Raw genomic sequence first — 140,650 nt, 5'->3', positions numbered from 1 at the left:
AACAGAGGTTGGGCTAGGGAGTGCTTTAAGATTTTTTTTTTAAAAATGCTTATTTATTTATTTTTGAGAGATAGAGAGAACATGAATGGGGGAAGGGCAGAGAGAGGGGAAGAGAGAGAGTCCCAAGTAGGCTCCACCCTGTCAGCTCAGAGCCCCAAGTGGGGCTCGAACCCACGAACCATGAGCCCATTGACCCGAGCTGAAATCAAGAGTCCACTGCTCAACCGACTGAGACGCGCAGGCGCCCCGGGAGGGCGTTATTCATCCAACAAATATGTATGAACACCTATAGGTCCTGGGGACACAGCTGTGACCAGGATGACAAGATTCCTGCCCTTGCCGATCTCACATTCCAGTGGGAGAGACAGGCAATAAACAGTGAGCTAATGACTAAATAAAATACCTTCAGAGACTCCCCTGGGCTATGAAAACGATGCAGTGATGTGGTAGGGAATGGCTGGGTGGGGGTAATGTTAGGTAGTGTGCGGCAATGGGCTGGCCGAGGTGTCCTGGTTGGGTAAAAGAGACGTCCTCAAATCTCTTCTTCGGAGTCTACGAAGGAACTGACTCCCATCTCACCACACCCAGAGAGGTTGAGAATCTTGCCTAGCCTCACACAGCCAGTCAATGACAGCCCCATGCCTCAAACTGCCACAAACCCTAGGGTCCGCTTTGCCTTTGGAGACAGGTTCTCAGCTACAAACTACAGTCCCCAAGATCCCTCAAGAGCCGTGGGGCCAGAGGCCCTGTTGTAGGAGCCCGGATGTAGAGGAGGCTGCAGTACGAAGTGAAGGCAGCTGGAGTAAAACTTCTTCCCCACCAGGGAGGGGTGGAAGGACGAGAGCCTGGGAATCAGATAGCCCTTAGACTCCAACCTCTGCTCAACCTTGACCGTCTGGGTGACCTCAGGTACCACCATCTGAAGTGAGAGTCCAAGGTTCAAGGGCCTACCCACCTTTCACATCCCAGGTACTGGAGGGTATGCCTCCGCCTTCAGGTGGTTCCGCAGAGCCAGGAAATGGCCAGCAGAGGGCGCCTCATTGGCCATAGTGAAGCCAATGTTGCCCAGAACAGAAAAGGCTCTAGGAACCAAGAGCCCTAACTGGGGGAAGCTGTCCTGTTTTACCCCCGAGGCCAGCTCCCAGGTGCACAGACCACAGACTCAGCAGCCAGGCAGAACGTAGGTCTTGCTGTCCCTGCACGTGCACAAGTCACTGACCTTTCTGAGCCTTGGTTTCTTCATCTGTAAATGGGCCTAACAATCATGCCTGCCTCACAGGTTTCTGTGAGGAGTCAGTGAAGATCAACCCCATAAGGTCTGATCTATAGGGGCTGCTATTTTTATTAGCAGCAGTGGTAGTTGTATCTTTAAGTTCCTGACTCAAAGGGTATCCAATCAGTGGTAACTATGACAATGACAATGATGAGGATAATGATGGAGGACTCAGTCACTGTTTATTTTCAATTTCCTAAGCAGGGAGCACCAGCATCTACCCACCTGGGATGCCTCCAGTGACAGGGAGCTCACTATCTCCTCAGCAGCCCATTTTCACTGTTAGAGCTCCTCCTGCTGAAAGGTCCCTCCTGGATGATGCCCCCGCCCAACTCATTACTCAGAGTGACCTGGCTGGCCTGGCCTCTGAATTTAGGCCCCCTCATCTCTGAAGGGTCTGCCTGAGAGGCCCATGAGGTCGAGGAGCCAGGACCTCAGCAGCTGGATTCCTGCCTTTACTGGAAAGGTAGGGAGCTCACAAGTGAACCCAGGTAGCTTCACCAGCAAGAGATTCCTGGTGGTTCTTGTTGCTGTTCAGAGTTCCTTTTCTGCTGACTGGGAGAAGTGGAAAGAAAGCCCCTGCTGTCCCTTGGACCTTCCTTCAGTCCCCAGTCTCAAGAATGGCTGGATGCTGGAGAGGGCATCCAATGACCCAGAGCCACAAGTCCAGGAACCCTGGCATTCTAGTTGGGAGGCCTCAGTTCCTGCCCCACCTCCTGCCAGGCCTCCTCAACTGTGTTTGTGAGTCCCAGGGAAGTGCTCATGGGTCTGGCACCAACAGGTCTGGTGGGGAGGGCAGGAGTCAAACAATGCTGGACTCAAATCTTGGCTCGGCCCATGCCTTCTCTGGCAAGTCCCCCACCTCTCTGAGCCTGTTCCCTCACTGGGCACCCATCTCAGCGTGGCGTTGTGGGGAGTATGTTCTATGTGAAAAGGTTCTATGTGCAGTACCGGGCACATAGTAAGTATCCACAAATGTAGCAGGGGGTACAGAAGTGCCTCATGTCTCCAAGACCCTCCTTGTGCCTGAGTGGGCCAAGGTGGCTCTGGGAAGGGGTTATGCCAGGCACGATCATATCCTGATCCATTTCTCGGTTAGCGGGCACCTTGTGCGTGTGCCTGCGTGTGCAAGGGCGCACTTGTGTGTTCGCAAGGGGGGATGGGTGTGCACACATGTGCATTGGGTGTGTATGCATGTGCAAGCATGTGCGTGAGTATGCATGTGTATGTGTGCTTGTACCTAAGGCTGTCCATCCCGGGGATTCCCAGGGCACATGCCTACTTGCAGGTGCCGGTGCAGAATCCCTGCACTGATTCAGGAGACCCCTCTGTTCACTGTTACTATGGAAACAAAGAGGCAATCCTCAGTCTTGGGGAGAGCCTAAGGTGCCAGCAATGAGAGCTGACCCAGTGTTCTCAGCAAGGGAGACGGATCGGGAGCATGAGGCCCTGGCATACGGCGACCTCAGCCTCTGGGGGTTGGGTTCTGGAACTCTGGGAGCCTCGGAACCCTGTGGGAAGCCCACACTTCTCCAAGGCATCCTGGCTTACTGGAAAGAGCTCAGGAAATAGAGCTGGGTCCCATCTTGGATCTGGCCCTAATCTCATGCGCAGTCTCAGGCAGGGAACTCGATCTCTTTGTGCCTCTGTTTCTTCATCCATAAAATGGGGCCAATAGTGGGTGCCAGCAGAAGCCTTGGGTTGGGATGTCACCTTTCCTCTCCCCGGAAGGACCTACCCTCTAGGCTGTATGAATGTGTACCCCTGAGCCCCGCAGTGTCACACAGTAGCCTCCTTCATGTGAACCATGTCTTGTGGGCTCCAGTGTCTTGTGGGCTCCTCACAGCAGCTCTAAGAAGGAGGAGGTTCACAGAACTGAAGCTCCAGGAGAACACAGCTGGCCGTGGTGGGATCAGGTCTGCTGCCCCCACTCCTGTGGGCTCAGCCTTGTACCACGTGCAATCTCTCAGGCTACCAAGCCCCGCTGCAGGGGTGACTGGGGATTCCATCAGCTTCTCTGGATTGTAAGAGGCAGGCGGGGGTGGGGGAGAGTCATCCTGTGGCCATGGGCCCTGGGCAACCCCCCAGAGCAGAGCTGGGCTGCTGGAAGGCTTCTGGAGAGCAGATCCCAATTTAGGAAGGACTTTAAAGATTTGGAGGGGCAGCACCTGGCTGGCTCAGTCAGAAGAGCTTGCAACCCTTGATCTCAGGGTCATGAGATTGAGCGTGGGTATAGAGATTACTCAAATAAATTTAAAAAACTTAACAAAAATTTTTTGAGGGGTGCCTGGGTGGCTGTCAGTTAAGCGTTGGACTCTTGATTTCAGCTCAGGTCATGATCTCATGGTTTGTGAGTTCAAGCCCTGCGCTGAGCTCTGTGCTGACAGTGTAGAGCCTGCTTGAGATTCTCTCTCTCCCCCTCTCTCTTTCTTCCTCTCTCTCTACCCCACCCCCGTCTCTCAAAATAAATAAATTTTAAGAAATAAAGATATGTAAGAACTTAAAACAAGCTTTTGTTTGGACTCTTTAGATTTTGACTCAAGTCTCAAATGAGGTCGAGTGCCTGCATGCAGGTTGTAGACACGCATATAGAATTTCATATACAGTTACAAGTGAACACTCAGCTTCCTGCCCTTTATCCTACTTCCAAGAGTGACTATTCCATTTGCTGTGACCCCAGGAACAATTTTCAAACAGAGATATACCAGGAGAAGCTGCAGGAGCAGACTGAATGTGTAATGCGATGAAAATGTGTAAGAAAGACCCAAACGCTTATTTGCCAGAAGAGCTGTCACAGAAGGGCCACTTCTGATTTGAGGAGGGGGCAAAAGAGTGGGCCTGGATGGGGGACCTAAGGCAAGCCATCGAACCTGAGGCCCTTTCAGCTGACAGTTGCTTTCACCAGCAGAGGGAAGAGGAAATATTGTGCAGACAAGGGGTGGCTGGGATGTTACCTCACCTGCCTGCATCACTTTACCCCACCCCCGCCTAGGTTAAAACCCATATGCAGGGAGATGGGGGTCAGGGAAAAGCCCAGCTTTGACTCCAGATCCCTTCTTCAGCGAAGGGGAGATCCTGGCCATCTGTAGAGGAGATGGGCCTTGGGGGAGTTTTCGGAGGAAGGTGGAGGGTAGGAGCTGAAGTGGAAGGCAAGCATTGGGTGTATTATGAAAAGTCTCCAACACCCACTTACTCTGGTAGTGGTGGGGAAGGTTATTAAGCAGGGAGGAAGATTAGATGTGGAGAAACCGAAGGCTGGGGAGCTATAAGAGGACCAGGTGATAATATAGGGCCACCAGAGGAGGGAGTGGGGTGGAGTGGGGGGCGAGTTGGGGGTAGAGGACAGGGCAGGCCTGAGAGGAATGCTTTGGTTGAACTCTGACTTGGGAAGTAAGTGTGGGACGAGGAGAAGAGAGGGGTTCCTGGAGGGGACCGAGGCACAGGGCAGGCTGGGTGGAGGGCCATAAGCTGGATGCTGGCTAGCTTGAGGCTGAGGTGTCTGTGGGCTGGAAATACAGGCTTTACTGAGAAGAGACCAGAGTCAGTGGGGTTGTTTTTGTCAACTTTTCCAAAGCTGGGAAGGGGCCACATCAAGATGTGAACCTGGGTCTGTTTCCCTGCAATGTCTGTAAGTTCACACTGAGGGACCAGCAAAGGTGCAGCCCCTTTCTGCCTCCCTTTGGCTCGTGGATTCTGAGCGTGGCAGAGAGATCAGCTGCTCATGTTTGTTTTTTCTTTTTTTTCTTAAGAGAAAGAATGCTCACATGAATGGGGAGGGGCAGAGGGAGAGAGAGAATCTTAAGCAGGCTCCAAATCTAGTGCAGAGCCCATTTAGCATAGAACCCGCCTCAAGTGGAACCCAACTGAGGGCTTGATCTCACGACTGTGAGATCGTGACCTGAGCTGAGATCAAGAGTTGGATATTTAACTGATTGAGCCACCCAGAAGCCCCTCAGCTGCTCTTACCCAGGAGCAAGTGGGGGATGAATGGAATGAATCTTACCCAGGACTTGGTGCTTTTCTTGGGGGCACTGTGGCCATCCCACCACTAAGGAGCCCAGTAACCTCAGAGACTCTGCAGGCAAAATCTTTAAGCCCAAACTTCTTCTCAGTAGGGGGACCATCTCCAACCAACCCCTGCCTTCCTGATCCCTCAACACCAGCGAGGCCCTGTTAGCTGGCTGGAGATGACATTAACAGAGCACTGACTGTACAGGCCCAGTGTCCCGAAATTTACAAGCTTCCTCTCACTTAATCCTCACAAAGACCCTTCAGGGAGGCATTAAAATTATCATTTCCATTTTATAGATGAAGGAACCGCCTGAACCTTCCAGAGGTGAAGGTTTGCCCCCCTCCACTGTGGGGTTGGGGGGCCGGGTTAGGTTGAGGCTGCTGTGTGACGTGGCCCAGCAGCTCTCTGAGCCCCATCTGTAAAGTGAAGCTTGCTGGAGGGACGCCACCCAACTCTGATTTCAGTTCTGCAGTCCCAGCTCGCAGGACTTTCCCAACACCCCCACCACCCCCGTTGTGTTCCTCATGGCCCAGCTCCCTTGGGAACAGCCAGGCCCACCCCCTCCCCCTCCCGGGCTGTGCTCTTGGCAGCTCTGAGGCCCTGGGCTCTGGTCCGGGGGTGGTCCCGGCAGTGGGAGGGGTGGGCAGAAGCTGGGATCCATTGGGCTAAGACTGGGGCATCCTCAGAGACCCCCAGACCCCCACCTCTGGGTCCATGGTGCTCCAGGCTGGGGTGGGCAGGGCCCTTTGGAAAGGGGTGGCTTGAGGTTTAATCACTTTATCAATGTTTGTTTGTGTAATTCAGCCCTGAGATGCTTTTCCCTCCATCTGTCCCCACCATCTGCTCCCATCAGGATTTTCCAAACCATTTGGGACCTAAGAGGGGAGGGTGGGGGCTGTGCCTCTGAGGGGGCTGGGGAGGGGCTGCTTCCACCTACCTCACTGAGAGACTTCCAGAGGGGAGCCTGGGCTCCTGAGTCACATGGAATTGGGTTCAAATTTTGGCATTGTTACTTTCTTGCTGTATTACCTCCAGCAGGTGGCCTCACTTCTCTGAGCCTCAGTCTCCACATCTGTGAAATGGCAGTAACATTATTGACTCCTCAGGATTAGTTCAGATCAAAGGAGGTGATGCCTGCAAAGTACTCTGCATACAGTAGGTGCTCAAGAGATCTACAGTCCCCTCTCCATTCACCCCCCACTTGCTTCTCTCTGTGGCATCCCTCTTTAGTGCTGGAGGAGGGTGGCCACCTCTGGTTTCTGTACCCCAGCCCCACTCCTCAGACCCTGAGGACACCGCCTCCTGTGGGACTTGCCCTTTCTTCTATCCCCCATGGGTCCTACTCACTGCTCAGTTCTCTCAATGACCCCACTCAACATCTACCCTAAGCTGTGCCTCTCTCTCCCTTCTGGATGCCTCAGTTTGGGGTGGGAGGGGGATGAGTATCATCAGCAAGGACACCCCACCCCACCCTCACCCCCACAACAAGTCTTCATAGAGCCCTTCAAATCTGCAGGGTTCCAGGGCCACTGAGGCCTCCTGTCTACTATGCTCATGCCCAGAATTTCAGGTCTGAGGAGACTGTGGGGCAGCAAATGAGGCCTTTCTGGTCAAAGGTTTCGACAGGGGATGTCAAGGCACCCAGGTCACTTGTTTAGACTCTCTGTTCCCAAAGGGGAAAAGACTTGCTCCAGATTATCCAGAAGTGAGGGACCCAGGTAGGTTTCCTGACAGCTGCCCCTCTGGCCCACTTTTTTGGGCTATATCTCAGGGCACTAAGTCTTGGGCCTTGGTGTACATTATGGGGAGCCCCAAGCCTTCCTCTTTGGCTCTGGGGGACCTCCCATTGCTTCTTAGGCCCCCAGGAGGGGAGAGGTGGCTGATCGGAAGTAGTACAGAGCCTACCAGGGTTCACACTCTGCCCCCAGATCTACCCCACTCATTCCAGGTACAGGGAAAGTCAAAAGAAGGTGAGGCTTCCAGAAAGAGGAGAAGGCATGGTCCTGCCATCAGAAGCCCCATCTACTGGGGAGACAGAATTCAGACTGGGGGCCCTGAGGGCAGGGCATCAGAGTTACCCTCATAGGGAAGAAAAACAGTGGGAATAGAAGAAGGCTCCTGAGGGGCTAAGCCAAGAAGTCAGTCTGTAGGAGGTCAAGCTGGCAGGGGGTAGTGGGAAGAAGCAGAGACAGTGACTGAGCAGCACCCTATGAGGATAAACTGCGACCCCCCACCCCAAGGATGGAGAGGAGGATCCAGACCCAGCTGGGAAGATTCTCTGGCTTCAGGCGGAGAGAGAGGAAGGAGGAGGATGGGGAGGAGAAGCCCAGGCAGTGAATGCTGGGCAGTCCCCTCATCCAGCTCCAAACAGGGCAGGCTCTCCAGGCCTAGTGGGGAAGATGGAGGAAGCTTGTCGCTCCAGGGGCCTGGGGTGGGGCCTGAGCAGCAAGTCTCTCCCTGCCCCCAGGTCCTCACACAGGAGGCAGCTGGGAACCACCCACGCATGTCTGGCATCTCTCACGCCTCCACTGGGGGTCCCAACACCAGAGCCAAGGCACACGGAGGAACTGATGTTCTAGAGGGCCCACATGTCCAACCTCCCCCACCCCCTCCACCGCCGCCTGGCTCCCCAGCTCCTCCAGTTGAGGCCTCCCCATCCTCAAGCAGGAAGGACTGAGACTAGACTTTGACCATCTGAGTGGCCTGGTTGGGGACCTGGAAGTGGAGCTTTGGTCTGAGCCCTGGAGAGCCAGGGGTGTCCCGGCTGCCACCGACTTGGGAGGAGGTGTCCAGTCAGAAAGCAAATGCTGTCGGCTCACCTTCAAAGTAACCAGACTCATCTCTCTCACCCTCAAATGGCCCCTGGCTTCCACCCTGGCCCCCACTCTTCAAGTCTGTTCTTGACAGAATGCCTGAGTAAGCTTGACCTGAAAGTCAGACCCTCACTCTGCTCAAGGCCCCAACCTAGAGCATCCCATGTCACCTGGAATAAAATCTACAATCCTTGGAACGGTCCTCACAATCTTTGGAATGGTCCTCAGCACTGTCACCATCCCAACCTCTAAACGCCGATCTCAACTTTTCCCAAAATATGTATCTAATACACTACAGAGTTGACTTGTATATTTTGTCCACTGTTTACTGCCTGCTGCTGTAACCCCACTGCCTAGAAAAATGCTGGGCACAGAAATAGTGCTTGATGAATATTTGTGCGATGAAAGGATGAAGGCATATGGATTCGGGTCCAGGCCTTCCATTCACCAGCTGTGAGACATGGGGAAAATCATTTACCCCTTTGAACTTCAGGTTGCTCATTTGTGAAGAGGGGACAATAAGGCCCACCTCCTAGAGATAAAGCACAAAATTCGAGCCCAGGATGTGTGTGTGTGTGTGTGGGGGGGGGGTGTTGCAGAAGCTGGCTGAAGGAGGATGCAGCCCCCATCCTGGCAGGAGGAGATGTGTTGGGGGGTCAGCGACTCCGGAGAAGGGCGTTCCTGAGGTAAGGTGCCTACGCACTTCAGAACCCCCCAGACTGGACAGCAGAGGCAAAGCCTGGGGAAGGAAGCGAGTTTGGGAGGAGCAGTTTAGATCAATGTTGGGAGGTGAGATTCATTCTGAGAGGGGTGGGGGTTGGGGGGAAGGGCGGTGAGATCCGGGGCGGTGGGCAGGAGATGGGGGCGGGGCTCTCTAAGGCCGAGGTGGGGGAGGGGGCGTGTCTCCCCCCCCACCAAGACCTCCCGGACTGGAGAAATGGGAGCTGCCCCCTCGCGAAAGAGACCCCAGCTCTGTTAGTTCGCGAGTTGAGGCGTGGTGGCAAGGAGGGCGCCTATCGAACCGCCCAGGCTCCGGATTCCGCTCGCTGAGCGACGTGCGGCTTCGCGCCCAGGTAGGGCTGGGGGTGGAGCGGCCGGGGTTGTCCCCGGCTCGGAAAGACGTCTCTGGGCACTGACCCCCCGGACCCCATTCGGGCTACCTGAGTCGAGATGCTGAGGAGATGGAAATCTCTGTCCTCCTCCCCCGGCGGGCGCTCCCTAGTGAGGGGGCCGGGGAAGTGAGGGCGTCCCCTTCCCTCTCCCGGGCAGGGGCGGGGGCAGAGCCTAGCTCACTGCTTCCCCCCGCCCCGGGGTTGGAGGGGAAGGGGAGGAACAGGGACCCCCCCCCAGGGGAGGGGCTCCGGGCCAACGCCGCGGGGCGTCTCCCTGGCAGTCCCTCCCCCCGCCCCCCGCCCGCCCCTCCGGCCGCCTCTGCCGCCGCGCGCCGCAGCAGCGCCGCCTTCCCTGCGCAGTCGGTGTCTCCGCGTCGCTGGGTGAGTGGGGGCCGCTCCGGCCGGGGCTGGGTGATGCGGGGAGGGGGCAGCTCGGAGGGAGGGGGCCCCGTCCAGCCTCTCCAACCCCGCCGCTCTCGCGCCTCCCGGGGAGCCTCCTTCCGAGGGCGCTGGGGAGAAGGGGGCTCCCCAGGGGAAGAGCGCGGCGCTCTCCAGGGTCCTGACCGCCGAGTGGCCAGCGGGGAGGAGTCGCGTTCCGGCCGCCTCGGAGCGCCCCCTCCAGGAGGGGCCCCGCGCCCGGCGCTCTGAAGCGTGGGCTCAGGGCGAGAGCTGGGGAGAGGTTTGGAGAAGGTCCCCAGGGCGAGTTTCTCAGGTCGAGCTGGGGGGCCTCCCACTCGGGGGACTAGGGGTCTTTGCGGAGACAACAGAACCTTCTACCACCCTCGTTTCCAAGTCTTCCGATTTGGAGGGGCAGTTCTGAGGGTGGCAGGGAGGAGGGGGCCACTGGAAGATCTCTCCTGCCCAGCACATCTCTCTGCCCCCGCCCCGATGACCCAGTTCCTTGGACCTTGAGGAGGGGACTAAGGGACACACTTCTCCGCCCCAGCCCCACGCATTTCCTCAGTCCCCTCCCACACACTTGTTCATTGGGTCCTCAGTCTGGGGCAGAAAAGGCTGCTTTAGAATGGAGGGTCACCAACTTGCAAAAACATGCATGTGACACTGCTGAGGACACACACAAGTCCACTAAATGGCCACTCAGGCATATCCCCCTCATACTGTGATGGGTGCGTACCTAGTCACATGCACATATATTGACTGAAACACACGGGAGTCAAATGCCATGCAGAAACCCGAGACATATGTGCGTACATGAACCCAAGCACTCACACACATGTTCATCCACATGTGCACAGAGCTATGTGCAAATGCACACACAAGGAACATCCTCACCCTGTCTCACTCACAGCCCGAGGCTGGGGGGAGGGATTCACTTGCATACACCCCTACACTCCTGCCTGGAACTGCCTGGCTGTCTCCTCTCCATTGCCTTCCCCTCAGCCCTCCGCGCCTTAACCTCCTTTACTGAGGGGATCTTTCTGGACTATGTGAAAGGTAAGTATTGGAGAAAGGTTGGCTGGCCAGGGCTCTCACTGGAAAAGAGGCCCCTGTTATGTCTGAGAAGGGCTGCAGCTCCCTCTCCTGGGACCTGCAAGCACCCCTGGGAAAAGAAAGATGGCAAGGCTGCCTGAGGGTCCCACGTGCAGCTGGCCATGTGAGAGGTGTCAGCATGGGAGTTGGCTTGTGATGGCATTTGTGAGACATGTGGGGTCGTGGGCTGGTGTCTTGATGCACAGGGTATGGGAGCTGTTCGTGAGTGGTGCCGTGTGTCAGTACATGTGAGTTGTGGAGCAGCGGGAATGTTGTGTGGAGGCATGGTGACCCATGGTGGTATGTGAGTGGCCTGGGAGCCAGTGTATGGATTTGGTGAGCTATGTAGCATTAATATGTGTCAGTGTGTATTCATTTGTATGTTGTTGTGCATGAGTCTTGTGGCATCTGGGTACACATAAATCATTTTTATTTGACACTTATATGTGTAGCACATATATGTGTAGGCATCATTCTAAGTGCTTCACATGTATTAACTAATTTAATCCCCACAATAATGAGGTAGGTACCCTCATTTTACAGATGAGGCAGAGAGAGTATAAGGAACTCATCTAAGGTCACCTAGCTGGCAAGAGGCAGACCTGAGATTCAAACCCAGGTGGTCTGGCTCTGGAGCCTAGGTTAACATCTATCTTACGCTGGCCTTTGTCAGGCACACATGTGTGGGGGAGAGAACAGGTCAGTGTCTGGGCTGCAGGTGTATTTTGTAATGAGCAGGCATATGCGAGGCAAAGAAGGAGCAGGAGGGAAGAGGGAAGAGGACCAGGAGGCCTTTTTGCACCTCCCTGGGCAACTCTGGGAGGCAGCCCTGTCACTCCACGGCTTTGCGACCTGCAACAGGTCACCTCACTTCCTTGAGCCTGCCTTCTCCTCTGTAAAGCGGGGCTAACTCCTGGACTTCACTTTGTGAGTGTGGAATGATATTCACTTGTGAAAGCCCAGTGGCCGGCACTGAGAAGGCTCTCCAGTAAATGTGAGCCCCCTTCCCTTCCTCCGTCTCCTGGTCTGTTCCCTGGGAAACTGTAAGGTCCTGGGAAATGGTGTGGAGCATGTCACGGGCAGGATGCCGGGGTATGGGCTGTTGACTTTGGGCCAGCTGCTCTCTTTCATTGGGTCAAATGAGAGACTGGAGAGCCTGGTGTCCGGGGGGCCTTCCTGGAGTGGCGTCAAGGGGCCAAGAGGGCCTGACCATTTCCTCTCTACCCCTTGACCCCCTCGGGAATCCAGGTGGGACTTGGCTCGGTGGCCATGGGCAAGCAGAACAGCAAGCTGCGGCCAGAGATGCTGCAGGACCTGCGGGAGAACACGGAGTTCTCGGAGTTGGAGCTGCAGGAGTGGTACAAGGGCTTCCTCAAGGACTGCCCCACGGGCATCCTCAACGTGGACGAGTTCAAGAAGATCTACGCCAACTTCTTCCCCTATGGTGACGCCTCCAAATTTGCCGAGCACGTCTTCCGCACCTTTGACACCAACAGCGATGGCACCATTGACTTCCGGGAGTTCATCATCGCGCTGAGCGTGACCTCGCGTGGCCGCCTGGAGCAGAAGCTCATGTGGGCCTTCAGCATGTATGACCTGGATGGCAACGGCTACATCAGCCGCGAGGAGATGCTCGAGATTGTGCAGGTGGGCCCCTGGACCCCTCAGAATGCCAGATGCAGGGCCCAGCAGTTGGCACCCCCCATTCCCTTTCATCCTCTCGAGAGCCCTTGTGGGTAGGTAGTGGCGGGTGCTACTCTTGTGACCCATTTAAAAAACTATTAGGAACTGGTTTCCAATTTAAAGAAAAGTTGAGAAAACTCTCATATATCCTTTACCCAGATTCACCAATTAACTTTTGCCATATTTGCTTTATCATGACGGGCATGCGAGCGTGTGTGCAATGCTTCGCTGTTGTTCTGAACATGACCCTCTACCCCTGAATACATCAGGATATATTTCCTAAGAACAGGAACATACTCTTACATGACCCATAATATAATTATCAAAGTCAGGACATTTAATGTAGAAACTCTTTTCTAATGTAGATAAATGCTATTATCTAACTTACAGACCATATTCCAGTTTTGTCAACTGTCTCGAAATGTTCCGTATGGCACTTTTTACCCAGGTTGAGGATCACACATTGCATTTCATTGTTGTGTCTCTTTAGAGTCCTGTGATCTGTAATAATTCCTCAGTCTTTGTCTTTCAAAACTTGACATTTCTTCAGAGTACAGGCCAGTTATGTTTCATTGATCCTCATTTACTCAGGAGAAAATGAATGCTCAGGTAAAGACATTGGCCCAAAGCCACACAGACTGTAAGTGGACTACCTTGGGTCCACCATCCACTTTCCATGAGGACACCCAGCCACCTTTCAACTGACTGAGGGCCCATTAAAAACCTAGTACTAAGTGATATGTTTATATCCGTGAGCCAGTGCCTCCTTACAATAACCCCGTGAGGCTCAGAGAGGTGAAGTGACTTGCTCAAGGTCACACAGCATGTATGTGGTGGAGTCAAGTTAAGCTGGCCACCACTCAGAGTTGCCCCTAGAAAGGGATCTGGCTTCTAGTTCTGGAGTTGGCTTCAACTCTTAGATTTCCCATTTGTAAAATGGGGATGGTGATACTGACCTCACAGGGAGACTTAAGGACCTGACATAAATGCTCTTTCTTAGTACAAGTTTAAGCGTAGCATATATTAGCTCAATCTTCCAGAGTGCCTATCCCCCTGGCCCAGCATTGAAGTCCATCAGGGCTCTGGTTCTAGTCTATCTATCCAGTTCCTAGTTCATTTTTGCCTGAGCCTGTGTTTCTTCACCCATATAGCGAGGGTGTTAGCTCCCTACAGCACCAGGTTATTGCAGGTATAAAGTGGGACAGGGGCTCTAGCAGGAGAGAAGAGAGTCCTCCATATGATTGTTACTTGGCAAATGTTAGATGCTGTCGGTTGCTATTCTCTCCTCTGCACATTCTCTGCTCTAGCCAGAGTGGCCTTTTCAACATCCTTAGGATATGCCCTGAGTAATCCCACTGCACAGCTTTGCACAAGCTCTTGCTCTTTCCTTTTGCCTCTCTGAATCCTTTCCCTCTGGTTCCTCGGCTCTGCTGCTTCCCCTTCCATTGCATCCAGCCCCTACTGGATTCTTGCTTTGGCTTCTCTCTTGCTAAGCATCAGGGTATGCTCTCTTGAGCTAGACTAGCATGGGCTGCTTGGGGATGCGCTGCCCTCCCTGTGTCTATCGCTAGGGATAAAGCCTTAATGTTTGTGACCCCCATGGACCAGGCATGAACTCTCTAGCTGACGGACAGTGGGAAGTTCTGGGGGTCCTGGTGGAAGGGCTGGGGCAATCAGGGTGATGGAAAACAGCAACAGCTCAGCGATTGAACATACCAACCAATATGAGAGATGTTCACGTTTTACCACTTCGTGTGGTTGCACTGCACTATACTGGTAAATCTCAGCCCTGTTGGGGGCGCCAAACCCAAGACATCAGTCATGCCCAGCTTCATTCCTTCGGCCCCCTCAGGACCCCTGCCTGGCTGACCTCTGCTACGTAGGCCCTGATTTCCTTTACGGCAGCCGGGCAGCCCGAGATGGCCGGTGCAGACAGAGCTCTGCAAATCCCAGTGGCTGATTAATTACAAGTTGGCTCCAATGAAACAGTAAGTGCACAACAATTCCAGACAATTAATTAGGAGACCCAGGAGAGGGCTGTCACGAGGGGAGCAGTCACCTGGCCATCCTTCTCAGGACCCAACCCTGTGGACACACCACAAGGGAAAACGCTGCGTCTTGGCCTCTTGGGGCTCCCACTCTGGTGGGAGAGAAGAAGTCTGCAGCCCACATTGACTAGCTAAATGTGGCATCTGGAGTCTAGGGGACTGAAAGGCAGGGAAGGCCTGAGGATGTGGTGGATGAGTAATGATTATATTATGAGCTGCTGTTTGCTGACCACTTACTCCAGCCAGCTACTATTCTAACTACAACAGTGTCTCATTCAATCGTCTGGACAATCCTAATGAGGGAGAAATGAGGAAACAGGTTCACAGAGGTTAAGGACTTGTCCAAGGCTACACATAAGGATTTGTCTAAGGCTTCCACATTAGTGGAACCAGGATGCCCCTCCAAGTCCATCTTACTTCAAAATCCCTGCTGGTCATCGCTACCCACAAGCATCTATCCCACAACTCTGAAGGAGTGGATTCTAATTCAGTCTCTGCCGTCAATTCCCTTTCTAAGCCTCCATTTCTTATCTGGAAAATGAGGATCATGATACCTGCTTTTCAGGGCCGTTGTGAGGTTAAGAAATAATGCATGTAAAGTACCTGGCACACGGCAGGAGCCTGATAAGTGGTAGCTAGTACTATTATTCCAGGAAGAGGCCGTATATTCTGGGAAACCTGAAAGGCATGGAGGGGTTGGTTGTGGCAGGGTCACTCACCAGGGGAGGCCTGATGATGGAGAGGTCAGCAGGGACCAAACGAGAAGTACCTTGAGTGACCAGGGCTGAATGGTTTGGACTTGGTACAGAGGGCAGTGGGAGGCACCAAAGGCTTTTAAGCCGTGGAGTCCCTGCCAGATGTCAGGCACTGTGCTAAGTTCTGAGGATATGGGTACTAGCTAGATATCCATGATCTTTAGCTGTATGCTGGAAACTAGGTGCAATCCTACAAAATTGCTTTCAGAGAGGTGTCCCCAAAGGAAGAGCCCGGGAGGCTCTGGGCCAGCATATGGACCTTGACCCAGGCAGGATCAGAGAAGGCCTCCCTAAGAAAGCGCTATATAAGTGGAGTCCCAAAGAAGAGTGGGAGGCAGCAGAAGGAGCGTGGGGCAGCATCCAGAAGGAGCTGGGTGCACGGTGGGCCTGGAGGGAAGCCTGTGTGTGATAGGAGCGAGGCGGCGGCCCACTGGGCTGGGGACGTGGCGGTGGAGATCTGTGTTTGGAAAGCTTTCAGAGGCAGCGTGGGGGACAGATGCGAGGGAAAGAGGCCGGAAGAGACCAGTACGGAGGCCGGATCTGGATCTGAGGCAAGGGAAGTTTATGGGATGGGAGAAGGGAGGCTTCTTGGCAGAGGTGTCAGTTGCAAAGAGCTGGAACGTTGGGGGGGATCCGTCTGGTCCTTGAGTTCTGGGGCGCCAGGACCCAGTCTATCCCACAGGCCAAGCCCTACGTGCTCTGCCTACATTTAGCACAAATATCCTCCTTCGTGTTGCCTCCAGAGATCCTGCACGTGGCAGCTGCAGTTCTGGGCACAACTGAGCGCATGCTGTCCCCGCCTCTGGCAGATGCTCATTTGCGTTTATTTGCATAATGCCCCCGCCCTCTCTGGGCCCTGCGGCCTCGAGCCCTACAGCCCTTAGTGCGGCTCTGCGCCCCCTGCCGGCCACACAGGCGCCGCAGCCCAATGTCACCTCCTTCGTCCAGCGCCCCCTGTAGGCGGCCGAGCGCGGGCTGCCCAGGGCCCCGAAGTTTCAGAAAAGCAGCTCTAAGCCGGTACTCATCCTGGAGCCCGCAGCGCCCCGCACCAGCTCCTAAGCCCGATGTTCTAGCCCCTTCGCTATCTGGGTCCCGATATCCTCCAACCTCTCTCCTGGCCCACTGCACTCAGCCACCCCCAAATTCTCGGCGCCCACTCAGCTTCCTGCTGCAGGTCCTTTGTACGTGCAGATTGCTCTGCCAGCAATGCCTTTCCCACCTGGCGCTCCAAGGGAACTTGGTCAGGGCCCGCTCCAATAGCCCCCTCTTCTGGGAAGCCTCTCCAGGCACTCCTTCCTAAACTAACCCCCCTTCCCGTTCCCCCACGCCTCCGTGACCATCTCTCCACCTCACCCAAGCGGGGGCAGCAATCTTCTGCGTGTGTGGAGGCCGTTTTGGATGCTGGGGGTAGGGGGCTCGGGCAGGCTCCTCTCACTCCCTGCCTCCCCCTCCCGCCCCTCAGGCCATTTACAAGATGGTTTCCTCCGTGATGAAGATGCCGGAGGACGAGTCGACCCCAGAAAAGAGGACCGAGAAAATCTTCCGCCAAATGGACACAAACAACGACGGTGAGGGGGCAGGGATGGGGCGGGGCGGGTGCCACTCCCCCTTCCTCTCCCGCGGCTCTGCTCGGCCTCCTCTCGCTGCGCGGCCGCCTTCTCCAGCATCACTGCTCCCCTCGCCCCGCAGGCAAGCTGTCCCTGGAGGAGTTCATCCGCGGGGCCAAAAGCGACCCGTCCATCGTGCGTCTGCTGCAGTGCGACCCCAGCAGCGCCTCCCAGTTCTGAACGACAGGACCCAGGTTCCCCCTCCTCCCTGCCTTCACTGGCCCTCTCCCGGCTTCCTTTCCTTGTGTCTATCCAGGCTGGGGGTCAGGCTGGTCGCACCCCCCGCCCCCTGCCCACACCCCCCGCCCCCAGGGCCTGCACTCTGGGGTCTATGGAGAAGGCAACCCTACAGCAAGCAAGCGGTTAGCACCCTCAGTCCAAAAGGCAATATCTCCCTTAGGCAATGATTGAGACGCAGGCTCTGGCTGGGTCTGCCCTCCCTTACCCAGAGGGAACTTCAGCCATTCTCCCCCGCCCCCACCCGCACCCCGACTCACACGCAGCCTCGAGCTCCTCCCCCAACCACCGGGCAAGCTCCCCCACCCCCCCCCCCTCCCTTGTAGCTCTCAGCCTGGGTGGAGGGCGGAATCATGCCCAGGTGAGGAGGCTGTCTTCATTTGGATAGGAGGAAGGATTCCGGAGGTGTGGAGGTTTGAGGAAAAAGCTTCCTTGAGTCGTCCTTTCCTGCAGGAGGGCCTCGACCCTTCCTGCTTCACAGCTCTTGTTGGCCTGGAGACCACGATGCAAAAGGACCCCCCCCCCCCCGCCCCCGCCCGCAGTTCCAGGCTCCCAGCTGTGGGTCCCATGAACCCCCACCTGCCTTTCAGCACTCGGATGAACACAGACCCACCGATCCCTCTGTACATTTTTTCCTCTCTCAGAAAGACACACACACAGGCCCACGATGGGCAGACACATCCAGAGCCCCAACCACAGCATCCTGTGTGGGAAAGAAGCACAGGGCCCCCGGCCGAGTCCCCTCCCCTGCTGCATGCATCCATGTGGAGCATCTCTGTTCTTTTTAATAACTTCAGAATAAAGTCTCATTTCAGTGCAGTGGGCTGGGTAGCTGAGGGAAGGGGTTGAAAGCCCCACCCGGGCCCCTGAGTGACCAGTGAAACCTCTCGGGTCTGTTCCAGGAATCCAGACCTGGTCACAATGCAGACTTGGTTGCAGGGGGCCCCAGTGGTCACGGGGCCTGGACGGGCCACCAGCTCTCAGAGGGTCAGCGGCTCAGAGCTGGTGCAGCTCAGCAGGTCATGGCCCTCCACGGGCTCTGGGCTCTCCTGCATCTGCAGAGACACAAGAGGCTGCCAGGGACTGGGTCTGCTCCTATAGGACACCCAGGGGAGGGGATGAGGGGAGGGCTGGGAGGATCTCTGGGGCAAAAGAACCTCACTACCCCCTCCCATGCAAGAGCCAGACCATACCCTTGGAGTGCCCCCAGATTGAACCCAGATACTCCTCCCTCTCCCTCAAGACTCATCCTGGGCCTTGGGGGAGCCAGGTTTCAGCTGTGTGACTTAGCTGGGAGATCTGACCTCTCTAAGCCTCTGAGCTTCTCCCTTTCATCCTGGAGGAAAAACTACTGCCCCAGTTCTCAAGGCAGGGGCCCCATGCAGAGGGTAGGGGCAGACTAGCCTGGGCTTCCCAGCAAGGGCTCCCAGGAAATATGGGGAGTCGGGGCTGACGGAGGGGGTGGCGGGCCTTACCATGTGGTGGCTGCTTTTCCCCCACCAGGGCCTCAGTTCCAGCAGCTGGTGGGCGAGCTGGGCACAGCGCACAGCAAACACGCTCTCTGCCACGCAGAACACTAGCGAGATACCCCAGAGGCACAGGCTGGAGCTCTGCGGGGGGGCACAAGGGGCAGGATGCAGGGTGGGTCTCCAAGAACCCTTCCCACCTCTGATGAGCCCCTGGGTGTCACCACCCATCCCCCCACTCCTCCAGCCCTGCCCTGCCCCCTCCTGCAATCCCAGGCCTGAGCACTCACGTAAATGCGCGTGGGGTCGAAGGGACAGTCAGGCACCAGTACCAGCAGTCCGGGGCTTCCAAAAGTGCAGGCAGCCAGCAGCGCCCGGCCTTGGGTGGCAAAGGTCACGGCGATGGAGGCCAAGAGGCCCAGGGCACAGGTCAGAGAAAGAAGGGCACAGGCCATGCTCGAACTAAACACTGTCCAGCGCTGGATGGGGGAGGCCACCGGTCAACGGATGTCAGGCTTGGTCCCATGGGGTCAGCGTCACTCCCTCCGGGCAAGCTAGGCCCTTTGGGGTGGCTGCTGCCCCCACCCGACCCCTACAGCCCCTCCCAGGAGGAGCCACATACCAGGGGGATGCTGGGGAGGTAGCGTGACAACACGATGGCTGCAACGCCTGAGGTGATGACCTGTGGGGAAGGAGAGCAGGCAGGTGTCAGGGGCAGCTCCGGGTAAAGATTCCACCGAGGCCAACTCTAGCCCTCCAAGCCCCCGGCCCCTCATCTCCGCTCAGCTTTGGCCTCACTACCTCCATCTGCACAGAGGCACTGCCTCCTCACGGTCCAGCCCCGAAGAGATGTTTCTAATATCCGGTAACTCCCTGCCTACAACCTTCCGTGACTCCCCACTGCCTATAGATGTTTAACTCAAACAGGGACCTGTGTAGCCCAGGGCCACAGGGCCATGTCACAGGCTATACATGACATATCTCTCTGGAGTGGAAAAGATTTGGGGATAAACTAAGTAAACTCAACTGGCAAGGAACTAAGCACAAAATTGTTATTTTAACAAGTCAGAACACTTCATGGAGGAGAATTCAATGGGCTGAGCCCATGGGAGGCAGGTGGTCTGATGGCCACCCAGCAATGGCTTTACTTCACTGAACAGCCCCAAGTAAGTGCCCCAAGCTCTCTGGGCTAAGCCCCAGTCTGCAGGATGAGCTCACAGAAAGGACACTAGCTTTGGCGTCAGACACAAACGGTTTCAGATCCAGCCTGGCTTCTTTGTATCGACAGGAGGTTGGGTGAATCCTCAGTGTTGGTTTCCCCTCTGGAAAGCGGGGGTAACAGATGCCCCCTGTTGCCAGATGCAGTTGAGGATTAACGGAGGAAATGAGGGCAAAGCTGAAGGGATCCAGCCCAGAGCCCATCCCCGGTGGATCTCCTAACCCTGAGCTCACTGCTCTCCCGGAGTTCCTTACAAGGCTGGTGAGAGGAACACTGGGGTCACTGGGGAACCCCAGGGGTCACTCCAGGGGACACTACACACATCTGCACAGCCCGGCCCGTCCCACTGACTGAGGCTTCTCCCGCTTGCTGGGGCATGCGATCTCCATTCACCTAAGTCTTGACGCCAGCGGGCTGTTCGAGCTTCACTTTGTAGAGGAGAGACTAGGCTTAGAGAGAGGAAGAAGTCCCTCAGCCGGGAGGTGGCAGAGATGGAACTCAAGGCTTTGATGGATGGATGTTGCCCAAAAGGTGCAGTCACCTCTGCTAACAGATGGGAAAGAGCTCTGTGGCCTTCAGAATGCCAGGCCCCTTCATTCGTGGATTCCTCAAACAGGTACTGACACCTAGTCATAGCCACGGCCACCATTAATTGAGCACCTACCATAGATCGTGCCTAATGCTAAGTTCCTGCCAAATTTGTTTTTTCGGTGTCCCCAGAATAGATCTTAGCCATTCCCACCTCCACACCTTTGCATCTGCCATTCTCTCTGTCTCTGGAATGTCATCCCAGCTTCCTCTCCTACTTGCTGGCCCCAGCGTGCCTCCTATGTGGGCTATGGTAATTGCAGCCTATCTTTGAACTCCTACTCATCCGTCAATATCCAGCTCAGGGGCCTCCAGCTCTGTGAACACTCCTGGACCCTCCCAAGCTCAGCTGATGCTCCTTCCTTTTGTCCAGCACTGCCTTGGTTACTTCCTTATCATCATAATAATCCCAGTTCGCAAGCGTGAGCACTAACCATGCGCCAGATACCATGACACGCACTTTACGTGGATCTCATTACGTGGATCACTTTACGTGATCTCATTCATACTCACGGGGACCCTCTCAGGTGGACAATGCTACCATCCCCATGTAATAGACAAGGCAGCTGAGGCAGGGAGAGGTTGAGAGACCAGAGGCTTGGCGCTCTCTCCTTGCCCACCCCAAGCCCCCTCCAGCTCCCTCTCGCCAGTCACCCTCCCCGCCTGGCCATACCACGATGGCGGACGTGACAGAGAGGATGTTGACCACGCAGTACTGCAGAGCCACGGCATCGCGTGGGGCAACCACGTAGCGCAGCACGGTGCCGTGCAGAAGAGCAGCTGCAATGAAGCTCACATGGCCCAGCACTACCAGCACCAGCCCTGTCTTCATCAGCACCTTCCGGAAGTCCCCCACACTCAGGCCACCTGTGGGGGACAGCCAGGTCAGGGCCATGGTGCGGCTCAGCCTCTGGCAGAGGAGAAGACTGAGGCCCTGGCAGGATTAGTGGACACTGGGTGCTAAGTCTGTTTCCGGAAGGCTTGGGGTCAGTGACTTGTCTTCTCTGAGCCTCAGTTTCCTCATTTGGAAAAGGGGTTCACAACACCTTCGTGAGAGTCTTTGGGGCTCTAAGGCTGGAAAAGCACACAGGTGGTACTTAATAAAGGGCAGGAGTTCTTGTCAGTGCTCAAGGTTACGCGTGACAGGGCCACAACTTGAACCCAGGTCTCTAGCTCTAGGTCCATGATCTTTCCACGAAGCTCCCCATTCGCTGATTTATTCATTCAGGAGTTTGTTACTCAAATGCTCAGAGTGCCTGCTCTGTGCCAGGCCCTAAGGTACCACGGTGAGTTTGACAGTCACTGTCTAGGCCCCAAAGAGCCCCTAGTGCACTGGGCAGGGATCAGATCCTGCTCGGGATTCAGTTTGGTGTGTAGAGCCTGGCACATAGTAGTCAACTCACAATTGCTGAACTGACTTGGGGCAAGAAACTCAAGCCTCTGAGGACCCATCTCCTCATCTTTAGAATGGGAAGAGGGGTGCCTGGCTGGCTCAGTCCAAAGAGCATATGACTCTTAACCTTGGGGTCTTGAGTTTGAGCCCCACGTTGGGTGTAGAGATTACCTAAATAAATAATTAATTTTTAAAAATAATGAAATGGGAAGAATAACCCTTGTCTCCCAGTGGAGGAGGGTCCCAGGAGGAGACAGATGGGAAGGTAGGTGGGGCATACCCTGGGGGTGCTGGGAGAAGCAAGCTCTTGGTGCAGGGAGACTGGACAGGGACAGGGCAAGTGGGGGAGACTGGGACCAAAAGAACATCAGAGACTCCTCTGCAGATTCTGAGTGGCCAAGTGGCTACGCAGCCCCTGTCTGCACACCTCACAGGGAGGGATCTCTCCTCCTTGGGCAGCTCAGGCTGTTCCATATCTGCTCTTTGGAATGTCCCCTATGGGTCCTGGCTTGGCCACAGAGGACACACACTATGCCTCCTGGCCCTGTCAGCCCCCTCATTCCAGCCAGCTCTGGGAAACTGGCCAGGCCTCTAAACTAAGTTCTAGGAAGTCCCTTCCTACACCTCAGTCTCCTCATCTGTGACAGAAAGGGTTGGATCCTATTTCATATATGGGAGCCCTGTAGCTAAAAGAAATGAAAGAAAGAAGGAGAGAGAGAGAGAGAGAGAGAGAGAGAGAGAGAGAGAGAGAAAGGGACAGGGAGGGAGGGAGGAAGGATGGGAGGCAGGACGAGAGAGAAAGGAAGGACGAGAGAAAGGGAGGGAGGAAGGAAGGAAGGAAAAGAAAGGAAAGAAAGAAAGAGGAAGGTAAGAAGGAGGAAAAAGAAAGACGGAAGAAAGAAAAGAAAGAAGAAAGAAAGAAAGAAAGAAAGAAAGAAAGAAAGAAAGAAAGAAAAAGAAAGGAAGGAAGGAAGGAAGGAAGGAAGGAAGGAAGGAAGGAAGAGGGAGGGAGGGAGGGAGGAAGGAATCAGTAGGGTGGATATTCTTGGGCGCCCTGTGCCAAGAAGCAGTCCCTGGGAGCAGCAGGGTAGGGCCGCTGTCATAGCCCTTCTGTGTGACCTTGTGGTATATAAACTCGGGAGGGGCCAGCGCAGCTGGTCGCTGAGACACTTGGGGCCCTGCAGGACCCTCTGGAGCAGGACTGGGTCTCAGAGCAGAGGGCAGGTGATGGCTGGATGGGACCTTGGAACTGGGATGGCCTCATGAAGATTAACTGCTAGTCAAACAGGAAGCTTTGTCCCAAGGGCCTGACCCACCTCGCCCCATCCACCCACCTGCCTGGCAGCCCAGACACCACCTGGCTCAGGGTTGGGCTTACGAACAACAACCTCCTAGGACCAAGACTTGGTCAAACTGGAGGGACAGGGCCAGTGTGGGGCTGTGCCTGGAGCCCTGGACAGAGTGTCAGGGCAGTCCTGACCTCTCCTAAGTGATCATTCTTAGAGCACTTAGCAATGGGTTGGCACTTCACTCTCAGGAGCCAACTTCGTTCCCACAGCAGTCCTGGGAGGTGGTGCTACCACCCCCATTTTACAGATGAGGAAACTGAGGTTCATGAGGTCTCTTGGCCAGAAAGTGGGGAGTCCCCGGGTCTGTCTGATGCCCAAGAGCAGCATCACTGTGCCCAAGGAGCGAGGGGAGGAGACACACCAGTCCCGCTCTGTCTGGATCCTGTTGGAGGAGTGGAAGGTTGGAGGTGGGAGGCTTTTGCGAGGCTGAGGAGGCGAAAAGGCAGGGAGCCTCTGGCTCAGGGCTCGCCGGGCCCTGGGTCTCCCTCCCTCTGCTCTCCTTCTGGGCCAAGCGCGCGCTGCTCTCTCCAGCGACTCTCCTCCCGCCTGGGGGTTCCCTCCTCCGCCGGAAAGGAAAGTGGGGACGGAGGGCGGAGGCGCTACCCCACCTCGAGAGGATACCAGCGGCCCTCCTCCCTCCACCGCATTGCTGGGGAAACTGAGGCCGAGAGCGGAAAGTGACCCTCAGAGAAGGCGGCGGGGGCCTCGCGGGCCGTCCCGCCGCGGCTCACCCAGGCGCAGACACATCTCGGCTCCCGCGCGGGCTCTCCGCGGCCGCTTCAGCGGGGCTCCGGGTGCCGCGGCCGGCCGCGGGGCCCCGCTCCCATCCCGGTCCGCAGCCTGGGCGCCCGCCCGCGCCGCGTCTGGGTCCCGGGCTCGCCGGCGCCCGGCCGGCCTCCCTTCCCGTCACCCCCCGGGCGGCCCAGCCCCGGGCGGGCCCTGGCGGCTCGTTTGCATCCCGGGCCGGTCCGACCGGCTGGGCAGCCCTTCCCCGCCCGCCCGCCCCGCTGAGTCACGGCGCTGGCCCCACCCACCCGCCTGCCCGCCTGCCTCGGCGATCCCAGCCCTCCCCAGTGGTCCCATTGCACAGATGGCCACTGAGGCTCCGAGGCGCAGCCGTCGTCCAGATGGGGGCCGTACGCGTGTTGGCTGTGGCTGCCGTGACCTGGTGGGCGCCTGGTCGGGCAGCCCCAGGGTGAAGGTTGGGAATCTACTTCTTTCTAGAAGATGGGTGGTGCAGGAGCACTACGTGGGAGACCAGAGTCTGTTTCCTGACTTACTGTAGGACCTCAGGCAAATCACTTTCCCTCTGGGCCTTAGTTTTACTGGGCAAAGAATGGGCTCTGTCCTGGGAGTCTTTGGTCCTCCAGGCTGAGCAAGGCACTTTATTCCCCTGTCTTGGAGGTCTCTGTTCTCTCATTGGAAAATCAGGGATAATAAATCCTCTACGCGGGTGATGAGACAGAATGAGATACAAAAATGAGATAAGAAAACACTTTGAAAATTCTCTAGAGTACCTTCAAAGACAGAGTGTAGACACAGCGGGATCACGCAGTAGGAGCTTCACATATCCTGGCTACTGGTTACTGAGCCTCCTTAAAGTGCCAGGATGGACCCCTGCCCTCCTGTGTTTTGTCCTCAGCATCTGGAAATGGACTTGCCCAAGAGCACCCAGCTGGACGTGGTAGAGTTAGTGGGAACCCAGATTCCCACTTGGGTCTCCATGCCCACGTTTCTCATCGTGGCCGAGCTGGGGCTGCCTCCCAGGGCTTTCTCAGCCCTCAGAGCAGGCCTCTGGGAAGCACTTACGTGGCATCTGGGCAGTGGCACTTCATCGTCCGCACCCCCCACTGCACTGGTCAGTGGCCTTAAGCGCAGGAGCTGGCTTGGTACTTCCGACACCAGATGTCCACTGAATGTGTGCCTTTCTGCACGCCTGTTACTGGTGGCAGCTGTGTGCCCTGTGTGTCTGACACCTGGGTCAACACGCAGAGCCTCTGGAGTCTGGAGGACGTTAACACCAAAGGAGGGAGTGGAGCCGTCTGAAACTGGGTCCGGGAAGCCCCTGGGGGTCTCGGCAGGCTGCCCTGATAATCCCTCAGCAGACATGCTTCCCAGTTATCTGCTGTCTGACGGGGGAGCGGTGCACGGCAGGGACCGAGTGGGGAGAAAGACTTGCAACGTGGAAGGCAAGTTGGGGGGGGAGGAGGTGGGGGGGACAGTTCATGAAGCCACTGGGCTGATGCTCCCCCAGGCTGGCATTTGAATTTTTATGTCCATGGAGACAACCTTTCAGTAGGGCAGTTGGGCAGGAGTTATCCACATTGTAAATGGTCAGACACTTGTACCTGTGACCCAGCAATTCAATTTCAAGGTCTTTACCTTACGCACCAAAAAGTGCAAAGATATGTGGGCGTCGTTATGGACAAGCTGTTCCTAATAGCAAGCGGTAACACCAAAGTGATAACCAAGAGAGGTGTGGCTCCCACGGAGAGGGAGGGAAGGATTTTTGCTTTTTGTTTTACACATGGCTATATTGTGGAAGTCTCACAACGAGCATTTATTCAGGTCTTGCTTTCGTTACAAAGACAGAAAAAAAAGGACCCCTTGTCACCGCCACCCTATCCCACTCCACCAACAACTTTCTGATGACAAAAGGCCACCTACCTCCCAGGGGCCGCCCTGGAGGGCACATGTGGTCACGTGTGTGAGTGCATGTGGCTTCTCCATCAGTGTCAGATGGTTTCCCCGAGACAGCCCATCTGGGCCTTCTTGGAATTAGGCTGGGGGCCTGGACCTCTTAAATGCCTCTGCTTTCAGACGCATAGATGAGGATTCTCTCTTTTTATTCTTGGAATAATACGGAGTTAAAGATTATTATCCTGTTTTAAAGATGAGAAATTTGAGGCCCAGGCAGGTGAAAGGCTTTTCAAACATCACACAGCATGGGGGCGCCTGGGTGGCTCAGTTGGTTAAGCATCCCACTTCAACTCGGCCCAGGTCACGAACTCACGGTTCTCAGTGATCTCAATGATCTCATCGTTCGTGGGTTCTCAGGTCATGATCTCATCGTTCGTGAGTTCGAGGCCCATGTTGGGCTCTGTGCTGACAGCTCAGAGCCTGGAGCCTGCTTTGGATTCTGTGTCTCCTGCTCTCTCTGCCCCTCCCCCGCTTGTGCTCTGTCTCTCTAAAAATAAATAAGCATTAAAAAAAAAAAAGATCACACAGCATGTATCAGTGGTATGGGGCTGAGACCTGTGTATTTGTAAAGGCTGCTCCTGAGTGAAGGAGGGGACTGTGGGGATGGGGAAAAGGGGAAGGGGAGCCCTAGCCTCCAGGGATGGGCCTGGCACCCTCCCAGGAGGGTAAACTGCCTGTCTGTTTCTTCCCAGATAATTTCCCAGCCATGGCCCAGCCTTAGCTCCCTGGCTATTTCCATTTTTCTTCCTTATTGCCAAGTGGTCAAAGTCCAAGCCACCCAGTGTCCCTTGCCTCTTCTCCACCCTTCTGCACACTGGCCTGGGCTTCCGGGAAGAAATCTAGGCAAAGCTCTAGTCCCTTACCCTCTACCAACACACTGTGACACGCTGGCAGCTTACTGCCATTCACTGGACCTCAGTTTCCCCATCTGTCAAATGGGGATAATGATTACTTTCTCTGCCTCCTAGATCTCTATGGTATAAATAACTTGAGAGACATGAGAGTGGGTAGAAACCTGGCCAGAGAAATGCAAGCAGTAATCCCCCTTTTCCTGGAACATTTAACAACCAGGCATGGCCCAGTGCACTTCACCTGAAGGCTGGGTCTTCCCAGGGCATGGCCTCCGGGCTGGGCTGCTCAGCTGAAGAGAGGGTTCAGTCCTCTTTGATTATTCGAACACTTCCTCCATGTAAATAAAACAATCATGCACAAACCCTACCATATTCTGGGGTGTCTAGGTGGCTCAGTCTGCTGAGCGACCGACCCTTGATTTCGGCTCAGGTCAGGGTTGTGGGGTCGAGCCCTGCATGGAGCCCCTTGTAGGGCTCCATGCTGAGCATGGAGCCTGCTTAGGATGTCTCCCTCCCTCAGCCCCTCTTTTCTGCTTGCGCATGCTGTCTCTCTCTAATATAAGAATAAATAAAAATTAAAAAAAACCCAACAAACCCTGGGGCGCCTGGGTAGTGCAGTTGGTTAAGCGTCCAACTCTTGATCTCAGCTCAGATCATGATCTCACAGTTTGTGAGTTTGAGCCCCGTATTGGGCTCTGTGCTGATGGTGCGGAGCCTGCTTGGGATTCTTTTCTTCTCTCTGCCCCTCCCTGCTTGTTTTCTCTCTCTGTCTCTGTGTGTGTGTGTGTGTGTGTCTCTCTGTCTCTCAAAATAAATAAATAAACTTAAAAAAATTAAGCCCCCCCACCATATTCTATTTTAGGAGTGTATATACATATGCATAAAACAAAAAAACAAAAAACAAAAGATCATGCTTGTCTGAGAGGAGAAGGTACTTAAAGGGGACCTTGGGATGTTTACAATTACAAACTCTAGATGCTGTGAAAGGGGATGTTTGTCATTTGTATTTTTTCCTATCTTTTACTTTTCTAAAAACATTTCAGGGGCGCCCGGGTGGCTCAGTCGGTTAAGTGTTTGACTTCAGCTCAGGTCATGATCTCATAGTTTGTGGGTTCGAGCCCCACATCGGGCTCTGTGCTGACAGCTCGGAGCCTGGAGCCTGCTTCAGATTCTGTCTCCCTCTCTCTCTCTTTCCACCACCCCCCCCCCACTTGCACTCTGTCTCTGTCTCTCTCAAAAATAAATAAACATTAAAAAAATTAAAAATTTTTCATTGTAGGAAACTTGGAGGAAATAACAGGAAAGTATAAAGAAGAAATCAGAGCTACCCATAATCCTCCCTGCCCTCACGGACAACCCCACTCACACTTTGGAGGGTCTTTTCCCGTGTACATTATCATTTTCTCCCTTTCTGAATCTCCTGCCCTCTGGCTCTACTTTGCCACCCTTCTCATCACCCTGATCTGTTGCCCTCCCTGTCACCCCCCTCCATCCATCAAGGACTTCAGAATTTCTGTCAGGCAGTCTGTCCTAATGTCCTGTCGATCCATGCAGATAACCCTCCAATACCCTTCCTTGATCTCCTTGGTGACCTTCGTCATGACCCTGCCATCCTCTCTGGGGCCACACCTTGGATGTTCCCCTCTGGAACCCCAGCCTCAAGGGTTCCCACAAGGCCCCCTCCTGCAGAATGCCTGTCTTCCGACTCCTAGTGCCTCATCCCCTGACTTCACAGAGGCCACTGGCCCATTCTGTTTCCTTCTGTTCAGTCAGCCTCTCCTGGCCGCTGGCCCAGCAAGCCTACACCACAAGGCTGAGCGTCTGAAGGCCAGCACAGTGATCCAGGTGAGGAATGCAAAGTAGAGGACTTGAGCTTGAGGAGGAGAGGGGGATTTGAGCCGTGTGATTGGTGTGCACCATTCCAAACCCTCTCACCTCCTCTCTCCTCCTCCCAGGCGTTCCTCCAGCTCCACACATGGACCCCACTCCATCCCTCATCCTTCCTGCCCCCCCCCCCCCAATCCTCCCTGTCAGCCTGTAAACACGCCCTTGTCTCTTGGATCCTAAGATGACACCCCCGCCCCTTGACTCCCTTTGCATTTCTAGCTACTTCTTTTTCACTCCTTTTTCCCTTCCCCTCCACACTTCTGGAGTGAATCGTCCTTCTGTGCTGCCCATCTTCTCAACTACTGCTTCCTCCCCATCCGCAGCAATGTGCTTCAGCCCTCTGCCGGAAGAGCCCTGTCTGGGTCACCAGGGACTTCTAACTTGGCTGGATCCAATGGAAGCATTTCCGCAAGGCTGGTTAGTCACCCCCCTGCACTCACAGAGCACACTCCTTGTTCCTGGTTGTTCCTTCTCCGTCTCCTTTGTGGACTTTTTTTTACACTTATTTTATTTAATTCCAGTATAGTTAACATACAGTGTTATGTTCGTTTCGGATGCACAATATCATGATTCAGCAATTCTATACATTACTCAGTGTTCATCAAGGTAAGTGTACTCTTTTTTTTTTTTTTAATTTTTTTTTTTAACATTTATTTATTTTTGAGACAGAGAGAGACAGAGCATGAACAGGGGAGGAGCAGACAGAGAGGGAGACACAGAATCTGAAACAGGCTCCAGGCTCTGAGCTGTCAGCACAGAGCCCGACGCGGGGCTCGAACTCACGGACCGTGAGATCATGACCTGAGCCGAAGTCAGACGCTTAACCGACCAAGCCACCCAGGCGCCCCAAGGTAAGTGTACTCTTAATCCCTTCACCTATTTCACTCAGCCTCCCCCACTCACTCCCCTCTGGCAGCCACCAGTTTGTTCTCGAAGGTTAAGAGTCTGTGTTTTGGCCTGTCTCTTTCTTCCTTTGTTGCTTTGTTTTGTTTCTTCTCCAGTGACATCATCTCTGACTGGCTTATTTCGCTTAGCGTTGTACTCTCTAGCTCCATCCATGCTGTTGCAAATGGTTCTTTGTGGACTTTTTGTGATCCGCTCTACCTTTAGATATTGGTAATCCTTTTTGTATCTTTTCTGCTTCCTTTATTGTTCCCGTTGGTTGGCTCCTATTGTCTCATGGCTCTCCTTTTATATGACAGTTCTCAAATCACCATCCCCAGACTACCTCCCCTGAGCATCGGACTCAAATATCCAGTCTCCTGACTTTCCCACCAGTCATCTCAAGCTGGACAAGTACCAGCTGACCATTTCCTCTTTTCTCCCAAACTGCTCCTTGTATATTTTCTGTTGGTGGCATCACCATGTACCCAAGTCAAAAACCTGGGAGTCATTTTTTTACTCTTTCCTCTCTTCTTTTTATTTTTCTTTCTTTTTTCTTTTTAATATTTACTTATTTTTGAGAGTGAGCAGAGGAGGGGTAGAGAGAGGGGGACAGAGGATCCAAAGCAGGCTCTGTGCTGACAGCAGAGAGCCTGATGTGGGGCTAGAACCCATGAACCATGAGATCATGACCTGAGCCGAAGTCGGAGGCTTAACTGACTGAGCCACCCAGGCGCCTCACTTCCCTCTCTTTCTATACAGAGTCAATCATCAAGTCCTGCCAAGTTACATCCTAAGCAATTCTGGAACAAGTGCTTTCCTCTTTGTCCCTGCTACTATTGCCCTTGTTCATATAACATCTCTCACCCCCAGCTGTTTTTCCACACACCACTGGGTACTCTTCCTAAAGTATAAATCCGATTATGTCATGGGGCGCCTGGGTGGCTCAGTCGGTTGGGCTTCCGACTTCAGCTCAGGTCATGATGTCACGGTCTGTGAGTTCGAGCCCCACATCAGGCTCTGTGATGACAGCTCAGAGCCTGTAGCCTGCTTCGGATTCTGTGTCTCCCTCTCTCTCTGTCCCTCCCCCGCTTACACTCTGTCTCTCTGTCTCTAAGAAATAAATAAACGTTAAAAAAAAATCAGATTATGCCTCTCTTCTGCTTAAAATCAGCAATCTAAAAGAAAATTCAAAAGACATAAATACATGCGGGGTGGGCACCTGAGTGGCTCAGTTGATTGAGCATCCGACTTTGGCTCAGGTCATGATCTCACAGTTGGTGAGTTCAGGCCCCACATCAGGCTCTCTGCTGTCATTGTGGAGCCCACCTTGGATCCTCTGTCCCCCTCTCTCTCTGTACCTCCCCTGCTCATGCTCTTTCTTTCTCAAAGATAAATAAACATTAAAAAAAAAGACATAAATAAATGGAAAGCCATCCTGGGTTCATGGATTGTAAGACTTAATATTGTTAGGATGGAATTCTCCCCAATTGATCTGCAGATTTGTTGCAACCTCTATCAAAATCCAAGCTTCCCCTACTTTTGTTTTGTAGAAATTGACAAGATGATCCTAAAATTCATATGGAAATGCAAAAGATCCAAAATAGCCAAAACAATCTTGAAAAAGAAACAAGTTGGAGGACACACACGTTTCAATTTCAAAATTTACTCCAAAGCTACAGTAATCAAGACAATGTGATACTGGGCATAAGGATAGACATATACGTCAATGGAATAGATTTGAGAATAAGAGCATATAAAGAAACCAGAAATAAACTAGAACTAAAAATACGTATGTGGTCAATTGATCTTTGACAAGGGTACCAAGGTGGTTTAGATAGGGCGCCTGAGTGGCTCGGTTGAGCGTCCGACTTTGGCTCAGGTCATGATCTCACAGTTTGTGCAGCTGAGCCCAGAGTGGGGCTCTGTGCTGATATCAAGGAGCCTGCCTAGAATTCTCTTTCTCCCTCTCTCTCTCTGCCCCTCCCCAGCTCACATGCTCTCTCTCTCTCAAAATAAATAAATAAACTTAAAAAAGGAAGAAGAAAGAGTAGAGGCACTTGGCTGGCTCAGTCACTAGAGCACATGCCTCTTGATATTGGGTTTGGGAGTTCAAGCCCCATGCTGGGTGTGGAGCTTAATTGAAATAAATAAATAAAACAACCATTGACTTGGAGAAAATATTTGTGAAGCATATATATATATATATATATATATATATATATATATTTGTGAAGCATATTGTGAAGCATAAGGGTCTAGTATCCAGAATAGACAAAGAACTATTACGCACATGAAGATGCCCAATCTCATTAGTCAGTAGGGATATGCAAATAAAAACCATAATAAGACGCTACTTCATCCCCACTAGGATAGCTGGCTATAACCAAAAAGACAGACATAACAAGTGTTGAGGATGTGGAGAAATTGGAACCCTCATTCACCACTGGTGGGAATGCAAAATGGCGCAGCCACTTTAGGAAAGTTTGGCAGTTCCTCAAAAAGCGGAACCGAGAGGTACCGTGCAACCGAGCTTTTCATTCCTAGGTACGTACCCAAGAGAACTGAAGATACATATTCACACAAAAATTTGCACATGAATGTTCAGAGCAACTTTATTCGTAATTACCTCACCACATCCAAAACAGGAATCCATGGTCTCTGCCTTCTTCCTTGTTACCATAAATGAAGTCTTCTAGGGTCTTTTTTTTCTTTCTTTCTTTCTTAGAGAGAGAGGGAGAGTGTGAGTGGGGAGAGGGGCAGAGAGAGAGAGAGAATCCCAAGCAGGCTCCGTGCTCATTGCGGAGTCTGATGCGGGGCTCAGTCTCATGACCCCGGGACCATGGCCCGAGCCGAAATCGAGAGTCAGGAACTCAACTGACTGAGTCACCCAGCCGCCCCCTCTTGGGTCTTTCTAAGAGAAGTTCTCTCCTTATCAAGGGCTTTGCTTCTGCAATTATATCCTTTCTTTCCTGCAACATCTAGCACTTCTTCACCAGTTAACACCCAGACATATCTCCACATCTGTGTATCTCCATCTTAAAACAATACAAAACACACACACACACACACACACACACACACACACACACACACACTGCCCCCAGACTCTCTGCTTTCCTTCCTCCTTCCTCAAATCTCATTTGGCAAAAGCTTCTATCTGCAGCCTCAATGATTCTTTACCTTCATGGGATGCCCATCTTGACTGACCCTTCATGATAGCATACCTGAAAATTTGGGCAAAGACCTCTTCTCTCTGTCTGCACCCTCTTTTTCAATGATCTCAGCCAGTCCCTTGGCTTCTATATTATCAAGATGTCAATGGCCCCTGTGTGTATCTCCAGCTCTGAGCCCTCACCATGTGCCAAGCTTTTGTGCCCAGCTGCCTGCTTGTCATATCTACTTGAATGCCTAACGCCCGTCTAAACTTAGTGGACTCAGGAAGAGCTCTTGGTTCCTCTCCCCTTGATTCATTCTTCCCCTAGTCTCTCTCATCTCAGTAAACAGCACCGCCATCTACCTACACGTTCAAGCCCAAAGCACAAAAGCCTTTCCTGATTCCTCCCTTTTACTCATTCTCCATATTCTACCCATCTGCAAGCCCTGTTGTTCTGTCTCCAAACTATGTATTATGTCAAACGGCTTCTCTCCATCTCCGCTGTCCCTCCCTTCATCCAGCAGCCTCCCAACTGGCCTCTCTACTTCCACCCCTACAACCCACTTTCTACACAGCAACCATTTACTTTCAAAAAAGGCCTACGTAGGGCTTCACTGTGGCCTGCAATGCCCAGCACGCCCTGGCTCCCCTCTACCTCTCCAGCATCATATCCTATCACTCTCCCCTTGATTTCTACCCAACAGCCACACTGCTCTTCCTTCCTTTCGAGCCACCAAATTAGTTCAAAAAATTTTTTTTAAACATTTATTTATTTTTGAGAGACAGACAGAGCACAAGTGGGGGAGGGGCAGAGAAAGAGAGAGAGAGAGAGAGAGACGGAGATTACAATGTGAAGCAGGCTCCAGGCTCTGAGCTGTCAGCACAGAGCCCCATGCGGGGCTCAAACTCACCACCCGTAAGATCATGACCTGAGCCAAAGTCGGACGCTAAACCGACTGAGCCACCCAGGGGCCCCTAATCATCCTATTTTCTTTGCTTCTCCTTTTTTCAGTTTTATTGAGAAATAATTGACATACATCACCGTATAGGGTGTAGGGTGTACAGTTTTATTTTCTTCGAAGCATTTCTCTCTAGGTGAAATAATCTTATTGATTTATTTCTTTATTAATTTTCAGTTCTTTCTACAAGAATGTGGGCCCTATGAGAGCAGAGGCCTTAAGTATCTCGTATATAGCTCACCACTCAATGCCCAGCGCCTGGAACAGTCTCAGGGACACAGTAGGTGCTTGGTGCATATTTGTTAATGGATAAATAAAGCATTAAATCAGTGCTCCTCAAAGCGTGGTCTACAAACTCCTGAGCATCCCCCAAATCTTTTCAGAGGCTCTGTGAAGTCAGAGCTATTTTCATAATAAATACTAAGATGTTGTGTTGCCTTTTTGGTGGTGGGAAAGCAATGGCGGATACAGCAGCTGACCCCTTAAGATAAAGCGAGGCGAGGCTCCAGGCTGTATTTGTAATCGCTGTATTCCTCACTTCTGTGTGTGCTCAGCAAAGGAAACAAATACAGCAGTTTCATTCAAGAATGACTTGATGAGGGTCCCCTGGGTGGCTCAGTTGGTTAAGCGGCTGACTCTTGATTTCAGCTCAGGCCATGATCTCGTGGTTTGTGAGCCCCAGTCCCACATCGGGCTCCGTGCTGACAGTGCTGAGCCTGCTTGGGATTCTCTCTCCTTCTCTCTCCTCCCCTTCTCCTTGTTCATGCTCTCTCTCTCTCTCCCTCCCTCAAAATAAGTGAATAAACTTAAAGAAAAATTTCAAAGACTGACTTGATGAAACAGTACAAATTATTAACTTTACTAAATCTCTACCCTTGACTATACTTCTTTAAAAAATTGTTTTTGAATGTTTTTATTTATTTTTGAAGGAGAGACAGACAGAGCATGAGTGGGGGAGGAGCAGAGAGAGGGAGACACAGAATCCGAAGCAAGCTCCAGGCTCCAAGCTGTCAGCAGAGCCCAACGCGGGGCTCGAACTCACGAACTGTGAGATCATGACCTGAGCTGAAGTCGGACGCTTAACCAACTGAGCCACCCAGGCGCCCCATTGACTATCCTTTATTTATTTATTTATTTATTTATTTATTTTTAATTTTTTAATGTTTTATTATTTATTTTTGAGACAGAGAGAGACAGAGCATGAACGGGGGAGGGTCAGAGAGAGAGGGAGACACAGAATCTGAAGCAGGCTCCAGGCTCTGAGCTGTCAGCACAGAGCCGGACGCGGGGCTCGAACCCATGAACCATGAGATCATGACCTGAGCCGAAGTCGGACACTCAACCGACTGAGCCACCCAGGCGCCCCGACTATCCTTTTTTTAAATATTTTGACAGGGTGGGAAGAATTCTGCTATATGCCTAAGTACCATGGTTGTCTCAGGAAGAGCACTTGTGGAATTGTTTTGAGTTGCAAGTTGAACGCCATTTTTACCTGGAAGAAGGATTGAAAGACAGACCATGGTTATGCAGATGGAGGGTTTTTTCTCATTTTTTTATTTTTGCAGACATTTTCTCTAAAATGAAAGAAGTGAGCCTATTGACTCAAGGGGGAAATTGACAATATTTGCTGCTAATAATAAAATTTCAACTTTTGAGTGAAAATTAGCCTTTTGGAATATTTGTATCCACCACTGTGAGTTTAGTAGCTTCCCAATACTTAAGGACTTAAAAAAAAATTTTTTTTTAATGTTTATTTATTTTTGAGAGAGACAGAGACAGAGCAGGGGAGAGGCAGAGAGAGAGGGAGACATGGAATCCAAAGTAGTCTCCAGGCTCCGAGCTGTCAGCACAGAGCTCGATGTGGGGCTCGAACTCACAAGCAGTGAGATCATGACCTGAGCTGAGGTCGGACGCTTAACCGACTGAACCACCCAGGCGCCCCTACTTAAGGACTTCTGATGAGATCAATGGTGACGTTAATGAATATAATTTCTTTTAGATTGTATAATAACATGTGTCGACATTTAGAAGATCTCCATAGCTCAGTGAACCCTATTTTCCAAGTGTTACAAAATCAGTCACGGATAAAAGATGCATTCAAAGTGCATGATAGACCAATGTATTTTAACTTAATGAAAAATTGTTTTCAGATTCCACACTGAAACTAAATTTTGCAAGTCTTCATTTGTTAAGTTTTGGTATAGTATCAAAGAGGAATATCCACATACTTACCAGGCGAGGGAAAACCGTGATCATAAAGGTGTTTTTCTGGGCAAGGCCCATCCATTGCACTTCTCGGGGTGCCGATCTCTTCAATTTCCCCAAATGCGGGAGACTTGGTTGTGTAATTTAAGGCAGTGGGGGACTGCGTTCACTTTCTTCTCTTAAAAAAAGGAAAAGAGGAATATCACAGTTATCTGAAAAAGCTTTTAAAATAATCCTCCTTGGGGTACCTGGTGGGTCAGTTGTTTAAGCATCGGACTTGGGCTCAGGTCGTGATCTCCCAGTTTATGAGCTCGAGCCTGTGTCGGGCTCTGTGCTGACAGCTCAGAGCCTGGAGCCTGGTTCGGATTCTGTGTTTCCCTCTCTCTCTGCCCCTCCTCCACTCCTGCTCTGTCTCTCTCAAAAAAATAAATACATAAACATTTTAAATAAAGAAATAAAATAACCCTCCTTTTTCCATTTTTATACCTGTGTGATGCTGAATTTTGTTCAGATACTGCAACTAAAACAAATCTCAACAGATTGAGTAAAGGAGCAAAGAAGCAGTTATAGGGATCTAGCCGCCTTTTATTAAGCCAGACATTTAAAGAGATATGCAAAACTGTCAAACAATGTCATTCTTCCCACTCATTTTTTTGATTTGGAAAATGTCGTTATTTTTCATTGAAAAGGGTGTTATTTGTGTTAACTTTAGTGGGTTCATCATTTTTACTTAAAAATATGTTTTTAAACTTTTTGTAATGTTTATTTATTTTTGAGAGAGAGAGCATGCACGCACGAGCAGGAGAGGGGCAGAGAAGGGGGGGGGGGGGCAGAGCATCCGAAGAGAGCTCTGTGCTAACAGCTCGAACTCACAAACCGTGAGATCATGACCTGAGCCAAAGTCAGACTCAACAGACTGAGTCCCTCAGGCGCGCTTATTTTTTAAACTCTTAATTTGACTTCGAATATGGCAAATATCGATCATGTGACCCATAGGAACAAAAACCCTTTCAGGCCTTCAGTTTTTCAGAGTGTGAAGGGATCTTGAGAGCAAAAAGTTTAGGAAACGCCACTACAGATAAACACTGAAGTTAATCAGCCCCATACATAATACCTTGGTGCACAGGCGGAGGGAACACAAGATAATTATAAACACCCCTATTTGGAAAAGGAGAGGAGACAAAACAGCACCCAATGGTCTGCGGGGTGTCTGGAATGTGTATTGCATCCTGGAGGTGGAGAACAGCAAGGATGCCCTGCCTTGGGAGAGTGAAGCTGGTCTGTCTGCTCTGCCTTGTTGGCTGGTCTCCCCTATTTGTTGTAACTTTCAGGCCACATCTTAGAAGGATTGTGAAGATGTCCTGTTTGTATTGTTTGGAACTGAAACAATGCCCTAGGGGTTGATCAGTTGCAAGCTTTCTTGTGCCAGGATTTGTTTTGTTTTGGTTTGTTTTTTGCAAAACCACTCCCTTATAAGATGCAGAAGGTTTCTGACTATTCATATTTGGATAACTCTAGGGGTTAATAACCAAGTCAGAAGAATTGTGAATTATGGTCTCTGAATCTAGACCGGTGTGTGGGGGGCGGGGGGATGTCTCTCAGCTGTGGGACCTCCCAGTGCTCAGCCTAGGGTTTCCATCCTCACTGCTTTGGAGCAACTCTGACCACTAGGCTCTATCCCAGTGGAAAGCTCTTTGCATAGGCTAAGTCTCCTGTTAGTGGGGACAGGCAGGAAGGGTTTGGGTGGGGCTGCGTTTCCTGCCTTCCTGCCTTTGTTTCCACTCAAAAAACTTTTTTTTTTCAAAGTTTATTTTTGAGAGAGAGAGACAGAACGTGAACAGGGGAGGGGCAAAGAGAGAGGGAGACACAGAATTCGAAGCTGGCTCCAGGCTCTGAGCTGTCAGCACAGAGCCCGATGCGGGGCTCAAATTCATGACCTGACCTGAAGGCGGCCGCTTAACTGACAGAGCCACCCAGGCGCCCCTGTTTCCGCTCACTTTAACTTTGACATGAAGAGATGAGCTTTTTCAATCCTGCAAAGCACGTGACCTTCAGACTGTGTCAGCTCGGACTGCTGGCTCCAGGAAGTCTCTCTTGGCAAAGCTGTAGGCACACAAGGTCAGGGGCCAGGCTGCCCGGCCTCAAGCGATCGTTGCAGCTCCCTGTCTAGCTTTGTGACGTTGGGTGAATGGTGCTGTGTCTCGATTCTTCAAATGTAAAATCGGGAATAACAACAGTACCTACTTCTTTGTGTTATTGTGAAGGGTCAGTGGATCAATATGGGTAAAGCTCTTAGAGCCCAGCACAGGATGAGTGCTTCAGAAATATTAGCTTTTTGGGGCGCCCGGGTGGCTCAGTCAGTTGAGCGTCCAACGTCGGTTCAGGTCATAGTCTCGTGGTTTGTGAGTTCGAGCCCCACATTGGGCTCTGCACTGGTGATGTGGAACCTGCTTGGGATTCTCTCTCTCTCTCTCTCTCTCTCTCTCTCTCCCCCGCCCCTCTGCCCCTTCCCCACCTGCACATGCTCTCTCTCTCTCAAAGTAAATAAATAAACTTAACATTTTTTAAAAAAAGAAACATTAGTTTTTATTATTCATTATTCTGTCTGCAAAATTTGTGTCTTTGACTCCGAACTAAAGGCTTGGGAAAACAGCCAAAACAGACAACCTTCTGACAGATTTCTACCAAGTCCCCGAGCTCCTACCTGTGTTAGGTATATGGTCTGAGCTCCAAGAGACCCTGGCTGTGCACCTGCACGGCAGGGAGTGCCGACCTCCCAGCCAGGGATGGGGAGATCCTCACTCTCTGTACCCTACCTCCCCTCTGCCAATGCCGTGTGTTAGGAATCACGACCAGTAACACCCCACTTCCTGTATTAGTCAGAAACTCTTCAGTTACAGGTGACAGAATCTTAACAGAAGCGGGCTTTGGATAGGGAGAAAGAATTTGTTGGATTACGGCATGGGAAATTTCAGGGACTTCAGGCATGGTTAGATCCCGGCCCTAAAATGATGTCGTCTGGTGGCTTCAAATGGTGTCCCTGTCTCTTGCCCTCCGCTTCTCAGCTCTGCCTTCTGCTGTGTGGCTTCAGTGTCAGGAAGTCTGTCCACATAGTGGAAGATCCACACTCACTTCTGTCCTTCCAGCTTAGGAACCTCAGGAGAAAGCAGCCTCTAGTTCTCCGAAATTCCAGAAAAGTTTGGGATTGCCTTGAATTTCTCCAGCTCTAGCTGTGTTCCTTAGCCTTGTAACATAACACCCTGAGTGACGTCGTGTGTGACTTCAGAGGACTGGAACCACCCAGCCGGGGAGGGGAGGAAGGATTGGTATTTATCAACCATCTGTTCTGTTGGAGGCATCGTACGCCTTCTCCTAGCAAAGATTAGCCCCTTTGGGAAGGACACTAAATCTCGCGGCTGTCTTCATGTCCCTCCAAGCTGCGAGGGGAGGGCCCCTTCTTGTGTCCGCAGCCAACCCTTCTGCCTGCCCTTGATTTCGTCCTTCTGGCTTCTAGAGCACCGTTAAATCGCTTCGTCTCTCTCCGTATTTTCTCCCGAGGGTCCAGACGTGCATGAGTCTCTCCTACTACAAAAAAAAAAAAAAAAAAAAAAAAAAAATCTCCCTTTCTTAGGAGAGATCCGTCTACCGTCTCCACCTCCTCACCATCCACTCACACCTCAACTAAATGAACTCCATTTTCTACTGCTGCTGTCTTCCGAGATGGCTCTCTCTCAAGTCAGCAATCGCTTCTCATGTGACGAACTCACTTCTCGGCCAGCTTGACCTCATATGTCCGCTAACCGTGCTTTCCTTCCCGAAATTCTTGGGAATTTCGGACACCGCTTGGCTTCCGCTGTCTTGCTCGTTCCTGGGTTCCCCTCGCCCCTTTTCTGGTTGCTCCTTTCTCTGCACGTGTCGGTGAAAGGTTTACGAAAAGAGAAAGCCAACTCTCCCGTCATTCACATCTGTGGTTTCAAATGCCATTTTGTCATTGGTGATTTCCCAGCTCCACGGCCTGTGTCTGTCTGTGTCTGCCCAGGCACAGAGTCCGAGCAGAGCCCTTGTCCACATCTAGCGAGTGACGGATGAATTTCCTCCAAGGCAGGTGCCCGAGGAACGCCAAAGCAGCATCTGCATCTAGAACTATACCCCAAGCCACTCACAAAGGCAGACGCACAGAAGTAAAGTTAAGCAGCATCTCCAGCACAGGCTAAGAGGTGGGACAGTGGTCTTGCCCTTGCTGAATCCCTCTGGTAACACCCAAGCCTCAGAGTTCAACTGCACAGTGCCGGCAGCCTCCTCTGGTCCCTGCACCCATGAAGCCCTTTCTCTCTCATACCGCATGTGACACGGCCATGTCAGAGTGGAAAGAGTGTGAGGTCTGGAATTCCAGATCTGGGTCTGTGGCTTGCTTCTTCCTCCTCTGTATGTTTTTTTGTTTATTTTTGAGAAAGAGAACACAAGTAGGGAGGGGCAGTGAGAGGGAGAGAGACCGAATCCCAAGCAGGCGCCACGCTGACAGCAGCGAGCCCGATGCGGGGCTTGAACTCACAAACCGCGAGATCGTGACCTGAGCAGAAGTCAGACGTTCAACCAGCTGACCACTCAGGCACCCCCCTGCTTTTTTTTTTTTTAATCTGGCTGTGACCCCCCAGAAAACCAGTGGCCATGTTTGGGTATGCTCACGAGCCTCTTCAGGTGTGCGAGGAAGAGCCGTGCTCGGATGACTGACAGGAATGGGGGCAGTGGAAAGGGCAGTGAGGAAGTACGGTGGGCAGGGAAGCCATCCCGGCAGCCCACGCAGGTCCCTGGGGAACAGGAACGATGATGTGGTGACGAGCTCTGGGTGTGCTTCTAATGCTTCTGTCTCCCATGTCAGGCAGTCTCGTCTCACACAGGCAGTTGGCCTCCAGCACATCTAGGCTGTTCACAGCGGCACTTGGCTTGGGCCCAAATCCTGTGTCCAATCAGCTGCAGGAAGGTCGGCAGGGCTGGCTTCATCGGATTTACATGACCTAGATCGCAGTGATTCCATGAGGCAAGACCAGCTCAGGTCCACGGGCCTTGGGAGGAGGCTGAGGGAACCGCGGGCACTCGGCTTCATGGACGGTGTATCGTCCTTATCGTGTCTCAATTCCCTTCTTCATTTGACAAGTGAAGGGGTTGGGTCATTGATCTTCAAAGGTGCTTCCAATTCAGACTTTCCAGGAGTTTATTATTATTATAGCTTGATTGCCCACCAGCTCTAGCAAAATGGCATGTCACGAACAGGCCCATTGGCCTTAGCTTACTTAGCTCACTTGATGAGAGGCGGTGTGCAGAATACTACACAATGAGTAAGGCATTCGGTAAGTTCATGGATGATGATGATAAATGAAAATATTAGCTAACACATAAAGCACTTACTACAGTCTGGGCACTATTCTCAGTATTCATGTAATCCTCACAGTCCCAAATGATGAAGCTGAGACAGAGAGGTTAAATCATTTGCCCAAAGTCATAAGCTACTTAAAAGGTAGAGTTAGAAATTCCCATCCAGCCATTCTGGCTCTGGAGTCTATCCTCTTAACCACCATGCTTGTGAGAGTACAAGCAAATTTAGAATAACGGGGAGGGCGGGCAGCTGGGTGACTCAGTCGGTTAAGTGTCCGACTTCGGCTCAGGTCTGATCTCACTGTTCGTGAGTTCGAGCCCAGCATCAGGCACTGTGCTGATAGCTCGGAGCCTGGAGCCTGCTTCGGATGCTGCGTCTCCCTCTCTCTGACCCTCTCCCGCTCACATTCTGTGTGTGTGTGTCTCTCTCTCTCAATAATAAACAAACATTTAAAAGAACTTTTTTTAGAATAATGGGAAGGGGGGATGTCTTTGGTTTTGTAATAATTTAAATTTTATTTCAGGTTTGTGAATATTTTAGGCTTGACATTCATGGAAACAAGCCAGATCTTGATTTTCCATTGAGGAAAATCCCCGTGTCCTCTGTGATGGGAGGGAGCTGATCTACGAAATGTGCAGCTCATCTCCCCAGATGACGGAGCAGGGCTCAGTAGTAAGCCAATACCAGCTTCTAAAAAGAATAGGCCTTGCCAAAATTCGCACAACTTGACTCCAACATCGTTAGGCCCTGCACTGTGATTCTCTTATTTGCTGGCGTGTATGTATACACTATCCTCATTTGCCAAGGGGCTTTGCCCACCATTGGATCCGCTGAATCATAAAACCCACGCTGCTTACACTGCAGCCTATACCAACTGGGGAGCATTCTTTTTTTCTTGGCCCATTGGAGTTGGTAGCCGTGTGAGATACTTGGCAAACAGATCAGCGCAGCATAACCAAACGTGGCCTATTACCTCCCATATCAAAAGAGGTCAAATTCTCAGGGTTTCTGAGTGGTGGCAGGCGTGCAGTGAGTGCAATAGCTTATCTTTCACTGTAGACATCCTACCATGCTCCACACTATTGCTCTGGTTTCCTAAAAACTTCATGGAGGAGGAAGTGCCCTTAATCCCCACGGGGATTATCTCCCAGCCTCTAGAACACATGTGCTTTACCGAGGCATTTAGACACCTGCTACTTCCTATTCGGCCCAGAAACATGATTTCATCCCATGTAGAGAGGTGTTCTGGGAAACGAGATGACTTAAGTGCCTACAGATTGGATTTCAACAGAGCTGGTGAGGTGATATGACCCAGATGTAGGACAGTAAGATGTACTGTTGGCCCTGATAAGTGAAAAGTGTTCTACTTTTGACGTTTTCTGCTCCCAGGGCTAGAAGAGAAGAAAGCATCTTCCAGGTCAACAGTCGCATGGCTGCAGGTGCTGGGGCAGGTGCTGACTTGCTTCATGAAGAGATTACATCTGAAATAACAGCTGCAAGTCCTGTACAGGGCAAACAAATAATTTTAAATGGGGGTGAGATAGAGATCAATCAGCACTCCTGGATTTCTCAGTCTTTGACGCGGCAGCAGTATCTGTCATGCCCTCAGGGGCGCACTACTGCTCTTGAATTATTCTGGTAGGGAGGGACGGTTCCAGGGGCTTTCTTTTACTCTTCTCACCACAATAGCTTTAACTGTACAGGTCGTTGTGAAAGATTCTGCCAGTTGCCAAGTACGTCTAGAACAACTGTGACCGCTCGAACTGGGAAGTAACCACAGGACGAATATGTGAGATAGACCCAGGCCAACATTCCTTTTAAATGGCTTGATCCCCGGGGCGCCTGGGTGGCTGAGTCAGTTAAGTGTCTGGGTCTTGATTTTGACCCAGGTCATGGTCTCATGGTTTGTGAGGTCAAGCCCCACGTCCGGCTCTGTGCTGTCAAGCACAGAGCCTGCTTGAGATTCTCTTTCTCTCTGCCTCTCTCTCTCTCTCTCTCAAAATAGACATTAAAAAATTCTTTGATCCCCATATATTCGTTTGCTAGATATGCTATAACAAGTACCACAAACTAGGTGGTTTAAACAACACAATTTTATTGGGCTAGAAGTCTGAGATCAAGGTGTGGGCAGGCTTGGCTCCTCTGAGGGCTGAGGGAGAATCTCTTCCAGGCCTCTCCCCTAGTTTCTGGTGGTTTGCTGGCAATCTTTGCAGTTCCTTTGCTTCTCCTGCATCATCCCGATCTCTGGCTTCATCTTCACATGACGTTTTGTTTTTGGGTCTCCGTGTCCAAATTCTTCCTTTTCACGCGACACGCATCATATCGGATTAGGGGCCTACCTCCTCCAGCATGACCTCATTTTATGCAATTATATCTGCAACAGCCCTATTTCCAATAAGATCACATTCTGAGGTATGAGAGGTTAGGGTTCCAACACATACATTTTGGAGGACACCCCTCCAAACCCTTAATACCCCACAAACCTCAATTCCAACTAGTGGAACACAGACCTTTTTGGGGATTACTGTTAGCATAGGGCTAGTTTCTAAGTATTCCCTAAAGGCCCGGGTATTTCCATTCCCCTAAGCACAGGAACATAGATAAGCGGCTTAAGATTCCCTTGGGGAACACTGAAAGATTTGCAATTACAGTGATGGTTATATTGTTGGGTGCTACCTCCAGGGTACTCCGCACCCCTTTATTCAAGGACCTTGGTCCCCGAGAATTTAGTGAGAGTTCGTAACTTTCCATTTTGGTGACTCAAAACAGGTCTCTTTTTGCCAGATCTGGAGTCTTGATTTGGGTTATACCAACCAAATAGGACCTTGGAACGTTCTATTTCATCACTCCGGCTCTGTTGCCTTGGTACTGCCCCTTGGCTCCTCCACTCCGGGACCCCATCATTCCTACTGACGTCAGGGATTCCATTTCAACGGCAGCATCTCTTAGCTTCATCCCCAGCCTATGGAGGATATAAACCACAGCACTCTCCAAGATAAGGTGTTCCTCTTATCTACATACTTTCCAATTCCTTGGTGAAAGGAACCTCCTCTGAGCAATTCTAGAGGGCAAAATTAGATTAAGTCACACATATGACAAATCTGCATCAACATTTCTATCTTCATGTTTTTGGACTTATCTTCTGCTATGCTAAGGAGTTCTAGGAGTTTCAATTTGAATGTACACCGTGTGCAGTCCAGGTTTCATCTAACCAACCAGCTAAGAGCCACTCGTAGCTGCTAAAGCCAATATACTGAATCCAGAATCTCTAGAATTTCCATATCCATAAATTCAACCCAAATGAAATAAAATTTTGTTCTTTTCTTCCTGGTCTAATTTAAACCTTTAAAACCCAGGTTTCTGCTGATTCAAATTAACCAAGTCTTACCATTCTTCTGTAAGCCTTCCCTCCGATCAGACTTTGTGTTTGCCTTCCAGAAGCACATCGGGATCTAACTCTAGTTACAGATCTGGTGGCAACATGGGGTAGTGGGTTGGACATGAGTATTGGCATTCCCTTTCAAGGCAACTACCCAAGGTCTCCAAGTAAGACAGGACCAGCCATATTAGTGAGGGGAAGAAAGGCTGTTTCTGCTGGTAAGAGACACTAAGTGGAATCTGGATTCAGAACACTGGGACTTAGCTAAATCCACTCAAATGTCCCCATTTCTCGTTTCAGGGTCCCATTCTCTCCCAAACAAGGTTCTAATTATCACATAAGAGACATGGTAAGGCTATGAATTTAACTCATGCTGTAATTCTGTAACCCAGAATCTCCTTCTGATTTTCATGTACATCGGCCTTGCAGTTACAAGAGACAAAATTCTTCTGGGGCTCTCCTATACATGCCTGGAGCTGAAAGTGTAAAGTTCTGGGGTCTTTGGGTTTTTCGCTTTTTTTCTCCTTTACTTCTTTAGCATCGCCACCACCATCTAGGCCCTCATTTCTTACATGACGGTCTGTAGTGGCAGCCATTTGATCTGCCGACGTCCTCCAAGAGACTTTTTGTTTCAACCGAAACACAAATGTAAGTAATCTTTGTCTACCATTTTCCAATGGCAATTTATCCTCATTTCCTTCAAATCCGACAGTCATAACTAATCTAAGAGTGCCACCTTTGAGGGCCTACTGCCTATAACCACTTTCGGAAACAAACAGGGTGATTGGAGTTTAGTAGTTGCAAGACACAAAACCCTTCTACCTATTTTAAGTAGCAAAGGATTCAACGCAAGTAAATTAGGTGCTTGTAAGAACCGGAAAGCCTGAGCAGTGGGCTCTAGACTGGATCTCCAGGCCTACCCTGGTAGCATTCCCTCTGCCACCATCAAGATGAGGAATCATCAGGCCACCATAGGCTGACTACAAGAACACACATCACTGTTCTTTATGATCAGGAAGCCCTTCAACACTCACAAAACTACGGGCGGATATCGGGCACCACTGAAGAGAAACCCAAGGTCTTTAGGTCCTTGCAGTAGCAACAAAGTAGCTGAAGATGGCCCCACAATCACTTCTTCCTTCCACATCTTATTTATACATTTAATTGGCAAAATTTAAATTATATTGAGAACCTTGGTTTAAGGAAGTTTAAAACACATCGCTTTTAGCTTTCCAGCCTCTGGGTACAAGAAAGTGTATTAGAAAGGGTCAGAATGAATGAGTACGCGTTTACCATATCCACGAGTTTCTTTACATGAGCCCATTCAAGTGGGACTGGTGACACACCCTCTCCCAGTTTTAGCCCATTTGAAAGCCGACTGCAAGCATCCCATCTGTCTGGCTTTGAAGATTACCTCTCTCCCTGGACTCAGAGAAACTTACAATTTTCCTGGTCTTCAGAGTTGTTTTGCTAACCTATACAATCTCACCCCCAGCCATCTCTTCAACCTCCTTGGTCCACATATTCCAGCCAAATAGGTCTCTAAGCTGTGTGTGTGTTTTAAACAGGCTAAGGATGCTCCACCAAAGGGCCTTTGTATTTTGTTCCCAATGCCTGCTATGTTCTTCCCCTAGATAGAAAGAACCACTTGGTTCTTTCTCACTCCCCTGAGGATTCTGATCAAAGGCTCCTTTATGAAAGACGCCTATGCTACCAACTGAAGTGGCTCCATCGACCACTCTCTTTACTCTTTCTACTTTGTTTTCTCCAGTGCGCTTATCCTCATCCAGATCATCTATCTGATCGTCTTTCCCCCACTAGAGTGTACGTTCCACGGGGACAACAATTTTGTGTTTTCTTCGTTGTTGCATGCTACACTTGAAATGCAGTAGGCATTTCAAAACGAACGAATGCTGTACAAAGAGGAAGTTAAACTTTCCCCATTTTCTAAAGGGAGACCCAACTTTTCCAACACATTACTCATGTTCTCCTCCAGGTGGTGCCGAAGGGCCTTTTCATCAGCTAACGTCTAGGCTATACAAAGCAGTGTTGCAAAGGATTAGAATAAGCTTAGCTTTTCATAGCCTCTGGTCTAGAGTTCTGGGCTTTTCTTAGATGACCCCCATAATCTCCCTTAACTTATTCTTATTCCTGCAGGAGAAAAAAACATGGGTCTTTACCAAAAGCATTTCAGTACACCATGTCAATCTTTGCGACCCCGTAATTAACGATTATTTTCCCCATTCTGGTTGAGTGACAGCAGACTCAGAGGCAACTGTCCAAGTGTCACAGCAGGAAGAAGTGGAGCTTAGATAAGAACACAGGTCTGGCTGCCAATTCTTGCCCCTCCCAAAGACTTCTTCGAGTTTATCAAAGTTAACTGCTGTCCTGGTAAGGCTTCAAGAGAACTGCAATCTTGAGCTGATAATTTGCATTTCACAGATTTGCAGACTGTTTGCCCCCTTTTCCAACAGTTTCCCTTTTTCACACAAAGACACCCTCCAGGGCACTTTCTTACAGAGACTCAAAGTCCGCTAAGAGCATTTCCTGTCTCAGGTGCAGGGAAATGAGCATCATGTGCTCAGTCTGGCTGCGGTGCCCAAGAGTTAAGAGTCTTCCAAGTTGTCTGTTGTCCAGACTCATCATCCTCATTGTGGTAAAGCACAGGCCAGGAAGACAAGGAGCAGGTGCATCTGTGGAAGGAAACAGAAAGCCATCTGGTCCTTAGGGAAAGAAAGGGTGTTTTCAATTCTTCCTCTGGGCCCAGGGCTAAGGTGCTAAAGAAGTTCCTTAAATATTGTGTAAGAGTTGGGGAAATTAAGAGCATGAGAGAAAAACTGACTCACAGGTCACAAAGTAAGTTACTGCCAGGTTTAGAATCTTACATCAGGTTTCATGAATCTTTTGGTTTTGCTGCTACACTATGTATGAGCTCTCATTTCTAAGGCCAAAACCCCAAGTAGTACTAACATAGCTCAATTCTGACAAATTTATAAGAGCAGATAAAATCAAATGTTGAGATCCTGATGGCATGTCTCCTATCTCCTTTCATGACGAGTTTTAGTCACATTCCTTAGTCCCTCTTACTCAAACTACATTGGCAAAACTAAGAAAGCCTTTTGGAACGGGGAATGCGTACCCAGGAATGTAACAAACATTCGGGGTTATTGCTCGGTGATTATGCAAAACCAGTACCTTTCCTCCTCCAGTAAGAATACTCGGTCCCCAGCCTGTAACCCCACATCATTCACTGGGACTCTCTGAAGAGCCACTGGCACAGCCACCCCTTCTCTCCTCTGAAGCACATTCCTACTGGCGGCTACGGTGCGGAAAAGAAGTAAAGCTTGAACAGGAAAACTGCAGGCTGCCTCCAGAGGACAAACGAGGTTCATTTTAATCTACAGCTTCTCCATACAGCTGACTCAGCTAATTCTGCAGTCTGACCCCGGAGTCCCAAACAAGCCAAGCTTCGCTTCCTGTCAGGCTCGGAGTCGTTGGTGTATACGGGACTCCACTGCAGTCTAACTAGAACACAATGCTTCTTCCCTGGGATTAGGAAAACTCCCATCTTGAGACTGGTCTATTCGATCAAACACTTGGCTCTGTAGGACTGTCCCAAGCCAAGGAAAATGAGAGGAGTTGAATGACGACAGAAATCTTTATTAAAATGTGTTTCTTTCAGTAATATGTTAGCATACGTACAATATACACACATACATCTGTACACTCTTTGACACACCTCACGGATTGCCACTTTCAGTTTAACCAATAAATTAAAACTAAAACAAGGAGGGAAGGGGTTGGGGGGTGGGACGAAGGGCAAAAATTTCCATGTTTTATCTGGTAAGAAATAGCAAATTTCTCAGAATTTCCCTGGGGAAAACCTGTGACCAGAGAATATTTGAAATAAAATACATAAATTCCCGCCCACCACCCCCCCCCCCCAACAAAAAAATTCCAAAAGATGCAGTTACAAGTGTGCTTCTCAGAACAGGAGCATTCATTCCACTTCATACTCTGCCTTCTGCACCTTCTGGCTTCAAGACAGTCTTCCCCTCGGCGGGGGCAGAGAGGTTCATATGGGCACTTGGGCTCGGTGCGCCTTGGGCTCTGGGAGTGGAGGGGCAGGCTGCCGTCTGGGAGCGAGGGGAGCCACACTCATCTGAGGTGATGTCCGGCACATCGTCCGACTGCGTGTCAGAGCTCTCCAGGTCACTGCGGATGCTCTCGGGCTGGGCCAGGCTGATGTCCCAAGGCTTGCCGGCCAGGCAGTCTTTCTGTTCACAGCTTTGGTGTCTGCAGGGGGGGTCCTCTTCATTGCCGCCACTGCCGCCACCGCCACCACCTTCTTCTTCATTCTCTGCCATCTGGGCGTGAACGTGGAGTGAGTCCTCTGTGCTGCTTCCACTCACCAGCTGGTAGTGGCTTGGTTTGGCTTCAATGTCCACTTGGATCTCCATATTGTTGCATTCTCTGTGGAGACAAAATCCACTTTGCTGAGTCACGTACGGGTCATGCTATACCTGTTGGTACAAGCAGTTTGTGGGTTCAGAATTAGAAAGTCTGAAACACAGGTAGTCAGGAGACGAGAGCTCACTCTTGGCAAACGTAAAACTTTAACCTAACTCTCAAGTGAGATGGTGAAGAACTAGATCTCTTTCGATGATTAAAAACACATACGCACCTCTGCCAATTTCTTTATACAACTACAAAAGAGCTTTCAAAATTCAGCTAAGGGTCGGACCCTCACACTATCTTACTCAAAACATGAAAGTGAAAGGAGATTCATAGTGTTTTGCTATTGTGTCACAATTGGAAGGAACCAGAACCCCTCCAGCAGGGGGTGCTGCAATCACACCATGTCAGTTACACCAGTTCCTCAAAAATAAAGAGAAATAGGCAACGGGAGTCACATCAAGCAATGAGCAACATGAGAGCAGAAACCACAGACCCACAGACATCAGTGAACAGCAACCTAGCTCCTTAAGTTTCATGTGAATAATTATACAATAGCCAAAAAAGACCCAAAAAAGGGGAGGGGGGGGGGAAGGAAGAAAAGGGAGAAAGAAAGAAATCTCTAAAAATCAAGTGCTAACAAGAAGAATCAATCAAGAGATCTCAGACACTCCTATACCAAGAACCTGCCGGGTGAACTCAAAGGGCACACACGATACATCCCATCCGATAGCACACGCAGCCCTAACAGGAGGCATTGAGCTTCTGAAGGCCTATACCCAACTACAAACTCCAACCTCTCCTGGGCATCTCTGACTGTTCACATACCTGTCCTGTGGGTTGTAGGAACTGATTATGGAACCGGCCATAGCACGAGTGCTTGCGTTGTCACTAATTGCACCAAGACTGGCTGTGTCTTTAGGGAAAATTTCCTTTTGGACATCGGCTTGAACTTCTAACCTGTGTAAAGAGGGGACGTTCACGTTAATATGAGACCTGGGTATTCTGAGACAGTCTGCTTCCTGGCACACATCTCTTCTATTATTCTCTTGCAAACTGAGTTGATCTGATCTTCTCCAATTGTCAAATAGCTCAGATAGATGCCCACATATTTTCTCTCTTGAATACCTATTGAAATCGTCCCCTCCTTTCTATCCCCATTGCTACTACTTAACTTTAGGTGCTCAACATCTCCTCCTTGGAAAACTGCAGTTGGGTTCTCTCTCCAGCAGCCCTAAGTCCAAGTCCAACACCTTCCAGATCAGTGCCAATGTGGACAAAGACCCGATCACTCTAACAGTCCTCTCTTGGTTCTCTACTGCCAACAGGCATTTAAAGTCTTCCCGATCTGCCTCCAAGCTCTCTCTCCAGTTTCGTCTCTCACCACAGTCCTAAATCATAATCACTCTGAATTCTTTCTTTCCTTACACACCTATATACATTGTATACTCCATGACTTTGCACATACCATTCCCTCACTCTGGAAGTTTCCTTTCTTTATGTGACAAACTCATATGCAGTCCTTAACAACAACGGAGGTATCATCTCCCCTCATTCTCCCAGCAAACCAGTCATTTCCTGTAAAGTGCTCCCATAGCACCTACCTACTTATTAAATCAATTCGTGCATCTCTCCTCCAATCATCTGTGAGCTCCGAAAAAAGGAGAGACCACATCTCATTTACATTACGTCTTGCACATGGGAACTCAAACACTTAGCTATCAAATTACCTCCAGGCGATGAGACTGAAGGACACAGAGGATCCGATCTCCCACAAGAGCAGCAAGCTTCCCCGATTGTGTCTCAAAGCTGAGAACCCATAACCATTTCCCTTCTTGGCTGGAACACCAGTTTGCAGTTCACCTTAAGTATTTCCTCTTAATAGGTTTCACAGTCAAACCCACCTGACTCATGCACTTCCTATAAAAGGCTTTCACAGAACTGGAACAGCTAGACTGGTTAAGCAGCAGTTTCAGCAAGTCAGTCTCCAATTATGTCTGTCTGCTTCTTTACAAGGGTGATGGTTTTAAGAAAGCCCAGCAGTGAATTCTCTGGCATGTGGGGGCGGGATCCCCTAACAAGAGACGGCCAGAGTCATGAGATACAGACAGGTCAGCAGCAGCCTTCAGCTGCACATTTGAGCAACCACCATCCTGCTGCCTATGCCTTGCTCTGTAGCTCCGGCCTCAGATACCCTCAAGCATGTGCCACGGCCCAAGAGAACGAGGCGTCAGATCACAGACCTGGGTTCTAGTTTTGGCTCTTCCACAGATTCGGAGAATTGGAAGAGACTTTTCACAACACCATCCATTAGGTGCTTCCCAGATGCCAGCTTGTACAGTGACTGCTAGAATCACCTGGGGAGCCTTTTCCAAACATAGATCCCCAGGTTCTACTCCAGGAGATTCAATTTATTCATTTGGGATAGGGCCCTGAAGTCTATTTTTAAGAGGCTCCCAGGTGACTGACAGGTACTCAGGTGTGGGATCCAATCCATCTGTCATCTGTTGCTTGACTCCTTAGCCAAAAGGCCTAATAGCCAAATGGCCATCTGGTCTTACTTTAAATAGTTCCAGGGATAGGCAGCTCAGTATTTTCAAGGTTATCCAATCCAATCCTTCTTTGGATTTTTATATAGATTTTCCCTATAATCTCTATAATGAAACAAAATTAGTTTCCCTCTAACTTCCGCTAAGTTGCCTTAATCTACCTCTTGGCATGAGTCAGAATCCTTTCTTCCAACTCAAGGTCCTTCAGCTATCTGAAGGCAATAATTTCTCCTACCTCCTCGCCTTGTTTTGCCCTATCCACGGGTCTCCCTTCTCCAGTGCGCTCAACTCACTGCTTCTCATGTGACATCTGTTATGCTTCTCTGAATATGTTCTGGCTTATCTCACTGGTAAAATAACTGAGCAGGTCAAAACGTTTTTAGTCATAAAGTTTTACATAGTCTCAACGCATGTTCATAGAATTGATTTTCCTTATCTATCAAATAGGAATAAGAAGGTAATAAGGATCACAACACCAATAAGCCAACAACATACAGCATGAATGCTGTTCAACTGAAAGTCAGTGACAAGCCTAACAGGGAGTGCACTTTAGTGACTGCCACGAAAACGTGTGCTTTCCCTTCCAGAAGCAGGCAGCTTAATGTAGGAGAGGGAAGATCTGAAGTCAGGATTACTCTTTACGTGGAGTTGCTATGGTGCAGTGGGAAGAACACCAAACTTTCCGTAATTCACTTAACATTTCTGAGCCCATTTTCTCATTGTGAAGTTAAAAACACAAAACCCCCCAGCTCCACTGGTGATTACATCAAATGAGATGATATATGAGATGTGCCCAGCACAGAGAAATGACTCAAAACAGGTATTTTACTTCTTATGATTCCAACTGGTTCTGTCAGAAATTATCTGTTTGCTTACCTGCTATATTTTCCCTTGCCACTGGAAAGAATGCCACCACTCAGCGTGCCCCCTGAGAGGGCTGCAAAGCTGGCTGTTTCGCTGTATGGACCCTGCATAACACTAAGTCCATCGGTAGGGCTTCCACTGGTGCTCAATACACTAGTCAGACCTTCAATGCTGCTCTCCCCAATGCTGGGGTTCTTAAGGGCTCTCCAGGCATCTGCCACTGGGAAAGGAACAAAATATCTCAATTGAAGATAACACGGCATCAAAACAGAGTCTGTTATTTTCCTGTAATGACTCTTCAGAGTGGAGAGCATTCATGTAGAAGAATACTCGTATGTCCACTTAATGAACAGCTACTACATGCAGCCACTACATGTCAAATGCTTGAACATATGTTAACATTTAATCTTCCCAATAACTCGGCAATAACAGGCCCAATTTCAGCTGAGGAAGTGAAATCTTAGAAGTAAATGACTTGTCCCATTCATGGCTGGTCACACAAAACTACACTTCGGATTCTAAGTCCACTATTATACCACAGATGCCATCTAATCAAACATGAAGATTTCAAAATATGTTCAGGTCACGTGCTGAGACTAGTAGGAAGCTTAAAAAACTTGTGGGACTCTCTGTGCCCTAGCTTAGTTAATATGGTAAAGCAAAAACATCAAAGTAGAAGTTGGGGGGGTGGGGAGGCGGGGAAGAAGTCGAAAGACTTGCTCTAGTCCCAGCTCTGCAGAAGCTCTTAAACCCATTTAACAGATGTTGAGACAAAAGCTTAAAGAAGTTCCCATTAAATGCGGATGATAATAGCCCTTGCCTTCCCTATTCAGAGAGCTGCTATAAAAACCAGATGAGATAATAACTGTGTAAAGTCCTCTGAAAATTATAAAGTACTGTGCAGGTATAAGACTTTATTATAATCACTACTATTACCAGCATACTTGGAGTTACTTGGAATCCTACTAGTTTGTACCTGCCACACAGAGCCAAGTACCAGAGGAATTAACCTAATAACTCTGGAACAAAGAAATGAAAAGCTAAAAATACTTTACCCCCTACAAAGCTCATTACCCAAAGTAATCCAATGACAATCTCTCTGTAAAATGTACAGAATTCTACAGATTTTTATCTTCCGTCCCATAAATTTAAAGGGAAATTAAAATTCTCCCTTTACCTGTGATTGGACCATCATCTTCATCAAACTCAATTTTCACCCCCTTTCCATTGGCTGTGCTAACTCCACAGCCGCCTCCACGACAGAGAGAAATGGGCACAACCCCATAGACATAAGCCAGCATAATGGGGACACCAATACCTGGGGGAGGAGAAGGAAACAAGTCAGCAGGCCATCAGGTTTCAACCGTCCTAAATTTTCCTTTCCAGCCTGAGCACAGACAAACCACTTTATAAAGGGCCACAGAAAGAGATGGCTTATCCTAAAAAGGTAGGTGGGACTAAGAGACGATGACCGGACTTGGAATTAGGCCTGGATTAGAATCCTGGCTCCAAATTACTAGCTGTATAACCTCGGACATATCTTCCCAGGGTTGTCACTGACCACAAGAAAAGTATGTACAGTGCCCAGCACAGTGAGTACACGTTGCTTTCATTTTCCCTCTTCTACTCACTGCTGACATGCTAATCCAAGAAACAATCAATAATCAAACATTAAATAAGTGGGGGCTTAGAATCCCCGCCCCTGCAGAGTGTTAATTCCAAAATCTTACTGCTGTGTGAGGCAGAATGGCTTAGTTAAGAGCACAGGCTCTGAAGTCAGACTGCCTTGATTCATGTCCCAGCTAAGTGACCTGGGGCAAATTACTGCACCTTTCTATTACAATTGTGCTGCTGTGAGGATCAAATGAATTAATACATGCAAAACACTCAGAACTGCTCCTGGCATATGGAGAGCTGTAATAAATGTTACTTATAATAGTCTTATTCTAGAACAAACCCTCATGCCTCTTAAAATACTATGAGGCATTAAGCAAATCAAAATAAAAGTAATTTTATTTTGTGGGTTCCCTGGCAAGTGGAGAGGAAAGGTGAAAAACTAGGTCTTAAAGTGATATCCTTTAATTCAAACTTTTCTATGTGCCAGATGGAGTTCTAAGCACTAATTTAAGAATGAAAGATCCCAAAGTGTGACAATTTAGTGCAGCTGATAATCACAATGATAGCGCCTAAAACAGTTAACTCCCAAGGTGGGTTTGGCATAGAATGTAGGAGCCTCCGAGGTGGAGCATCTGGCCAGCTGGCTAAACTGCTATAGTTGGAAAGCGAGGGGGGGCGGGGGGCGGCTAAAGAAAAGAGAGGGAGGGAAGGAGAAGAGTTGTGGTCTCGGCTAGCTTACCCACACTAACTGCAGCAATGACTGGGGATGCAATGACTGACAAAGTCACTCCTCCTGTGATAGCCAAATTCCTCTTGTGTTTGGAGGTTTTCCTTCCCTCATATCTGCTGTGAATCTAAGAAGAAGAAATAAAATTCAGGTCAGCAGGTTAGGATATCAATCTTTTTGCTAGGGTGAAAAAAGACAAGTGAATATTCTATCTGTATTAAAATATATCCCCCACCCACCAAGAGGCCATCTTACTCCAATTTGAACCTAACTCAGACCAGGGTGACATAAAGTAATACAGAAAAAGTTAATCCAAGAAGAGACAAAATAACTCAGAAGAGTGAGGAAAAGTATTTCACCTTTAAGTCACCGAGACAAACCAGGCCCAGGATGCTAATAAGAACTTCCAGATCTCTTGGGGTTTATGAAAATCCATTTAAGAAATTAAGGTTATTTTTATCCAAGAACCAGCTGGTTTTCAGGAAGCTCTGAAATATAAGCTCCTCCCTATTTCCTTCAAACCTTTACCAGCAAACCTGGGGATGGAACATACATAGAACTCAGCATGTCTTACCTTCCTGCCAACATAAACAGGAATGCCGATGACCATGGCAGGAATGGCAATGCCAGCAATGAGGGATATCCCCACTGGAGCACCAATCAGTGTGCCCAGCTGCCAAAGAATTTTCTTCTTACGGCTCCACGGCTTCTTGCCCCAGAATGTGCAGCCAGAGGGGCTGCAGAGGAAACATGCTGAAGTTAATGGTAATATTACAAATGCAGCTATTGTCACCAGAGGGCTTACTAAGAGCAAGAGCCTTCTTTTTCAACAGGAATGATTAGTAGTTACAAGAGGTTACAGGAAATGAATATATCATATGAGGGGGAGCAAAAGACAAGGTCAGATTACTAGAACTCTGGGCCCTTTACTTTTTGTAAAGGTATGCTTCCAGACTTGAAACCTCTTTCCTTTCTTTTCTGTTGAACTCTGTCCTCCTTAACCTATCAACACTGATTCCGCTTCCTTGACTGATATACTACTTGGGATCCTGAACAACCTACACACTCAATATCGCATCCAAAAGCACTGTGCCCGGCAGCTAATAAACACTGATTTGCATAGTTTTCTTGGCATCTGTCCTACCCATATCCAATAGATAGTGTAAACTATGTTTCTGGGAAAAGATATAAAAAGACTTTGTCACACCCTTTATGTCAGTTTCATATTCCGAGTTTGGCTACTTTTATACCCAATCCTTATGTGTTCAACCATTTTTGCTCACTCCCTTTGTCCCATCTTCTTGACCAGACAGGATAAGCAATTTTGAAAGTAGGGATCATGTCTTACACACTCGTGTCACTGATAATCGGTATAGTGTCAGTACTCAATGTCTGCCATATTGGAAATGAAAATGCTTCATGCACACAATGAATGTTAAGTTGGTAAATATTAACTCCTTCAGGACAATATTTTAGTATTCAGCCTGAATCCTTTAGAATCTTTTAGGAAGTCATTACATGTAAGAAACTGTAAAAAGGTAAGTCCGACCTTAATAAACTTATGCAGTTTAGCAAGATTAGACTTGTATATGAAGCAAAAATAGTGATGTTTATTAAGAAACATTTAACGAATGCCAATATAGAAGAATGAGGCAGAAAAAGCTGGGGAAGGCATCACAGACAAAATGGCATTTAAGTGACCTCTGAAAGGTGAATAAAAACTGAACAGGTTGAGATAAAAAGAGGTTGCTGGGAGGGCGATGTGATCAGAAAGCATTCTGAGCAGAGGCAAGAACATAAACAATTATGAAAGAACATGAACAATAAGACAGCACAGAGCAGACACAGGGAACAGCAAGCCCAGGTTACCTGTAATATATAGCATGTATAAAAGCAACATGGAAAAAGCGAGAAAATTAGATGATGACCAAATTGTGGAAAGACTTAAAGCCATGCTAGGGAAACTGAACTCTATCTGGAAGGTAATGAAAACAGTCCCTGGAAATTGCTGAACTCGAAAAAAACATGGTCACAGAAGTACTTCAGAAGAACTTTTTATAGCTTCCTTACTCTGTAATGCGAGGACAGACAACTATGTCTCTTTGACCTCCTTTTTCCCCTCAATCAGTAAAAGAACAAGATTATAAAGCAATGGACACATTTGCCTTCTCACCTGAGGTAATGCAAGTCTGAGATCTCTTTCATACAAAGCCAACAGAATTCACAGCCACACACTGCACAGGTCATATGATTACAGCTTCCATCATTCATCTTGATAATGTAAGCACTGCATCGTGGGCATGGCTTGATGTCATCTGCTAAGAGGGGAAGGAAAATCGGGTAGAAAAATATCCCTAGTTAAACCTAGTTTGATTTATTATTCCTAGGAATATATATAAAAAGTGAGGAGGTAGTCAAAAACTCTCAACTAAGAATTCCAAATTGTGCAACCCACTTCACTGGAAGGCTGGCTATGTCTAGACCTCAGGAATTTTCATAAAATGGATCCTGTCTCATATTGAGCTGCCTATCCCCCAAACTGGCATCTTACACAGCACTTAAGCCACACTCTGAGCAAGAATACTTCCCAAGAGAGAAAGATCATTCCAAGAAAAATGAAATTTCATCAGCCAATAGGCTGGCAGAATTCAAAGCAGAGTCCTGCAGGAGGAACAGTCTGCAAAAAAACTTTAGCTCAAGAAACTCGTTTCTCAGTCTCAGTAAGTATCATTGCGATTTGCTGTTAACACAACCCACAGACCCTTCCCATACTTTCAAATTCAAAACCTAAATATAAGTGGGTATGCTATGTAGCACACACCTAGTAATTTTCACAGCAAGCTAGGAACTATCCTATTAAAATGACAATTTAGGAGATTATGCTGTGCCAGGAAAAAGTAAATGGTAAAATCTTTCCTACCAGCCTCTCCCAAATGACATCAGTGAAATAAAATACATTTATAAAAGGTAATAAACCCAGTGAAATTTTTAAGTAGGTTTACTCTGACTTGCCAAGGTTCCTCCTTTTAAGGTTAATCATTAATCCATACTAATATTATTTCCTTTCCTTAACTCTGTACCCTACTTCCAAAAGCAGTGGTGCATTTAAAGCTGGTAGGAAAATAATAGAGGTTTAATACTAATTAAATGTCTTTCTGCTTACAATGAAGGTTTCGAAAAAGTCCTTAGCAGAAGGACCTAATTACTTTCCAATATGAGACGTATTACTAAGAAGGTAGAAACTACAGGGGCGCCTGGGTGGCTCAAGTCGGTTGAGTGTCTGACTTCTGCTCATGTCACGATCTTGTGGTTCATGAGTTCAAGCCCCGCGTCGGGCTCTGTGCTGACAGCTCAGAGCCTGGAGCCTGTTTCGGATTCTGTGTCTCCTTCTCTCTCTGCCCCTCTCCCACTTGCATTCTGTCTCTCTGTCTCTCAAAAATAAATAAATGTAAAAAAAAAAAAATTTAGAAGGTAGAAACTAGAGAATTCAATTTTGTTGCATTCCAATTTTATCAATTTATAGGTTGGAAAACCTATAGTTATCAGAGAGAGAAGCTACGTATCAAATACAACGTTGAAGGTATTACCAAATATGTTCTGCTCTCTGATCCCAGGAAACACTTGGTTATACATTAAGATAATCTCTGCTAGCTTTAGGCTCATGTTATGAAATATCAAATAAAGAGAAAAATGAGAAAATGCCAACTTATACCTGGTCCAGATTCTTGCCCATAACTGAGACCTGAAGTGTGCTTGGTCCGTACTCGCAAAGTCTGTGCCCTCTGCTGACGGGCCATATCGCATGTCTGATTTGGATGCCATATTTGCTTGCAGTGGTAGCAGAACTCCGTTTGGCAGCCTTCCCTCTCACAGGTCAGCTTTGGGCAGCTGGCACAGCCATAGGCAATAACAGCATAACTGGGTAAGGACACAGGAAGAGGGATCAGTAAGGTAAGAAAGATCGGAACAAGACAGACATTATTCATCAGTGTCAGTGGGGTAACACTGACTCTCCTCGTCACTACACATGATATAGAGAGAAAAGAGTTCACATGTAACACATGACATATACACACAAGCATGCCGAACAAACTGTAAAACATATTCTGTGTGAGAAAGTAAATTTCTTCTTGAGATTCTAAAAAAACACAAATCACTTATTTGTGAAAAAATAGGGGAAAATACCATAGGTAGCCTGAATTCTAGCACATATTCAGTCACAGTTCAAGCTGCTTTAAAAGCAGTTTCCCACAGCAAGTTTCATAAATTACAGGGTACAAAACTATGTCCTTTTGATGGTTTACTATATTTAGAGAGATTAGAATTTGTTTACATTAAAGGACAGAACATTTGTAAAACAAGCTATAGCAAAAACTAAAGTATACTTTTTTATTTTTAAGTTCCACAGTGAAGCTGGTCTGACCACACACAGCCTGAGACAAGAGCCACAGATGGATTCATGACCAGTTTCTCCTATTGAAAGCTCATTTTATCTTTCAAACTTCTTTTTTTTTTTTTTTTTTTTTTTTTACTCAAATCTATACCTTGAAATATCTACTTCCTTGACAGGCTCCAGAGTCCAAGAATATCATTCTTCTACCTTACTAATTAATACAGAATAAGGTTATTATCTCCCTCTCCTTCCTTCTCTCTTCTGATACACATTCTGAGTAAAGATGGGCAATTCAGAATCTATCTGCACCAACATCAACTGTTTCTTATAATTCATGTTTATTTTCCAAGAATTCTGTCTCACAATCCAAAATATTAACAGGTCAATGACTATAGGCTTAGGTGTTGCCATTGGGCTTTGCTGTCCCCTATTCCACTTTCTCCTCCAATTGCCAAAGACCTTAAACAACTTTTATGGAAGGCTAATAAAAGTTTTCTTGGGTTTCTTCTACTGTTTATTTGAATGTACATTAGATGTTCATAACAGCAACTTAAGTTCTCAGGTTTATTATAGATTCTGCAAGTTGATTTGAGAATGGCATTGAAGGTATTGATGACATATCATCTATGTTACATAATATAGTCTGTATTAAATCTCTTCTCAGAAACAGCAAAGGGGTCAACGTATGAATGCAAATGATTCATATCCTGTAGGAGTTCTGAGCAAATTTACCCCACCTCCCTGCAAAATAACTACTACAGATAAACAATGTTTCTCCTGAAGAAAGTGACTTCCTTACTATTCTGGGTTATAGGAAAGGTACTGGATGGCCTCTGAAAAGTAGTCAACTTCTGATGATACAAATTACACAGTCAGGAAGCCTTGATCATTTCCTGATCCATTCCTACCTCACATGGTGGGAGTAAATATTTATTAACAGAATCTTTTATTTTTTCTTTAAAGGACATTTGACAAGATTGATAATGTCAATTTTGGGTGTAGAATTTGGTTCTAAGGAAGTAAAATAACCCCAAATACTCACGAACACACAGCAATCTATTACCATGACACAGAATTACTCAGGGCACGAGACTTGGCATTCCTGTTTTTGGGCGCCTGGTCTGGGCTCCTTGTCCCTGACTCATACTGCATGACACTGAGCTAATTTAAATCTCCAAGCCTTAACCTCTACCCCAAAAATGGAGGTATAGGTGCTTGCCACATTTAAGTGGAACTACACATACTCTTAAACTGCATTTGAGATCTTGCCCTGAAAGGTATGATATAAAAATACAGCACATTTTATCCTACTTCATAGCCTTTGCATAATCTACTCCTTCTGCCTAGAAATGTTCTTTCCTTTCTTCTTCTTGCCCTGGCAAATACTTTATCCATTTAAGAACCGGCTCAAATTTCATCTCCCTATAAAATCCACTTAATCTCTTTAGGCGGCTGGTTGCCTACTTTATGTCTATGTACAATTATTTCATATTACTTATCACATTATGTTCTAATTATTTGTTTATACATATGCTTCCCCAACCAGACTAGACTCAAGGAAAAGTATCATCCTTTTTTTTTTAATCTTCAGGGTATAGTATACTGGTTCATGCTTAAAATGCTTGTGTTCAACGAATGATAGAGACCCTCTCCTGCTTAAGTTCTTTACTTTCCCCAGGCCATTCTTTTTTTTTTTTTTTTTTTTTTTTTTTTATTTATTTTTGGGACAGAGAGAGACAGAGCATGAACGGGGAGGGGCAGAGAGAGAGGGAGACACAGAATCGGAAACAGGCTCCAGGCTCCGAGCCATCAGCCCAGAGCCTGACGCGGGGCTCGAACTCACGGACCGCGAGATCGTGACCTGGCTGAAGTCGGACGCTTAACCGACTGCGCCACCCAGGCGCCCCTCCCCAGGCCATTCTAACTCTTCTCATGGACCATTACTCTGTCCTAAAGCAATCTTTAAACTTTACCCATGTATCTACTGGTTTATTATATGCCAGGTACTATAACTTAGTCCTAAAACTTTGTCTAAGCCCATTTTAGGAGTAAACTCCTAAATTCTGAATAAGGTAATCTTCTTCCACAGGTAGTTGAAAAAAACTTCATCCTTGAGACCAAATCCACCTTGATGATCTTGTTCTTTCTCTTCCATGTCCCACACTGGAGCCTCTCTCCCACCCTGCTCTTAGAGTAACCAAGCACTCAGGCTTGCTAATTAGAAGCTAAATGGGGGGTGGGGAGGGAGAAGCAGCAGCTAAATAGGTGTTGGAAATTACATGCTGCTAAGAAAACAGACGTATCCTTCTCCCTCCCCTTAATTTCATACAAATTTACCAATTTTATTCACTTCCTAAGTCTTCAGAAATATGTGTGACAGGCTAGACCACAGTATTACCTAACTTCAGCCCTGGAGAAAAAAAAATCCCATTATTATTTGATTACGTTCCACATACCCTAGTAGTTAAAGAAATGTGTTCCTATATTATGTCTGCACTTTGTAGCTCCGGGCCATGTAACTTCATTTACAAATGGACCCTGAGCATGTGTAAGGGTAGCAGATATGCACCAAGTTGTCATGAGCTGTACTCTTACTATCTCTCCCCCCTCTATTCCCACCCCCTTGGTTCAAACTCATGTCACCTCTTGGCCAGACAACTCTAAGAGTCTACTATCTAGTCTCCTTATTCTCCACTCCAATCCAAATTCCAATTCCAGAAAGTTATCTATCATGATGTTACTCTTTTACTTAAAATCCTTCAACGAAAAAAAGTCTTTCAAACCTAAACTTTGCACGGCTTAGATAGGGCTATCAACTTGAATCCAGTCTATATTTTCAGACTGATCTCTAGTTACTTTCCAGATCATGCTCTCCATATTGTGCATCCAGAAGCTGACCAAACTAGCCTCCAGACTTAGCACTGCATTTTTATACCTCTATGTATTTGCTCATAACCCTCTGATTTAAGATGCTTTTTTCTCTACTTGCATCTTTATTTGCCTTGTAGGAATTACTACTCCTACTCTTCAAGGCCCAGATCAAATATTACCTGCTCTGCGAAGTCTTTTTTTTAATAAAAAATGTTTAATGTTTATATATATTTTGAGAGAGAGAGAGCACAAGCAGGGGAGGGGCAGAGAGAGAGGAAGACAGAGGATCTGAAGCAGGTTTCACACTATCAACACAGAGCCTGATGTGGGGCTCAAACCCATGAACTGTAAGATCATGACCTGAGCCGAAGTCAGATGCTTAACTGAGTCAGCCACCTAGGCACCCCTTTCTTGACACCCTCATACAAAATCTTTCATCTATCCTCTAAGAGGATTTGTATTTTCTTTAGGATGTATTACACTGCATTTTCTTTCTTTCTTCTTCCTTTCTTCCTTTTCCTTTTTTTCCTCTTTCTTTCTATCTCTCTACCTACCTACCTACTTACCTATCATCCCTTCTAACAGGCCAAACTCCCTATCAAGAGGACCATGTCTAAGTCCTTTTTGTAATACCCAATATTTACCTAAGGTTCAACACTTTATAATTCTCAAAAGTGTCTACTTAATGACCATCTGTCCTCTTTTTACCCTCCCCCTCATTATCTGCTTCTCTTCCAAAAACTGTGCTATTCATTATCTTTATCTATCTTCAACTATCTAAATTCAATATCCCATTCTTCTGAGATCTAACTGAAAAATTTTGTTCGCAGTGTTATGGAAAAAGTTGGAATACAGATATCCTAGTCTAGAGGAGTTCTTAATCTATTCAGAGTACAAGATTCACTGTTAAATAAGGACACTAACAGAAGACAGAGTAGCTGTTAAAGGAGTTTCCTGTTGGTCTAAGTTTGGGGAAATTACACCAGATTGAAGATTTACACTGTTTATTAGCATTAGCAAAATTTACAGTGTATATTAGCATGTTTAAAGGGTCCAGAAAGCTCAGAAATATGTTTTTTTTTTTTTTTTTTTTTGCTCAAGCCAGTATTTCCCAAGCTTATTTGATCACAAAACGTTTTCCTTTCCAGTAATACGTATAATATACATTGGAAAATACTGTTGTAGGTGAAAAACAGAAAATAACATGAAAAGATGGTAGAAGACTATAATGAGGCTTGCATTATAAGGGTAGATCATATAAATAATCACTTCTTAAAGACATAAGAAGTCATCTTATATGTCAGGTATGAACAGGTTTTTTTTTTTTTTAAGTTTATTTATTTTGAGAGAGACAGAGATAGTGTGACTGGGAGAGGGGCAGAGAGAAAGGGAGATAGAGAATCCCAAGCAGGTTCTGTGCTGGCAGCACAGAGCCCAATTTGGGGCTCAAACCCATGAAACCTTGAGATCATGACCTGAGTCGAAACCGAGAGTCAGATACTTAACCGACTGAGCCACCCAGGCGCCCCAGGTATGAACAGTTCTAAGCAGGGGAGTGATATAAGATGTTCCACTTTAGAATGAGTACTTTGGCAAATATGGGAAAGATATATGGAGCTGGAGGATGATGCAGATGGACATGCGAGGGATGGGGGGCTTAAGAGGCTTAAGAGACTTAAGAGTTGTGAAATAGAAGGTACAGACATCAATTAAGAGAAAACATCCAGATCAACTTTATCTCAATTTTTTACATGTCATACCAGAAAGACACACACACACACACACACACACACACACACACACACACAGACCAAAAGAGAGAGATAAAAGATGTCCAGGAAGGTTGCAGAGAGGAAAAGAAAATCCTCCCTCATTGACTGAGAATTTTGTCTTGCTCACAATTGTGCTAGAGATGAACAGAAGGTTCCTATTTACAGGATGGTCCAGTCCAGTTCTCCAGGAAGACCAACAGCTGATACTACCTGTTGGGGTCAGGTAGGAGGGGGGACTGAGAGAGAACCAGCAATGAGAGGTTGGAGTGGTGGACCTGCACAAAGAATTTAGGTCAAGACAGCCTTATCTCCTATTCATTCGTACAGAAGGTCTGCTGTTGTACACCAGGAATTTTCTTTGCCTCCTCTGCTCACCCCTCAGTCTTCCGGAGATTCTGAAAGGGTTTGAAGACTGGCAACACAGTACTTGACAGGAAAACATTATATATTTACATGAGGTGGGGGTTTCTGAAAAGACCTCATGCTTAAGCAGAGACTCTAAGCAGTTATAATCAACTGCACCACTTATTAGCACTGAGACATTGAAGCCCACACTTAAACTTCTCTGGGCTGGTTTCTCCTCTATAAAATAAATTTACCATAAAGAACTATAAAAAGATCAGTTATTTGTATTTTGAGTTAATTTTACCTATTAGAAAGTATGTTTTAAATGTACTTGGTAATGCTGTACTTAATAATATTAAATAATAATGTAAATGTTTCCCCACTGAAACTGGTCCTCTTATTTATGATTAAAATAAAATCATATTCAAGTATGGGAAAAGAAAAATTCATGACTCTTTGCTCTGCTCTACAAATACCTTGTAAACAAATAATTTTTAAGGTTTATTTATTTAAGTAATCTCCACAACCCACAAGGGGCTCGAACTCATGACCCCAAGAGTCACACGCTCTTCAGACTGAAGTCAGCCAGGCGCCCCGTAAACAAATAATCTTTTAATATACAGTGTTCTCATTATAATCACAGTGAACCTAACGATCAGAACTCTGTAAGATCAATTACATGCCTCCTTCAAATACACACACATATACACACACAGAGCAAAGGGAGGACTTGATAAATCTGGCTGCAAGAAGTTGATTTATGAGTAAAGGTGGTCAGGTTCAAGAAGAGAACTGGGGATTATGCTTCTCTAACTGCTCATCAAGAATTTTAACAGACATAGAAGAATAGAACCATTTGATTGAAACAAAACAAAATAAGCTATTTTTCTCCTGGCATTAAAAAGAGGTGGTGGGGCACCTGGGTGGCTCAGTCAGTTAAGTGGCTGCCTGACTCTTGATTTCGGCTCAGGTCATGATCTCACCGTTTGTGAGTTCAAGCCCTGCATTGGGCTCTGTGCTCACTGCACAGAGCCTGCTTTGGATCCTCTGTCTCCCTCCTTCTGCCCTTTTCCCGCTGATGCTCTCTCTCAAAAATAAATAAACGTTAAAAAAAAATTTTTTTAATAAATTAAAATAAAAAGAGGTGGCAAAATCATTGGCCACATCCCCAGGGAACTCAGACACTTGTTTGGGAAGTGACAGAATTTTTTTTTTTTTTAATTTTGTTTTAACATTTATTTATTTTTGAGACAGAGTGAGACAGAGCATGAACGGGGGGAGGGCCAGAGAGAGAGGGAGACACAGAATCTGAAGCAGGCTGCAGGCTCTGAGCTGTCAGCACAGAGCCTGATGCGGGGCTCGAACTCACGGACCGTGAGATCGTGACCCGAGCGAAGTTGGACGCTCAACCGGCTGAGCCACCCAGGCGCCCCGGGAAGTGACAGAATTTTAAAGTTACTCTCTATTTATCTAACACCTCCAACTGCACACCTCAAAACACTTTGTAAACATTAATTAATAAGCCTCTCAAGTCAGGAAAGGATTAGGCCTATTTCAGGTAAGAAAAAGCAGATAAGTGGCTCTTCACAAAAAGAATCAGAAGAGAAACTAGATTTTAGCATCCTTGGCTCTTTCAATGTTGTCCTTAGGCTACAATATTTGACAAAATGATCCAAACAGTAGCATCCCCAATAATGCCAACAATCTCATGCTTTTAAAAAGAAAAAAGCTAAGAGGAAAGAATATTGGCCTTGGTTGGAGTTAAGTGTTTCAAGCTTGGTTCCACCACCCACTAGTTATATGACCCTCAACAAGTCACTCAATTTATTTAAATTTCATTTTTCTCATCTGTAAAACTAGATCAAATCTATCTTACAATGTTGTAAGAATCAAATTCAATTATGTATGCCTGGCACATGTATACTCAGCTGCCAGCTTGCTTGCTTTCTCCAAACTCTACCTTCTTTAAACCCACACATAACACACTTAAAAATATAGTTATATAATTTTTATAATTCTCTTAACTAATTAAAAAAACTCTGGATGATACTAATCCAATACTTGGCTGAAATAAGAAATGGTCTTAATTCCTTAATAGCTTTCAGTAAAGGCTTACAGTTTACCATCAAGATGGTAAGTTAATTCCTGTCCATTTTTATTGATGTGAGCAAAGACAGTGACCGATTTCATAGAATAACAAAAAGGGAGTTTTTCCAGAAAGATAGTCAGTGATGCCACATTTCTCAGTTAAAATTCAAGGAAACACATTTCAAAAAAGTAGTTTAATATACTATTCCAAAATTAACCATGCAATGCTCTCCTAATGTTCTTTTAGTTCAGAAGATAGATCAACAGTATGTATGATATCTGCATATCATATGTATATTAACCTCTAAAGGCCATTAAGATCACCAGACCACCAGAAATAAGAGCCTACAAGGTTCCCTCCGACACTTATTAATTGAAAGCGAAAGTGATCTACCATAGACAAACACCATACCTCTGACTACAACCCTTCAAAGTAATTTAGAAACTCCATCTCAGTGAGGTTAAATAACACACCCATCTCTAAACAAGTCTGGCAAAATAGAAAGAAGTTAACTCTTCTAGACACTCTTAAGACAGCTTCTTTTGGAGGAGACAAATAGCATCGGGGAAATCTTAAAACAGCCTTGATGTACAGGCTACAATTAAAAGCCCTTCTTAACTCCTTTGAAGCAAAGGACCATGCAGCTTTTTACTGGCATTACATTCACACACTGCAAGGAGTCCCTAGCATCTTTTTGCCCCCAAAGCATAATACACAAGAATAAAATGATCTGCCCAAGGTCACAGAATTGGTAAATGGCACAGTCTGACTCCCAACCACTTAGATAAGCTCTTCTTTGCTGCATGCAACCATTCATGGTTTGTACTGACAGTATCACACAGATTTTTTTTTCAAGAGGGGGGGAGGGTGGTCTCCACTGAATACTTTAGATAGCAAAATCTGCTGGAATTCTGTCCCTGTAAAGACTGCATATTTTCTCACTGATCTTAAAAATTCAGGATATACGGTGCATGAAAAAGACTGTCATCAAGAACTCACGATCAGAGGGGCCGGGTACCACACTTTCTCCTACCGTATCAACCTCTGGGCATCCTTCTTCCCAGTGCCCCGTTGCTTCTCTGGACAAAGAAAGGGCCCGTCCACCCCTCACTCTGCCCAAGGCAGCAGTGTAAAACCACAGCGGGCCTCCCAACAGCTTAGCACAGAAGGCACACGATGCCCCGGGTGCCCCAGAGCTGCCAGTGAGCTGTCCTTCCCCCCTTGGTGCCATTTCCATCACCTCCATTCCAACTTTCAGCAGCGGTGGTCAGAACACACCTTCTCCTGCAATGCTGCTAAGTCTGCCCATGGCCAAAGGGACACACCCCTCCGACTGCTGCGAGCCCCTCAGAATGATATTCTCATTCCATCCTTTGCCAGTCATTCCCTCCCAGCCCTCATTAAGACATGCCCCCTACACCTCTGGACGGAGGGGCGTTCACCCGACCTAAAAGCCTCTCCAGGCCTCCTGACTTGATGGACAGCTCCCTTGCCTTCGAGGACCGCTCAGCCCCCACCTCAAGCCCTCGGGTAGGGCGGGGTGGTGGGTGCCGTCCCCCACGGGTCTGGGCTTGCCGATGGTGGCCGGTTACCAACCCGCCGCAGTTGCCGCCTTCTCCTTCCTCCCGCTGTTCATCCCTCTCCGCTCCCTCGGTGCTGGGCCACACACACGCACCCTGGGCGCCGCCGACCGCCTCTCCGGGCCGGCCACACGCGGGGTGGCGTCCGGTCCCCGGGCCCGGGCCCGGGTCCCCCTCCGCCGCAGCCCCTGCCCGGGCGGCCACGCCCCCGCGCTCACCCGCAGTCCGGGGCCGGGCACCAGCGGCAGTCGGGGTCCGAGGCCAGGTAGCGGCGCAGCATGAACTCCTCGTACTTGTGCATGAGCGGCGGGTCGGCGAGCAGCAGGCGGATGTCGTGCGGGTTGAGTCGCTCGCTGCACTCGGGGCAGCTGATGGGCACCCGGCTCTCGCTGATCTCCAGGCGCAGGTAGTGGCGGAGGCAGTCCCGGCACGAGCGGTGCGGGCAGCTGAGGAGACGAGGGGCCCGCTCGGGCGGCAGCCGCACCAGGCAGAGCGGGCACTCCACCTCCTCCGGGCCGGGGCCGCCGCCCTCCGCCGCCTCCTCATCGTCGAACCCGGGCCCGGCCGCCGCCGCGGCCTCCGCCTCCGCCTCGGCGGCCGGCTCGGCGGGCAGCGCCTCGGGCGGCGGGGCCTGGGCCGCGGCCGGGACCGGGGCGGGCGGCGGCGGCGCGGCCGGGGGCGGCGGCTCGGCCTGCGGCTTGGCCCGGGCGCGGCGGCCGCGGGCCGAGGCGGAGAAGACACTGTGGAAGGTGAGGCGCCGGCGCCGGCCGCCGCTGCGGCACTTGGGGTCGGGCGCGGCCGCGTGTAGAGATGTAGAGCGCGGCGACTCGGAGTCCTTCTCGGAGCCCATGGCCCCCAGAGGCCCAGGAGCGAGGGGCGCCCAGCGCCACCACTGCTCCCGCCTCAGCGCCCCCTCAACCGGCGCGGCGACCGCCGCCGCCTTGGCCGCCCTCCCCGAGGTAGAAGCCGAGCGGCCGCGTCGAAGTGATTATAAAGCCTCCGCCCCGCGCGCCGCTGCCCACTGCGCAGGCGCTTCGCTGAGACACCTCACAACCCGCACCGCCCCCCCCCCCGGAGGGGGGTGGCGCTGGGCGGGGCCGAGTGGGGTGGGGCCCGGCGCGCTGGGGCGGAGCTCCGCTTTCTCCCGGTCATGGGGTTCGGGGCAGCCATCTTGAGGAGCCACACATCCAACTGCTTTTCTTGGCCCCGTTCCCCAATTCTATACCCCCTACCGCCTTCATCCTCGAGATGGGAGTTTTCGGTTTGCCTTTCCTCGCGGACAGGCTGATTGCCACTTCCAGCAAAAGATACTTAGGTTACTTCACCTGTAAAACCCGGACAGGGGTGGATCAGGTGGTGATTCCCAACTGGTCCACCTCGCAACAATTCTTCTGTCGTTTAAGTTAACAGCATTAATTAATAAAGAATATAGTCATTCATTAAGCAAATACAAAGTGGAAGCATTACTAGATAAGACAGACAGGGTGTCCTGTCCGCAAGGGATTTGCAGAATAAAGTCCGAATTCCTTAATCTAGCATTCAGTGCTCTCTGTGAGCTAATAAACTGTATTCCTAGGCCCGCCTCCCATCCTATCCTCCTGGTAGCTTGGTTACTTACAATTGCGGAAGGAGGCCCAGCGTTTCTTTCCTCCGGAGGTGTCTGTCCTCTGCTGTACGCAGGCTTCCTGGTGGGATGTGAGCATGCAACTACGACAGCGACAGCGACAGGAACAATCAGTTAGGATGAGGTTCAGTTGCAAATGACAAAAGAAAAAAAATAATAACTTACGATAGAAATTGATTTCTTTCTTCACAAAAAAGAAGTCCAAAGGTAGGCAGTTTTGAGCTGCTCTGCTACGCTCAGCGCTTGGTTTCCAATCTTAAGTTTACCTCATTGCGCTCCACCTTTGGAAGCATGCAGGAGAGAGGGGGAAAAGTGCACCCTTTTCTTTTTAAGAGACTGCGCTGGAAGTCCCACGCATTTTTGCTGGCATCTCATTGGCCAAAATAATGAGCTACGATGAGAAATGTCGCCTTTTAACTAGGCGCAATGTGCCCGGCTAAAAATAGAGGCTCTGTGATTGATAGAGAATGGTAGAATGAATTCTGGAAGGTACCAGCTGTCTTTCTCATGGGTGGCCTTTACAACCATGAGAAAGGTCCCCAGGAATAAGCCCTAAGAAACTTCAAAGTTTTGAGGTAAAACAGTGGAAGAGGAGCCAGCAAAGGAAACTGAGAAGCAGGGACTGTGAGAGGAGAAAAACCAGACAGGCGTGATGTCACAGACACCAAGATGAAATGTTTCGATTGTCAATTGTGACAACTGCTGCTGAGAAGTCAGGAAAGAAGAGAGAAGTGACCAATACCTTAAGGAGGGGGCATGTTTCTCCTCAAGTAAGGAGGTTTGCTCCTGGATGGCTAAAACAACAATTAATTTCTATATATTCGTCAGAATAGGCTAGGCTCTGCTATGGTAACAAAGAACCCGAATGGCTCAATGGCTTAACCCAACAAAGGTTTATTTTTGTCACTCATGCAAAGCCTGATGTGGCTCAAGGTGCTCTCCAGCATACGGATCCTCTACTCCACTGGGTAACTCAGAGACCCAGGCCACTGCTACAACCTCAATACAAGGCTTTCAGGATTGCCTCAATAAGGGAAAGGTTGCTACATAGAAGGTAATGTACTGGCAATGAAAGACTTCAGCCTGGAAATGACACTCATTACTTCCATACAGACTCTTAACCGGACCTTGTCACACAAGCCGAATCTAACGGCAAGGCAGGCTGGGAATTGTAGGGGGGAAAGCCATGGTCTATTTAGTAAGCCATATTATCAAAGCCACAGCTCCCTAGAGTTGTTTTTTACTCTGTCCTCAGTGCCAAATGTCCTGATCAGTGGCAGGGTCCCTTCAAGGAGGTGTGTGCCTGTGGTGGGGATGAAGGGTAGAGAAGAGGCTGCCTTGTTCCTTGGGTCAGATTGTGTCTGAAGGAGACAGTGACTCCTGATTCCAGGCAGACCCAGACGGCTTTTAGTTGTTTCTCCCCACACAGCTGTCAGAATCCAAGCTTGCTGAAAAGCTCAACACTGAATGTTTGCTTGTCTTGGCACTGGCGTCCAAACAAACTCTGCCTCAGCTCAAAGCTGCCACCATCAGTGCTTTGGCAGAAAGCTGACCTCTCATAAATGCCATTGAACTTTGCAATGGCCCCATTCCTTTCCTACTGGGTTTTCTTCCCTCCTGGATCCATCACCCTTGAATCGAGGGACTAAAGCAATTCCTCCTACTTTTTTTTTTTTTTTTTTTTTTCCTGTGTCTCCACTTGGTGGAGACTGAGTAGTGACTCAGGGGGATGGCACAAGAGAAAGAAGGATTCTTACTCATTTTTCACTCATTCAGTAAACATTTATGATTCCTTGTGCTAGGCTGTTTGTCAGGCACTAGGATCATGGAGATGAAAAACAGAGCCTAATGAGGGTTGCAGACAGGAAAGCAGGTCATTGGGATACTAGGTGACAAAGACATGGACAGGCCAGAGGAGGGCAATGGCAAGCCTTGCTCGGGGTAGTCAGGGATGGCTTTCCGAGGAAGAGCCCTTTGAGCTGGGTCTCAAATGACGAGTAGGGAGTTGACACTTGTCAGTAGGGGAAAGGGCAGAGGGAGTCTGGAGGAAAGGCATAGGAGTACAAACACAGGGTCAGTCTGACGAGTGTGGACAGCAGCGTGTGACAAGAGTGGAGAATGTCCGAAAGGATGCGAGAGAGAAGAGAGAATGGAAAGCCTCTGTGTTATGACTCCATTGGATGCAAGGAAGAGAAACCCAACATGAACTAGCTGATCCTAAAAGAGGAGGTTGACTCAAGCAATCCTTTGAGACAAGCACTGCAGCAAAGGGGCCCAAGGACCAACTGCAGCCAGGGAACCACCTGCACTCCTCCATCATTCATCTTTGCTTCTCTGCCTGGAAGCTCCTCCCCCTCCTTCTCTTCCTCTTCCTCCTCCTTTTAACTGTGGTAAAGTATACCTTACATAAAATCTACCATTTTTACCAATTTTTTTAGTGTTCATTTTTGAGAGAGAGAGAGCGAGCATGGTGGAGGGGAAGAGAGAGAGAGGGAGACAGAGGATCTGAAGGGGGCTTCAAGATGACAGCAGAGAGCCCGATGCGGGGCTCGGACTCTCAAACTGTGAGATCATGACCTGAGCCGAAGTCGGACACTTAATGGACTAAGCCACCGAGCTGCCCTGCATTTTTACCAGTTTTCTGTGTGCAGTTAGTGACATGAAGTATATTCACGTTGTTTGTGCAACTTTTGTTACCATGCATCTCCAGAACTTTTTTATCTCTCAAACTGAAACCCTGTACCTAGTAAACAATAACCCTCTCATCTCCCTACTGTGGCTTTTCAGACCACTTTCCTCTCTAGGCTGGAACTGTGCCCAACAGCAATCCCCAGCTCATGCCTTCTAGCTCCCTCACCAGAGAGATGAGAAATTCTCTTCCCTTTGTTCCAAATCCCCAAAATCCTGCAGGAGGATTCTGACTGACCAGGCTTGGTCACATGCTCACTCACACCCTTGATCATAGGGAACAGGATGCCATGACTGATGGTTTCCACCTGGACCATATGTTAGGCCAGGGGAAGAGCAATTCTTGTTTTCAGAAGAAGGGAGGGGCCAAAAGTGACCAGGTGAAATATGAAACGTTCACCAGAGATAGGTTGGGGCCAGGTCACCAGAAGCTTTGAAGACCAGGCTGAGGACCTCAGCTTTTATTCTGTTATGCAGCGGGGCATTGTGGGAACATTTTGATCAAGGAGAGCGATATGTACAATGAGGTTGGTCTGCAAAATCAGCTCTTTCTTTTCTTGAGCCTCTATTTTTGAGCTTTCTCTTGCCTTTCAAGGTTGCTCTGAAAGGTAATTTTTATTCAGATGTCACCTGAATACCAGCTGGGCCCCAGCTCCTTCCCCTGGCCTCAGAAGTGACCCCTAGTTCTTATGACCCCTACTTTAGGCAGTCCAATCTGGGTCACCTCCTGTCTCCTGGGTTTCCTGGCCCTTTCTCCCCACCTGCTTCAATGAGTGGCCTCTCCATTCCCCTAGACGTTCTCCTGCCCCTGACCTGTCCTCCAACCCCCCCAAGTCCAGTTAACTTCTAAAGTGTTTCTAGAACCTCTCTTGGCTTCAGGCCTCATTATTTCTCTTGCCTGGACTTTGGCCCCAGCTCCTCAGTTGGACTCTTTTGTAAAGCCACCAACTCATGCCAATCCCTTCTACAGTTCCCACTGTCAGCCTCATCTCCTTCCATGCCTCTTAGAATTGAGCTATTTGGCCTTTTTTCCCTAAGTAATCTCTACACCCAACATGGGGCTGGAACTCACAACCTGGAGAGCAACAGCCAATGGGCTCTACCGACTGAGCCGGCCAAGCGCCCCTTAAAAATATGGGAGGCTTCACGAATTTGTGTGACATCCTTGTGCAAGGGGCCATCTAATCTTCTCTGTGCCGTTCCAATTTTAGTATATATGCTGCCAAAACGAGCACCATTTGGCCTTCTGGATGCTATCTAGGCATGCCCAGAATTACCAAGTTTTGCTTCCTTTGCAGATACTGGTCCCTCTGCCTCTTACGCCCTTCCCGTCTCTCTTCACTTGGTGTAATGGCATGCATACTTCCAGGCTCATTTCCATGGTCACAGCCCCCCTTTCTACAGTCAGCCCCACCACCCTCCCACCTTTGTGTCCCCAGAGCACAGTGTAGATAACTCTAGTATCACACCTGTTACTAGGATGACCATATAATTTACTGTCCAAGCCCAGGACACTTTTGAGAACGAACGGGGACACTATTATTTTTTCTTATTTAATGTTTATTCATTTTTGAGAGAGAGAGTGCATGCACTCAGGGGCAGGGAGGGTCAGAGAGAGAGGGGAACGGAGGATCCGAATCAGACTCTGTGCTGACAGCAGACAGCCCGATGTGGGTCTTGAACTCACAAACCACGAGATCGTGACCTGAGCCAAAGTCAGATACTTAACCAACTGAGCCTCCCAGGAGCCTCAGGAATGCTATTATTATTACTTTTTTTAATGTTTAATTATTTTTGAGAGAGACAGAGCGTGAGTGGGGGAGGGGCAGAGAGGAAGACAGAATCTGAAGCAGCCTCCGGGCTCTGAGATTTTAGCACAGAGCCTGACGTGGGGCTCCAACTCAAGAACCATGAGATCATGACCTGAGCCAAAGTCAGAAGCTCAACCAACTGAGCCACCCACGTGCCCCCAGGAACGCTGTTATTAATTAACTGCCCTGGTTCAACAGGTGTCAACTGGTCTCTTTCAGGCAAAGTAGGAGGTATAGTCGCCCACCCATACCTGACATTGTTGTAAAACCTGGCACTTAACGTGTTCGTTTGTCTTGTTCATGTCTCTTAAATAGTATTATTATCCCCCATTTTTAAGATGAAAGGATGGAGCCTTTGAGAGAGAGGAGATTTGTGGTCACATAGCCAGAAGGAGACAAAGCTGGCCTGGGAAGCCAGCTCATTAGATTCCAAACCCTGGACTCTTCTGACTCTAGAGGTCATTATATACCAACACACCTGACCCCTCCAATACCAGAGTCTTATTGTTGTTTAGGTTGGTCATGTGTGGTCACCCTAGATGAAAGGTAGAAATGGTGTCTTACTCGTCTTGTGCACTGGCCTAACATAGAGAAGGCCCCAGGGCACGTTTGTTACACAGATGACTTCTTGAGGATAGAACTGTGTGTCTCACCTTCAATTCTGTTGTCCCTTCCACGGCTAGTACCTAGCACGGGACTTGCCGTGCATCTATTCATTTAATAAAAATTTATGAAGCACCTAGTACGTGCCGGTACTGTGTTGGTGATACAGTGATGAGCAAAACGACAAGGTCCTTGTTCTCATGGAGCTTACTGTTCAACAACAATCACACAAATAAACATACAGTATAAACTGGGATAAATCCTAAGGGAAAATACCCGGTTCTGAGGTTTAAGAAATATTTTGGAGGTAAATTTAATAGGTTTCGGTCATAAATTTGATGGGGGATATAGCAAGATGGATGTGGCTATCCGGTTTTTGCTTAAAACAGATGGCGAAACAAAGAAGGAGCAGTTCGGGAGAGACTGCTGTCGGTTTGGATGTGTGGGACTTGAGGTGTCTGTGGGATTTCTAAATTTTTTGTTTAATGTTTACTTATCATTTTTGAGAGAGAGACAAAGCGTGAGCAGGGGAGGAGCAGAGAGAGAGGAAGACACAAAATCCGAAGCAGGCTCCAGGCTCTGGGCTGTCAGCACAGAGCTTGACGCCGGGATGGAACTCACGAACCACCGAGACCATGACCTGAGCCAAAATCGGAGGCTCAACCAACTGAGCAACCCAGGCACCCCCTTTAAAAAAAATTTTTTTTTAATGTTTATTTATTATTTTAGAGAGAGAGAGAGAGAGAGTCAAAGCGTGAGCAGGGGAGGAGCAAAGAGAGAGGAAGAGTGTCTGTGGGATTTCTATTTGAATCTTCCCCACTTCCAGCCAGGTTAACTGATTCGCCCAAAGCTGCAACATTGTGGCAAGTAACACAAACCTGCTTCAGCCAGTCCTCGCAAAGCTGGCCTCCAGGTAGCACGGTAGGAAAAGGGACAGATGGGGGAAGGCAGGAGAGACGCAGAGAAGGGATGTGTTCACTGAGACAAAAATCAGACCTCCCAAGCTGCAGTGAGGATCTCGGCGAGAAGCCAGGGACCTGGCAGCGGTTAACAGGACAGAGAGCCCGGGCCCCGCCCTACCCTGCTCGGCGCTGGGCCAGAGCATCCCCTGCGAGCCCGGACGCACAGGAGGGGCTGCTCCGTGCCTGGAAATCCGAGCAGCCGGGCAGGCAGGGCTGCGGAACCGCCAATCGGGCTGCGCCTGGTGGCGGCGCCACGTGACCGGCCTCCTTCCCCCACCCCCTTCTCCGGCCTTCCAGGGAAGACGGGCATCCCCGCCACCCCGCCGCCCCCGCCCCTCGCGTGCCGCAGCGGCGCGGGAGGGCGCGGAGGCGAGGGGCCGGGATCCCGCCGCAGTCCGCTGCGGCGCAGGGGAGGGGGGGGTGGGGGGGGATAGACGAACGCGTTGCGGCCGCGGCGCCTGCAGTGTTTTCCGTCAAGGTCAGGCGTACCCGTTCCCGCGCAAGGCTGTCTCCAGAGTTCCTCCCTTGCCATCGTCCTAGCCATTCCCACCGCCGCTCCTGGCCGCAGCGTCCCGGGCCCTCCTGGATCACGGCCTCAGCCTCTCGCTGGGCTTTCTGGGGGGACATTCAGAGGGATGGGAGGGTTTCAGTCCATCCCGTTCACGAGCTGCCCAGCCCCTTTTCTCATATGCACACCCCATGCTGTGTCCCTGCTCTAAACCCCACACTGGCTCCCAGTGTCCTGTAAGAGAGCATTAAGGCCCTACAGAACCAAGCCCCAGTTTAACCCTTTACAGCCCCCTAGCCCAGAGACCCAGTTCCTCCGGACCCCTTGCCCTTCCAGGAACAGTCACCGATTGCATACTTAAGTGACTACTGTTGCCGTGTCTTCTGCCTAGGGTACCCTTTGCGAACCTAGCACATTTATAGACCCAATTTGATTGTAATAACGCAGTGGAGGGTGGAAACCGGTGCCGAAATGCCCTTTAGCAAAGGTCACAAAGTTGCAAGCCTACAGGGATCAAGCAGGAGAAATAAGGCCAGTGGGTGACAGCACAAGAAAAACCTGTCTAAAGGGCAGAGACTCTGCTCTCCATTCAGGCCAACATGCTCCTTGGGAGGAATGTGGGTCCTACGATGACAGATATTACGAGTTTACATGAAATGCCACAAATCCAGATTTTCATGTGTAATCTTTGAATTTTTAAGTGTTGATTTGATTTCTTAAGAACATCCCTGCGGGCCAGTTGCAGCTCACAGATCCTCAGCATGTGACTTCCTGTCCTAGAGAAGAGGATGGCTTTGGTTGGGAAAACACTGAAAAACTGTTGAAGGTGAAAGTTAGTTCTTGAAGCTCTGAGACACAGCTGCTGTGGAGGCAACAAGAAAGTGGACTAGGATTTGAATTTTTTCCTAAAATGACACTGGATGTTTTAAGCTATCAAGCACTCAAGAGAATTTACCAGAAACTGGAGGACTGGGTCTTGAAAATGGGGGAGGCAGGTCTGCAGCCAGCAGCTAGCCAGGGTCACCCACCCACCAGCATCAACTACCAGGAATGATTGCAAACATTTTTTCCCTTCCTGTGGGGGCTATGAGAAGGCGGGGAAGGCACCCTGTGGTGCTTTACTCATGGGGGTGTCGTGGCTGGCTGGGTGAGGGAGAGATAGGAGGGAGAGCCAACCCTTCCAACCTCTAAGGCTTCCCACGGTGGGATAATGCCCGGAATGGAAATTGGAGAGCTCCTTAGGAAGAGGGAATTGGAGACAATAGCCAAACTATGGCAGCTGTCCCAAGGCTGAAGGGCTGGGGACAATGGAAAAGGAAGCAGAAGAGAAGGCTGAGGCCATCTAGGGAACCAAGTTATTTTTAGTTCACCCTGAGGTTTTTTGTAACTATGATGTGATGGCCTTCTCCGTCTCCCATCCCTGGAAACCTTCAAAAAAAGCCTCCCATACTCACTGAGGCTGCCTAGATTGGGGTGTTGTGGAAATAGTGGAGGGGGCCAAGTTTTACATCTATTTTGGTATAATGTTGACCAAAGACAGTACAGGCTGAAGCAGGTGCTGGGTCAGGAGAGATCAAGTGTCCCAGGAATTTGCAGTAATCTTGAAGAGGGTTTTGCAGTGGGTGCTTGGGCTCATCTTGTGAGGATCTCAAGGGGTCAGGCGGCCCCTGGCTCACATCTAGGTTGCAATAGTGAAGAACCAGCTACAATTCACCGAGTTCTTGCTTGTGCCCCTGTGCCACACATATGCATTATGTCTGTTATCTCTGCAGTGATTGTAGTGAGAGAGTCATACTCTCCTATATGAGGCATTCCTCATAGTCCCCATTTTACAGATGAAGAAATCAAGGCCCAGAGAAGTGAAGGGACTTGCCCAAAGCCACAGAGATTTAAAAAAAAAAAAAAAAAAAGTGGACTGGATCTGCTCTCCAACTGATTGCCCCCCCCCCCCCCCAAAAAAAAAGAAATTGTCCTCTTGTCTGGGGTTTTCATGGGCAGCACTTGCCGTGCAGAGTTATAAGTACCGTTTTGCCTTGCATGCCTGTCCTCTCGACTCATCTGTGAGGGGACAGGAGCCATGCTGCTAATTGACATGCCTGGCACACAGTGGGTACTGAATACATAGTAAATCAGTTCATTTAAGGAAGGTCAAAAGCAGTGCCCTCAAGCCTCAAATCCCTGTGTCCTTGAGCCAGTCATACACCTTCTCTAGGCCTAGATGCCTTCTGTGGAATAGGAATTATATACAGACCTCACAGGATTATTGGTGGATTTACATGAGACCAAGTCATAGAATTTCTGGAAATTGCCATACAACCGGCAGCTGTTGCTGCTGCTAATGATGATGATGGTGGTGGTGACTGAGGAAGGAGCAGGGAAGGAAACCAAGATCCGGAAGTTCCAGCACTGCATCAGCTCAGACGGGAAATTCTCAGGAGGGCCTGCCAGTGTGCAATTTCCAAGACTGCTGTGTCTTTATACGTTCATCATTGTTGGGAGACCTACTATGTGCCAATGCTTGATCTCATTTCAATAAACACTCTGGTTTTCAGTGTGCTCTCGGCTGGAGCGGCCGCCCTGAGGAGAAGGCCATCCCACCTGCAAACATGGGGCCTGTGTGACTCCAGGGAGCTACTTCCGCTGTGGTTCTCGGTGCTGGCAGTGGGTGGCACTGAGCATGTCTACCGGCCTGGCCACAGGGGCTCCCAAGGGCCCCGAGTCGAGACTTTTGTGTAGCGAATGTACCAACCCTTCCTCACCACCTGTGACAGTTCTGAGCCTGCAGCACTTACTGGACCATCTACAGGACTGCCTACTGCCGCGGCCCTGGGCCAGCCTCCGCCAGGCTTTGCCATGCCTGCTGCCCTGGCTGGAAGAGGACCAGCAGTCTCCCCAGGGCCCGTGGAGCAGCAATATGCCAGCCACTGTGGCAGAACGGGGGAACTGTGTCCAGCCAGGCTGCTGTCACCGCCCTGCAGGATGGCAGGGCGACACCTGCCAGACAGACGTGGATGAATGCAGTGCTGGAGGGGGCACCTGTCCCCCGTGGTGTGTCAACACCGTGGGTAGTTACTGCTGCCAGTGTCGGGAAGGGCACGGCCCATCAGCAGATGGTGTGCTCTGTTTGCCCAAGAGAGGGACCCCCAGGGTAGCCCCGAACCCCACAACAGGAATGGACAGTGCGGTAGAGGAGGAGGTGCGGCGGTAGAGGAGGAGGTGCGGCGGCTTCGGTCAAGGGTGGATGTGCTGGAGCAGAAGCTATAGCTGTTGCTGGCCCCACTGTACAGCCTGGCCTTGAGGGCCCTGGAGCACAGGCGGCCTGACCCCAGCAGCTTCCTGGCTCACCCCTTCCAGCAGCTGGACCGCATCGACCCTCTGAGTGAACAGATCTCTTTCCTAGAGGAGCAGATGGGGTTCTGTTCCCGCAAGAAGGAGCTAGGACAGGCTTGGCCCAGGTCCCCGGCTCTGGCTACTGACAGCCCATGCCCATTGTGCTGGCCGGCACCCCTGCACCCCCACCAGTGGGCCCATGGCTGAGGGAAGGTACGAAGGTCCTGTCGGGGGGCACCTCTGATCTGTGTCAGAATAAAATGACGGCTCAGGGGAAAATAAAGCTCTGTGTTATTAAGAACAGACACTCAGTTATTTTCATTTTACAAGTGAGAAAATGAGGTTACAGAGATGATGTGACTTCCCCAAAGGGAGCACAGCTGGAAAGTGGCAGAGGCAGGATTTGAACTTGGATCTGTGTGGCTCCAACAGTCTTTCCTCTGTTCACCAGAACATTTATCAAGCATCAGCTAGCTGCTATGCCTCCTGCAGGGGCAGGGGATACAGGTCAAGTTGGGGAGGCAGACAACTCAGCAGACACTCACAATTCAGCATGATCATCTCTCTGCTGGGGGGATGGAGGTGATAGAAGAGGGGCTGTTGCCTTAGCCTTGCCTTTCTCTGGCCCATGGACCCCTGAGGCACAAACTTGCCAAACGGCCTCTAAATCCCTCCACCCTAAAGTGAGGAGGAGGCACACCTTCATCCCTCCTCTCTGGGTAGAGGGGATTGTTGCAGTGGGGACCAGACAATAATCAACAGCCTTGTCCAAAAGAAATCCCCCCACAACCAGCCTCTCCTCTGTCTCTGTATCTCTGTGTCTGTGTTTCAGTTTCTCTCTCTCTCTCTCTGTAACACAAATACACTCCATGGTGACAAGAGGTAGGTGATGGGTTAATTCGGGTAGAACCAGTTTCTCCATCCTTCTGGCATGCCCTGTCTGGGTGGTCCTTGGCATTTGTTGCCTCCGCTCTAAATGCAAAGTGACAGGAAACTTGCATTTAAAATCCTGTGATACATGTATTAAAAAGAAATCAGGAAGAAAATTTCGCCCAACCATCGATAGTGATTATCTCTGGGTAAAGTTACATGTAATCTCTATTTTCTTCTTTTTACTTATTTGCTTAAAACTTTTTTTTTTTTTTTTTGCCATGGACTATTTGTGTAATCAGTAAAAATAAAAATAAAATTATCCTCCATTTTAACAATTCTGTGTGGCCTCACAGGTGTGGGAGAGGGTCTATTAGAAGCAATCTGACAAGGGGTTTTGCCCTGAGCACAGCCAGAGCTGAACAAGACAGCATAGAGGGCAGAGGGGAGGAAGTGAGAGGTCATCGAGGATTAAAAACAAGAACCACTGTTCCTGAGAGCTTGCTCTGAGCCTAGGTCCTTCCTGGCTCTTGATGTGCATAGTTCATTTAACCCTGAAAGCCAGATTAGGAGTTAAGCTGTCGTTTCACAGCTGAGGAAACCAAGGATCCATTTTATATGAAAAGAAACCAAGATTCAGAGAGGTTCCATTCCTTGCCCAGGGGCACACGGCTAGAAAGTGATAGAGGCAGGATTTGAACACAGATCTGTGTATTTTTAATTCTGGACTTAGAGGCCACTGCAAGCCCTCCCAATGGCATAGTGCTTTCATATTCCCAGCGCTTCACACGCGCGCACACACACACACACACACACACACTCACATGTGCTCCCACATCCATGCTAGTACTGTGCAGAGAAGCAGGTGAATTGAAGATCATTGTCCCATTTTCCATGTGAGAAAATTAAGGACAGAGAGGGGGCTTGCTCATGGTAGTCAGCTGAGAAGTGGGTGCACTCCTAGAAGCCAGGCCTCCTTTCTCTTTTCTGGCAGTCCTCCTCCTCCTCCTACCTTTTGCCAATTGCGGAGGCTTCCTTCTGGAAACAAATGACTCAAGGTAAATTGCTGACTGGACTTCCCCTTTCTTAAAACACAGGAAGCCTATGTTGTTTGCACTTGTGGGAGAACAATTTCAGGTCAGTTACAAAGTGGGTGGGGCCACATAGAGGATTGGGTCCTGCAGGGGCCTGGCTCCCTGCTACCTGAGCTGGCAAGAGATGTGGGGGGTTTTTCTTTCCTGGGGCTCATGTCAGTGTGTTTGCCAAAATTAGGTCTGAAGTTCCACCCCAAAAAGCTGACTGAACTATTATGGAATTTAGAAAAATGAGCCCAGTGGGTGCCTGAGTGACTCAGTCAGTTAGGTGTCGGACCTGGGCTCAGGTCATGATCTCATGGTTGGAGCCCTGTATGGGGCTCTCTGCTGTCAGCATGGAGCCCACTTCAGATCCTCTGTTCCCCTCTCTCTCTCTGCCCCTCCCCTGCTCTCTCCCTAAAAAATAAATAAACATTAAAAAAAAAAAATAAAAAGGAAAATGACCCAGGAGGAGAGGGGAGCATTAATAATAATAATAATAATAATAATAATAATAATAATGGTGATTATGATGATAGCTCAGGTTCATGGTACATTGACCTTTGTACCAGGCACTCTGCTAAGTGACTGACACATGTGAACTCACTTGAGCCTCATAACAGCCCTAGAAAGAAGATTCTATAGCTTTGGAACAAAAACCAAAACAAACAAAAAAATTCGATTCAAATCACAGCCATGCTGCTTCCCAGCTGCGTGACCTCGGGGGTGTTATTTACATTCATTCAACAAATATTTTTGAGCACCTACACTCACTACACTATGTGCCACACACCATTCAGTGAACGGAAGAAGGATCCCTGCTCTCTTAGTGCTTATATTCTACAAGGGGAAGCAGATAAACTGTAAACACAGTTAAGTTTTGTTAGAAGGTATAAGGGCTAAGTACCGTTAGCATAAGTGCAGATGGGTGTAGGGGTGGAGAGGCGATCCAATGTTAAACAGTGGTGTCAGGGACCTCACCGAGAAGATGGGATTTATGTAAAGCGTTAAGGAGGTGAGGGAGTTAGCCATGTAGATAACCAGGGACAATCTTTTCTAAGCAGAAGCCACGGCCAATGCAAAAGCTCTAAGTGTGCCTGGTGGTTTCAAAGAGCAGCATGAAGGCCAACATGGCTGGAACAGAAGGAGCCAGGGAGAGAGTCCTCATACCCCCAATAATGCCCCAGTCATTCTTCCTCATACCATGCTTTGTGTGTCCTTCGTCTCTTTCTTTAAAGTTTATTTATTTTGAGAGAGAGAGAGAGAGAGCACAAGTGGGGGGCGAGGGAGCGGCAGAGCGAGAGGGAGAGAGAATCTCAAGCAGGTTTTGCACTGTCAGCGTGGAACCCAACCTGGGGCTCGAACTCACAAACTGTGAGATCATGACCTGAGCTGAAACAAAGAGATGCTTAACTGACTGAGCCACCCAGGCACCCCCATCATCTCTCTTATCATAATTTGTGATTGTTTTATTTATTTGGGCGTTTGCCTACTTCTTGTTTCCTCACTAGTGCTAAGCTCCTTATAAGCAGAGGACGTGTTAGTCTTGTTCAGTGCTCATCACAGAGAACATAGAAAGGTGCTTAATTCTAGTTGAGTTAATGAGTTAAATCCATTCATCCATCCATCTAGTCATATTTATGATAGAAGCTCCCCATCACGTATAACACTATTTCTCGGGATACCTCACTCTGAGTTCCAGTTCAGAACAGTAGGGCAGAGGTAATAGTTAGGAGCATAGGCTCTGGAGCTGGGCTGCATGGCCATTCCAGGTTTCACTACTTCCTAGCTGGGTGATCTCAGGCAAGTTAGGGGAAGTCTCTCTGTGCCTCAGTTTCCAAACCTGGAAACTGGCATCATAATAGTATCTCTCCCCAAGACTTGTAAGCGGTACCAGGTGTTTAGTGCTCATATATGTGTTGGATATTGGTGTTCTCCTTCTTTCCTCCTGTACCAGATCCCCAAAGGAGAGTGAGAAGCGCACGGGGTGCCCGCAGCATCCCTCGTGCACGCTGCCACATCTGTGCTGTCTCTACTGAAGCAGCATTCAGTGGAGTAGCATTCAAGCAATGGTCCCTTGCTGTATAGCCTCCCAGAGTGATTCTCTGGCCCTTTTCTGCCTGACAGTCTAGAGTGGACTCTTGTTTATAATCGAGCAAGCTAACTGCTACAGATATCAATATTGAGTACCTACTTCTATGCCTGGTACTTTACCTTTCTTATTTCATTCACTCCTTATACAGACCTGAGAGGTAGTTATGAATAATCCTATTTTGCAGATGAGAGAACCAACTCAGAGAGGTGAAATGACTTGACTAAGGTTGCGTAGCCAACGAGTGGCAGAGCCAGGGCTCACGTGGGACTCCACGCTGCTCTCTCTCCACATTGCTCTGGCACGATTTTCTCCTCCAGCACTTGCTGCTGTCTGTGAAGACAGCCCACGGCTCAGCTCTGCCTAGACAGAAGGAATGATGGGAGTCTGTCCCTAAGCCAGAAAGATAGACAGGTCTGGGCTGCCTGGGAGGAGTCCCAGTACCTGGAGGGGGACTGTTTCTTGCCTGGGTCTGTACTTCAACAGGAGAAGCCCTCCTCCCTGTTGCCCTGAAAGCCAGAAACATTTTGTCTCTGAGGTCTGAGCCCAACTGTCACTGGGTGGCCTGATTCCCATGGAAATGTGGAGAAGGAAAACATCTGGGCCTGCTGCAGTTGCCAGGCAACAACTAGCTACTCCCTCACTCTGACAGTCAAGGAGGCTGCCTTGATGCTGTCAGAGATTCTTGGATCTGATGCCTGGAGACCTTGATTCTGGTTCTGACTTGCAGGGCAAGTCCCTGCCCCTCTCTGGGACTCCATTTCCCATCCCTTGTTTAAAGAGCGGTCAGACTGTGTTAGCCACAATATGAGTAGACGCTAGATAGCTGGAATCAGTGATGGCAGGGCCAGTCGTGGGGGAGAGCAGTGTCTGTCCTGTGCTAGCCTGCTCTGGCTCTGGTTACCAGCCGAGGGCAAGGGATGTTTCCTTTCTCCCCGCCCTCCCCCGCCCCAAGCAAATTCAGGCCAGCCAGACTCCATCCCAGGCCCACTCTTGCAGCTCAGTCTGGGAACCATCTTTGGACTCGCAAGTTAGGCAGAGTCAGTGAAGCTACCGCCTACCCAGAGTAGGGAGTTTCCTCCGTTCCTGCCAAAATGAAGCCACCCAGCTCTGGGTGTTTCCCTGAACACCCATCAGAGGACCTTCTGATGCTGTTTGCAGAGATTGCATGTATGGTAAACCCTGAGGGTGGTGTGTTTTGCAGCCATCAGCAGAGTCAACACGTTCCATTTCACAACCATTACAAAAAATGACAGCAGTTGCCGAGCCCAGCAACACATGCTTTATGTCCGTGATCTCATTTAATCCTCATGCAGTCCAAGGGGGATGGGAACAAAGGCCTGTGTTTTACAGATGAAGAAATGGAGCTTCAGAGAGGTGAAATGACTTGCCCAAGTTCCCAGTAAATGACAGAGTCGGGACTCACGCTCCGAGCCAGTGCCATGGTCTGGGGGTTCGAATCACAGTCCCTCTGGGGGAGGGAGCAGGAAAGGCTCAGCCTGCCCCAAGCCCCACTTTATAGATGGACAAATCAAGGCCCACAGGTCTGGACTGGCGACTGGCCCAAGGTCACATAGCAAGCCGATATGAGAGCAGATTCTAGGAACACTTTCGCCAAAGCTTCACCTCACCATTCCAGAAAACAGAAATTGCCTTAGGCATAAACAACAAATCCCATCTTAAGGAATCCCCAGCATTTCCTAGGAAGTAGAACAGTGCCTGGGGTTTGAAAGACCAGGATATCCTGAGGTTTCAAGGTTAGGGCTGAGCGTCCTAGCGTTCCTCTAGGCAGCAAGGCGTCTGGCCATGTTGTGTCACTCTCTGGGGCCTACCGTGGAGGTGTCATCTCTAATCACTCGCTGTGGTGGTTTGTGTGCCCAGGACATTCTCCCTCTCAGCTGCCTTGGCTGGTTAATGCCCACCTGCCCTTCAGATGTCAGTTTAATGTAACTTCCTCTGGGAAGGGCTCTGTGAACCCCCACGGTCTCCTAACCATAGAGGCTAGTGAGTCCAGCTCTTTTCCATAATTGCACGGACACCAGTTTTGCCCTGTGGGCTCGCATCAGAGGCACAGTTAACTAACACCAACTTCAGAACTCACCTTCCAGCCACTGACCTCCAGGTGCATCTCCAGAATTTGATATTATCCTCACAAAAGCAAACTAATCTTTTTTTTTGAGAGAGAGAGAGAGAATGAGCAGGGAGGGGCAGAGAGAGAGGGAGACACAGAATCCGAAGCAGGTTCCAGGCTCTGAGCTGTCAGTACAGAGCCTGGTTCGGGGCTCAAACCCACAAACCATGAAATGACCTGCGCCGAAGGCGGACGCTTAACCGAGCCACCCAGGTGCCCCACAAACTAATCTTTTAACACGCACTAGGATGACAACGCTTAATAGAAAAACAGATTGGAATCATCCCTGCAGCTGCCAGGAGCACTCCTGAATTCTCTGCTCCACCTCAATTCGTCTCTAAAGGTAGAGTCTTTTTCTTAAGGGGAGAGAAGCATTAATGTCCCAATATCTAAAGATGGCTTTAATTACCTCTTTCAGCCCAGGTCTCAGACCCAAGTATGCAAAAGATTCAGTGTGCATTATAAGCACTTTAAGGGCTTTTAAATATAATTTTGAATGCTATGCCCTTTCCACCTGATGGCTGACTTTATAGAGGTAAACCTCCTTCAGAGACAACCCTCACCATGTGAGAGGGTATTGGATTTCTAACCCCCTCTCCCACTCCTAGACCAGAAACCCCACGAGGATCTGTTTGGGTCCATCTCTCTGTACCCATATCCAGCACCATGCTGGGCACAGTCAAGGGAATGAATCACATTTGCTCACTTGTGGAAATAAGACCAGCAGTGGTCTGTGTGGGTCTAGGTGACTATAGATGCTCCCCAAGGCTGGAAGCCACTTAAACATCAATTTGCACTCGCTCCCCTGCATACATAAGGCCAGCAGCAGTGTGAGTGTTAATGTGTGTGGATTTGTGCAGAAACTTATGCAAAAACCAGGGGCAATTACGTCTGAATCAATTTCCTATTGCTTCAGTAACAAACTACCATAAGTTGAGTGGCTTAAAACAATGACAGTTTCACTGTCTTACAGGTGGAGGTCAGAAGTCCAAAACGGGTCATACAGGGTCTATAATCAAGGTGATGGCAGAGCTTCGCATTTCTTCTGGAGACCCTTAGGAAGAATCTGTTTTCTGGGCTGTTTAGCTTCTAGGGCTGCATTCCTTGGCTCTGGCCCTTCCTCCATCATCAAAGCCAGCAGCACAGCACCTTCAGACATCTCTCTCTGTGCTTGTCGTCACACATTGCCTTCTCTCTCGCAAGGGCCCTGTGATTACAACGGCCCCACCCTGATAATCCAGGGTGGTCTCATTTTCAAGATCCTTAATTTAACCACATCTGCAAAGTCACTTTTGCCATATAAGGTCATGTTCACAGGTTCTGGGGATTAGGATCTGATATCTTTGGTTGGCCGTTATTCAGCCTGACTTGCTCCATTGAGCAAGACACTCAACACATGTTTGGTGAATTGCATCATAAGAAAGGGAAGAATACTGCCCCAGCAGAGAGCCCACACATGAGATCCTAGAGCTGCAAGAACTGAGAAAATCTGGGCAGAGTATAGCCCAAAGCCCCTCCAGTGTGGCATCACCCCCCCGCCCCCGCAAGGCATTGCTGTTGTTCTGCCCCCAGAATACTGCTAACTCCTGCTCCAGCCTCTTCCAGGCATCGCAATTTTTATTCTTATTTTATATCATGAATAAACAGTTTATAAGTTTGTTACCAAACGACAGAATCTTGGTTTCTATTTATCAATGAATTGAACAGAAGAACTGTTTCGGTTAAGCATGAACTTATCTGGAATCTGGAAGGCCTGGATTCAAACCTAGGCTTTGCCACTTATTAGCTGTCAACAATAATTTTAGGGGTGCCCGGGTGGCTCAGTTGGTTGAGTGTCCGACTTGGGCTCAGGTCAGGATCTTGCAGTTCATGGGTTCAAGCCCTACATCGGGCTCTGTGCTGACAACTCAGAGCCTGGAACCTGCTTCGGATTCTGTGTCTCCCTCTCTGCCCTTTCCCTGCTCGTGATCTGTCTCTCACAAAAACAAACAAACAAACAAATAAACAAACATAGAAAAACCACCCCAAAACCCCAGTAATTTTACCTCTGGGAGAAGACTCAGATGATATACATTGTTTTGCTTGTTTTTTGATCTGTAAAATGGGTATAATAACAGAACCTCCATTGTAAGGTAGTTGTGACAAATAAATAAGATAATGTATAATGTAATGTGGTTTTCAAAGTGTGGTTCCAAGACCAGCTCCATTAATATTACCTGTCAGTCTGTCAGTTAGACCCACCCCTGATATATGGAATCAGAGACTCTTCAAATGGGGCCCGGAAATCTATGTTGCAACATTCCTTCCAGAGAATTCTAGTGTAGCTCAAGCTTGAAAGCCATTTATATATATGCCTTTATGCCTTGCCTATATATATGCCTATATATAATTATATTATGTACTGTATAACATACCATATGTTATAGATACACTTAACATAGTTAATATGCTATATATTGTATTACATATAATGTGCTAGGTGTAAGGAGCCTGGCATACAATAAGCACTCAACAAATGGTTCTCGTTATTGGTTTTTGCTTTTTTTAAATGTTTATTTATTTTTGAGAGAGAGAGAGAGAGAGAGAGAGAGAGAGAGAGCATGAGTGGCAGAGGGGCAGAGAGAGAGGAAGACACAAAATCTAAAGCAGGCTCCAGGCTCTGAGCTGTCAGCACAGGGCCCGACGTGGGGCTCAAACCCATGAACCGTGAGATCATGACCTGAGCCAAGGTCAGAAGCTTAACTGACTGAGCCACCCAGTGCTTACTATTGATAGTTCCAGCACGTTCCCTCTGAGATGTTGAGTTGGGCGTGTATCCCTCCCCCTTCATACCCTACAAACACTGTACGTGTTAGGGAGATCTCCTAATGCAACCTATCACCCACACAGCTGCCCTACAATGAGGCAGTCTTCCCGCCTGTCCTTGCTCACTATTTCTCCAGACAGGTTAAGCCGCCTGGTCAAGCCCTTCCCATACCTGCATACCCACTGTGCACGTGCCGTAGAGACCTTCCTCCGGGTGTCTCCTCTCCAAGGTACCCCTCATCGGTGCTTAGGGGATCTCTAGCATGTCTGAGCCTCAGATGAGGGTGCAGGGGAAGTTTCCTACTCCCATATGGGACCTATGTTTCTACTTGTCTGTCTAGCTTTGGCAGTTACTTCACCCTGCTGACTCACTCTGCTCTGAGGTTGACCAAAACCCCCAGGCCTTTTTCTTAGGAACTGCCTGAGGTCTGGTTGGTTGGGTCACCCCAGTCCTTGACACGTGCAGTTTATTTCTTTTTTTTTTATTTTTAAATTTTATTTATTTATTTATTTAATTTTTTTTTTTTTAATGTTTATTTATTTTTGAGAAGAGACAGAGAGCAGGGGAGGAGCAGAGAGAGACGGAGACACAGAATCCAAAGCAGGCTCCAGGCTCTGTGCTGACAGCACAGATGTGGGGCTCGAACTCACGAAGCGTGAGATCGTGACCTGAGCCGAAGTCAGACGCTTAACCGACTGAGCCACCCAGGTGCCCCACGTGCAGTTTATTTCTTAAAAATAACATTTACTTTTGAATGACAGGAATAATACATCCTTGATGCAGTAATTTAGGAAAGAGAAAGGGGAAAAAAATCACTGGCGATGGTCATTTTTATATGGACTGATTTAAAAAAAAAATTTTTTTTTATGTTTATTTATTCTTGAGACAGAGACAGAGCATGAACAGGGGAGGGGCAGGGAAAGAGGGAGACACAGAATCTGAAACAGGCTCCAGGCGCTGAGCTGTCAGCACAGAGCCCGACGCGGGGCTCGAACCCGCGAACTGTGAGATCATGACCTGAGCCGAAGTCAGATGGTTAACTGACTGAGCCACCCAGACGCCCCAAATATGGACTGATTTTTTAAAATGATCCTATATTTTTGCAATCAAGAAAAAAAACCCCACACTTAAGCAACTTTCATTTCTGGGGGAAGAAAAAGAATTGGAGAAAACAAAACTAGTGTACCTGGGGATAATTGTGAATTCTAGCATATATAGATATGTCTATATATGCTAGAAATATATAATTCAAACGTATGTCAGTGTATAACAATGCCAACTCATCTCCCAGAGACTACCATTGCTAGTATTTGGGGCATAGCCTCCAGGACTTTACAGTTAACATCCTGTATGTTTAAACTTAAATTTAGGTCTAAACTTAGCATTGGATTTGGAGATAGACCTGGTTCAAATTTTGGCTCCTGTATTTATTGGTTGTATCACTTTGGACAATTTATTAAACCTCTTAGAGTCTCAGCTTCCTTGTCTGTAAGATGGAGGTATTAATATCTATCCTCCAGGATTGTGGTCAACATGAAAATTAATGGAAATAAAGCATACAGTAAGAGCCTGCAAAGAGCTTATATTGGGGTTGTTACTATTATTAACTGTTCACCTGGCCAACTGCTGTTCCCTTCCAGATCCAGGTCAGTTGCCTCTTTCCTTTCTAGTCTTCCCCCGGCAGCTCCCACACCTCTCACTCCCTTTGTCTTGTGGCTGTCCCGCGACCATCCTTCTGCTATAGCGTCAGACACACAATGCTGTACTCCCTATACTCTTAAACTCCTCCAGGGCAGAGACTATGTTCGCCTTGTTCATTTCTGTGTCCCTAGGGCAGGGCCCAGCAGAAGGCATGCCCCAGAGTCGCTGTCAGGATACATCAAATGAGAGAATTAGAAGGGGCTGGATAAAGGGCACCTGGGTGGCTCAGTCTGTTGAGCATGGGACTCCTGGTTTTGTCTCAGGTCACGATCCCACAGTCCCTGAATCGAGCCCCACCTCGGGCTCTGCGCTGAGCATGGAGTCTGCTTAAGATTCTCTGTCTGTCTCTCTCTCTCTCTTTCTCTCTCTTCTCTCTCTCTCTCTCTCTCTCTCTCTCTCTCTCTCTCTCTCTCGGCGCCTGGGTGGCACAGTTGGTTAAGCGCACCCAGTCAGTTAAGCGCCCGATTCTGGCTCAGGTCATGATCTCACTGCACATGAGTTCATGAGTTCGAGCTGGGGTCAGGCTCCGCACTGTCAGTTCCCCTGCTTCGGGTTCTGTGTTTCCCTGTCTCTCTGCCCCTCCCCTGCTCTCTCTCTCTCTCTCTCTCTCTCTCTCTCAAAAATAAACATTATGATTCTCTTTCTCTCCCTCTACCCTTCTCCCCCGGCTCATGCACTCTCTCTCTCAAATTAAATTAAAAAACAAAGAATTAAAAAAAAAAAAAAAAAAAAGAAGGGGATGGATAAGAATGTTAGAGAATGGATGAATAAACATGGGGAGGCCGAACGCGTGAATGGAAGAAGGTATGAATGAGTCAGGAGCCAGTAGGCGTCGTCCAGCAGCCCAACCCTCTTTTCTCGGAGGGGGGAGCGAAACCCCTTCTCTTGGGTGGGTCTCTTCAGGTGGGGCGCGGGGCTCCTGCCTGGCCCCGGCTGCGGCGACACCCTGCCCCTCACAGCGGGAGCGTCTCTGGGGGCGGGGCCTTTCGAGATGGGGGGGCGGGTGTCGAGGGGGGGCCAGACGGGGCTGGGGGAGGCGGGGCCGGAATCTGTGCACCCACACAGCCAAACCCGTTCCGGCACACGCAGCTCCCACACTCTGCGGCCCCACCCGAGGCGTGCGCTCTGGAGGAGCCCCAGCCTAGAGGGCTGAGAAACTGAGGCTTTAGGGGTGGGTGGGAGGCTGCAGCCGGGCCAAGTCTGCCCCAGCCAGCCAGTTCACGTGCTGTGGAACCTTCGCCGACCCAGGTCTCCGTTCCCGCTCCCGTTTCCCCATCCCGGGAAACCCTTCCCGCTTTGGCGTGATTAAGACTTTTAAGTCTTTCCCAGGCAACCTCCCTCCAAAAAAATCTCCGAATGCGAAAGCAAAATCGAAACCTGATACCTGACACCACTGAGTAGATAGACCCCTAGGAGGAGCGGAGAGCTGAGTCAGACGCGGGGGGGAAAAGAGCCGCCTTGCCCCTGGCTCCTTCCCTGCCTTCAATTTCCTTATTTGTAAGCCGGCGGCTGTCCACCGTAACCGTGCCACGCCCCCAGGACCGCAGTGAGGGCCCAGGGCGCCGTTGCATGTAAACTGCTTGCAAGCGGTGGGAGCCGGTTACTCTCACTCTCGGAGGCCCAGCCCTTCCTGAGGCCAGCACCCCTCCCCTTGCCCCCCAGCCCTTGAATTGTGGCGAGGCGGGGTAAGAGGGCCCCCGGGGACATTCCTGACCTGGTGTGCCAGCCACACCAAGAAGCTAGTGTGCGTCCTCCGTGCTGGCCTCAGGCCTGCCGAGAAGGGAGTTTTTAGAGAAGGAAATGCTTGTGGTGAGACGGGGGGTGGTGGCGCAACTTCGCGGGGATCGGCTGAAAAAGCTCCCTGAGCTGGGTGCGTTCTTGTGGCGGGCGCTGTGACCCCAGCCGGCCCCCACCGCGGTCAGAAAGTACCAGGTGTTCCCCCGGTGCTTCATGGGGCGGCAGCAAAGCCTCAGCTTGAGGAGCCGCAGCCCAGCCCACTTGCCTTCTCTGGGCCTCAGAGCCTCTCTCTTCAGAGCAGTTTCCCAGGGTCTCCTAGAGGCTGGCCCACTAGCCACGCCTCTATTGTGCTCCTCCAAAGGCGGCCCAGGGAAATGGCCTTGGGAGTTAGATCCGGGCTTGTGCGGTGACATGGGAGGTTGTTTCCCCTCTCTGGATCTCAGTGCTGAGCGACAGTGGGTTGTATCTAGTTCTGCAGTGGTGTGATCGTGAACCCAAGATCCTGTGGCCAAGTATTTTTGTCAACTCTGGTGTTGGGGACAGTAGAAAGGCCCAGCCCCGTGGACAGATGAAAAGACACCCAGGATAGTTGGAGGGCTTGATCACTATTCACTGAACAGCTTGGAGAAGACCTGGCCTTCCTGTGTTTCTACTTCCTCATCAGCAGAACGGGGACATTCCCTTTTAGGTCTCTCGTTCCTTCTCTATAAAACAGGAGGGGGATGGGCTCCAAGCATCTTGGGTACTGTGATTCTGCTTGCTAGCTGTGACCCTGGGCAAGCCACTTCACCTCCCCATCTTAGAAACGTCTTCATTTCGGGATGCCTGGGTGTCTCAGTCGGTTAAGTGTCCAGCTTCAGCTCAGGTCATGATCTCACAGCTTATGGGTTCTAGCCCCTTGTCTGGCTCTGTGCTGACAGCTCGGAGCCTTTGAGCCTGCTTAGGGTTCTGTGTCTCCCTTTCTCTCTGCCCCTCCCTCGCTCACAGTCTGTCTCTGGCTCTCAAAAATAAATAAAACATTAATGTTTATTTTATTTTTGAGACAGAGAGAGACAGAGCATGAACGGGGGAGGGGCAGAGAGAGAGGGAGACGCAGAATTGGAAGCAGGCTCCAGGCTCTGAGCCATCAGCCCAGAGCCCGACGCGGGGCTGGAACTCACGGACCGCGAGATGGTGACCTGAGCCTAAGTCGGACGCTTAACCGGCTGAGCCACCCAGGCGCCCCATAAATAAAACATTAAAGAAAAAAAAAAAAAAGAAGAAACATTTTAGTTTCTCCTTCTGCTAATGGGCTGTTTAGCCCTCCCCACTCTCAGGGTTACTGAGTTCAAATGGGGTGAACAGGACAGATAGAGGCACAGCCCAACTTCATCTCCCCCCACCTCCTTTACAGCCGTTGTAAAGCACACCTTGAATCTGGGGTGTGCTGTTCCCATGGTGCTGGCTGGAAGTGACCTTTGGGATCCATGCCCCTGAAAGACCTCCAGGGACTCTCTGCCCAGATGGGATCAAGCACCAACCTCAGGCTCCATTCAAAACCCTCTCCCGCTCAGATCTAATTCTCCTCACTCTCCAACATACACCAATAACTTCCTCAAGCAAACCTTCCTCCCCCAGCCCTTTACTTGTGATTTCAGGGTCCCAACTGTATTTGTTATCAAGATCTGCTCTTCTGACTGTTCTCGAAATTAGACAAGGCTATCCCCACATACCCAGGAGCGGAAGCCTGGAACCTGGGGCATATTATCCTCCTTTTCCTCACCACCACATTTATCTAGCCCATGTCATGAAGACTCTGTTCTCTGGAAGTCCATCCTATGTACCCCGGGACCCTGTGGAACATGTGGGGACATTACTGAATAGGCACACACCTTCCCTATGCTGGGCCCTGTGTTGCCATTGGAGGCACGGAGGTAGGTCAGTCTATCCTTAGGGCCCCCTGGCTGGTGGGGAGAGGGTCACATAACCACACTCCTGGAGTCAACTATTCAATTTCTTTACATTTTAAGCCCCCTACCCAGTAGAACATAGTGAGGCCTACAAACATGGGTCGAAGAGAACCGGACTGGCTGCGTGACCCTGGGGAAGCCTTCTCCCTTTCTGGACCTGTGTTTTGTCATTTGCTTAACGGTGTGGAATTGATTCGAAAAAAGCATGGCTGGATGGCTGGGGGCTTTTCTAGTTCCAACAATCTTGGAAGCGACAACTCTCCAGGCCAGGCCATAGGAGGACGAGGGAGACAGAGGCGGGCTGCTCAGATACCTGACTGAGGAGGCTTTCCCTGCTCCTGCCAGGCATTTTCTTGGAGGCCCTGCTCCCTTGCCCTCACCTCTCCTCCCAAGGTGTTGTAAAGCCGTTGTAAAGCTTGGCCTACAACAGAGAAGCTGCTGGTTGGTTCCTCCCGAAGCCCTGCTGGTCTATCTGACTGGCCCACAGCCCACCCTGGCTGGTGACTGTCTGCTTCTCTCCAGCTGGCATGGGGCTGGAGCCCAGGCTAGGAAAGGAGAGCCTGGATCTCTCTGTGCCCAGTGCCTGCTGCAGCAGTGTTCATAAGTCCCAGGCCTGGGTTCGAACCCCAGCCCTGCCACTTTTTAGCCATGAGGCTGCTATAGTTAATTTTATGTGTCAACTTGACCGGCTCACAGGGAACCCAGACTTGGACTGGCCCTATGCGAATACAGAGGCTTTGGGCAGTTTGCTGGCTCGCTCTGAGCCTCTGTTTTGAAATCTGTAAAAAATGGAAGCCACGATTCCTTGCACAAGTACCACTCCTTCCTCTAGAAGTTCCACTGTTTGTGGAGAACAGCTCCGAATCTTCTTTGCAAGCATGTCCACGCTCTCCTCCACCCTGCCCTGGGCTGCCTTGCCAAGACGCGTGTCCCCACCACCGACTGGAAGCGCTGGCCGGACACCGTTCCCTTTCCACCCCGTCTTTGCACCAGCTGCTGCTCCGTCCTGTGGAACACATGCCTTGTCTCATCTTTTATCTACCTGGTAAACTCTCACACATCCCTCAGGGGCCATCTCTGAGGCGTCCTCTCAGGGCCTTCCCTGACTCCCTTAGGAGTTGTCTCGCGGTGCCTGGCACACCTCTGGGCTGTAGCATTATTCGTGCCATGTTGGGGTTGTGGGTCTGCATGTCTGTCTCCCCAGACTGTGAGCTTCTTGTCTCTGTGCATGAAAGGGTGGCTTCCCTTTGAGTTGCTGCAGTGTTTTTCAGTTTATGAAGTACTTTTATAGATGCACGATTTCACTGAAACTCACAGCAACATGGGGAAGGAGGCAGAGCCAGGATAAGAGCCCCCAGTTCATTCCCAGACAGGGCTTTTTCAGAAAGGAAAACTTGGATGGGGGCAGGTGGGAGAGCAGGGGTTGGTTCTCTGGCTTCTCAGGCTTGCAGCTCAGCACAGGCTAGAAAGGCAAAGCTGGATTGGGGAGGGTGGGCTAGCAGAGGGTACAAGGGCAGATAGAGACCAGAGGAGAGGGTCAGATCTGATTCCAGATGTGTCCCTCTCTGTGCGGTCCTGGGCAGCTCTCCTCACTTCTCCAGCTTTAATCTTTAGCTCCACAAAGTGATGCTTGGAAGGCCAATGTGGAGGGCACAAGATAGTCATGGGGGTGAGTGCTCTGGGGAAGGAGTGGCACCGAGGAACTTGACAGACACAGGAAATACGTGCACTCAGATTGACTCAGACACTCTAGCTCTTCCTTTCTCGTAACTCATCTGTTATTGTGAGAAACCCTCCCCTGGGGCCAGAGTATCCAAAGACCTGCTCATCAGAACCCAAAAATCCTCTCCATAAGGACCCAGAGAGACCCATCCCAGTTCAGGGCTTGAGGGCCCAGTGTTCAAGGGCTTAGAGCTTCCTACAGTATATAGGCCTTTTAATGGTGGTGCCCACATCCCCTGGAGAGGACTGTATGAACTTTGTGTGGGGCTCGTGCTCCATTTCATTCAATAACAGTCCTGCTTTTGCACCCTCAAGGCCAAAAAGAACTACAGTCCAGGTATCTGCTCTGAGCTCTGGGCTGCCAGCAAGGCTGGGAAATCTGCTTGGGTTCCTAGGCACCCTCAGGCTCCGCACAGGGCCGTCCCCAAGTCAAAAATCTCTCTTGAGCCATTCTTCTGTCCCTCCAAGAAGTCCTTTTCCAGGAAAGTCCCTTGGGTGTCTGTCATCCCAGGGATAGCCTGGCCCAAGGCAAAGCCGAGAAAGACAGTGGTGATTTTACCATGTAGCTCAGAGTCCAGAAATGTGGGTTCTGGTGCTGGTTCTGACTTGCTGTGTGGACATGGGCAAGTAATTTGGACTGCCTAAGGTCTCAGTTTGCCTTTGAGTGGGGACTGTGGGCCCCACCTCACAGAGGATCCAGTAAGATCAAAGATATGCAGAAGTGCCTGGTGGCTCAGTCGGTTAAGCGGCCGACTTCGGCTCAGGTCATGATCTCACAGCTCGAAGGCTCGTGAGTTCGAGCCCCGCGTCGGGCTCTGTGCTGACAGCTCAGAGCCTGGAGCCTGTTTCAGATTCTGTGTCTCCCTCTCTCTGACCCTCCCCCGTTCATGCTCTGTCTCTCTCTGTCTCAAAAATAAATAAACGTTAAAAAAAAATTAAAAAAAAAAAAAGATCAAAGATATGGACATTCTTTGCTGTTGACATTTGAAGGATGGGAGAAAATTATTGACGGGAAGGGGCTGTGAGGTGGTGGGCTGGGAGTCAGATCCCTCTACAGCCAGATGACCTCGGACAAATCATCCTGGGCTTGGGAACACTCTTCCCCTCCACTGCTCCACTGAGGAAGTCGCTCCTCCACATGTCAGGGTTGAACTGCAACATCACTTCCTTAGGAATAATGCCTCTCCCATCTGCCCAGAGAGGTGAGCTTCCTGTTATAAAGCTCTCCAGCTACCTATATTTTTCTAAACAACCCAAATAATCACAAATAGCTCATTACTGGCATGCTGACATGTTTAGTGTCTGTCCTCCCAGCCAGCCGGTGGGCTCCTTGCAGGAATCCTGTCTGACCTGTTCTCCAGAGGTCGACACGGGGTCTGACCCATAGGCGTTCAATAACTATTTCTGTATCACCTGGCAGGTTCTTTGAGTCTTAGCTACCTCACTGGGCTGCTGGAGAAACCCAGAAGGTCAAGGATGAGGCCCCAAGCATGAAGTGTCTGGGTGGATGGGCTGCCCTGTGAAGGTTTTTCTCTGAGACTAGAGGGAGGGAGTGCCCTTACCAGGAGGCAAGATAGCTTTGGCATTGGGGGAAGGGAGGAGGTGGTGTGGGCAAGCTGAGGTTCCAGAGGCTTGGCACCCTGCTGCCCCCAGATGCCTGAGAGGCCCGTGGGGGGGCCCTGCTCTTTCTAGTCTAAGAACCTTCAGATGTGGCTTGGCACCTGGTGCTCCACTCAGCCCCTTGCTGCCTCTCGCCTGCCCCTTCAGCTCGTCTCCTTGCGCCAACACCCACTCCCCCACCAGCATCTGTCACGGGGAGCACACGAATTCCTCAACAGACCTGGTCTGTTCCCCCACCAGGGCTTTGCATACATTGTCCCCTCAATGGCAGTGCACACCCCTTCTCTGCCTGGAAGGTGCAAGACACGTTCGACTCCGTGCTCTTCCTGTTCGGAAGCCTTGCAGGCCACCACACGCGGAGTTAGCTGCTCCTGCCTTGGGCCCCAGAGCCGCTTGGGTATTTTTCTCTCTATGCAGTACAGCACCCACCACACTGGGCTGGGATTGGCTTCCTGTCTGTCCCCAACCTCACAACTGACTGGGAAATGCTTGAAGGCAGGGATCAGCTCAGCTCCTCACTGCAGCCCCAGTGCACAGCAGCACAGGGTCTGACACCAAGGAAGGTCCTGAGTAACCAGGGCCTGGGTTTCTTGGCAGGAGAGACTACTTTGTGGTATCTACAGTACCTCACCATCAGGCATTATGTGGGAAGAAGATCAAGGACCAAGGACAAGGGCAACCTTATTCGTTTACCCGCTAGGAAACTGAGGTTCATGAAGGGGTAGGGATTTGCCCAACATCCCATAGCACATCAGTGACCAAGCTCGGCTCCAAACCCAGGGGTCCTGCTGCTCGGTCCCCAGCTCTGGGCTGTAGCAGCCTCGTACAGTGTTCGGGCGTCAAGCCAGGGTGCCCGGAGGCCCCAGGGGCCCAGGCCCTGCAGCTGCTCATTCCACACTGGCTCAGCCCTTCTGGCCGGGCTCTCAGCCAACTGTAGCACGAGGCTCTGTCTGGCTGCCCCTGCCAAAAGGTGGCTGTCAGCAATTTGGGGAGGTGACTAGGCCACTTCCCACTGGGTGGTTCAGACACAGCGAGGCCTAGAACAGTGTCTCCAGTGGACTGTGGGCTCTGGGCCTGGCCTTTCAGCTGCACCGTGTCCTCCTTGCCAACCCGATTAAAACTGAGTTAACAGTCTGAAGTACACAGAGCAGAGCCCAGCATGTCATATGCACTCAACATTCATTAGCGTGGCATCGTTATTACTGTGATAACAAGAACCCATGTGGCACAGTGACTAATAGCACAGGCCCTGAAAGTGTGCCAGCCAGGGGGCGTATCCAGGCTCCCCTACCTACAAAGTTAAGCAAGGTACTTAGCTGCCTTATGCCTCATTTTTAAAATCTTTGCTTTTATTTTATTATTTTTTAAGTAGGCTCCATGCCCAACGTGGGGTTTGAACTCACGACCCTGAGATCAAGAGTCAGATAGATGTTCTACTGACTAAACCAGCCAGGTGCCGCCTCATTTTTTCAATCTTGCAAATAGGACTGTGGGAGAATTAAATCAGTTAATATGTAAAAGGTAATTAGAACAGAGCCTGTAACAGAGTGATCACTGAGTAAGTGTTAACTTGTTAAGTGGCCCAAATCCCTGGACGGATAGAGCGACTTCCTCATTGTCCTCTCTAACCCCTCTGTCCTCAACATTAAAACACAAACTGACCACATCAGCCCTTCCCCGTTTGAAAAGTTCCAATAAATGGGCTCAAGACCAGGTGTCCACAGACGCCTTGGCAGGAGGGTGCAGTTTGCTCCTCCTTTGCCCCCCGCTGTTTCCCTGGTCTCATCTCCCAGCCCCATTCCCTTCCTCCCATGCTCCAGCTGTAGCAAACACTTGCGGTCTCCGGAGCCTGCTGCGCTTTTCCATGCCTCTGTGCCTTGTACAAGCTACAGTCTTTCCTTCTTTCACCACCCAGGAAGCCCCTGCTTGACTCTCCAGGCCCAGATGGGATGGTGACCCTGAAAGCCTTCCCTGCTGCGCCCAGCTGAAGTAGTTGCTCTGTCCTGTTCCCAGCGTATCACCCAACAGTGCAATTACCTGTGAATGTGTTTCTCCCTGGACTGTGCCCTGCCCTTGTCTTTGTGCCTGGCTCAGCACCAGCAGGCCGGAGCAGCTCAATGTTTGTGGAAGGGGAGGACTTCCAAGCATCCATCCAGATGCAGCTCTGGGTCAGTCCCTGTGCTGGGCACTGGGGGGGGGTGGGCGGAGGGGGCAGGCAGAGGCTGTCCTGGAAGGAGCACCAGTCACCTGGGGAGCTAGGACAAGTCTGTGTATTTACAAGTCCATGTATTTACGAATAGAAAAGTGCCAGGTGGCTTGAGTTGGGTGTGGGCCTAATCACAATTCCAGGGGATAAACTGGAGGTTGCCAGGTAGTGTGGGGAGACCCAGGGAGGAGAAATGATGGAGTTGATTTCATGGACTGCCAAGTGGTTCCATTTTGCCAGAGCATAAAATATAAAGGGGAGATGAAGCTCGCCAGGCCTCTGTGTGGCCGGCTAGTGAGTTCAGACTTTGCCCAGCAGATGATATCCCTCCCCTGCCCACTATTCTCAGCACTTTTGACCTGGGGAGGTGTTTCTAGGGCATTTGTTTCCCACAGGAGCAATGGGTGCTCAGGTAGGAGCCTAGCAGGAAGAGGCAGCCCAGTTTACAAAACATGTTTATGTGACACAAAAACTCTCTCCCTAGTGGCTGCCTGGTAAACTCCTAATCATCCTTCAAGCTGTGGCTCAGAAGTGAACCCTTCTCTGAGGCCGTCCCCAACCCACCTGAGCTAGGTTCCTCACTCCCTGCTCTGTTCTTCCCACTCTGTGTCTCTGATTTTACATGTGTCTCCTCTACTAGACTGGGAGCTCCTGGATGGCAGGCACTGTCTCATTCATCTTTGTTTCTGGGTCCAAGGGCCCAGCACAGACAAAAGAAAATTTTTTGCAAGTTTAAGGTGCACAGCATGATGGTTTGACGAACCAGGACTGAGCCCAGGTTTGGGGAGTCCATCTGGTGGGGAAAGAAGGCATAGCTTCAGATGGCTAAGGTCAGAGCTTGGCACACTTTCAAAGGAATCATGCCTTAGTTCTGATCCCTGTTGCCTTGCCAATGGCATGCTTGAGGGAGAAGGGAAGAGACATATATTGGGCACCTACTGTGTGAAGACCTAGCGTGGACATTCTCATATAGAGAGTTCTATTTAATTCTGAAAAAGGTATTGTGATCCTCAATGTACAGGGAGGAAGCTGAGGCTCACCAGGAGGGAAGTGACTTGTCCACCATCTCCCAGTCAGGGAGAAGCAGAGCCAGGTTCTGAACTCTAGGCTCAGTGCCTCCTTGCCTGGGGCTCAGGGGCTCACATGAACAGGAGTAAGGGCCAGGTGGGGACTCTCAAAGGGGAAGGCTGTGTAGTTCTGTGGGGGACTGGGGCCTACTCCTGGGATTATGTCCTTTGGCCCTAGACCAAGGACCCTGCAATCTGGGCATCTGCCCAGTGCTGTTACTCGTGCTGCTACGCTGGTCTCCCTGGAGCACGTGAGGGACTGCACGGTTGCCGCTGCGGCCTGCGGCTCTGGCCCAGCTCCAGCCTGAGTCCGTGTAGCTCTGCAGCTTTCCCCACACCTGCCCCAGCCTGAGGCAGAAGCAGGGGAGGCTCTGGGCCCAGCCTTGGTGGCCTCAGACCAGAGGAGCAGCAGGGGGTAGTGGTGGCTGGGACCTACAAGGGGGTCATATCAGCCCTAGCCAGCACCCCAAGGGAGGGGGACTCTGGCCCATTCCCACCGCAAGGTCACATGACTTCCTTTTTGTCTCTTGGCTGCTCTGAGGAGAAGGTGTGTAGATTAGGGTGTAGAAGAGGACAGGACCCCAAAGGCCCCACTGGGTGGGGTTGGCATTCCCATGTCTCACAGGCTGCAACTCTGATAACTCCCTCAATTCCTGCAGGGACACCATGTGCCAGGTTCGGTGCTGAGAGCTCTATCCGGACTCATTTAATTTCTCACAACAGCAGATAGAGGACACAGGCTGGGAGAGGAGACTCTGGAAGCCGGCTTCCACTTTTCACTACCTTAGGCCACTCCACTGGTGCACAGACCTTCTGGGCAACAGTGGCCCCCTTTACTCACTAGCATTGTGGCTCCCGAGCCAGACAAGCTGGGTCGAAGTCCCACTTTCGACATTTACCGTGAGATCCGTGTTTGTTTCCTGTCTGTGAAATGGATGTGATGAGGATAGAGACCTTGCAGGTCACTGTGACGATTCATCGAGATGATGCATACAGAGTTTAGCGTGACATCTGGCACGTGGGAAATGCTCAACATATTGTTGTGGGGTGCCCTTCCCTCCTCTCCACACACCCCTTTCTCCTCCGTGAAGCCGCCCTTCTGACTGCCGCACCCCTCACTCACTGCGTCCTCCTCCTCCTGGGGCCCTCGTCTGTGCTGCATAAGTCAGCATATTCGGTTGAGTTGGATTCCTGTTGGTCACCTCTCCAGGTCGTCTCCCCATGATCTAGACTGCTCTTCCTTCTCCAGTCTCAATTCCCATTGGGAATTTACAGTTTCAGGGAAGCTGAGTCTACTCCCACCTACTCCCTATTCTAAGGGTGAGACACATGCTCTGAGCTAAGCCACTAAACAACCTCTGCCCCTAGGGGTTAATCTACAGGTGGGCAGGTGAACTCATGTAGTCCACAGTGAATCTTAGGACTTGCTGGGAATGCTGGGACACAGATTCTATTTTCTCTGCGGCTCCACATGGTGTGCAGTGCAAATGTGAGGTCTGGAACCGCTGCAGCCAGGAACTGAGAGAAGGCAGCCTAAGGATGATACTGAGGGTCCAGAGGTAGGACAGCAGCAGAGAAATGGAGTTCTGATCAAACCCGACTGTTTGCCTGACTGCCAGGCTCCACTAGACTTTTCGGTTGCATGAACCAACAAACTTCCTTTATTGTTAAGTCGATCTTCTATTACTTGCAACTAAAATCATCCTGATTCAAACACTATCCAGTAAACAACTGTGTTTACCAACAAATACGTTTGTTCACTTATATACCGACTAGGCCTCTGCTCCACACCAAGCACAATGTACTGATGTGGTCCTGTCCTCCTCAAAGAGCTTACAGTCTGATGGAAAGCATCAGGGATTAAAATGCCTGTTTGGAGGGCTGGCTCTGATATAGGTAACCTGCTTAGCATTTATCCTCCCTCCTTTTTTTTTTTTTTAAAAAAATTTTTTTTTTTCAACGTTTTTTATTTATTTTTGGGACAGAGAGAGACAGAGCATGAACGGGGGAGGGGCAGAGAGAGAGGGAGACACAGAATCGGAAACAGGCTCCAGGCTCCGAGCCATCAGCCCAGAGCCTGACGCGGGGCTCGAACCCACGGACCGCGAGATCGTGACCTGGCTGAAGTCGGACGCTTAACCGACTGCGCCACCCAGGCGCCCCTATCCTCCCTCCTTTAAATAGCAGAACACTGACTTTTCTTTGGATGTCATCTAAAGGCCTGGCCAACTGACCACAGCAACTCATTCAGTGATGGGCATGAGAGTCAGCCCTGAGCCTGCAAGCTTTACAAACAGGTCCTGTACTTCTGCTGAGGGTGACTAATCTGGGGAAACATAAGACTGGGGTTTCCTCGAGCTGAAAGAGTCCAAGACTAGTTAGTCTCTGAGAGTTGGTAGCAGTAAACTTCTCTGACTTCACTCCTTCATTCAACCAGATGTCAGTGCCTCCTCCCACACCTGGCCCTGTGCTGTAAGCTGGGGAAGGAGGCGTGAAGCAGACATGGCCCCTCTTCCGAGCTCAGTCTAAAGAGGACAAATGAGTAAGTAATCCACAGTAGCCATACTAGGAGTAATCAGCTTAGCCTGAAGGCATTCATTTTGGTTGTTGTTGCTGTTAATTATGTGATATGTTATACAGAGTATAACATATTAGAAGACCCAAGCAAAACTTAAAAGTAAAAATTTCCTGGGGCACCTGGCTGGCTCGGTTGGTGGAGTGTGTGGCTCTTGATCTCGGGGTCATGACTTTGAGCCCCACACTGCGTGCAGAGATTGCCTAAATAAATAAACTTAAAAAAAAATAAAAATCTCCCTTAGTTCCATGACTCAGCTATGATCATGCTTAATATTTTTTGTCTATAATCTTCCAGATGCTTTTCTATGTACTGTACCTTAAAAACCCCCAACTAAATGCAGTGTGGTATATTGAGTTGGATCCTGGAACAGAAGGGCACTAGTGGAAGAAATGGTAAAAACCAAATAAACCAAATAAAGCCAGAGTCTAGTAACGTCCCAACGTTCATCTCTCAGTTTTGGTAAATACCATGATTATGCTAATAGTAGGGAAGCTGGGTGACGTGCATGTAGAAACTCTCTGTACTATCTCTGGAACTTCCTGTAAACCTAAAATTATTCCAAAATAAAAAGTTTACTTTACAAAACGAACTCATTCTCTATTGTTCTGTAATCTATGTTTATTCACTCAATAGTTTATCTTGAAATTCTTGTCTTAAAAGAATCTATTTCATGATCACATACTATTCCTTGAATGAATCATCACAGCCTATCTCCCCTATTGTTGGAAATTTAGGTTGTTTCCAATTCTTAGTGTTATAAAAAAAGGCTGCACATCCTTAGTCATTTCCTTAGGGTACATTAACAAAGTGGAAGTGCTGAGCCAGAACTGCCAGCTAGGAAACAACATACTGAGCACCACAAGCCGTCAATGTCCTCAAGCCCTGGATATATGTGAACTTAAGTCCTGCCAGGCACACCAAGAAACAAGTACTGCTCTCATTCCTTTATTATAGGACAACTGTCAGAGGGCTTCAAAGGATGAGCCAACAAATTCTCACCAAAGATTCTCTCAGCCCACCGCAGCCCCTCGCTGGTGTCACACCCAGCTCAAGCACACGTGGATCTACCCTGTCCCGACGGTGCCCTTCCGTGCTCCCTCCCATCCTGGCCTCAAGGAGGGCAGCTCCGTGCAGGCAGCCACTGCAGTGGTCTATGGAGTAAGAGCAGGTCCCGCTGGCCCAAGGTGTGATTTCAACAGCTCCTGTTTCCATCTTCAATGACAGAAGGTCTCCCTCGCAGTGACTTTTGGGTATTGTGGTCGTCAATACCCGGCAGGCCGCCATGTTAGGACAGACTGCTTCCTGTCCGCACCTCTGGGGAAGAGACTCGGATTCCCACCCCCACCGGGGGCACATCTAGCAGCTCAGGAAACACCCCAGTGAAAAGCAAACTGTTCTGGGTTGGTCCAGCAGTCCAAGGGAGAGATGGATATGGCGCTGGGGAACAGGGACGAAGATACACAGTCTGAAACAGCTGGTAGCCATGGCAGGGTCTTTTCCTTGGCAAGGAACCATAGGAAAAAAGATAAAAAAAGGACTACTTATTGGGGTGCTATTTTCCAACTCGTATGGACTGTACCACCCATAGATGGGTGCTATGGTCATCCTTTTACAGAGTTCATTCATTCAGGCTTGGAGGTTAAGCAGCTCCCCAAGGCTACGTCAGTGCCAAGATCTAACCACAGGTCACCTCTGTCACCATAGAACCCGTGCCCACATCACTAGGCAAATGACTGAACATAGAGCAGACATTAAAACCGAGAGACTCCCTTCTTTTCAGTCCCACAGCAAAGGGTCACCCCAACTCACAGTCAAAGCACTGATGCTATGTGTTTGGGAGAGGTGGGAAGGATGGCATGTGGGCCAAGCTGAAAGTGGCCATCGACTCTGTCCACATAACCTTGCCTCTGGCTCTTCCGGGTTCTTGAGCAGAAAAACTTCCCTTCTGATGTCCCTATGCTGTTTGAAAAACATGGTTTCCAACCGAAAGCAGATTTCTCAAGTACCCTAGGGGTTCACTACATAAGAGCAGCCCTTAGTGCCAACGGCCTCCACCTGGAATGCCCCACCCTCTATGCGGAGCCGCCCCAGTCCCACCTCCTCCTGGAAGCTACACGACCATCTTCTCTGCAGCCTCACCTCCTGTACCACATAAGCAGCCCTTTCTTCACTCTCCGCTTCTTCTCCAAAACAGACTCGAGGCAGTTTGGAAAGACTCGAGACATGTCCAAGCACATTAACACCAAACAAAATGACGGACATTGGGTGAGGCGGGTAAGAATTTTATTACGAAACCCTGACGGAGGAAAAGCACAGTATCAGACACAAGGGGTTTCCTCACAGCCAGGGCAAAGAGAAAAACAGCAGAAAATGGAGCATTTCTTACCAGTAGAAGAATGCACACCAACTGAACAGGAAGGTAAGTGATCTCCTAGCTCTAAGCTCAGAGGAATCTGTCCCCAAAGCCTTTCTTTAAGGGACCCCATCCAATGTGATGATTTGCCCCCTAGCGATTTTACCCCCAAAGTGGAGATCTATTCAGTCTGAGGGTGACCTGCAGAGGATCTGCTCTTGCCCTTATCGTCCCATTGCCTCACGTGACTCTAAGCACAGAACTGCCATGTTCCTGAGTTGCCAGCAGGGCAGTGGTCCCTCGGGGTTATGATCATGCCACGCCACTAGCTGTGTGGAGCCACGGTCTGAAAGGAGTGACCGTGAAGTGGAACCAGTACAGACACCCTCCTGCTGCAGCCCTTTCCAGAAGGCATTGGCCGGGAAAACGGGCTCCTCTCTCCCCCCAGGAACTTGCTCCTCTGGCCTTCTGGAACAGGAGTGGCTCCTAGTTCTGCAAATCCAGTGCACTGGGGCTTCAGCACCCACAGCAGGGAAGCGAGGGAAGGACGAAATAGAAAACTGTCTTACCTGAGGCATCACTGGCAAACGGCCTCGACTTTCTTCTCCTTTCATTCAGATGTATGGCTCGTGGACTCCTCTGCATCGTGAGTGCCTGGAGAGTCTTTTCCTGCTCCCAGCAACGTGTCAAAGCAACGGAGTCGCGGTAAGAGGCCGGGCTGTGGAGCCGCCGATGGGCTCCCTCTCGGCTTCTGTCACTCCTAGATGTGCGGACCTCAAAATGCACAGACATCACGTGGAAGTAACAGCAGCACTCACTCCCACAGGGTTACTGAGTGAGATAGTGTATGCAGAACCTATCATACAGTAAGCATTAAGTAGACGTTAACCCGTGAGTAATCATGAGAATACGAAAATACAGAATTCTGCAGGCAGTTTTACCGGTTCACGGACTTCTAGTGGATCCTAGCTTAAGAGTCCTTGGCCTGGTTCCTGAAAGTCAGGAAGATGACAGCTGTCGCCAATGCTTGCATTTTCTCTCTGAACTCCATCGTCATGTCCTGGGCATGTGCTGTGCACAGGGAATCCGGGTCACCAGTGTCGCCAGCACACCTGAGGGGCAAGGGTCATTTCTGTTCTACTGATGAGGAGATAACTCACCCGAGGCCTCGTGGCGGAGGAGGTGCGGCCAGAATCTGTCTTCATTTAGCGGTCTAAGAAAGACTGGTGAGGCTTCCTGAGGGCCACGGTTGCTCTTCATTCCATTCTGTTCTGTCTGCAATGCTCCGTGCCCACGAGAGAGCCTAAGACACATTCCCTGGGTCCTCTGACTGGCAGTGAGCGTCCGTGAACAAGAACCCACCTGGAGGGGCCCGTCTTGTTACAGAGCGCTGCACGGGTCACTAAATCGCTTCAGCAACAAGGTCAAGGGGACAGACTGTGGCGTCAGAGACTGCTTTTCGAGTGCCGACTTGGCCTCTTCCGTGTGACCTCGCTGCTCCGAGTCTTGGTTTCCTTACCTTGAAATAGGAGGACAACAGTTCCGACTGCCCCAGATGCTCTGGGAGGACTGAGCGAGGTCGTGGCTATTGCAGCCTGTGCACAGTACCTGGCCTGACACCGGTGCTCCAGGCAGGGGAGTGGTTCCCTTGTCCAATCGGTTTCCGGAGGAGGAAACGAAGCCTAAAGATGTGGTCTTCTCTCAGGCCATTCTTCTCAACCATACCACGTGGTCTCCTGGCTGTTTCACAAATATTTTCCCCAGTTTGTTACATGATGATCAAAGAAAGGAAGAATACTTTCACAGGACATTTAAACAGCTCAGGGAACGAAAACATCAGAGCAAATAAGTCATGTTGGCACCTGAAATGACTGTACAGGTGGGGATGTGGTGAAGTGGAGGGAGGAGCTGGCTCAGGAAGCAGGATTTAGTATGCCTGTGACCACTCTGGATCTCTCTGGAACAAGAAAGCCTGAAGAATGGCGGTGTTTCCAGCACAGCTTCCTCTGATTTGGGGAACAGCAGTCACTTCTCAGAAACCTCACTAGCAAGGATGTGTGGGCTGGTTAAGCTTCCGACTCTTGATTTCGGCTCAGGTCACAATCTTGCAGTTCGTGAGCTCGAGCCCTGTGTTGGACTCTGTGCTGACACCACAGTGCAGCCTGCTTGGGATCCTTTCTCTCTGCCCCTCCCAGCTCATGCTCTCTCTTTCTCAAAAACAAATAAACTTCGAAAGAATGAATGAAAGAAAGAAAGAAAGAAAGAAAGAAAGAAAGAAAGAAAGAAAAAGAGAGAGAAAGAAAGAAAAGAAAGAGAGAGAGAAAGAAAGGAAGAAAGAAAAAAAAGAAAGAAAGAAAAAAAGAAAGAAAGAAGAAAGAAAAGAAAGAAACCTCACTGGCAAAGGCAGCCCTTCCAAAGAGCATGAAAGCTTCATTTTGGCACTTTTGCTGAGGAAGAAATGGATTTACAAAGAAGCAACCAGGAGTGTTAAAGAGGCAGCCGAAGAGGCAGCCAAAAATCTGGCTAGGAATGAGAAGCACTGGCTTTCTAGGCTGTGGACAACTGTCCACTCAACAATTATCTAGCCCGGCATGAAGCAGATATTTTTGTATCTATTCGGATCCAACTAACATTTATCAAGAGTATGCTGTGTGCCAGCCACCAAGCACAAAGCTTCTTTTTATAAACTTCATTTAATGCCAACAAGTCTGAGAAGGTGGCATCACGCCTCTCTTTTTTCAGACAAGGAAACAGGAGCAGAGTAAATGATTGGCCGGGATTCACTGCACATCCTCTGAGCTCCAGGCACAGCGCCGTCTCCACTAAGCCAAGCTGCCCTGTCCTCCGGTGCAAGAAAAGCCTGCATCTGAACTGAGGCTCAAGAGGGTGCGGCTCATCCTAAGAGCACACACTTGGACCTCCCTGTTTCCTGACTTCTAGTGACAAGAAGGTGCTTCCAAGCAAGATTCAGAATTCAATGCCATCTTTCTAGCCCAGATCCTCTCAAAAAATGCCACAACATGGGATACAAATTTTTAACATACTTTATTGATTTAGTGGCCAAACAAGGCAGCATTTGGTCAGTTAAGAAAGGCACCTCATTGAAAATAATACATCACAGTGCTGACGAGTGATCCCAGTCACAGGATTTGAGGATGGTAAGGACAGTCTTTGGATGATGTTGCTTAGGACACTTGTTCATTTATTAACAAGAGTCCCTTCACACGTTGTGGATGGAAGATGGCAAGAGTGTAGGGATGCTGGGTGGCTGCCGAGAGCTGACCCGTGAGAACGGGTGGCCTGGTAAACAGTGGTGCACTCTCAAGGAGGGAGACCAGCCCTGCCTTCCCCACAACTGCAGTAAACTTGATTGGCTGAGCACACCGCCCCCATGAACCCCATACCCCCCCCCCCCCCATCTCTTTCCCATGTGGAGATGATCTTTTGATCTCATGGTGCAGGGAACCAGGGTCAGGGTCAACAGTCAAACCCTGTCTGTTCCAAGCTTTAGGAGAGACAGAACAGTTTGATTTCCTGCACTCTTAGGCTGGCAGCCCATGAGGTTCTGAGATAAAAGTTGAGGTCTTAGGGCATTGGCTTTAAAAAATATTGTCACGAATCCACAGTAAATCAAACTTCAATTTCTTAGAAACAATACTGCACTTCCCTATTTCTACTTACACACTCTAATCAGTTTAATTTCCCCCTTCCTCTGTACTCTTCCAGACTCCTCTATTATGTGTCAAGGAGACGGCCTCACTACCACATTGCCACTCTTTGTTACTCCTTTTGGGCCCTCACCACTCTTCCTTCTCCATCCTCACCCTGACCACCCCTCCCCTCCGCCCAGCACCTAAGAGCAGGGATCACGCCGCGGGGTGATGAGCAGTGGTGCAGTCTCGCCTGGCCTTCTGTTACTAGGCTGAAACAGAGAGGAAACAAGAGAGAACAAAATGGGTTTTTAAAAACCAAGTAAATATCAGGGAAGGCTGGCATGCATGCCCCAGCAACCAAATGCATCAAACATGGACATTTCTCTGTCAGGAGAAAGCTCTCATGCCTGCCGAGGTTAAGGCTCTGTAATTAAAGGAAGCAAAACTCTAAATCCTAACCACCCCCAAAAGGGCATATGTGTCCCACAGGATCTAGTTTCATCAGCAGCCCAAATATGCACATGTGAATGTATACGGATGGGTGACAAATATTTGAGCAAGGATCATGCACATCCAATTAGCAAACATTCAAAGACCTCAACTTTGAGGCCGAGTGCCTGCAACTGTCCCCAGTGAAAGGGGAATCAACTCCAAGGCCTATGAGGCCACCCTCACCCAGAGGACTCCAGGCCCCTGCAGACACAGCTCATAGTTTTGGTTTCACTCCTCTTCCTTGAAGTCATATGCTTCCCAGAAATGCCCCGTGACAGACTAGGTTTCTGTTCTGAATGGGTGGGGTTAGGTGACAGCCAGGGAAACAAGGCAGAGCACAGCTAGCAGGCACTCACTTGAACCAGACAAAAGGGAAGCAAGATGGCCACATACCCATGCCCAGCTTCCAGATGGACAGGGGACAAGCCCTCTGACAGTTCCACAGACAGCAGGAGACTCAGGTCAGATGGGGACGGGGACTCTAGAGCCCAATGCACCAAGTCGGCAGATTATGCTGGGGCAGGTGGCATTATATACTGGACCTGCCCCTGGTTTTCCAATGGCTTTTCCAGAGGCCACTGTTTTGTGGCCCCTAACAGTCTATTTCATCTGTCTGCCACAAATCAAACCAGAGCTCAAGAGGCACAGCATGGACCTCAGGAAATGCTTGATAGCTGAGAAGCTGAAGTTAGGAATACAAGTCGGTTACTGTCATAGGTGGTCTTATTTTTGGGTGATCTTTTCTTGGGGAGTTGGTGGCTACCACCATCATGAAGTCAGGGGTGAAGGATTAGATCTGGAGGGGAGAGAGTTTGAGTTTAAAAGGGACACATCTGATTTGGGTTTCATATCCTGGAGAGACTAGGTTTGAGTAAATTCTAATAAAAACGAGGCCAAGAATAGATCACCTCCAAATTACTGTTTTGTTCATACTTGGAAACCGAGGCGAACATTAAAAATGAAAACAAACAAACCTACCCTGGTCTCTCTTTGGGAAGTGAACTGGCTGTTCTCAGATGCCCAGCCTGGATGTTCAGAAGACAGTCTGAATTCAAAAGGACCATCTGCTTGGTTTCATTCTTTGGCAACAACTCACTTTTCAAACACAGGTCCCAAATGATCCCTACTTTACAGCACTGTGATGCAGATCACAAAAATATTCCGACTTGGCTTGGACCTTTCTATGGTGATATCTTTTCCCAGTAATTTCTGGAATCTGTAACATAAATGCCTTTTGCCTCCCATTTAGGGACAAAATTAACGATCCACAGCCACACACTGACTCAGGTGGCTTTCCACTGTGGGGCTAGAAAGCAAGTGGAACTGTCCGCCAACAATCTGCCATCAGGAACTTTGGCCCGGCAGTACTTTACGTGATCCCAGACTTCCACTCAGTTACTGGAGATGGAATAAATACCATGAGGTTTTAGAACTGGGGTGCCTGGTAGAGACCTGACTTAAGTTACTTTGGTTAAAAAAAAAAAAATCAAGAGTATGGCTAAAGCAGCAAACAGCTGATAAAGCAACTTTGTCTGTATCTTAGAAAGAAAGAAGAGTGTCCACGTACTTAAAATCAACACACACACACACACACACACACACACACACACACACGACAGATGAGATGAGAGTTGCACACACACTAAAGATACATCAGGCAAGTGCTTTTTTAATCAATACATCAGATGGTATTCTTTCTGGCCTGAGGAAGCTTCCCTCTGCCTGCTCTGCAACCCCCACCACACCCTCAACAGGGATAGGAAGAAGACAGAAACTCCTTTTTTGGACCCAACGTTAGATAAACATAACCAAGTCTTTACATGTGGCTTTGGAGAAGGCCGCTAGGATGCTGGCGAACACGACATCGGGGGTCTGGGTGGCGTCGATGGTAGAGTGGATCCCTCGTTTACTGTAATACGCCACCAGTGGGGTGGTCTGAGTGTGGTAGGCCTCCAGGCGAATTTTCAAGGCCTTCTCATTATCATCTGATCGGCGGACCAAGGGTTCCCCAGTGATCTGAGAACAGGAAGAGGGCAATGAAAGTCTGGGACTGTTAGCAAGGTTTCCTTCTCTGATGCCGGATGCCAATTTGCGATGCTGTCTGATCCCCAAGTCCATCAGAGAGAAAGACAGACAATCTAGATTCCCCCCCACTAGAGAACTATAAAGAACTTTGCTACTCCTGGCAAGCCGGTTCCAGGAACAGATCAACCCGTCCAGAGAAGTTGGGGAGCCTGAGACAGCAAGCATGAGGAAAGGGGTTTGAGGGAGCAAGACGGGCAAGGCCTATCTCTCACAGCTTCTGCTTAGGCTGTTCACCCTCAAGAAAAATGCTTCCAGGATCAGAAGTGGCAAGTCAGAGGCCCCTGGGACCAGGAGAATACGCAATTGTAACTTCAGTCACCAAAGTGGTTGGTGTTTTTACTAGGGTGTTGGCCATCACCATTCTGAGAGTGGCAGGTGAAGCGAGAAGAGCTCTGAATGGCAGAATTCCCAACCCTGTGAAATGTGACTAAGCTGACGTTATGGCTTTGAAACCTGTATGACCTGACAAACTTGTCTCAAGTGACAAAGGCAAACCCAGAAAATTCTTCCTACTGCATGTTCTAAAACAGACAAAATGGACTATTTATGGCAAATGTTACTGAGAACACAGACGAGACCCTCCCTTTTACATCTTTAAGCAACTAAAGACTGTCATAAGAACTCAGCAACGTTAATCCAGCCAAAATAGTCTGATTCTGTAGGATACAGCAGAGTCACCAGAAGAAGACATTCTTCTGAGGTAGGACCAGTCAACACATTTCTCTTCAGTACTGTTCTCCCAGCTTGGCTCTACTTCTAGGCTTCCAAGCAGCCTTCTCCTGAGATTAGTCGACCATTTAGGCCACCAAGATGCCAGAGAGGGGCTGCTCTGGACAAAAGACAGGTATAAACTGGGCACTGTGAAGTAGCCGGTGCTGGTATCTACCTCAAACAATAAACCATCTGGAGAGGCGCTGTCTAGATAGATGAGCCACAGCCCATGTGATTTACGTAGTAGTGATACTTTGCATGGTTAAGTTATTAATATTGGTAGGAGTAAAAGGATGATGGAAAGAACAAAGAACAACAACAGAAAGAAAGGAAGAGAGGGGAAGGAAAGAAAAGGCAATTTCCTGCCCTGAGTTTACATACATCATCTTTCATGGGTTCCTTTGGGGGGTTGAATTCCTCGTGGTAGGAACGGCCACTCAGGGGGTGAATCAGCCTGAAAGACAGCAGATGAACATGAGTCAGGTTGCCTGAAAGTATCCCCGCACCCCAGAGGTCTCCAAGTTGACAAGCAGTGACAGAGAAGCCAGATGTGAGGACTTGTGCCCAGCACAGAACCCAGCTGTAGGCATCGCTTGCTTGGGAAGGTAACGGGGCTTCCAGGAGAGCTTACACCGTAAGGAGTTACGTTTTCTACTCTGACCTAACATGGTCATTGAGTGTCTGGCTGCCGAGGATGGCCTAAGTGCCTAACTCATCAGGAACTCGGTGCTGGTCTCACACAGCCATTCATTCTATTCGCCCAACAAACATTTATTTGCTAAGTGCTTAGTCTGGTTTAGGCCTCACGCTGAATCCAGGGCTACAGAGCAGCGAGTCAAGATCCCTGACCACAAGCACTGCTTACTTTAGTGGGAGAGACAATGGGGAAAAAAACTAAAGTACACACGATAATCCTTTAATCGAGATTTGTGCAAAGTGCTATGGGAGGACAGAGGACAGAGAACCTAACCGTATTTTCTATCGTAGTTGGTTATAAAAAGCAGGTAGGTGCAACAGGAACAACGTGTCCTGTAGGTGCAAACACCACTAGTCGGTGCAGCACACCTCCAGCATCGTGTAGATAAAAGGCAACCCAAGCATCAGAGCGCAGTACGAATACTGGCACCAGGAGACACACAGACTCGACCAGTCACGGGATGCCCAAGAATAAGCATTTATTTGGCACTGAAAATCAAGCTGGTCACTCCATCTGTACCATGTTCCTGACCAGGAGTGGCTACGCCACAGGAGCCCAAGAACCTCAGAAGGGAAGAAGGCAGGCCAAACACTGCTTGGCAGCCAGCACCTATCTGGTTCCCCAATTTTGTGCCAACCAAGACTTCCTTATTTAACTGATGGCTGCTCTCCTTGTGAAGGCCTGCTAAACCAGAACTTCCCAACGTTTTTCACCTCTTGGCAAGTGCAGAAAAAAATATACAGTACTTGGGTGCCTGCCCCTCCGGAAGAATCCAGGCCTGCCCAGCCACTCTGATGGCTGAGGGGATTGATATCTCACCACATCAGCTGAGTTGGGAAGGTAAGTCTGAGTCAGACTATCAAAGCCTGGGCAGACACCTTTGTAAAATGTAATAGTGAATTTTAACGACAGCACACTTTTGAAGGGCCAAGTGGTCCATTTACAACATTGGCGGGGGCAAGGTGAGGCTGAGTGAAGAAGGTCTACTGAGTGGCCTGGATGTGCTATCATGTGACAGGAGGTCCGGCCCTCTTTCACTGGAGTCGCTGGAGAGGTTCCCTGCTGCCTCCACTGGGGAATGGCATCCATTGGGAGACCCAGGGAGAGGCCACTGGTATCAGCTACAGCTTTCCCTTTGGGAAGGGCTGCAGGCATGAGACGTGGACCGTGATTCTTCACCTTCTGGAAAGCACAAGGCACACAGCAGCCAGGCTGCAGCACACACGACTCTTTTCCTCCCCACGTGCCTACATCTCTATTCTTACTTGGACTCCCCCAGCCCTCCAGTTACATACAACACTCTGTTCCTTCCCTGCACATGGACTTCACTTTAAGGGGAATGCATGGCTTATTCCCCAGAGGGGAAATGAAAGAAAGTCCAAGTTCTGGAGGAGCCTGGGTGGCTCAGACGATTGAGCATCCGACTTTGGCTCAGGTCATGATCTCACGGTCCGTGAGTTCAAGCCCTGCGTTGGGCTCTGTGCTGACAGCTCGAAGCCTAGAGCCTGCTTCAGATTCTGTGTCTCCCTCTCTCTCTGACCCTCCCCCGTTCATGCTCTGTCTCTTTCTGCCTCAAAAATAAACATTAAAAAAAAATTTAGGGGCGCCTGGGTGGCGCAGTCGGTTAAGCGTCCGACTTCAGCCAGGTCACGATCTCGCGGTCCGTGAGTTCGAGCCCCGCGTCAGGCTCTGGGCTGATGGCTCGGAGCCTGGAGCCTGTTTCCGATTCTGTGTCTCCCTCTCTCTCTGCCCCTCCCCCGTTCATGCTCTGTCTCTGTCCCAAAAAAAATAAATAAAAAACGTTGAAAAAAAAAAAATTTAAAAAAAAAAAAATTAAAAAAAAAAAAAAAAAAAGAAAGTCCAAGTTCTCAAAGTGGGGTTGGTCTCAGGACCAACCAAAACAGCTCTAAGAGCCACTGAGCCTGACCTAGAGGTGGGGGTGGCACTGTGGAGGGGATCAAGGCTGGGATTCTAGAGCCACTGCTGCCTTGAGTGTGACACTTCAGATGCCTGTTTTCTCATCCACAAAATGGGGATGGCTTGAGACATCAGGAGAGCCAACTGGTAGAATAATCAGGATACTAGAGAGCCAACACTGAATAAGTTAAAACCAAATCCACCAACCATACATATTCAAGAAATAAAGTATTGATTCATAAAATTGTCAGAAGTGAGGTCAGAGCTAATCAAAAAGATATTTACAGTGGGGTCCTTATGTCACATTTAAATAAGGGCTGTATTTAACAGACTAGATCCTGACTTTTTTTCCTTCCAACCATCAGTGTAGCAGACTGGGAGGCAGAAAGCAGGCTTTTAGTGCTAGTTCTGCCACTGATCCAGAGTGAACTTAAAAGAAAACGCCTTTACATTCTGGCCTGGCCTGTCCCCTCCTCTGTGAGGGAGTGGGTCACATCACAACATTCACCCCCAAACTGAGAGACTGAGTCTTCTTCATCCTCTACAACAATCCTGTAGTTTATTCAGAATCTCTGTTCCCCACCAGCCAACCCCAGTTGAAAGTTTCTGTAACTTCACGTGTGGATCAGAATCAGGTTCCTAGGTGGGTCTTGTCCATTTCTCCTTTCCCCCAATTTAGCCTGTATTCGAGGGCCAAACTAACGTTCTTACAATGCTGTTTCTGCCACACCTCACAGCTTAAGAACAACTCACGGGGGCGTCTGGGTTGCTCAGCCGGTTGAGCACCTGAATTTGGCTCAGGTCATGATCTCGTGGTTTGAGAGTTCGAGCCCTACACTGGGCTCATTGCTGTCAGCGCAGAGCCTGCTTCAGATCCTGTCTCCCTCTCTGCCTCTCTTCCACTTGCACTCGCGCTCTCTCAAACAAATAAAAACAAACACAACAACAAAAAAACCCAACCAACATCCCAAGACTCCTGATGCATCTACCTCTTCTTCACTTTGGCAAACCTTCCCCAGTCAAGCCCTATCCTGCCTTTCTAATAGCGCTCACTCTACGACTCAGCCCGCCAGATCATTCCTCCAACTCTGGACAGACATTCTGCCACTAGCCCCGTTCTCCCGCAACCTATACTCATTCCTGCCTCTACTCCCTTCCCAGAAAGCCCCACTGAAATCCTCTCTACCCAGGAAGGTCAAGTTGACACTATGAAGCCCTTCCTCCCTGCTCCCAGGCTCGCTCCTTAGGACTACCCACTGTGCTAAACAGCTCGGGTTCCATGTATGCCTTATAGACTCTCTGAGGTCAGGGATGGGCATATTGTTCTTCTGTACCCTTGCCTGGTCCCCTGCCCCTGAGTCTAGTACTGTGCCGCACACAGAGCAGGCACTCAGGAAGCTGGGCCGATTGAAGCAAAGGACCCCACAGTCAACTGCTAACATCTGCTTTGTACATGAGGGCCCCCAGCCCTGGTAATGTGTCTTCCTATCAACCTTACCACTTGTAGGCCTGCATCAACTTTGTCTACTCTGTGCCAGTGGGGATGCAAAAACCTGAAAGTTCCTGCACTGAAGGCGCCTATGGAATAGCTAGAAACGTGAAACCTAGACATTTGGATAGAAAATTAATATAAGGTGGCTCCCACCATATCTAATAAAGCCTCTCAGGAAAACACCTGTAACACTCACTCTGCTGTCTGTTTACATGTCTGCCTCTTTCCATGAAGATACAGACTGCAGACGCATGGAAAAAATGTCCAACCTCATTAGGAAATCAAAGCCATAAAATTTACAAGAAAGCATTTTCCCTCGAATTAAACCCCAACATTTACATGTACTATGATGGTCACAGCATCAATTTAATAGTAGACATCTAGAAAAACCACAACTGTACAACAATAAGGAGACAATTAAGTAAATGATGGCTCATCTACTGTGAAATACCATGCAGCAGTTAAAAATAATGGTTACGGATGTCTGGTTCAAGTTGGTAGGCTGACCATCTTCCTGAGACTCCGATAAAATGACAAGGGATATAAAAGCCATAGCCCACAATAAAGATGAGAATGGGAGGTCTATTAGTGGCTGAGAGCTTCCCACATATTTCTAGAAGGCGAGAAGCAGGTGGCAGAGTGGACAGTGAAATAGGGTAGAGGAAACTGTAGCCTAAAGCAGTGGCGACCTTTCAGAGCAAATGTGTTCAGAAACAGAAACAGAAACATTTCTCTGTTCAATATTGAGAACGAGTACTTTAAAGATTTTATTTATTCTTTTTTTTTTCTTTTTAAGTAAACTCTGCACCCAATGTGGGGCTCGAACCGAGAACTGCATGCTCTACCGACTGAGCCAGCCAGGTGCCCCAAGAAACAAGTACTTTAAAACAAAACATGTAACAAAGAAATAGTGCCTTTGGCTGAGACGGCTGTACCAGGAGCAAAATGTTCCTCCATTTCCTAAACTTTGCATAGGTGGTCGTATTATTTTCACAATTAATACAAAGCCTACAGCCAGGTATGGCAACTTCCAATGGAAAGCAGATTTCAAAGAGCCCTGAAATGGAAGTAACCATGTAAGGAGTGTAGTATTTTGGAAGCACCTACTGTAAGCAAGGCTCTGAACTGTGCACCTCGTGGTATGCAAAATGCACCACGGTTTCTCGCAGCAGGTGGTATTAACCCCACTCTATGTAGGAGGAACCAGCCATGGAGAGGCTAGGAAACTTGCCTAGGGCCGGAGTGAAAAGGCGACAGGACTGAGACACTGTCTGATTTCAAATACCTTGCTCTTCTTTCCACATATCCCCATCCCACGCCACCACATCAGTGGATGTCACCAAACAAGACCAATGCATGTTAAGATGGCATTAAGCTGCATGGCTGGGGTCCGGTAAGAGCAGCTCTGGTGGTCTGACGAAGCTCTGAGGAGGCAGGACCAGAAGGGACCTTCAGAGGACAAATACCTTCCTGTGATTCTTCGGATGAGCAGAGAGTCTGGGATGCTGAATTCAACCACCGAGTCAAGCTTCTCTTTCCTCTTCTCCATGAGGCTGTCAAGCTGTAAGAGAGTATGTGGCCCACCTAAGCTACCAGAGCTTGATTGGAGCCATTTCCCTCAAAGGAATTAACAGATAAAGGGCCAAGCCTTCATCTTCATGCAACGGTGACACAAAATGCAAGGCACCCACCATTTCTGCCTGCCTCACAGTCCGAGGGAAGCCATCTAGAAGAAAACCATTTTTGCACTGAGGGGTCTCCAAATTCTTCTCAATGAGCTCCACTACCATTTCGTCGCTCACCTGGAAGTCAAGAACAAGACAGCCATGGGTTGAAATCTGTTAATTACATGACATGAGCCCATCTCCAGGCCCACTAGTTTGTGTCTATACAACCTGATTACTAAACAGCATATTCTTGTGGCCCCAGAGAAGCAAAAATCTGAGCAAATGTGGAATGGCTCCATTTGGAAAATTCAGTTTCGTGATTTTTGTGGCTGCCATATACACATTCTCTTCCCTTGAGATTTTCCTGTATAATCTGGGTGAAGAAGAGGATCCCACTCGCTGTCACCTGAACAGAAGCACTCCATGTGTTAGGCCCTGAGGCCCTCTCCAGACATTAATCAGAATCCTTTCCATCTGGGGCGCCCGGGTGGCTAAGTTGGATAAACGTCTGACTCTTGCCTTCGGCTCAGGCCATGAGCTCACAGTTCATGAGTTCGAGCCCTGCTGCGGGCTCTGAGCTGACAGCGCAGAGCCTGCTTGGGGTTTTCTCTCTGCCCCTCCCCCACTCACATATTCTCTCCCCCCCCCCTCCCAAAATAAATAAACTTAAAAAAAAGGAAAAAGAATCCTTTCCATCAGACAATAGCTCATCAGCAAGCAGTTGTCCTCAAAGCACAAAAAAGGTGAGGGCTTATGGCTGAGTGCTCACCTGAGGAGGGTGTTGACCAAAATGCACAAAGGCACTAACCTTCCATTTCACAGTTCTCATTAGGCTAACAGTTAAGTGGGCCAGGCCATCCTGGACATGAGGTAACAAAGAAGGTCACTGAACTGGCAAGACTGGGTCAGAATCAAGGAAGTGAGGCTCCAGCCCAACAGACTTGTAAGCCTCTCTAAAAGCCCCAGTGAGGACCCCTCCCAGCTTTTGAAAACTGGTTTTCCTTCTGAGCTTTCATAGAAAGAGAAGTTCTCTACTAGTATACAGTGAAGGCTGCCCATCTTGGTAGCTAATGCTCTTATCTCCCGGGACCAGCTGTGAACTTGGGGACAAAGTACAAGCTGTGTGACTAAGTAAACGCTGGAGATAAGTAATCTCATGGCGATATCCCAATTTTTTCTCAGTACAAGATCTTCTGCCAAGACCCAAAGTCCAACATATTCGGCTTTCTAGCTTAACTCAAGGTTTCACAAACATGAAAGGAAAGAGCTAGAAGTAAAGGGGCAGGTGGGCAGGCAGGGCACCACCGGGTATGGCTACCGAATCTCAAAGCCTACTAGGAGGTATCTCAGGGATAAAGGCAAAACCCAGCGCCTTCCCTAACGAACATTCTAAGATATGAAAAGACCAGAGGGCCAAGGATGAAATGACTTTTTAAAAAAAATGTCTATTTATTTATTTGTTTTGATAGAGGGAGAGAGAGAGCACATGTGCAGGGGTGGTGGGGTGGTATATCTCAAGCAGGCTCCACGCTGTCAGCGAAGAGCCGGACGTGGGGGCTCGATCTCACAAACTGTGAGATCGTGACCTGAGCCAAAATCGAGTCAGACGCTTAACCAACGTCACCCAGGTGCTCCACAAAATGACTTCTGAAGGTGATTCCCAGAGGCCAGGTCCCAGAATAACTCAGTTCCAACTAATCTATGGCACTAATCAAAGAAGATTTAGTAGATAATAGTTTGTAATTGTCCAATTAGATCAACGGGACTAAAAACCTAAGAAAATGCTATTATATCCTCCAAGTAGGAAAAATTACTTCTGTTAATCGCCAAGCAACTCCTCTGTTAGAGACACAGGAACACAAAGCCGCAAAAATAGAGTTAAAACACTCTGTGGTTTCCCGTGTCCTCTCTTGGATACATGCTTGAGCTCTGGCCTAAGGATGGCAGTTTAATTTCTGGCTCTAAAACTTGGGGGTATTATAAAATGCGTCAGCACAAAGGAACCTCAAGAATATGGTGAATAAAATGCGTGCCACAAATTCAGAATGAACCAAGAAACTCGCTCCTCTAAACATTCATACAGTGTGCCGGTTTGTTAAAACACCCCACAGCACAGGGCTGTCCGATAGAATGTTCTACAGTGATGGAAACGTTCTACACCTGTGCTGGCTAACGAACGTCTGAAGTGTGGAGAGTGAGACGAGAAACTGAATTTTCAGGTAAATTAAGCCTAAATTAATCTCCATGGTCACATGTGGCCGGGGGCCACCAAATCAGGCAGCGCAGAGCTAGACGCAGGAATATCAACCTTCACTGGGACCACCGAACCTACCAGTTTCCCGGCATCCATAGTTGCCTTCAGCTTTTTTCCCAGTTCTGAGCCAGAAGCCACCATGGCCCTCAGCATGTCCCCAGTAGCCAAATGGCAGACACAGAAGTTTTCAGCCAATTTGGGTGCCTGTGGAGGGGAAGACAAAGCCCAAGACAGGGTTAACACTGCAGGCCGTGGCATCAGACTGCCTGGGTGTGAACCTGGCCCTGTCACTCACTGGGTGTGTGAACTCCGGCAAATGCTGACTTCCTTACCTACAATGGGGATAAGAGCACCTTATACTATACGTAACATACGATTAGAGGGTTATAGGAATTATATGACGTAAGGCACGTAAAGCACTTAGAATTGCAACTGGCACACAAGAAGCTGTCATAAATATTAGCTACTGCCACTAATTCCACTAGACCCACACTACTAACACAAAGGCCTCAGTTCATAAATGGGAAGAATAAAAACAGCAGTACCAGTCCTTCAGGACACGCGAAGTTTATTTTTACTTATTTTTTAAATTTCCTTTAATGTTTATTAAACGAAAAAATTTTTTTAATGTTTTATTTTTGAGAGAGAGAGAGAGACACACACACAGAGTGTAAGTGGGAGTGGGGCAGAGGGAGAGGGAGACCCAGAATGTGAAGTGGGCTCCAGGCTCTGAGCGATCAGCACAGGGCCTGACGCGGGGCTCAAACCCATGAACCATGAGATCATGACCTCAGCTGAAGTCAGATGCTTAACTGAGCGAGCCACCCAGGTGCCCCAATTTTTATTTTATTTTTCAAAGATTTTATTTGTAAGTAATCTCTATATCCAATTGCAGAGAATTGCACACTCTACCAATTGAGCCAGCCAGGCACCCCGGCTGCTGTGAAGTTTAAAGGAGTTCATGTATGTAAAGCACTCAGCACAATGCCTGGCATATAATGTGTTGAATGAGTATTTGCCAAAGGAATGAATGTGTGAATGTCAAGTACTGTGGCCACGGGCCTGGGAGGCAGCTGGGGCAGGGTGGAGTGCAGGTCTCCCCCAGGCAGATCTGGCTTTTCTCCTTTACTGTTACTAACCTCCCAGGGGCTCAGTTTCCTCATCTGTTTAAAATGCAGGCAAAAAGGCCCCATTTCAGAAAGTAGCTCTGAGGATCAGACAGGATGCATAAGAAGAGCATTTGGCAAACAGTACACACTTACATAGTAGTTTTAGGAGACAGGATAGCCTTTTGTTTTTTTTTTTTTTGTTTGTTTTTTTTAACGTTTATTTATTTTTGAGACAGAGAGAGACAGAGCATGAATGGGGGAGGGGCAGAGAGAGAGGGAGACACAGAATCGGAAGCAGGCTCCAGGCTCTGAGCCATCAGCCCAGAGCCTGATGCGGGGCTTGAACTCACGGACCGTGAGATCGTGACCTGAGCTGAAGTCGGACGCTTAACCGACTGAGCCACCCAGGCGCCCCCAGGATAGCCTTTTGGTTAAGAGCTTGGGATTCAGGGGCGCCTGGGTGGCTAAGTCAGTCAAGCGTCCATCTTTGGCTCAGGTCATGATCTTGCGGTTCGCGGGTTCAAGCCCTGCATTAGCTCTGTGCTGACAGCTCACAGCCTGGAGCCTGCTTCAGATTCTGTGTCTCACTCTCCCTCTGCCCCTCCCTCGCTCACACGGTCTCTCTCTGTCTCTCAAAAATGAATAAACGTTAAAAACAAAAAGGCTTGGGATTCAGAGTCAACATACCTGGGTTTCAGGCACCGATGGCATGTAACTCGAGAAAAATGGTATTACCTTGCTAAGTTTCAAATTTCCTCTAAGTTAAATGGAAACAGTAGTTGTACCTCCATCACTGGGTTGATGGGATCAAATGGCATATGCACATAGTAAGTACTCAACTAGCTGGTACTGTAACCCCTGCCCAAATTCCATGTTCGTTCATACAAAAAGAAAACACTGATGCCTCTTCCAAGAACCCTGCTGGCAGCCAGGAAAACAAGAGATACGGACCCTGTCTTCTATGAGCTCCTGGCTGGGTGGACAATATGTCAGAATAAAGACGAGAACCGGAAGCAACTCTGGACAGTCCAATGTTGGTTGTAGTGGCACCCCCGCCCCCCCCCCCCCCCCCCCCCCCCCCGCAGAACTTACAAGGAATAGAATCAGTTCGAGAAGCTTAACACTTAGCTTTTTGGTTCAACTCTTTTATAAAATAAGTATGGCTGGATTCTTACTCAAACCAGTTCACTGGGAGTTTTCTTGTGATTCATGGACTGATTCAGTTCAAGCAAAGAAACAACTTCATAGCAAAATGGAGTCCAGCTGAAGAAGGCATTAAAAACTACCCTTCAGAAAACCAATGAGGGTCAGGACCCTCTGGCAGTGGAAAACCTGGTCCTCCAGGCTGGCGTGGTGGCCGCAGACCCAGAGAACTGAGCTTTTCTGCCAATCTTTTCCGTGGTTGTTGAAATTAACTTGGGGGAACATTTTGGAGATCGGGCTTGTTCAAGGCGAAAGGCTGATGAAAACACCAGAGAAGAGCTGTAATCACAGAACCTGTTCTATTTTTATCCCCCCCCCCCCCCCCCAACTGCGGGATTCTTTATGTGCTGTTCCAGAGGACTGGATCCTACAGCTGTGGCTGTGTGGGAGAACACTCCACGAGGGAAGACACAAGTGAGGCAGAAGAATAACTCCTTCATTCTCTGCTGGCTGCACGGGAGTCAGTGTGGTTGCAAAGAGCATGGACTGTGGAATCAGTCGGATTTACAAAGGGATCCTGGCTAAGGCACTCAACAGCTGTGTGACCTCGGGCCAGTTACTTAACTTCTCAGCATCGGTTTCCTCACCAGTCAAATGGGGATGTCTGCTGCATTGGGCAGTTGTGAGGATAAAATGAAAGAAGCACCGAAAACATTAGACACACAGTAGGCATTCAATAAATAAAAGACCTCTCTCCATAGTCGTTCCCTTTTGCATTACTCTTTACTTGCGAATGACAGAAGCAGCCTGATGAAATAACTGAATTATATGCCCCTCAACTTCAAGCTTATGCTTTAGAGTACTGCTTCCACTCTGAATCACCTGGGGGTGCTGCTAAAAGGCAGATTCTGATTATATAGGGTAGGACCTAAGCATCTGCATTTTTTTAAATGTTTATTTTTTGAGAGCGAGACAGAGCACGAGCGGGAGAGGGGCAGAGAGAGAGAGGGAGACACAGAATCCGAAGCAGGTTCGAGGCTCTTGGCTGTCAGCACATAGTCTGACACAGGGCTGGAACTCACAAACTGCGAGAATCATGACCTGAGCCAAAGTTGGAGGCTTAACCGACTGAGCCACCCAGGCGCCCCGTTGAGCATCTGCATTTTTTTTTTTAATTTTTTTAACGTTTATTTATTTTTGAGACAGAGCATGAATGGGGGAGGGTCAGAGAGAGAGGGAGGCACAGAATCCGAAACAGGCTCCAGGCTCTGAGCGGTCAGCACAGAGCCCGACGCAGGGCTCGAACTCACGGACCGCGAGATCATGACCTGAGCTGAAGTCGGACGCTTAACCGACTGAGCCACCCAGGCGCCCTGCATCTGCATTTTTAAGAAGCTTGCAGGCCTGGCTGTGCTGTTGGCCCCTGGACCACATTTGCTGCTGAAGCCCTGAGACACTTGTGTCTCACTGGCCATGGACCAAGAAATAGGCTCATCACCTCTGCGAGAACCCCGCTGGGGAGGGGGTAGGCTTCCAGGGTGCATGGATAAGAAGGGCTAAAACCACTAGGGAGACAGCATGGCGGTTTAATGTTCTCTGTTTCCAGTGTCTTATCACAGTCATCTGGGGTACACGCTAAAATTACCAAGGCAGGCCCACCCTTAAAGTTAACGGCTGACTGGTTCTCAGGCACAACCCTGGGATTCCCACGCACCCTTTGAGAAGCCCTGGGGCAGTGGCACAAGATGGGGTTTTTGGTGGTACAGATCTGGGCTGGAAACTAGGATCTACAATCTCCTCATTGTATCCCCTTGAACAAGTTATGCAGCCTTCTTAAGGCCTCAGTTTCTTCATCACTAGAGTGCAAATAGTATCTATTTTCAGAGCTGTTATGGGGATTTAATAAAAATGATGTATACAAAAGCATTCAGCATAGTGCTTGATACTTAGTGAAATAAAGGGGAAACTATCAGTTGCTGAGATCTGATTTAATCTCAAACCCACATGCTTTCTCACCTTGAAATTATCTTTCTGCCTGCAGTCTTTCCCACTCCCAGGTCTAGTGCTCCTGAATAAGCCGTTGTAATCATCTCCTAAAATACTACTGGGCATGGCCCCCAGCCCCCCAACACACACACACATTCAGATGCCTTCCATGTCTCCTCAGTGCCACAGCGGAAAAGCTACAAATATTTTAGCCTAGCACTCAGTGTCCTCCACAATAAACGTCCTAATCCTCCCAAGCTCTTCAAATTTACCTCTACAGTCCCCTGTCTGTATGTCCAGCACCACTGTAAACAGCGGCTCTATGTATGACACCCGAATACATAACACAAGCATCTCTGAGGACCTTGGCTCTTCTCTGTGCAGGAACGCCCTCTCTCTTTCCTCCAGTGGTCTAAGCTCTATCCTTCCCTGCAGGCAAATTCTGAGCATATTTCTGCCACCAAAAGTACTCCCAACTATCCCTTCTTCCTCTGATGAGGACTCATATCAACATTAGCTAACTCTGAGTGTTTGCAACACGCCAAGCGATTTTTCCATGTGTTGTTCTACTGTATTTAGTATGTGTAATACACAACAAACCCATGAGGAAGAAACTGTTTTTATCTGCATTTTATAAATGAAATTCAGAGGCTAAACTGCCCACCACCACAGCAGAGCGGGCAAGCCCCAGCTCTTACCCATGACACTATGTGGCCTTATTAGAAAATAACAGTAACAACCCACAGAGCCTTAGTGGCTGTCCTGGGGGAAAATATGTGTGTGTGTGTGTGTGTGTGTGTGTGTGTGTGTGTGTGTGTGTGTGTGTGTGTGTCTGTCTGGAAGGGAGCACAAGGACTTCACCATTATGTTTCCTGTTATGGATGTAGGCTACACAAATGTAATTGTGAAAATTCATACTGAAAATTCAGTAGGCTGCTCACTTATAGTATTTGTACCTTTCTCCATGTATATTATACTTCAATAAAAAGTTTTTTGAAAAGCACAGACACCTGTGTTTGAATCTCAGCTCTGCCTCTTAACTTACCATGTAACCTCAGGCCGGTAATTCTCCGAGACTATTTTCTCATCTATAAACTGGGGATAGTATTACCAACGTCACTAAGTGGGTAAGAGGAAGAATGGAATATTCTCAACAAATTATGGTTCTTGAACTACCCTAGCGTTTGTGACCCTGAACTACCCTAGCGTTTGTCAGGGTCACTCACCCGATACTTCCCACGTGGTACTTTGTACTAGTATGCATTGTTTGCATGCGTGTTTATCTCTGCCTCGACACCTAGATTCACAGCAACAGTGCAAGATGGTGACTCTGCTCAAGAATCCGTCATGAGTTCAAGTGCTGCCTTTGCTACTTCTTTATAGATATCCTGGGAGTAAGATACAGCTTATGGGCCTCAGTTTATCAGTAAAAGGCATGGATAACAACAGGACCTACCTCCTAGGGTTGTAGGATTAAATCAGATAACACACGTAACTTCTTTGACTCGGGGCCTGTCAGAGAACTAGGCAAAGGGGGACTGTTTTAGTATATTGTATCCTCTTGGGGCAAGGGCTGCTCTCTGCATCTCCAGCACCAAAACCATCAAACACCACATGCACAGGGTAGGAGAAAAATCGAACCCAGGGCAGGAGGCAGCAACAGAAAGAGCAGGAGCTTTGGAGCCATTTGGACGCAGGACCTGCCAATTACTTCCTAGGTAAACTAGAGGACTGTCTCTCGGAACTTCCGGTTCTCTAACTGTAAAAAGGGAACAAGAGTGTGGGTCCTAGAGAGGTGTTGTGTCACTGCACGGACACAGCTGACGGAGCCTGACCTGCACAATGGCAGCTGACTGCTTGCACGTGCCCGGCCATGAAGAACGGGTATAAGTTGGACACATGGAAAAAAACTGTGCACAGGGGCAGGCAGAGAAAACAGGAAACACACCCTGGTTATGAGATCTGGGAGCTGCTTTAAAATACTTTGTGAAGACGGGGCGCCTGGGTGGTTCAGTCAGTTAAGCGTCTGACTTCGGCTCAGGTCATGATCTCACGGTTCGCGGGTTCGAGCAGCTCTGTGCTGGCAGCTCGGAGCCTGGAGCCTGCTTCGGATTCTGCGTCTCCCTCTCTCTCTGCCTCTCCCCCTCTTGTGCTCTTTGTCTCTCTCTCTCAAAAATAAATAAACGTTAAAAAAACATTTTTTTTAATAATAAAATACTTTGTGCAGAGAAGTGGATGGAGAAGGAATGGCCACCAGCTGATGGTTGCTGGGGCTGGATAATGGATACATGGGGACCCACTATGCCACCTCTTCTTTTGGGTATTCAAACTCTTCATTAAAAAAAAGTTAGGATGTATCTGTAGGCTAAATGCTGCTGCCACTTTGCACAACCTCTGATTTGTGAACACTGTTGTTTTTTTCAACTCCATAAAGCTACCACCACCAGTATTCCTATACTTCCACCCATGAAAAGAAAGGTGTACAGATGTTAAAGAACTTGTGTTTCCTCAAGTCCCAAATACCTCTCCTCTACTTCCACAAAGCCTTCTCTGACCAACGCCCCAACATACGCACACCCTTATAAATCAGCTCATAAGTATAAAATTCTTCAAGACTTCCTGAATACGTTACCCTTTACACTGAAATACATCCGAGTTGGGGGGAAGGGAAACGTGGTATTAAGACGAAGGAGGGGCACCTGGGTGGCTGAGTCGGTTAAGTGTCTGACTTCAGCTTAGGTCACGATGTCACGGTTTGTGAGTTCGAGCCCGTGTCGGGGTCTGTGCGGACAGCTCAGAGCCTGGAGCCTGCTTCAGATTCTGTCTCCCTTGCTCTCTCTCTCTCAAAAATAAACATTAAAAAAAAAAAAAGATGAGGGAGTCAATAATTATTGAACACCTACGATGTGCCAGGTGATCATCTAGGCACCTGGGGGTGCTTTACACATGTGTATTAATAATAATCTTCCAACATCCTTGTCAACTTTTTGGTCTACGTGAGTAAGGACCCTATCAGTCTTGTTCACTGCTCCACCTTCAATGTTTGGTGTTCATGAAATGTTTAAGTTAGATAGATATTGCCATTTTTCAGGTGAGAACATTTAGGCTCACAAGTTACCAAGCTTGCTAGACTGTAAAACCCTCGTCTCAGCACTGGGATGGGTTGCTCATTATGCAACTACTGAAATTATTAACTTCCATATGAACGAAGAAAAAAGAATTGGTGCATTTGAGCTACCCTGTTTATACTCAAGTCACTCACAGCAAAAGTCTGCAGAGTCTGGACTTGCGGACTCAGAGTCTAGGCAGCAGTTTCCCTAATAATGAATGGTGGTGGCAACAGGAAAGAGGAGACTTCAAAGTTACTGAGGACAAGAGGATTAGGGAACAGTAAGTTCCAAGGATCAATCAGCCCCAGCTATAGAGAGAAAAGGAAAAGTGGTTTGTTCTTGACCTAGTGCCCAGAGTCAAAAAGCATTTATCAGGAATGAGCTGAATCTTCCAGACTTCCTTTCTCATCACCCACATTAATCTATGTCCTTCATCCATTTCCAACACCATCAAGTGCCAAATTATGTTCTGGGTGCCAGAGGGGTCCCAAGAATGAGTAAAACGAGATCTTTTCAAGCGCTAGGAAAAGTGGGCACAGAGCTGTCCCCAGAACACCATTCACTTAGGCGCTCAGACTTTCAGGAATTCCCTCTTTAGAATCTAAGAACAAGCAAGAACTTGTGGCCTGGGGGGCAATGCCAGGGACCTTGGGCAGGAAGGGGACATTGGTAATCCAACCTATGGGCTTCCAAATCTTAAACGAGATCATAAATCCCAACCCTGATCTATGGATCCATTAGAGCCCAAATACCAAGTGAGGACCCACAGTCTGCTAAGGCAGCAGGTAACTTTAGACTCCAATCTATCCTAGAGCCCCATGGTGCCTGAGGTTCCAGACTGCAGGAAGTCAATTTTGCTATTTTCAGAAAGCGACCTGACCTCTCTGGGCTTGTTTTCTTACCTGTACATTGAAGTACCTTCTCCCATTCCCCCAACTTAACTGGCTCAGGCAGGTCATACCTCACTTCTCTCAGTGCTCCTAATCAGCACAGGCCAGCTCCCACTCTGCCCCACGTGCTGGAGATGTTCCTCCGCCTAGTCATTAATCATTACAAGCAAGGTTCCCCTACCCGGGGTGCCTGGAACATAACCCTGGACAATCCACTCCCCACATCGCAGGGAATCTGGGGTCCCTGACTCCGCTCAGATGTAATCACGATGCCTCAACTCAAGGCTCACCCTACCGCTCAAAGCCTCTCAGCTTCTAACCCTGTAAAGGATCTAAATCAGTCCTTTGATCCCCCAACATGACACCTCAAGCCTAGGTGCCTCCAGAACTCTAATTCCAACTCAGACTTCCCCGACCTCCAATTGCACCCTCTCCCAAAGGCCTTACCAACACCCCCACCCCCTCCCCAGGCCTAGAGCCACGGTCCCACTCCAGGGCGATCCGGACCTCGGCCGTCCTGACCTTGGAGTTCCACCGGCTCCATTGCCAAGCCCGGCCCTGCAGCTCACCTGGGTACCCTTGCCGGCTCCGGGCGGTCCCAGCAGCACGGCCCGTATGCCTTTAGGGCACTCTGGGGCCGGTTCGGCCGCGGGAACGTTGGGAGCCATGGCCGCCGAGCCTCTCACCGTTCAACCCGCCAGCACACACCTCGCAGGTCCAGCGCTTCCAGCCTAGCGCGCCGCGCACGCCACGCACGGTCCGCTCGCGCTAACACTGGTCCGTCTCCACGTCCGTCAAGTCGCTCCGCCCGCCCCGGAGCGCGACGGACACTTCAACTCACCAACCGTGTGGCGATACTGGGGAAGGCTGCTTTTAATTGGACAAAATCAGTGAGAGTAAGGAAGGGGCGGGCCATCGTGGACAGAGGGGGGTTGGGGCGCCCAGCGGGTGTGCGGAGTGGGCGGGAAAAAGTGAAACAAGACCAGAGGCCAGGCTGGAAGTTCCAGGTTGGCTTTGACAGTTAATGATACCGGCAACCCCGGTGAAGTCCTATGAAATTGCCTGTAAGAGTGCAAATGGGCGAAATCAGTCTTAGAAGACAAGTTGATAATATGTATCCAATATCCTTTGGCCCAGCAACTACACTTCCAGGAATTCAAAAGACATAAAGATATGCGTCAAGATTTGTGTAACAAAGATATTAATTGTAGCACTTGTAACAGCCAAAAAGGCCCAAATAAGCAAACCAAAGAACAAAACAAAACAAAAACAAAGGCAATATCCCAAATGCTCAGTGAGAGATAGGTTAAATAAATTGCAACAAATTTGTACACTGAATCCCCCCATTGTATAAAATATTTAATCACGTGGGAAAATGTTCACCAAACAGGATACAAAATTGCAGTTACAACAAAATCCCAATTTTGAGTTACAAGTGAGGATCTCTGTGATTACAGGAGCCTCTCCCCTGCTTTGTGCGTTAAAAAAAAATTTTTTTTTTAATGTTTATTTTTGATAGAGAGACAGAGTATAAGCTGGGCAGGGGCAGAGAGAGAGAGAGACACAGAATCCGAAGCAGGCTGCAGGCTCTGAGCTGTCAGCACAGAGCACGGCGTGGGGCTCAAACTCAAGAGCTGTGAGACCTGAGCAGAAGTCAGACGCTTAACCGTCTGAGCCACCCAGGCACCCCTTTGTGCATTTTTACATTTTCAAAAAGCTCTATAATTAATTCTATAACAAACAGATACTACTTTTATAGTAAGAAAATAACCTTTTTAAGTCAGGAAAAGGTACTTTTTCTCAAAAGAAAGGACCTTCTCTTGGAGAGGAAAAGAATTTCTACAGCTTTTTGGTGTGTGAAAGTTTCATCCACACCCCCTATGAAGCAATCCCTGACACCCTGGCAAGAACAGCCTCGAAGGGCCCCTTTGGACCTTTCGTCAAGAGTGTTGATTATGAAACACTCTTGACACAGGACCCTAGCAACTCATTTCCTATATCCTGGTAGTGAATCTGCTCTCCCTTCAGCATGGTCTCTTTCTTCTCTTTCACGTCACAAAACAGATTAACATTCATTCCACATCTGCACACTGGCCTTCTACAAGGTGCCTGACCTTGAAGGAGGCAGAGCTTCTTAAACCCATTTTTCAGGAAAATATGGTTACAGTGGTTAACCCAAAACCACACAGTGGCAGAGTCACAATTAAGAGTGAGGCTGATTTAAGGCGCCTGGGTGGCTCAGTCAGTCAAGTGTCCAACTTCGACTCAGGTCACGATCTCGTGGTTCATGGGTTCAAGCCCCATGACTGGCTCTGTGCTGACAGTTCAGGGCCTGGAGCCTGCTTCAGATTCTGTGTCTCCCTCTCTGTCTGCCCCTCCCTGCTCATGCTCTTTCTCTCTCTCAAAATAAATAAATAAACATTTTAAAAGTTAAAAAAAAGAAAAAGAAAAAAGATGAGCTGATGAGCTGGTACTCCAGAGAGCACAGGGTTTGTGGGGATAAGGGTGAGGGTGGGGAATAAGCACATTTTTTTTTTTTTTTCTGGTGGAAGTCTCTACCAGAGAGAGAGAGAGAGAGAGAGAGAGAGAGAGAGACTTTATGTAGCGAAAATTCACTTCACTCCAAGAAAGCCAGAGTTTATCGTGATTTGCTGTGCCCAGGGCACCAGGCAAAGGTCATAGGGGCAGTCTTCCCTACCACCAATCCTTACAGTGATTTCTACCAGGCATGGATCCCTCAGGAGGAAAGGCAATTAAGACTACACATAAATACACACAGTGTAAGGTTTATTCACTCAGTTTTTAATAATGTCCTAGTCTTTGGAGGCTTATTGAAGATCATAAGGGGGATATTGACATCCCAAGGGAAGGAAGGAATACCTCATTCATTTATTCACTCAGTTTGATTTTAAATAGTAACTGCTACCATCTACCTATTATTGGGTACTGCATAACAGCCCTGTACTAAACACTTTACATGCATTACCTCATTCAATTCATACAACAAAGTATATATGTATTTACTTTATTATCTGCATTTTTTTTTAATGGAGGAACTTAAGGCACAGAAAGGTGAGCCTGTGGCTGCGCAGATCTGAGCCCAGGCCTGTCTGACTGGCTGCTGTTCAGCAGTGCCATAACAAGACGGGCAGTTTCTGTAGACTCACAGTGCAGCTGGGTTCCAGCTAGAGGGATCCTGGAGGTTTCTCCAGCTAGAGGTGAAAGAGACAGAGCTTGAAAGATACAGACGATTTGCCTTCGGGGTGGAGGACGTTTCAGGCCGAGAGAACATTCAGAGCAAACCATCAGAGGTGAGAGGGAATGAGGTGTGCTGTAGATTTTCTCCAGTGGACTTTGGGGGATTGGGAAATTTATTAGGTAGAAAATCATGATCAGAGTCACATTTTATAAAGATCACTTGCAGGACAGACTGGAGAGTAGGGAAAGAAACGAACGTAAGACAAGCTGAGAAATATTTCTGTTCGTGTTTTGTGGTAGGCAGAGCAACCCCCCCGCCCCCAAGATGTTCACGTCCTAATCCCTAAAACTTGTGACCCTGTTACCTTACGCGGCAAAAGGGACTTTGCAGATGTGATTAAGTCAAGGATTTTGAGATGGAGAGAGATTATCCTGGATGATCTGGATGAAACCAATATAATCACAAAGGTCCCCACAAGGATAAGAGGGAGGCAGGAAAGCTGGAGAAGGAGACACAAGCAGAGGTCACAGTGGTGTGACTGCTGACCGGGGACCACAAGTCAAGGAACGATGCCAGCCTCTGAAGCTGGAAAGGCAAGGAAACAGATTCTCCCCTAAACCTCCAGAGGGCACACACCTTCCGCTGACACCTTCATTTTAGCCCCATAAGACCCATTTTGGACTTCTGACCTCCTGAACTGTAGGATAATAAATCTGTGTTTTTCTAAGCCACCAAATTTGTAGTAATTTACTTATTTATTTATTTAAAATTTTAATGTTTATTTTTGAGAGACAGAGAGAGACAGAGCACAAGTGGGGGAGGGGCAGAGAGAGAAGGAGACACAGAATCCGAAGCAGGCTCCAGGCTCTGAGCTGTCAGCACAGAGCCCGATGCGGGGCTCGAACTCAAGAACTGTGAGATCATGACCTGAGCCGAAGTTGGACACTTAACCGACTGAGCCACCCAGGTGCCCCCACAGTAAATTATTACAGCAGCAATAAGAAATAAATGCATGTTCTTTGGATGCAAGCAACAGAAACAGACTCTGGCTACATTAAGTAAGGAAGGAATCCAATGGCAAGATACAGTTGTAGGACAGGAAGCCTCAGGAACGACAAGAGCCAGAGGGCTTTGGGTAATCTAGATATCAGGAATTAATGGACAATGCTGAGGGGGATATTTATTCCCTCCTCTGGCTTTTCCCATATGGAGGGACCCCTTTTAGGGTAACGCTCTTGCTTCTTGCCTCCCTGGGAGGAGAAGGAGGAGTGACTTTCCTGATTGCTGAGTTTAGGGAGAATGAATGAAGCTCAGTTCAGCTCTCCCCCCTCTTTCTCTTGTAGATCTGCCTGCCCACAAGAGCCATGTTTTTTGTTTTTGTTTTTTTTTCCTCTTCCTCCATGCTCTAAATTTCCCAGGGTCTGACCCGTACAGGGAAGATTGTGATTTTCAGTACTGCCCGACACTGGGTGGAGAAGATTGTTGTTGTTGTTGTTGTTGTTGTTGTTGTCGTCTGTCTTCGGAATTCAGTATTAGTCATTTCACTTGTCTGTCAGACCTAAAGGTGCATCCCCAACAGCTTTGTCAGTAATAAAGGTAATATTTTGACCTCCCTCTCTTCTACTTCTGTAGCTACCTATCATGTGTTCCCAACCTGGGCGAGGCTGCTCCCGAACCCAACAAATGGTTTCTCATGATGCTGTGATGAGGATGACTAACCTTGACTGTTTTCTATAATCTGTGTCCTTCTACTTCAGATTCAAAATCCTGACTTGGCTTGGATCTCACGTTCATCCCTTGGCAAAGGTGGAGAGTACCTTGATTAATAGTTCCCTCGGGACTGCAGCGATGGGAGAAGTAGTTCCCCCAAATGATGACAGTTTCTGAAATAAGAGGGAAGAGCCAGAGGGCGTGCAGAAATGACAGATGTCCCCAGTAGGGAGTATTGCAAAAGTCCAGGGGAAAGGTAATGAGGGACTGGCCTACGGAGGTAGAATTAATGGGAACTGACACCAGACCAGATGGGGATGAAAATGTCCGAGCCTTGGGGCCAGGTGACTGGGAGGAGGGTGATGCCATTAATACTCATCTCATTAATTCTTTAATTGATTCATCTGACATATATTTAGTGAGCGTATATTATGTGCCCAGCGCTGTGCTTGGTGCTAGGGATCTGGTGTTAAGCAAGGAGGGCAGGGTATCCCCTGTCATAAAACTTGCAGTCAAGGGGAGGACAAAAGACAAGGAAGGTAGTAATTTCAGTATAGGGATGGGGGCTATGCTGGGGAAGGTACAGTCTACAGTGGGAACACAATGGAGGGGCACCTAGCTCAGATTTGAGGGGAAGTGACATCTAAGAGACGTGAAACCCCCAGGATGAGGAGAGTTTGACTGGAGAAGAGGGAGGGGACAAAGTGTGTGCCAAGGTCTGGAGGCAAAGGAGACCGTGGCAAGTTGAGGAGAACCGTGGTCCTCAGTGGAGGAACGCCTCTCATGATTGAAATCCTATATTGCAAAGGGCTTGGGGTGGGGGTTGGGGGGAACAGCCACGTCTCCTCCTACAGAAGCTGAAAGGGCAGAATGTTACCTGCCCTTCTGGCAACAGGGGAGTGAGCACATGACTGGGCCTGCCCAGTGGGATGTCCCTGCCCAGGACTTTGACCTTTGAGGGAGAGAGGCAACCGGCAGGGCAGGACTGTTCTTGGAGAAGACCTGGGAGTCTTGCAGCAGTGGGGGCCGATGGCCAGTAGTGTCTGTCCAACCAGGCTTTTCCTGCACTGTGTCTTTGTCCGTGTTCTTAGCCCAAATGCTTTGGGTTCCCATCCATGTCTGGAACTACACGTTATTCAACACAGCCGTTCACTCGTTAGGTTAGCCACCAAAGAGATGGGAGAGAGCTGAGAGGGGGGGTCAGCCTGCTGGAGTTACAATCGAGAGGGCAGGGGAAGAAATAAGAGGGTGGGAGGCAGGGATTTCCCTTCTGGTGAAAAGAGAGATGGCCCAGAGGAAAAGCTCCTTTCCTGCCCACCTTTGGATGCTGAAGGAGGACACAATGCTTAATCTAACAGCCATCCTAGGGTTGCGAGGGACGAGCTGAGAGGCTCAGAGGGAAGCTGACCCAGAGTCGAACCTCACTGTGCCGCTAAAGGAAACAACCTGATATCACCTGGCTCTGGACTTTTTGTGGTGGGGGCCACGTTTATTTGGGTGTTCTGGTTCCTGCTGCTGAAAGGACCTCATGTGCACTACAAATCATCTAAATCGTCCCCAGTTTCTCTTTGTAAAGTGTGGAGGATGATACCTGCCTCAGGATCAGAGCGAATATCGAATTAGATAATGATTGTAAAGTATTTAGCATAGTGCCTTGCTTATAGTAAGCGCTCAGTAAATGTTCACTATGACCGCCTGCTGTCAAAACCATGGGACAGATGGGTTTGTCCTAGAAGAGGGTAGAGAAATAAAATAAGGACTAAATCTGGGGAACCAACATCTGAGGGGAAAGAGGTGGCCTGCAAGGGAGTCAGAGAATGATTAAAGAGCTAAGAAGAAAACCTGAAGTTTCATTCTACACATCACACTCTTTTTCATCTGGAAGACTCCTACTCATCCCTCAAAGTCCAGTTTAAATATCCCCTTTTCTATGAAACCTTCCTGTGCACTCAACCCGCAGTCTCACACTCTTGAGTTAGTTGTCCTGATGCTTTGGCTCCCACGGCATACCCTTCTTTTCTTGCACTTACCATGATTTGGTTTGATTTTCTGCCTTTATATCTGTCTCCTGCCCCAGACTGTCAATGAATTTCCCTAAGAGCAGAGGTGCCCTGACTGCATCTTCCAGCCCAACGTAGCATGGGGCCTGACAGCTGGTGGTCATAATAAAAGTTAATGTTTGGTGATGGGTTATCCTGTACCAGGCGCTGTGCTAAGTGCTTTACATATGGTAAATCATTTAACTCTCATGCCAACTTTATAAGGTTGAAGAACTGTAAGAAGTGAGAAGTTATTACAACTCAAGTGATCTGTCTCTGTAGCCTGCATTGTTACCTGCTACGACAAGTCGTCCCATCTCTAGTGAACACTGAAAAATAAGTGTTTGTTGATTGAAATGATGGAAGGAGTGTTACCAAAACCGAGGAAAGAGTTTCAGGAATGCATTAGTCAGCTTTAGGTAAGTGTTGCTGCACTGACAAATAGCACCCAAAATCTCAGTTTACAGAACAAGTCCCAGGTCAGCTGCAGGTCAGCTATGGTTCTGCCATATAGCAGGGATGCTGGCTGATCAGGAAAAGGCCTGATCTAGAACATTGCTCCTCTGAGGGGAAAGAGAAAAGATAGAAGGTATGCTGGAGTGGGCTCGTACTAAGGAAGGCTGATAATATGCATCTCTTTCGGACTCCATGCTCAGTGATCACACTGGCAGGTTGAAATCAGTCATGGTGGGAGTATTTATACTGTGGAAAGCAGCAAATTCTTGTTTGCCCCCTAGAGGGCCTGTTGTTAAATATTTAACAGCCCAGCACTAGAAAAGAACAATGATGGTAGTCATTAAAGCTTCTGCCCAGAAATGACACAGGTCATGGAAGCGCCACAGGTCACACATACTCCCATTTTACTTGCCAAAGCGAGTCTCGTGGCCAAGCTGCCATCGATGGAACCAGGAATATACTTTTCCCACCGGGACCGGCCTAGGAGGAGGGGCAGTGAATTATTTGTGAACAATGAATAATGTAGTCTGCCTCTCTGAAGGAGTCCAAGATGAAGACTGAAAAAAAGCCTCTTGGAATTGGCCTTGAGGAGTTTGTCCGTGACCTTTAACAAGGGAGTAGGTCCAGTTGGAGGCCGGGGTGGGGGTTGGATGGAGGGGATGAGATCCCTCATTCGTGAGGCTGTCCAGGGGAAAAGGAGGGACGGGTGAGTTGGTAACCAGAGGGAGTCGCCATTTGGAAGGCACGGTGCCTTCCAGAAACAGGCAGCCTATTTATCAGTGGGCCTGACAGTCATTTTTAGAACCAACCGATCTCTTTCTGCAAGTATGTTTCTTCCACCTTCATGCTACGGATGACACTAGGGGAGGCAAAGGAGGAAAGAGAAAGAGTCTCATTTTGAGGCTTCTAAAAAGCTGAGGTCCTGGCCTAAATGGGAGGAAATATATACATATACATATACATATACATATACATATACATATACATATACATACATATATACATATGTATATATATATATGTACATATATATATATATGTACATATATATATATATATATACATATATATAAAGGAAACAGAGTCTGTGCCACACTGCTGAAAACTAGACACCTCTGCCCGGAGGGGAGAAGAGAGTCCGAGAGAAAGCCAGCTGAACTGTGCCATTGCTGGGCAGAAGCTTTAAGGGCTAACCACCATGGTTGTTCTTTTCCAATGCTGTGCTGATAAGTGCTTAACAACAGTCTCTCTAGGAAGAAAAGGTATTTGTTGAACACTCATGGGTCACTGAGAAGAGGGTCACTGTGGCTTGCCCCTCCTTGCCCTGAGTGGCTTGCGGACTGGCAATGATAGGATTCCCAGACAGGAGTGGGCAAATCCTGGAGCAAAAGAGCATCTGTCACTTTTCTGGTGGTAGGAAGGGCCCAAGAAAGAAAGCACAGGACCTCAGAGCCCCACCCCCACCCCACCATGCAGGGCAAGGCCAAGGACTTGAGACACCCCGTGAGAGTTCCCACATGATCCCGTGTGCTGCAGGGGCAGCAGAATGTGTTGCTGCCCATTGTGGGTTGGCGGGTGGTGGGAACTGGTGACAGGTGGACTAGAAGAGGCCTTGATGGGGGTATAGGGAGCTTGCAGCAGGGACCTCAGTGGAACGATGACTGGAAAACAAACTGGAACAAGAACGCGCTGTGTGCCCTCTTGGGAGGAGCCTGGTGCGGTGGTTAGCTGCTGCCCCTGCTTCTACTACTAGAACAAGCCCGTAGTCCCCTAAAACCAGAGCTGATTCAGAATTTGGAATCCTTGTGGACGTTAGACAAAGGCGATTCGGGTGCACGCAGCGCACTATGTAACACTGTTTAGTACGGTCCGCGGGCAGCCCCATGTAATGAAATACCGCAATATTTCTGCAGCAAAATGTATGGGGTACATAAAGATTCTAGAATCTCCTATTGTTTAAAGCAGAATGTGTTTCAGGTCGAATTCTGCTGTCAAGTTACTTTTGATGCCAAATTTAAAAAATCTTTCCTGGTTCCGTCCTGGGAGTCAGCCTGACTCCTTCCTTTTCCTCCTTGCGCTCCTCCAGATCCAAGGGGTCAGCAAATACCACCCATCCTATCTCCTTAACACCTCTCGCGTCCGTCTCCTTCCTTCCATCTCTCCTCCTGCATCCTGGCGCAGGTCACCTTCCCCTCTCACCAGGGTTATGGCAGCCACCTCCTGGCTGGCCGCCTGCAGCCTCCAGTTCTGCTCCATACTGCCCACAGAGGAGTTGCTCTGGAATGCAAACTTGGCCTGGCCGGGGTGTCCCGTCAGGGTAAGGATGTGATTAACTGAGAAATACCAGCAGATCTGAAGAATGTCAACGTTCTTTAATGGCCCTGGGTGTGGAAACTTCTCTTTTGGAGTCCATTAAGCAAGAAACAATTGCACACTCCCAGATGGAGGTACAGGTGGCTTGCAAAGTTCCACACTGAGATGTAAGCTGCTGCTGCTTTTCTGCAGGAGGAGGGTTCTGCTGGGTACAAGAAGCTCCCAGCCCCCCACCCCCGACTCTCAGGAGTCTGGTTCCATCCTGGCCCCTCCTGACTGCTCAGGCAGGAGCCGAGTATGTGCCTGCCTGCTTACCGGATACAAGTGATTTGTGTAAAACACATATCCCAGAGTCAGCTGGGGCTTCAGTTTGCCTGAGGGTTCTCCCTGCAACTCCCAAATCCAATGCTGACCCCCAGAGAGTGTGATTGCTCACATTCATGGCCCTGTGTCATGGGCTACATTGGCCCTGGCTGTCAAGAATCAAAGCAGGCTGGGGCGCCTGGGTGGCTCAGTCAGTTAAGCATCCGACTTTGGCTCAGGCCATGATCTTACGGTTCGTGGGTTCAAGCCCCACGTCGGGCTCTGTGCTGACAGCTCAGAGCCTCAAGCCTGCTTCAGATTTAGTGTCTCCCTCTGTCTATGCCCACTCGTACCTCTGTCTCTCCTCCAAAATAAATAAAACATGAAAAAATAAAAATAAAAAAGAACCAAAGCAGGCCAAGAAGCCAGCTCTCTTTGTGCCCACAAAAACCAAACAGGGTCCCTGGCCTGAGAAGCAGCTCCTGATCCCAGCGGTCTCATGTACAAGAGAAAAAACAGAGAAATGGCAGCTCCAGGCTTCTTATTGTTCTAGCTGCCATAAGGCTTTAATTTTACTCTTGCCTGTGGTGATCAAGATTCTCCATAATTTAATTTTATCGAGCAAGCATTTATACCAGGCCCTATGTTCAGCTCTCTGTATGCACTCTCACTGGGTCATTACGATGCTCTTGCGACATGAGAACTATTATTATCTCTATTTCGTGGTTGGGAAAACTGAGTCCCAACCTGGTTAGTTGGCTTTTGCTTGAAATCATCCAGTTAGTGAGGGCTCCTAACACCTAGCGTTTTCTTTTGTGATGGATTTTTACTGTTTTCCACAGATATCTGATGTCCCTCCCTATTGATATCCTTGCTGTCTTGTCCTTAGGCCAGACCATACGACTTGCTTTGGCCAACGAGATATGAGCAGAAGTAACATGTGTGCCATGTCAGAGTGGAAGCTTTTGAGAACCAGGGTGGGCTTCATACACTCTCTTTCCCTGCCTCGGCAGTTATGGAAGCCTGTGTTGAGAGGGAGCCTCCATTTTCCTAGGTCTCTGACCGCCTGCCTTGAGCAGAGACCCTTAGTTGATTCAAATGAGCCTATGTTATAGGCAAAGGACTTACTTTATTGTTTTAAGCTACTGAGATGTTCCTGGTTGTTTCTTCCTGTATCAAACCTAGCCAATCTTTTTTTTAAAATTATTTTCAATGTTTATTTATTTATTTTGAGAGACAGAGAGCATGAGTGGGGTAGGGGCAGAGAGAGAGAGGGGCACGAAGAATCCGAAGCACGCTCCAGGCTCTGAGTTGGCAGCACAGAGCCTGATGTGGGGCTCGAACCCACAAACTGTGAGATCATGACCTGAGCCGAAGTCAGACGCTTATCCGACTGAGCCACCCAGGCACCCCAAAACCCAGCCCATCTTAACCAATCTCATCCTTATTTGGGGTCAGAATAAAGAGGCGGGACAGGAGACTCTCGCTCTATGGGCCAAGACCCACTTACTATAAGCTTGGAGTTCCAGTCACCTACACAGACCAATCCCTTCCCACCTGCCAGAGTGCACCCCTTCCTCTGTGCCCTTATCAGGCTTCACTGTCCCACCGGAACTGGCACCCGCTTCCCGATGTTCGTAACACGCTTCCTGCTCTTTTGCCACTCAAACCACAACACCGAGATGTGGTTTTCTAAAGAACTGGCGAAGTCCAAGCCACCTGAATGAGAAGAGCCTTTCGGCTACTGTTTTGAGGTCATTGTGGCCGAACGCTGATTTCCATGAAAGCTACCAGTATTCCAAGAAGATGTTAACCGTGACAACTGCACACGTTGTTGGGAAATGCTGCACCCTGGACACTCCCCGTGAGGAAACCCTTGTGGAATGAACCAGAAGTTTCATTGGAAAATGATGGTGCAAAACAGAGGGCACCGGGTTGGAAGTGCTCCTAGAACAACATGTATTGCGTGAGCACTCACTCTGCCTGACAGTCAGGACTCTGTGGTCCCTGTGTCAGGGATTCAGAGGAGACAGACAAGTGTGGGCAGAGGGTGATGACACAGCGCGATAAGTGAGGCTGGCTGCCTAATTTAGTCATTTATTCATCGAATGCATATATATTGAACTCTCCTGATATGCTAGGGAACTGGGTATTAAGTGTAAACGAGACAGGGACTGTCTTTGCTCTCCTGACGTTTATAGTCTAACAGCCCTGAGAGAAATAGACACAGAGTGCTATTAACCTAATCGGCCTCTTTAGCAGAGGCAAATCACCTAATCTGGGGTGCGGGT

General features: G+C 49.0%; 4 protein-coding genes, 2 non-coding genes and 1 pseudogene across 14 annotated transcripts; 3 read left to right on the top strand and 4 right to left on the bottom strand.

The window, feature by feature from the left end:
- Nucleotides 1-9,148: 9,148 nt before the first annotated feature.
- On the top strand, nt 9,149-17,848 carry HPCA (hippocalcin). 2 transcript variants are annotated; one of them, XM_078452099.2, is made up of 4 exons: nt 9,149-9,171; nt 11,950-12,348; nt 16,650-16,755; nt 16,877-17,848. In XM_078452099.2, exons 2-4 carry the CDS (start codon nt 11,971-11,973, stop codon nt 16,972-16,974), a joined length of 582 nt encoding a protein of 193 aa, XP_078308225.1. In that variant the 5' UTR covers nt 9,149-9,171; nt 11,950-11,970; the 3' UTR covers nt 16,975-17,848. The 2 variants fall into 2 exon arrangements, with proteins under 2 accessions (XP_078308225.1, XP_060482805.1); XM_060626822.3 differs by lacking the exon at nt 9,149-9,171 and adding an exon at nt 9,268-9,591.
- TMEM54 (transmembrane protein 54) lies at nt 17,801-23,991 on the bottom strand. Its single transcript, XM_060626823.2, has 6 exons — nt 23,778-23,991; nt 20,978-21,171; nt 19,120-19,179; nt 18,788-18,976; nt 18,507-18,641; nt 17,801-18,086 (listed from the first exon to the last, which is right to left on the bottom strand). Exons 1-6 carry the CDS (start codon nt 23,791-23,793, stop codon nt 18,012-18,014), a joined length of 669 nt encoding a protein of 222 aa, XP_060482806.2. The 5' UTR covers nt 23,794-23,991; the 3' UTR covers nt 17,801-18,011.
- Nucleotides 23,992-35,706: 11,715 nt separating this feature from the next.
- On the top strand, nt 35,707-35,868 carry LOC132674133 (U1 spliceosomal RNA). The gene has a single exon (XR_009608441.1). It is a non-coding gene; the product is annotated as a U1 spliceosomal RNA (small nuclear RNA).
- A 7,271-nt stretch (nt 35,869-43,139) lies between these two features.
- On the bottom strand, nt 43,140-91,302 carry RNF19B (ring finger protein 19B). 6 transcript variants are annotated; one of them, XM_078452095.2, is made up of 12 exons: nt 69,492-69,921; nt 69,321-69,409; nt 67,921-69,027; nt 58,365-58,570; nt 56,826-56,970; nt 55,227-55,389; nt 54,665-54,779; nt 53,486-53,626; nt 52,321-52,528; nt 49,724-49,855; nt 48,415-48,913; nt 43,140-47,133 (listed from the first exon to the last, which is right to left on the bottom strand). In XM_078452095.2, the coding sequence occupies exons 3-11, from the start codon at nt 68,550-68,552 to the stop codon at nt 48,451-48,453; spliced, it is 2,205 nt and encodes a 734-aa protein (XP_078308221.1). In that variant the 5' UTR covers nt 68,553-69,027; nt 69,321-69,409; nt 69,492-69,921; the 3' UTR covers nt 43,140-47,133; nt 48,415-48,450. The 6 variants fall into 6 exon arrangements, with proteins under 6 accessions (XP_078308221.1, XP_081652569.1, XP_060477780.2 ...); XM_081796443.1 differs by lacking the exons at nt 43,140-47,133; nt 69,492-69,921 and adding an exon at nt 91,286-91,302 and having other exon boundaries at nt 48,080-48,913; XM_060621797.3 differs by lacking the exon at nt 43,140-47,133 and having other exon boundaries at nt 48,080-48,913.
- Nucleotides 73,143-73,249, bottom strand: LOC132673990 (U6 spliceosomal RNA). The gene has a single exon (XR_009608319.1). It is a non-coding gene; the product is annotated as a U6 spliceosomal RNA (small nuclear RNA).
- On the top strand, nt 78,303-79,435 carry LOC132671238 (epidermal growth factor-like protein 7 pseudogene; annotated as a pseudogene).
- A 16,857-nt stretch (nt 91,303-108,159) lies between the features above and the next one.
- Nucleotides 108,160-129,078, bottom strand: AK2 (adenylate kinase 2). Of its 3 annotated transcripts, none has more exons than XM_060621803.3 (7): nt 128,909-129,076; nt 120,180-120,305; nt 117,872-117,982; nt 117,647-117,741; nt 112,456-112,528; nt 111,099-111,294; nt 108,160-109,055 (listed from the first exon to the last, which is right to left on the bottom strand). In XM_060621803.3, the coding sequence occupies exons 1-7, from the start codon at nt 129,005-129,007 to the stop codon at nt 109,051-109,053; spliced, it is 705 nt and encodes a 234-aa protein (XP_060477786.1). In that variant the 5' UTR covers nt 129,008-129,076; the 3' UTR covers nt 108,160-109,050. The 3 variants fall into 3 exon arrangements, with proteins under 3 accessions (XP_060477786.1, XP_060477788.1, XP_060477785.1); XM_060621805.3 differs by lacking the exon at nt 108,160-109,055 and adding an exon at nt 109,072-110,323 and having other exon boundaries at nt 128,909-129,078; XM_060621802.3 differs by lacking the exon at nt 108,160-109,055 and having other exon boundaries at nt 110,928-111,294; nt 128,909-129,077.
- Between the last annotated feature and the right edge of the window lie 11,572 nt (nt 129,079-140,650).

Source organism: Panthera onca, chromosome C1, assembly GCF_046562875.1.
Source record: "Panthera onca isolate mPanOnc1 chromosome C1, mPanOnc1 haplotype 2, whole genome shotgun sequence".
Taxonomy (NCBI): Eukaryota; Metazoa; Chordata; class Mammalia; order Carnivora; family Felidae; genus Panthera; species Panthera onca.
Note: the sequence above shows the minus strand (reverse complement) of the source record. Positions and strands in the feature narration are given on the sequence as shown.

What these genes read in the sequence shown, in the direction of transcription:
- HPCA (XM_060626822.3), top strand. Translation starts at nt 9,280, where the DNA reads ATGGAAATCTCTGTCCTCCTCCCCCGGCGGGCGCTCCCTAGTGAGGGG. An exon ending in AGATGCTCGAGATTGTGCAG is followed by an intron (nt 12,349 to 16,649) that starts GTGGGCCCCTGG and finishes CCCGCCCCTCAG; the next exon opens with GCCATTTACAAGATGGTTTC. An exon ending in AATGGACACAAACAACGACG is followed by an intron (nt 16,756 to 16,876) that starts GTGAGGGGGCAG and finishes CTCGCCCCGCAG; the next exon opens with GCAAGCTGTCCCTGGAGGAG.
- TMEM54 (XM_060626823.2), bottom strand. An exon ending in ACCTCCCCAGCATCCCCCTG is followed by an intron (nt 18,977 to 19,119) that starts GTATGTGGCTCC and finishes TCCCCCATCCAG; the next exon opens with CGCTGGACAGTGTTTAGTTC. An exon ending in TCGACCCCACGCGCATTTAC is followed by an intron (nt 18,642 to 18,787) that starts GTGAGTGCTCAG and finishes GCCCCCCCGCAG; the next exon opens with AGCTCCAGCCTGTGCCTCTG.
- RNF19B (XM_081796443.1), bottom strand. Translation starts at nt 68,552, where the DNA reads ATGGGCTCCGAGAAGGACTCCGAGTCGCCGCGCTCTACATCTCTACAC. An exon ending in CTGTTTATGTTGGCAGGAAG is followed by an intron (nt 54,780 to 55,226) that starts GTAAGACATGCT and finishes TCTTCTTCTTAG; the next exon opens with ATTCACAGCAGATATGAGGG. An exon ending in TCCTACAACCCACAGGACAG is followed by an intron (nt 48,914 to 49,723) that starts GTATGTGAACAG and finishes TTGTCTCCACAG; the next exon opens with AGAATGCAACAATATGGAGA.
- AK2 (XM_060621805.3), bottom strand. Translation starts at nt 129,007, where the DNA reads ATGGCTCCCAACGTTCCCGCGGCCGAACCGGCCCCAGAGTGCCCTAAA. An exon ending in ATCCGAAGAATCACAGGAAG is followed by an intron (nt 112,529 to 117,646) that starts GTATTTGTCCTC and finishes GCTGTCTTTCAG; the next exon opens with GCTGATTCACCCCCTGAGTG. An exon ending in GGCCTTCTCCAAAGCCACAT is followed by an intron (nt 110,324 to 111,098) that starts GTAAAGACTTGG and finishes TTTTGAATTCAG; the next exon opens with ACTGTCTTCTGAACATCCAG.